Source organism: Symphodus melops (assembly GCF_947650265.1).
Source record: "Symphodus melops genome assembly, chromosome: 1".
Classification (NCBI taxonomy): Eukaryota; Metazoa; Chordata; class Actinopteri; order Labriformes; family Labridae; genus Symphodus; species Symphodus melops.
The window spans coordinates 7,287,220-7,410,823 of NC_136691.1; the positions used below are offsets into that span (position 1 = coordinate 7,287,220).

At 39.0% G+C, this 123,604-nt stretch overlaps 5 protein-coding genes across 6 annotated transcripts; 2 read left to right on the forward strand and 3 right to left on the reverse strand.

Moving 5' to 3' along the window:
- Window positions 1-6,635: 6,635 nt before the first annotated feature.
- Window positions 6,636-10,931, reverse strand: hlx1 (H2.0-like homeo box 1). Of its 2 annotated transcripts, XM_079360248.1 has the most exons (4): window positions 9,906-10,930; window positions 9,309-9,497; window positions 8,971-9,155; window positions 6,636-7,481 (listed from the first exon to the last, which is right to left on the reverse strand). In XM_079360248.1, exons 1-4 carry the CDS (start codon window positions 10,360-10,362, stop codon window positions 7,149-7,151), a joined length of 1,164 nt encoding a protein of 387 aa, XP_079216374.1. In that variant the 5' UTR covers window positions 10,363-10,930; the 3' UTR covers window positions 6,636-7,148. The 2 variants fall into 2 exon arrangements, with proteins under 2 accessions (XP_079216374.1, XP_079216375.1); XM_079360249.1 differs by lacking the exon at window positions 9,309-9,497 and having other exon boundaries at window positions 9,906-10,931.
- An 11,304-nt stretch (window positions 10,932-22,235) lies between these two features.
- slc35f6 (solute carrier family 35 member F6) lies at window positions 22,236-29,103 on the reverse strand. The gene is made up of 6 exons (XM_079341741.1): window positions 28,890-29,103; window positions 26,324-26,396; window positions 25,256-25,427; window positions 24,477-24,692; window positions 24,219-24,329; window positions 22,236-23,646 (listed from the first exon to the last, which is right to left on the reverse strand). Exons 1-6 carry the CDS (start codon window positions 28,964-28,966, stop codon window positions 23,159-23,161), a joined length of 1,137 nt encoding a protein of 378 aa, XP_079197867.1. The 5' UTR covers window positions 28,967-29,103; the 3' UTR covers window positions 22,236-23,158.
- Window positions 29,104-43,788: 14,685 nt separating this feature from the next.
- kcnk3a (potassium channel, subfamily K, member 3a) lies at window positions 43,789-75,672 on the reverse strand. The gene is made up of 2 exons (XM_079350542.1): window positions 75,313-75,672; window positions 43,789-48,163 (listed from the first exon to the last, which is right to left on the reverse strand). Exons 1-2 carry the CDS (start codon window positions 75,593-75,595, stop codon window positions 47,244-47,246), a joined length of 1,203 nt encoding a protein of 400 aa, XP_079206668.1. The 5' UTR covers window positions 75,596-75,672; the 3' UTR covers window positions 43,789-47,243.
- A 10,412-nt stretch (window positions 75,673-86,084) lies between these two features.
- enpp1 (ectonucleotide pyrophosphatase/phosphodiesterase 1) lies at window positions 86,085-112,128 on the forward strand. The gene is made up of 23 exons (XM_079366032.1): window positions 86,085-86,690; window positions 90,468-90,540; window positions 94,351-94,411; window positions 96,203-96,300; window positions 96,382-96,461; window positions 98,193-98,312; window positions 99,225-99,334; window positions 99,449-99,514; window positions 99,593-99,665; window positions 100,530-100,638; window positions 100,936-101,067; window positions 101,183-101,214; window positions 101,351-101,478; window positions 102,404-102,473; window positions 103,328-103,415; window positions 104,226-104,407; window positions 104,870-104,909; window positions 104,997-105,160; window positions 106,131-106,266; window positions 107,051-107,125; window positions 109,230-109,362; window positions 110,005-110,149; window positions 110,382-112,128. The coding sequence occupies exons 1-23, from the start codon at window positions 86,559-86,561 to the stop codon at window positions 110,532-110,534; spliced, it is 2,400 nt and encodes a 799-aa protein (XP_079222158.1). The 5' UTR covers window positions 86,085-86,558; the 3' UTR covers window positions 110,535-112,128.
- A 174-nt stretch (window positions 112,129-112,302) lies between these two features.
- Window positions 112,303-121,668, forward strand: sytl3 (synaptotagmin-like 3). The gene is made up of 14 exons (XM_079352325.1): window positions 112,303-112,375; window positions 114,740-115,005; window positions 115,970-116,185; window positions 116,490-116,557; window positions 116,771-116,822; window positions 116,923-116,989; window positions 117,081-117,153; window positions 118,460-118,575; window positions 118,855-118,977; window positions 119,145-119,314; window positions 119,395-119,491; window positions 119,586-119,756; window positions 120,285-120,360; window positions 121,202-121,668. Exons 2-14 carry the CDS (start codon window positions 114,908-114,910, stop codon window positions 121,207-121,209), a joined length of 1,335 nt encoding a protein of 444 aa, XP_079208451.1. The 5' UTR covers window positions 112,303-112,375; window positions 114,740-114,907; the 3' UTR covers window positions 121,210-121,668.
- The last annotated feature ends 1,936 nt before the right edge of the window (window positions 121,669-123,604 follow it).

Sequence of the window (123,604 nt, forward strand, 5' to 3'; positions counted from 1 at the left end):
CAGTTCAGCCCTGGTCTCAGAGAGCCCAGTGAAAATTTGCTGCTGATGACAGGTCATGTGAAAAAATATGAAGTTCTTTTTACATCCTTTCCTTTGTGTTTGCATCTCAGCGGGCAGCGTGAGCCCGGCCGTAATCCCCCTCCCAGAGTGGAGATCACTCAATGAATTCAGCCTCTATGAAAACAGGCAGGCGGTCGGACTGCTGCCATTTCATAGCCCTAATTAATACCAAACCTCTGAACCCTTCACAAATTATAGCGTATACCACACAGGACTGGCTCAGGACAACCGTCTGCTGCCTGCAATAAAGCGGTTCCTTCACTGCCACATTAAAAAACAGGGCGGTAGGTCAGAAAACGCTCAGATTATAAATGATTACTGATTACTCTGGGCTGTGTTTTATTTGAGAAAGGTGATGAAAGAGAAGTCAAAAAGGACCAAATCTACACTTTAAGAGTCGTCCAAGGACAACTGGGAGAGCCTTTTTTTGTCTTCTTTTTTGGTGGTGGTGGTGGTGGTGGTGGTGGGGGGGGGGCTTCTGTTCAGGCCACCCCGCAGTGCCTTGCTGGCTGTGGTCGGCAGTCGATGCAGAAGTAGGTAACTCTGGAGCCAAGGTGGAGTGAGAAAGGAAGGGAGGAAACTCGAAGAGAAACCATGAAAAATGTGGAGCATGAAAATGTCTCCCTTGGTTTATGGCAGCACTGCTTAGCTTCCAAGAGAAACACATCTTTAAATTTAACTTGAGATGTCTTTTTTTTCTTCTTCTTCTTCTTCCACTCCCAAACGTTGGCAGGGACCCGGGTTCTGAAAGTGAGTCCAAGAGTTTGGAAACTGCGACCATGTTAAAAAAGCACTCAATAATGTGGCTTTTTTTTGGATATGTGGCGACAGCTTCTGTATGAGGGGGCTCAGCTTTCAGCGATGGCGAACATGTTTGGTGCGTTTGCAGCTGCAGAGCCGTTATCGGTGCCAAATGTTCAGAATAACACATGATTTGCAAACTGAAAGGATATCAACTGATGAATTTCACTGAAATATTCTGCCGATTTTTTAGTTTCACATGCAATACATCAAAAAAGCTCTCATGTGCATCTAACTCCATTTTTCCTACTTCACACACACTCTTTTATAATCCTGTTAAGGGAGAGAAAATCCCAACAGTGTTTGGAATAAGAGGCCATAAATAAAAGACTTGATACCAGTTATTCCAGTGAATTGGCCTGAAATGACGGGGGCGGCTGGAAACGTTTGGCCTGCTATCAAATTAAAGGTTTTCTACCATGTAATAATATTTTGCTAGTCTCAGGAGGAAGTCGTCTCTCATGCTGATGATTCAGAGCTCATTTAGGGAAAGAGCATCCAGCCGATGTCATAAATCAGTGTCTGATGGAACAAACATACCTCAGAAGGAAACAGAGCCACCTCCAGAACATCCACACTGACTCATCGAGCTGCTGCAGTGACTGAATCAAACGCTCCACCGATCATCAACACATTTTCTGGCCTTGTAATCAGATGAACATGATCCAAAAGTTAACACCTCTGTTTGCACAAGTTGCCAAAAACATGAATTGCAATCTGCAGAGAGATTCAAACATAGTTGGCAAACAAACTGAACTATATTGCAAGGAATCTGAGTGCTCCTACTTAAGTACTGTATCTACTCACATATTTATAAGCAATACAGATACTTTACATGACCACTTTCCGTTCTCTGCTACTTTATTTTTTTACTACATTTTAAATAACAAAATCAAGAATAATACTTCCTCGCTTAAGAAAAGTAATTGATTAGTTTTAATCTCATAAATCAATCAAAGTGTTTTTAAAAAAGAAATATTTCACATTAAATGTGATTGTATTCTGGTCTCTTCACCGCTTTATGACAGGAAGCTAAATCATTTTGGTTTGACGACAGAACAATAATCTCAGGACGTCAAACATGCCAACATATTAAACACCATTTAAAGCTCCTGTGACTTTAGTTGCTTATGAAATAGAGTGAAATCAACACATACAGTATGTCTCTATATTTCCTACAAAACTATATAACGTCATCAGGAACAAGAATGATTATTAGTACAGTTTCATTTCTGACGCCTAAAAACCACAACCACGAGGTATGTGTCAGACAAGTCGCTATAAACAGCCTACCAGGTATTCTTTACAATGGTCACAGCACATATTAACCATGAGTTATACATTTGATGATTTTACAAAAGCAGGATGAGGTTGGGTTTTTTTGTTGTTGTTTTTTTTCAGAAAACCAACAGAGGTGTTGTGATAATTAAGTTACGTAGGACCATCATCATATTTTCCAAAACCGTGTTAATTTTTGATCCAGTGATTTTTACAGTACTAACAATTTTGGAAGAAGAAGAATTCATTATTTATTACAAAAGAAGTATCTTATTTTGTCATCCTAATGCCAACTTTTACTTCTTAAAGTTAATTTTTTCGTTACATTTTTATACCACTTCAGTTAACTTTTTACTGTTGTTCTGGAGTATTTTTTTACAGTGTGCTATAACCAGTCGTTAAAGGAAGGCCACCCATGTACTAGTTCTACTTAGAAATACTTATATTTTAATTATGGCTGAAGAATTAAATTTTTCTCATCAATTAGTGTACAGTTGCATAGAGCATTAACTTTTAATTTTTGACGCTGCATTTTTTTAAAAAGTAATTTTTGTGCTGGACTTTGACACATTTGGTGTTTGTCTTAACTCGGCTATTGCTTCAGTAAAGGATCTGTGTACTTCCTCCTCCACTCCCTACATAGTCTTCAAACTTTCACATCATTATTATCGTCATGACAAGCGGTCCCATTATCATCACCATAATCTCCTTCATGAGGAAGAAGCTGAACGACTGACCCAAACCTCCAACTTTTCTGTGTACATCGACTGCACTTTCTCAGGCACTCTTTGAATTATGTTGCTGCCTCTTTGCCTCCCTTTCCTTTCGGCAGCGCTGCAGACTCTCAGGCCTCTTCTGATGCATTACGACAGAAAAGGAGAAGTCTCCATCAGCCGATCAAACGGCCTCACAGATAATACCTCAAAGTGGCGAAGACGTCACAGCTTTTAGTCCCGTTAATCCCTCAAACGACTGCAGACAGAAACACCCTCCTCTGATGTGATTTGTTTTACACAGTTACTTTATCAAAGCGTTAAATATTGGGCCAAATCTGCACGGGCTGGTATGTTTTATAGGTTGCCCTGTCCCGGGTTGCCATGAGGGACGTATAGGACAGCTTTTAATGCAGGGGGGAGGCTGACATTAAATACAGGCCAGATGGACTTTCTCCTATCCTGCTCATAAAAGTCCTGAGGACAGTTCACAAATCAAGGCCTCTCAGTATTATGTTAAGCGTTTGGGTTGTTATTGTTATTGTACATTTGCAAATACTAATGTAATTTATGGCGTTTTCAGGCATAACTCGAGACTCAACCCACCCAGACATCTAATATGCAAGTGTTTAACAGTTAATATCGAGGTGATAAAGTGCCCAGGACATTTTACCACCTTCCATGGAAACAGTAGTTGTAACTCCGACACTTTTCATCCAGTGGGTTGAAGACAATGAATTCAGACCAGTGTATTCTACTTCAGAAACTGCGCTGGATTTTGGGGTCAGAATATCTCAGCAGCAGCAGGTTAACTGTACAGCCAGAAGAGGGGAGAAACAAAAGTGAAATTCAAGATGCTAAGCTCAAGCGGAAAAGCTGCGGCTCTCTGGGGGTCAGTCGTCTTTCCGGAGGAGAGGAAAGTGGACCCCGTAGCGGAGGGAGTCTGCGGTGGTCCTGCTTTTTGGGTCACTCACTATGATGTTTCTGCTAACATGACGAAAAACACCGCAGGGCTTTGAGTTTCCTCTCTGAGATATAATACGATAAAAAGTACAGTAAAAGGTGTTAACAGAAGAAATGACATCATTATTTAGCTAAAACATGATTTGTAGTGTTTGAAAGTAAATCTTCTGACGTTTTGATATGGCTTTACACTTTAATATCCATTTTACATTGAAGAGCTTTGTTATTTCACATAAAAAAAACAAATCATCTGTTTATAATTTGGTTAAATTGTCATTCATTATTTTAACATAATCCATAAAATAATCTGAACCCGTCATGTTTGAACACTGCAGCATGGCCTTATGCTGATTAAACAGATGATAAATTCAGGTCTTGAATTATAAACAGATTTTTTTTAAATGACTGTCAAAGTGTGTCAATCGTATTACTGAAAGATGCATGAGTGTTTGAATAAGTATAAATACTGCAGTGGTCAAATAAATAACTACAACTAAAGGTGCGTGCAAAGGTTTCATAACGCACTTAGCAGAAGCTAATGCACTGTTCATGCAGAAAGAAGGCCCATTTTACAATAAAACAATATGATTATACAAGTTGCAGCTAGCACAGATGGAGATCTACTGTCCTCACTGCTTTGTTTTTTATTTAACATACTGCATCTTGTAATGCTTTGATTTTTATTATATAATCAGAAAGCAGTGACTAATTTAAAAAAAAACTTGAAGATGGAAATACTCAAAGTATGCATAATCACCTCATAACTAAACTGAGGTACAGAACAGTAAATGTACCTCCACCACAGCTTAGCCCTGATGCTCAGACTCCTTCATGTCCTCAGAGTTTCCCTGCAGTTTACTATTCTCTGCACGTTGTTGGAACTTTATGTTAGACACGGGGAAAAACATGTTTTTTTGTGTGCATACACAATAGAAAATGAAAACAAACAGCAATGAACACCTCGCTGTTTTAATTGCATTTTAGCATTTAGACCCTCATGTGCAGATTCAACAAAATGAAGTTACTTAAATGATGAATCGTAAAAATCCTCTTCTGAAGAAAGAAATGAAAAGACACATATTTGTCTTTTTGACGATGATTCTTTAGGGGAAGTTTGAACTGTGTTTGCCTTCCTAAAATCTGATGTTTTAAAAATATTTTTATTGAAGTTAAATGTTTTTTGGGGGGAGTTTTCCCTTATCCAAATTATAACTCCAAAGATAGTTGGTGACAGATTTGGGATTTTTACTATAAAAAAAAGGTCTGTCTCCCTTTACTGTGTATACTTTGACTTTTCACACTGAAGATACATTGTTGTAACCAAACTTGAACAACAACGTACATTCAGAGATGTTTAACTTAAGTACGTTTTTACTGTGGGAATTCTAGCTTGACTGCTGTCAGTAGGATGTAGCTTGGGTTGTAAATTAAAGTTCATCAGGGTCATTATCCAATCAAAGAATGTCCTGATAGATGAGGCAGATTGACCCAGAATAGATACTATATTCAGTGTGAGTCGCTTGAGCTCATAGAAACAAAGGTAAATACACTGTGTGCACATTAACTAACAATCATCTTGTCTTACACAATCTTAATGTTGCAACTTGACTGCGGCTGCTTTAGAAAAAAACACTTTACACAATAGGACTTTTCATCATTTCTTGTGCAGAAGAAACCTGACATAAAGCAGCATTTTTTGCTGACTCCACAGGGATGAATACTGGCTTTTGTTAACACACAAGTTGAACCATTTCAGTCAAAACTTCTGGAATGATGGTGGAAGTTCTGAGGAGGAGCCTTATGTGGATTTATGTATCTGAACACTTGTAAATAATTACTCTGACAGACACTGGTCCTCTTAACAGTCATGTAAAGGGAGGCAGCGAGTCATTACGTCATTAAACTGCAGATTCAATTTGTGCTGCACATGTGGCAATAATGTCGTGTTCTTCCATTTAATCATTCTGAACCATCACTATTAAACATCATGATAAGGCTGATTTGAGCATTATATTTCAACACCTCTCAGGTCAGAACAGGACTTTCTCTTCAGTCACAATAATAAAACAGATCTGAGCTGCTCTGCACAGGGAGGTTATAAGCAGCTCTATAAACGGAGGACATGTTGATTGTATCTGTGTCTGGATACATAAAATATACTCATCCGAGCTATCTGGAGCCAGTAAATGTATACAAACTATAAATTACCCAGCTTCTCCTATCTTCTCCTTCTCTCTCACTTTCTGTGCCTCATCGCACTCAGGAGGAATTTAGTTCTCCTGAAGTACACATTCATCATGAAGCTACCATTTAGTCCACTCAACCTCCCCAGTGGGAAGAAGCTCCATTTTTACCTCGTTTAAATCTCATTGATGAAATACATTTTTTGGCTTTTATAGCTGTCATTAAAAAAGTCTAAATCACTTGGCTGCAGAGTTGTTTGCAAATCATGTAATCATGCAATTTATACTGAACTTAAAAAGAAAAATGCAAATACATTTTGAATGAAACCTCAAATTCTGTGCCATAGATTCTGCCAATTTCTGTCCTGCTAAATCTGGGAAAGTGTTTCTTTATTTTGCTGGATACTTCTGATTAGTGGATACTATATATAGGCCTAAATATGCATCATCTCCCTTCTAATTGGCCTCAGTTTTTTTCTTCTTCTGTAAATGCAAAAAGAGGTCAAATAAATAAATAAAATCAAACGTGAAAAAAGCACTGTTATTTTTAGAATCAAGTCCGTTTACACTAACCTAATTGAGACTTCTGATGGAGGACGATAAATGGCCACCTGGAAATGTAATCATGAAAATAACGTTGTCACGTGTTTTAAAGTAAGAAACATTTTATTTACAATATATTCAGTGCAAGTTTTTATTAACAAAATAACACAGTAATATATCCAGAAAAAAATAAGAGGAAAAACATATATTGACACGTAAAACGAGTGGTTTATAACCTTCAAAATAAAATTCACAACCACATTATTTCCTTCAGATGAAGAAAACTTTATGCACGCGAGAGCACGTGACAGGAAAACCTATTGAGGCTGGCGGTGTCCGTTTTATTTAATTAGCAGTTTGTTTGTTTTTTCATTATAAGGAGACTGTATAGAATAAAGATTAATGTATTAAAATAACAAATTAACGGGGAAGTATTTTTCCTTAAAATGATCAAATTCATCCATGTCTTCCGAAGATTTTATCCAGGCCTGAATTCAGGTTGCAAATATGTACTGAAATGTCACTGCCGCTCCAGATAAGTTTTAACATCACACTTGAGTCCCTCTTTCAATAAAATAAACCCCGTAGTTCTTCAATAAATCGTCCTTCATATAAGTATCTGAGAGGCCGGTGTGTCTGTGACTGTGGCCGCTCCTTCCGCGGTGCTCCCCGGCGTGCTCCCACTGATGATCACGCTGGTTTTGTTTGGCTCGGAAATGTCCAAGTGTTCATCTGAGTTTTCCTCCGGAGCTTCGTCCGACTCGCACTCGCTCCTGCCCTCGCTTTCACACTCGCACTCGGACTCGGCGGGCTCCGGAGGCTCCCCGCTGCCGGGTTCGGACGCGCTCTTGTCGGGCTGCTCCTTGTCCTTGTCCTTCTGGGACTGGGCCTCTTTGGAGTGTCTCCACTTCATGCGCCGGTTCTGAAACCAGACCTTTACCTGGAAACACACATAACGACGGCCATTTATTACTCACAATATAATTGAAAATAGTTCATGTTTATAGTCTACATTAGTGTATTTATTATTCTTTAAACATTTAGCTTATAAAGTTATAACACAATAGGAATAAATATAAGCCTACGTTTTTTTAATATGGTTGATAAATGCTTTTAAAACTCGTTTCCCACTTTCTGTCCCCTTATATTCAAAGAAAAGAAAAACATTAAAGACATAATACACCTCACTTACTGCTACCAAATGGGGATAAGGAGGGATCAGAATTATTTGTCATTGGGCTTTTAAATCCCTTTTTTAATGATACAAGGTGTTAAAAACATGTCAAGTTAGTGCAAATATTGATTAAACCCTATAAGGACAAAATAGCAAACATAGATGCTGTATTCGTTAAAAAAATGAATGCAATTAAATATCATTGTTGACGTCTTACTTGTTAATTAACTGATGATGCTCAAATGTAAACAAGAACTCCACTGTGTTGCACTATTGGCTGCACCATACAGCCAAGATGCCAACAGTAATTTAAGGTCAGGACTCTGAGTTCTGCTGGCAGACAACTATTTTGTTTTGTTCTTTTTATTTTTAAAATAATAATTGAAGTGAAATGAATGCAACCTGTTTTTTTTTTCTTGTGAAATGGCTGTAAAAATTGGTTGCTGCAGGGCGAATCTATTTGCGTTGTCGTAAACCTAATGAACTGATCTATTGCTCAAATTTGTAATCATGTAAGGTTCAAACTTAGAACATCATTCACTGCAGTTTTATTTATGATTTGGGGTGTGATTGTCTTAACATGCCTTTAATGCAGTAAAGAAAATATGGCAGGAGGAGTTTAGACAGCAGCATTTTAACCTATGAGGGGTTTGTGGGGATGTATGTATTTAAAAAAGAACTATATTTAGTAAAAAAAAAAAAAACATTTTTGAAATTTAAAAAAAAAATCCAACTAATGAAAATATTTCCTCTTTATTTTGGTGTCATCTCTACTAAGGAGGGTCACAACCTCATTCATGTGTCTTTTGTTTATGAATAAAGTTATAGTTGACATTATAGTTCCTCATGAATCCTATGAAACACATATTAATAAAATCAATAAACGGATCCATGCTAATGCAGATTGTACTACGACAATAAAAGAATAAAGCATATTACAGTGACACAGTCTGAAAATACAGCAGGACCACCAGAGCACATACGAATATAAACCCATAGATTTACTAAAGATCAAGAGCACACAATTGAAACAGTTAATAATAGTAGTGATAATAATCTGAGCTCATTTGAACCTGCACACAGAAAAGGAAAATCTTGTTTATTTTGAAGGCCTGGCTGTGAGAATAAAGTAGTTGTTTTTTTTTCCCTCAAGGATTTAATTACTGATAATTGTGCCCACAATAATATAGAAGACATCTTCAAAAACCCTGAACTATTGCTGCCTAATGTGAACTAAACATGATTCCTTCTTTACCTGAGCATCCGTCAGCCCGAGCATGGCAGCCAGCTGTTTTCTGTCCGGCTTGGTGACATATTTCTGAATCTCAAACCTCTTCTCCAGTCCTTTCCTCTGCAGGTTTGAAAACACAGCCCTGGACCACGATCTCTTCCTCTTGTACGTCTGCGGCATCGTGTCTTTGGTGAGGACAGCGTATGGACCTGAAAGACACGAGAATGAGAGGTTAAATCACACCAACAAGTAGCAAAAGAGAGAACAGAAAGCAGACATACATTGACTGCAGGTGTGTCAGAGAGCTGGACCCGCTGAGGGCCCAGGTTCCTGTCTGATCCAGGCCTACAGGTGGTGTCTACCTGGGAAGGAGTCCTGAAACTGATGCTGGCCTGTTTGCCTGCTGCTGCAGCTGCTGCCTAGTGAGCTCAGCATGGAGGACGCGTCGCTCATCCCGGCTGCCTCCATGGAGGAGAAGTACTGGCTGGATGGAGGCTGAACGGGGAGATGGAGGCCTGACTGACGGTTCGAGCTAATGATGGACGTGAGATCTGTTACAAAGCGAGAGATGGGGGGTGGGTTCAGTCATGGTTCTACAGAGACCATCAAAATAAATTCCTGCTCTGGGCTGAAGGGTGGATTGCAGTTGCATGGCTGCTAATTGTAGTTGATCCTAAACTTTGACCTCTCTGGGTAGGGGGCAATAGAGTAGAGAGTTCCCCACTAAAGTGGAGATTATGAGCCTTTTGGTTTCCTTCTGCTCTAAGTGATTCTGACTTAAGGTAGACTACACATGTGAGAAGTTATAAGATGCTTGTTGTTCTAAAGTTAGACATATTTTGTCTTCTACTATCATTCAAAAATAACTTTAAGGCATTAACACAAAGCCCTATCTACTTCAGCTTCACTACAAAGATCGTATATTTTCGGGACTTTCAGAATTAAATATTTCTTCTTACCTCTTAGTGACGACTTTTCTTTGCCTTTAGCATCAAAATCTGACGACAATATCCGATCAATTCCGAATTTGAGGTCTTTGCTGGAGGGCGGGGGTCCTTGCTGGGAGTTAAACGCAGTTCTGGACATTGATGTCAGCTGTAGTCCGTGTCTGTGGTAAGGGGAAGCCGCATTCCCTCTTGCTCCGTATACAGAAGCGTCCGGAGCCACAGGACTAGGGCGCAGCGGAGAGCTGCCGGAGTGACCCTGCTGCTGCTGCTGCCGGTGAGGGTGGTGGTGTCCCATATGCACCATGAGGGCCGAAGATCCCGGGATGTTCTCCCCATCGCCAGCTTGCAAAATGTCCGCGATGCAAAAGGAAGGTTTCTTCGCAGAGTCCAAAGCGAAGCCCCCCGCGCAGTACGCAGACCACAGGCTGAAGTTTGATGCGTAAAACGGGTTGAGCCCGGCCGTGTACATCCCGCAAGCTCTAATGCGAGTCAGTTAGTTTCTCGGAAGACGATTTAAAAACACATACGTGTATGAAACAAAAACGCAGGGATAGCTTCGAAGAAGGAGATATGAGGAGTCCTCTTCGTGCCAAAATCGCTCTCCCCAGCTCTGAAATCCAAACTGTGCAGCTCCTCTCTCAAGTTCGTCCACTGACACTGATTGGTTGTTTTCAGAGCCAATGGATGTTTTGCATTCGCTCGCATCACGCCCTGAGAATGGGATGATTAGCACACGCGCGCGCGCGCGCGCACACACACACACACACACGCACACACACACACACACACACACACACACACACTAACGACTGCGGAGCAATTTTGATCCTGAGATGACGGACTGATCACTTAATCAGAACCACACAAACAAATTGCAAACGCGAACTCTCGCGTTGATATCGATTTTATTTGTGTAAATATCCCACACAAGAAGTAAACAATAAATATTTCCGTAAAGCACTTTGATCTGGAAAAAAAACCAAATATATATATCGAAGTGCAAAAAAACAAACAAACAACAAAACCAAATCGAAAACAGGGCATGTGGTTAAATAATGTACTGTAATCCGCCCAGGAGAGCTTCTATTAGCTCGCGCTCATCCTGTTTTTGATGGGCTGTGATTCGTGTTAAATGAGCGGATATTCCAGCTAGATTTGCCCTCCCCAAAAATAGAAGCTGTTTTAGTATTTTAGGATGCAGCCAGAAATCCTTATTTCTTCCGGAGCAGAGGAGGGGGGCGCTTTATAATGACTGTTAGAACTTCCCTTTTTCAATATTTGTGCAACTTTATCTCGACCTGCAAGTTGCACGGTGACGCAAATCCGTCCCCATGCTCATAATAAACAGAGGAAAACCTTCCCCCCTCCTAAAGCAAAACACAATTAACTTCAGAGGCGATACTTCATCCGCGAGGCCCCTCAGGATTCACACGTTGGGTCTGGGCCAATCCGAGTTTAAAACGAAGGCAGCTTAAATTAACACGCATTGGTTTGTACATACACTTACACATGTAATATATTAGCAGCATAAATTAAGTTCACATACTCAGTATTTTCATATATCCTGGAATACTGGCTTCTGAAGCCGCGCTCACTGAAGTCTTGATTCATGCGAGCGGAAGGCCTGATGACCCTGGCTGCCTGCTATCATGCTGTTTTCGAGTGACACTTTTCCGGGTTAAAATTAGAATGAGTTTTTTAACGTTTGCCCTCCTTTATCACGCAGTCATAACAATCCAGGGAAGAGGATGCAGCGGGACGCAGCACGCCGCCAGTTATTTCAGGTGCTGATGAGATTTTTTTTTCTTTTTCTACACTGGCAAGTATTAAAGAAGAAGTAGCAGGCCTCAAATAAGCGTGAGGGAGTTTGGACAAATCCTCACTGCAAAAAGAAAAAAAAATATTCGTTTCAAATTGTTTTTAATTTAGAAAATGTAAGATTTAAAAGCAAATTAAGTAATGACATGTATTGTGTTTTATTATATATAAAAAAGCAAACATCTTTATTTACTTCTGTGTCTCCCTTTTTTAAAAAAAGAAAGAAAATAAATCATGACACATTTCCCTTTAATGAAACCTTGGGGATGGTCAAGCTGAAACTTGAACATAAAAATATAAATAAATGGGTTCAGGAAAGAAACATCAATCGGTGAATTCATCCTATAACATATTTTTAATATTCACCCAATCAGTGGTTATATCATACACGATGGAATCAGTGTTTTCACATCAAAATCAGATTTATTGCAAGTTAAAAATAATTTCACATTGCAAGGAATTTGCCTTGGTCTGATTATGAGCAAATACAAAAAAAATCAACGTCAAAATGAGAACAAATACAAGAGATTCAAAAGCACATTTGAAATCCAAACACATTTTTAAAGGACCCCGCATCAGCCCATACAACACAAACACACATGCACCTGCTCCTAATAGTAGAGTGCACAAACAGGACCATACACCAGCCATACATATGTACACACACACACACACACACACACACACACACACACACACACACACACACACACACATAACAGACCAAACTTGAAAGACCTTAAACATTCTACAAACCTCAGACAAATGAAGAGAAAGAATGAAGATGTAAGAAAACAAACTAGTGAATATATTGTGTATTTTTCATCAGCAGATAATCTGGAAAAATAGTAGAATCTTGTCATACTCAATCAAATAATTTACAAAACAGCTGTTCAGTTTTTTAGGTATGTGCAAAATATGAAAAAGACAGTTAAGGGTTAACAAATCCATGGTGTGGGGATTATTGGGCTTCTTTGTCGTTTCTCTGAAGGGAAAAAAATGATTGAACAAATATCATGTTGTTTCCTGCTGTTAAAAGTGAACTCTCTACCTCTATCACTTATTTATTATCCCTCTGGCAGGACAGAGTCACAGTTTGGAGGATGCAGAAAGCGAAAACATTAATGAGTGCAAGGACAGTTTCTTTTGAGGAGCCATGCAATAATCCTATGAGTCTTTATTCATGTAGTTTTAGTTTGTCATTACTTTAAACGTGTCTTTTTACGAATTTTGTGTTTGCACCTGGAGAAGAGAGACATTTTATTTCATCAAACCCCGCAGTACAAAGACTAGTTTGGAAAGGGAGAAAAAGGAAGTCTGATCCACAGATCAGCAGTAAAAACTAAATTATGACTTTTTCAGCTGCAGCCCTGCTGGATACGATTATTCACCTTCATTTCCCTTTTCCTCGCCGGTCCTCTGAGGAGCTGTAGAATTAATCGCAGGTGGGATATCTGCCAGTGCCAGCGCCTCCTCCTGTCTCAGTGAGTCCTCCAGACCTCAACCTGTCCTTATCAAAAGAAAATCATCCAATCAAAGTCGTACTTAAAAAAAAAGAAAAACAGACCCTCTGTTCTGCTCTCCTTCAGGAACAGAATATAGTGCTAAACATAAAAGTTCTTAACCTCTGAGGGATGTGATTTTAATCACTTACATCTTCAATGAAAAGAGGTCCATGGATAAGCAGTCATACACACAACTCAGAAGTACACATTTCTATAAGTGTGTGCACTAAAGTAACCTACACTCTGAAATAATTGTACTTGTGTATTTACATTTAAAGGAACGCTACACTATTTATTTTACAGATAATTTTACTTTCAGATTAAGAGTTTACTTTAAAAAAAAACAAAAAAAAAACAAAAAACTTGCATTTCACAAGACTAAAACATATATCCACTGAGCTGTCAAAAATATATTGTAGTTTGATTTAAATCAATATATTAGGAACAGGCCCAGTGGGAAAAATAAATCAAGAGTCCTTACTCACAGGGTGGGAACCACTGAACTCAACTTCCCACAGTACTTTCACCTTGTCCCACTACTGATCTGAAATGTTACAGTGTTGTTTTAATGTAATCATAATGTCCACTTCATTATTTTCAGTCATTAAAATATGTTCAAAATGGTTTTAACATAATTAATTTCTGATTAGTTATCTGATGACCTTTTAGAATCAGCAGTTCATAAACTCTGCAGCACTTCTATTACAGTCCAAACAAACAGCCTGAAAACAAAACGTCTGTTGACTACCCAGAATTTAAAGCATCTATTGTTGTCCTCTCATTGTTGCTGCTGTATGTTTTTACAGGAAGTGTTATCAGGCGGAGGAAAACAACGGAACGAGCAGCGATGGACTGCAGCTCTGCAGGATCAGAGGACACACTGAAACTGATTTCCATTATTACAGCGAGAATTATTGCTCCCCCTCTGTACCACTGCAGCTCCACGCCACGATTACTATTTCTGGCAATGTTTGCCTCAGGAAGGAACTTTCGCAGATTTAATGGGACCTGGGCCATTGTACACAGCCTTCTGTATGGCACCCAGCCATCCTTTACAGAGAGCAGAGAGGGACGTGTTCAAAACAAGAGCGTCCCGTTTATGTGATCCTCAATACATCCCACATATTACAAACACTGAACGCTGTCTGTTCTGCACATGAACTCTGCTATGTGTATTTATTTGTATGCAAAAGAGAGAAGTGCGTCTATGAGGTCTGGGGATCTGTCACGTTAGGTTTCCTCAATGAAACACGACTTACTGCAGGTTCTTAGCTGTACAATTTCAATCTCATTTTCTGCTCAACTCCTGCACTAAAAGCTGCACTTCAGAAAAATACATGTTTTATCATTCAAATATACAAGAAGATAGAGGGCAAAATTGGACCATCTTTATGTGAAAGATGTACAGACAACACATAAACATGCAAAGTACTATTTAAACTAATTAATCAAATTAGAGATGAAGGACCATGTACTGAATGTAAAGGTTTTACTATTTGAGTATCATGCAATTAAAACTAAACTGTAACACTTAAAATAAAAGATTTATTGTTGGGCTTCTTTTTTATTGAGACATAGGATGAAATCAGAGAGAGAGAGAGAGAGAGAGAGAGAGAGAGAGAGAGAGAGAGAGAGAGAGTGGGGAATGACATGCGGGAAGGGACCCACAGGTCAGATTTGAACCCAGGTTGCCCACTTTGAAGACTGCAGTCTCTGTGCATGGAGGCGTGCAACCTAACCACTTTCCGAAAATGTGACACTTCTTCTTCGGAGAAAGTGATAGTTGTACATTTTATTTGTAATTAGTACATGACTTTTTGTCCAATCAGTGTGTGAATGTTGTCACAGAGTTTTAATTAAGACAACCTTAATGAGCATCTTAAGTCACTAAATGTGCAGCAGCTCCCTCTAGGGGCCAGACTGTGTTCTCTTTGTCTAGTCTGCTAATGTTTACGTCAATGTTTAAATCTTGATCAAGAAAAAACAAATCCCATCCAAATGTGATTCAACAAATAAGACATAATTCATTATGTACAGGTATGTCTTGTATTCTAATATGTTAAGCAATTTCAGTAAGAAAGAGAGGCAGACTTTTTGTCCTTGGAGCGATTGAGGTAAAACAGTTATTTAAGTAATTTAAAATGTCAGGGAACAATTCATATACATTAACACTTTGAATAGTTAAATATGTGCAGATATTGAGTATTGACTTGACAAAGGCCTTTTCGGCCGAAACGTTGTCCAATAAATTGCTTTCTTTTGGAGTTGAGTGTGCAGCTTTCTCTCTTCCTCTAGATTTTGATTATTAACACAAATAAGACTTGATAATTGTAATGTTTGAAAAGTATCTAACAATAATAGCACGATGAAGAAACAATAAAAACTAGAGAGGAGTAATAAGAGGTAGTCAATCTCCTTTTTGAAATGTAACATAACGAAAGTATACACCATCTTTTTATTGCTCTTCCATACTTGAGAAACTGATCTCACTCAGCTTACAGTACTGCTTTTGTCTGCTTTATGACGTCCGTGTTGAAGAAATAAATAATACAGCACAGCATGATGGGTGTGATTTCAGTTTGAATAGAAGTGTTGATAGTTTCCCCTCTCGTTCAAAGCTGTAAATGTGTCCGACTCAGTGTGGACTTTAAAGGTGGTGACTTGTAAACTCTCCGAGGTAAATGATTACATATCTGGAGCAGCTGCTAATATTTTCACACTAATAACTTTTTGGTAACTCCTTGGGCAGAACTTGTCCTTAACTCCCTTTTCAAAACAGAACTGAAGAACTGCTTCTACACTGAATCTAAACCCTTCACAGCCCTGACTTTCCTTTTGTGGTCGTAGGGTTTTTTAAAAACTCTTCATCCTGCAAAGTCAGAGTTTGAAACCTGAAGTGGTCATTAGCTGGTCTCTGGAGTGCCAGACTAATCACACTCACCCCCGGGTGCCCTCAGTTCTAAACAAGCTGAAGGAGCTGCTTTAATGGAACCTTTTACATATTAAGACGACTCAAAGCCATGAGTTTACATTCAAACAGATTTAAGTCACCTCTTGTGCAGCAGGTCCACAGCTCCAGTGTGCAGATGTACACACGGTTAAATCACTGGTCGTGTAAGCTAAATAGTGCAGCAGCAGGGGCAAAGAGTGATGGAAACACAAGACGTCAGACTTATAAACCATTATACCTGATGCTGCATCAACATCAAAACATGAAGTTATTAACTTCACTTTTGTTTGAAGATCCACATTTCTAATTAACTGAGGCAAGAAGATAGTATGAGGATCGTTTTATTTGTCTTGAATTGAATTCCTGGCCTCATGTTGTGCTAAAAGGGTGCAAATAAAAGCCAGAACTTGTGAGCTTCAGGCTTAAACTGAGTGGTAATATTTGAATAAAAGAATGAAGTTTGTTTGAGGCCTCATGTTCATAGCAAGCTGATGCAGTGCAGAACATCTCAGCCTGCACAGTTGGTTGACACTGTCGCAGCGTTGGAAAGTTACAATCCATCAGCCGAGAAACTCCAAACAGAAGCAGGTCTGGAGGTTTCATCTCCTGTATACACGGTTCTGAAATAATTATTATATACAAGTCTCTAGATTGTGTGATGACGTAAATATTGTATTGTCTGTTTACAATGACTGGTTTGCATACAGGCTGCTAAATGTTTTCAAATGCTGAAATGGAATAGGGTTAGGGTTAGGGTTAGGGTTAGAAGAGATTCTTTTTTTAATAGGGTTATTGTTAGGGTTAGAGTTAGGTTAGAAAAGATGATTTTTTAAAATAATTTTCATTTGGAGATATCCCACAGTCGTGGGTTAACTCCCCAATAAATAGGTTTCTTTTGGTTAAAGTTTGTTAGGGGGGGTAAAGAAGAAGGGGAAAAAAGGGGGGGGGGATAGTCTATTCGGGTTAGGTGTGAGGGGGAGACAGACGGTTAAGGTTAGGGTTAGGTGTAAGGGAGAGACCGATGGTTAGGGTTAGGATTGGGGGGAGAGAGGGTTAGGGTTAGGGTTAGGGTTAGGGTAAGGGTTAGACCTATGGGTGGGTTTATGATAGAATGGGAGAGAAAAGAACAATTGAATGGATAGAAAAGCAACCTAATATAATGATAAACAAAAAAAGGGGGTTTCCAGATCTACCAAAGGAAGTCTGATTTTATAAAATGTCCAGTGCAGGATTCAAACTAGAAATCTCCCTTTCACCAGCACTTGATTTACCATGTGAGCTATGGCAACAGTCATATTTTGAGTGTTGAAAAGACAACCTGCAGATAATTTATTGTGTGCATTACTGTATGATTTTAAGTCTGGATGTAAGCCATGGAGACAAGAGTGGTTGGTGAAGTAATGAGTGTTATATAGATGTTTATTGAGTGAGTCCTTGATGTTCTATCTACATTATGTTGTGTACTTACAGCCTTCTGTTGTCTAAAAAGCAAATTTTAAAGCTTTAAGGCTCCACCTAGAGGTGTTGGTGCGTTACTGACCTAGCTGAACTGCAACAGAAAAAACAAGGTAGGTGACCAGAAAATTATAAGTGCTATAGACATAAAGGATCAAACAAACAAAAACCAATGAAAGAAGACGAGTGGAATAGTTGACCCACTCTGGAGACCCAAGGGTCTCTAAGTGTCTAAAACATGCAAATCAATACACAGAATGAGTTAATAAATAAATAAATGAACAAATGGATCAGTAATTCATAAATACATACATTATATCTGTTGCAGACAGTAGACAGGGTTAGGGTTAGGGTTAGGTCTGGGTAAAAGCAGCTAAAACCAGGAGCTAAAATGGAGGGTGGACAGGGGTGTCTGGGCCTAAAAACAGAAGCTAAAAGGTAGAGGAAACCCACACAGGGGGAAGAGAAGGGTTAGGGTTAGGGTGAGTTCGGGTTAGGGTAGGGTTAGGGGTTAGGGTTAAGGTTAGGGTAGGTCTGGGTAAAAGCGCAGCGTCCTCTGGGGGACGCTATGGGGGGCACGGGCTCCCGGTAGGACCAACGGTTTTAATAAATAATTAAGAATTTGCAATTAAAACCCTCCTTAAAAACCAAAAGGCTTTCATCAAAACCCTCTTAAGACACTCTAAAATTTGGTTTTAGAGTGTCGGAGGCACGGAAGAAGACACAGGTGTCCAAGAACTCTATTGCTGATGTGGAAATGTTGTCAAAACGGTAAGTGTCCTTGATGTAGCTGGGGTGCAGTTTGGAAAGTGGATTGATGAAGTGGTCAATGTATTCTGTGATGGTGTATGTTTCCGAGTTACAGTCACTGACAATGGGGCGGCCGACCGGAACCACCGAGGGGACCGTCCAGGTGTCAGGAGGCTTGTGGATTTTAGGGAGCAGGTAGAAGAGGCGGGGCCTGGGCTCACTGGGACCGTCCAGATATTGTTTCTGTTTGAAATTGATGAATTTTTGTCTGTAGAGTGTTTCTGTAATCTTTCTAACTAGTGTCTGTGTCTCTAATTGTAGTGGGTGTGTCAGTAGTTGGTAATATGTGTTATTATTTAACTGTCTATGTGCTTCTAAAATGTAATTGTCCCTATCCTGAATAACTACTTGGCCCCCCTTATCTGCTGGCTTAATGACTATGTGTTTGTGATTACCCAATGTTCTGATGATGCGTTTGTGTTCCTGACTAATGTTGTGCGTTCATTATGGCAGGGGGCGCCAATGTGTGAGTGCTTGGTTGTTTTTATGGATGAGTTGTGAAATAGCAGGTGAGAGTGTGTCCGTGTTTGGTGACCAGTGGGACGACCCAGTGAACAGCACGGGGTCCCGCCTCTGGCCCCCCGGAAGTGATCCAGGAGTTTAAGCCTCCTGTGAAAGGTGTGCAGGTCCCCCCTGAGCTCCGGCCGGGTGGGTGGGTTGGGTGTGGGAATGAAAGTGAGTCCTTTTTCTAACGGCACAGAGGTTTGTAATGTTGGACTGACGGGGAGGTGTTGAATGACAGTTATCCCCAGTTATAAGTTTAATTGTTCCTTCCAGTACCTGAACAACACCCCGGCCGTGTCAGAGGTCCAATGTATATTGTCTGTGCCAGTCCGGAAGAGTTGTGGGTTGATTTCTGGAATGAAGTTGTATTTGGCAGTGACAGTGTCGTTGAGTTTGGTGAGGAGTGTCCGTTTATGTGAGTCCAGTCTGGGTGAGAAGTTTATTACAGGGATGTAGATGGTAGCGTTGGGGAAGGTGGTCTGGCTGGTCCTCCACATTGTCTGTAGCTGTTTGGTGAATGTGGTGGGATCGTGTTCTGAGAGGCAGTTGTTGAGTCCGGCTGATAGGATGACCTGTGTGGTGTTGTGACATGGAGTGAGTTTTTTTAGGATTGTGGCTATGTGATGAAAGTTTGCTCCGGGGTAACTGTCTATTGAATGTGTGGGTCTGTGAATGAAGGAATCCGGGAGAGGTTGGAGGGTTAGGGTTAGGGTTACCCCTTTTATTCAAAACCAAATTTTAGAGTGTCTTAAGAGGGTTTTAATGAAAGCCTTTTGGTTTTTAAGGAGGGTTTTAATTGCAAATTTTTAATTACTTATTAAAACCGTTGGTCCCCCTGAGAGCCCGTGCCCCCCGTAGCGTCCCCCAGAGGACGCTGCACTTTTACCCAGACCTAACCCTAACCCTAGCTGGGTCCTGGTAACTCTAACCCTAACCCTAACCCTAACTGTAACCCTAGCTGGGTCCTGGTAACCCTAACCCTAACCCTAGCTGCATCCTGGTCTTTGTATTTAGCTGGGTCCTGGTATTAGCTGGGTCCTGGTCTTAACTGGGTCCTAGTCTTAGCTGGGTTGTGGTCTTAGCTGGGTCCTGGTCTTAACTGGGTCCTGGTCTTTGTATTTAGCTGGGTCCTGGTCTTAGCTGGGTCCTGGTCTTTGCATGTAGCTGGGTCCTGGTCTTTGCTGGATCCTGGTCTTTGTATTTAGCTGGGTCCTGGTCTTAGCTGGGTCGTGGTCTTTGTATTTAGCTGGGTCCTGGTCTTCGCTAGATCCTGGTCTTTCTAACCCTAACCCTAACCCTACCCTATCCATAACTCTCACACTAACCCTAACCCCTAACCCTAACCTTAACCCTTCCCCTATCCCTAACCCTGACCTAACCCTGAGTTAAGGTTAGGGTTAGGTTTATGTTTAGTGTTAGGGTTAGGGTTAGATGACACCTAAAACACTTAATAGACACCTAAAAATATGTTTTATTTTAAACCATTAGCTTGTATAAGATAGGACATTTTTTAATTTAAGCAACCTAATTTAACAGTAGTACACACTTGTAAATTATTTAGGGTTAGGGTTAGTGGGTTAGAGTTTTAATTACATTTCTATTGCATTTATCTATAGGCCTATAGCAATCTAATAAAAAAATATAATTGAAAATTTTAGTTATTTCAAGTTGTTTATGTTTTTTTCACGAGGTTTGTCATCAAACAACACGTGACGACATAGAAGCCATGAAAAGACTACAACATGTAATAAATATAAACATTTTCTCATAGACCAATTCACAGAACACAACTTAATATCTTTTTCCTCAGTACTTAGCCGAGGACCGGAACCAGCAGCTGCACGTGTCAAAAGTTTTGGTTCATTTTCTTTGTTAAATGCTGCCACCTAGCGGTCATGCGGTGTCCTTACGCACAACTTTAGTGTGTGGAAAAAAAACCCGGTCTTGCATGCTTGTTTTTTCTGCCTACCTCAAAAAAAAAAAAAAAAAAAGAAGAAACAGCAAAGTATCTCAATGATAAATTAAATTAAATATAAGAATAAACAGATCCAGGACTGACAGTGTTCTTTTCTATAGATCTATCACCCATGTTTGTTAAGTAAATGTAATATTTGACTTTGTGTCCAGTTTGCTCAAAAAGAACTCTGTTGATGCCCCCACTGGTTCTCTAATTTCTGACTTTTTAACATTACTTTATTGTGAAATTAATTCTTAGCTTGTATAAATGTATAGAGATAGATAGATCAGTCACTCTTGAGGAAATTGAATCTGCTGCGACTTTAACTAATAATATGTCAATGTGGATAATTGGTAAACATCAACACGTATTCTGTCATCTAACACACTCTCTTTCATCCTGTTACTGGGGTCGGCCTGGGTCCTGTGTTGGTGATTCTCAGGGGACTTTGAGGTTTAACCTTTGCCCTCTGGTGAAGCTCGAGGTCGCTCTTTGGGGAGGATGTTGGGTCAACTCAGGAAGTGCCGGCAGGTGTCAGCTGCTGCTGTGGGCGGGGCTGCAGACGCTGAGCCGACAACTGGTGTTTCACTTCACTTAGTTGGAGGTGTTTTCTTTTCTGTTCCTATTGAACGTCAAGGTCACCCTTTGTTACATTTTCATTGTGATCTTTGTCGGAGACAGTGTGGTTAGAATGAAAAGAGAAGTGTTTAAAATTGAAAGGTTCCATATTATCTTTGCATTTCAAATCCATCATTTTAATTGTTAGGTAAATATGCTTTATTTTCCCCCTGACAAAAAGTCTAGAAACTGTCAGAATAAAAGCTTCTAATTCACACCTGATGGAAAAGATCATGTCTGCAATGATGATTAAATGGGTATTTCTGTTGATCAATTTATCCCTCAAAGGCAGGGTTGATAATTTTCAGAAAACTAGCATGATTTTGAAAGTAGCATTCCCTCAGTGCTCCATCTTCAGCCACACCCTCCTCGATGTGCTCCCTCAAAAGCCACGTCCCTCACTTACATACAGCACCGTTGCTCCAGATGCGGACCTCAGCTCATAACTTGCATTGTGTAGAAACAACGTTGTAAACACTGAACTTTATCATAATATATTTAAAAAAAACTTGACTTTTACTAGTCTCTACGGCCAATGACAAATTCACAGTATAAACGCTGTCATAAGTTATGTGCTTTGAGTGTGGGCTAGTGCACGCAAGGGGTAGAGAACGAGCAGGGAGAAAGGAAACTGAATGAAAATATATAAATAAAATATATAAACATTTTGCTACTGAGGTTTGCATCATTAGAAATGTTGTGGAGCAAATACGGCAAATATGGTGTGTGGTTTCACAAGTGTATTTTAAAAAAAAAATGTCTCCAATCATTATGACATTTGCATCATCAAAACATTATTACAGCATTCAGAAAAAGAGTTTGAACTGCAGTTCCCTTTTGTTCTCTTAATTCTTACAGCCAACACCTGGAATCACTAAATCGTGATTTTCAGCAAGTGCTCCGACTTTTTTTTATACATCTGTACATACCAATCATAACCAATCAAAGTGTCAGAGAGCAAATATACTGATGGATTCTTTTTTTGAAAACAGCAACACAACATCAGCTTCTGTGCTGAACTTAACTGAGATGAGGGGAATGAGTCAGCCTCTTGATTAAAAAAAAGAAAATGTTGAACTCCTGTGACATGGATCTCTGTAGTGCATTCAGTGAGTAACGTTAAAAACACTTTGGCACGATCACGCTGCTCAGTCTGCAACACTTAAAACAATAAAAGCTATTCTTACATACAATGTGTTGACACAAACATTTGAACAGATATGAAAATTAAAGTTAGCATTCATTTCCATCCAGCATGAACGTCTTTTTCATACAAGTCCGCACTAAGGCAGTTCAAGTTCTTTTTTAACAAATGTAAAATATGAAAAAGGGTAAGTGAAGAGAGATGTCTTAAAAGATCGTAGATGTTCAGAAGTTTTCCTTTTCTAAATTGAATATTCTTTTAAGAAATTAACCCTGTAAATTGATTCCACAGACTTCCCTTTACTGTGCTATTCCTCTAATACAATACTGTACTGTATTACAGGAATAGTACAAAATGACTATTCAATTATGAATAGTATTAAAGAAAACATATGCAGTCCCACATATTATTAAAACATAGTGTGAGGTCAGTTAAAATCTAAGGTAAGAACATAAAAACATTTAAAAAGACAGCATATAATCATGATCAGTGTATCAATGAGTTTTAGCTCTCATCGGTGACCTGCACCCTGCCGTTTTCCAGCAGCCTATCCCTCTCTCCTGGGCTGACCTCCTCCTCTGTGCTCAACAAACTGGCGCAGCAAGGTATCCTCTCCAGCAGGGGGCGGTGCAGTCCATTGTAGAGCCCAGCCCCGACCAGCAGCACCAGGAAGCCGAGCACCTGCAGGCCGTGAAACACTTCCCAGCCCAGCGCCAGGCTCACCGCCCAGATGACAAGCGTACGCAGGCTGTCCAGCACCATGCGGGTGGTGGCGCTGATCTCTTTGGTGACGCTGATGCCGGCGAAGTTGAAGAAAGCGATGCTGACCGTATTTCCCAGCAGAGCCAGCAGGATGAGAGGCTGGTGTCCGATTTGACAGAAGGCGTCCAGTGCGTCCTCCAGGACCTGCCGAGGGTTGTTGCTGAACTCGCCCACATGGATGAAATACATCGGGATAAGAAGCAGAGACAGCACGACAAACCCGAAGAAACCTGGGGGCAAAAAAAAAAAAAATAAAGACTTTATATTTGTGCCTTGCTCAAGGGCAACACTGCAGTACTCATATTTTGGTTGCACCAGGACTTGAACCAGCGACCCTCCAGTTCCCAATCCAAGTGGATGACAATCATCTATGAAGACGGGCAGGCGACATATCCACGAGGCTATCTGTCTCTCCAGGGTTGTGCATTTACACAAGCCGTACATCACCCTTTACAAATCAGGGTCATTGGCTGAACTCTTTCTCTGACCCTGAATGGAACTAAATATAAGTTCACTGTTACAATCAAGAACATTCTCTAGAAAGAAATCCTTCCTGGATATTTCAAATGGTATCTATTGGACAACAATCTTTGTTTGTTGACCTTTGCTTTCCTCATCCACATCGTGACATTGATTGAGACCAGTGATAGTCCAGCTAAACAACTAAACACTTGAACTAGCAGATACAAGAAGTCCAGGCCTGATGAATCACCATCATCAGAGCTTTCATGTCCACACTCTTCCTTTTGGACATTAGTCCTTCAAGTTTGAGTAAAATCTGAATGCAGATGAGTTCCTGTACCTTCAGTCCCAACAGCCCGCAGAGGATGGACGTCGTGTTTGTAGACAAACTTCTCCTCCAGAACCATCTGCACTGAGACGATGACCTGAGCCATGATGATCAGAAGGTCTCCTGCAGGACACAAAAAACAGGCAGGGTTTACAAAAATACTGTGCAACGTTTTCAACTGAGTTTGAACTTATTAAAAGTTACAACATATACAACGTATAAATATACAACAAATAAAACAAAGCCAATAATAACTCAAATCTGCCAAACCTGTGATGACATCACTGAGTTTGTGCTCGGAGCTTTTGTTCCCGCTGAAGAAGTCGGCGAGGCCGACGATCAGCAGACCCACGATGGTGGTGAAGATGCCGAGCCACTGACTGGGAATCAAACGCCGCCCGAGGAACGCCACAGAGAGCAGACCGGTGAAGATGATGACAGCTCCTCGCAGCATCTGGAAGCTCGAGGCGCTCGTCATGTTAAGAGCTGAAGATTAAAAAAAAAAAAAGAAAAGAAAAGAAAAGTTCTGTCATAGCGAACAAAAATGTTCTGACATGGAACTTCAATTATTTAGACTTTCTGAGTAACAAGGAAGAGGAAAACAACTTTATCTCTGACTCTGTTATCTCTATTTGAACAAAGATCTATTCTGTGAAGCTGCATTGATGGATCTTGACCTCACGAGAACTGAGCTTTAGTTTGTTTAAACAGTTTGACTTCCTTCAAGTTTATTGGACAAAATGGGCCACGATAAGCTAAATAAGTATATCTTGTATTTAAACAAGAAGAATGTTTTGAATGAAAATATCTTTTTACACCTTGTACTTGTTTTTTTCCTCATCTGAGGGGAAAGAAAATCAGCAAATTCGTAATTTTTTTCTGCTCTTTCCAGAGAAATATTGACTGATACCGATATCACGGCTAATATCTGTCATATAAAAATTATCGCCACAATTCACACAACAACCTCTGAGCATTTTAAAAGAGGAAACAACATTTCAGCATACGAAGAGACACTGAGAGAAAGAGGTACGGTAACGGTCACTTACCAACATACATGATGCTGGTGGCCGTCATGTCACACATGGCAGGTGGGAAGAAGAGCAGAGGGTTGAAGCTCTGGCCTGGGTTCATCTTTGGCTCGGGTCTACGTCTGTCATGGCAAAGTAAAATATAGAAAACGGCAAGACAGCTCAACTCACCCAGAAACATCCCCACCGCCTGGAGAGAGAGAGAGAGAGAGAGAGAGAGAGAGACACAGAGGGGAAACAGATCAGGTTTTATTTCTGACTTTGAACACAGCATCAGATCTCACACTGACTTCATTTCATAGAGAAAAGATATTTCCTTCAAGCCACTTGAAAAGCCTCATCTCATGTTCAGAAAGATCCGAGAAAAAGTTTGAAAGCACACGATTGTGTGAAATGTGAAAAAACAGCAGAACTGCAAAGGAACTGTAAGTTACAGCAAATGTTCCCTCTTTAAATGTTATTATATGTCTTTATCACAAGGTTGGACTCTGACAGAACAAAGACGTTTTCATTTAGTGAAAGTCGAGTGTTATTGGTGACTTGGCTGTGGGCATCTAAAGCCTTATAAAAGTTAGGTTAGGGGTAGAGTGACCTCACTGATTCATCTCAAAAGCACATTGTAACATACAAACCTTTAAACGTAATGTTAGGATCAGCAAAAAGAAGAGAAATAAAGTGAACAGAGTTCATAATAATATAATAATAATACATTTAATTTGTAAGCGCTTTTACGAGGGCTCAAAGGCACTTTACATGTAAAAAAGAAATCACAGTAAACAGTTAAAAACAGTAGAAGAACATTAAAAGACAGAGAAACAGAAAGAGAAGAGGGGAAAGAAGAAGTTAAGTATTAAAAGCTAGTTTATAGAGGTGGGTTTTGAGCATGGTCTTGAAAGTTGGGAGGTGAGTGCAGGAACGGATGGGTTTGGGGAGTGAGTTCCAGAGGGAGGGGGCAGCGATGGAGAAGGCTCTGTCTCCCCAGGTTCGGTGCATCTCACACGTGGAGCCTTCACAGATGTTTGACGTGTTTGTGATGTGTGAGTGAAGATAAACTCTACGGTCACCTGCAGTTTATAATTAGTTTACCTGCACGAATGGATGAGAGAACCTATGTTCAGGGTTGTCTTTGCAGCCCTTTGCTGAGAACAAGTCTGCCCATCTGTAACACAAAAAGACATCAGCACAATTATTAGACATGATATTATAAAACATATTCTATTATTCCCACATCTACTTCACCCAGCCAAACATACAGAGAAAAAAAGGATTCGTTGTTCAATGAGAGCTGCAAAAAACAGTTGATTAAACAGCAATCATTTTTATTTTGATCAAATGTTTTAGACTTTTTAGTTGTTGTTTAGTGTGGTTAATAGAGAGAGTCATTCGAGGAGTCCCTGAAGGTCAATTTCTATGTCATCCATTCTTTTTGATTTCACTTATTCAACATGTTGAAAAATAAATCTGTGGGGGCCCAAACCTCTTCAGTACTTTCGTCTGCATGCGACCACATGGAGCCCTTCTGCTTCTCTAACTTTTGAAAAGTTGCTTTTTTGTCCGTTTGCCTTCATATGAAAGGACAGTGGATCAGAAGCCAGACAGACAGACAGAGAGAGAGAGATGGGAAGCACATGCCTTATTGCTCTGAGGACTACAGACTCTGTACATGAAGCCGAGGTCTATGACACCTGCGCCAGCTGCTTCTCTGTTTTAAGACACAGCTGAGGTCAGATCAAATAAACTGATGAAGCCGTCTGAATAAAAGGTTAATGAGTCCTTCAGTCTACGACACTTTTATAGTCGGGACAGTCGGAGGAAGCATGACAAACATGTGACCTTGTGTCTGCTTTAAAACGCACGGTAAGGGAATGTGGTCCGTAAAGGTGACGACACAGCACTTTCTTTACATGCGACCTCGTCTGAGCTCATCTACACGAGATGGAAACTGTTGAGCGATCCACTTCTGCTACAAGCATTCTGTTGATCTGCGTTCAGGCTGAGTCTGAACTCTTCTCAGCGTCTCCACTCGCCACTCAATCAGTCTGTAAGGCATTTCTACGTAAAAGGCTTTAGAATAAAAGCAGTGAGTTAGTGATACCAAACAGTTCAGTCATTGAATTTTAACCCCAATTAAATATGAACACGGCTGCATGTAGTTAGAGCTGCTGCCTCACAGCAAGGAGGTTCCTGGTTTGAATCCTTGTTGGACTGGAACTTATCTGTGTGAAGTTTACATGTTCTCCTCACGCTGTTTTGGATTCATTGGCGACTTTAAATTGCCTTTATATAGTGCATATATTTGTATTCAAAGAATGTGAAAGCTTAGACGCCAACTATCAGCCTACATGCTGTTTTAAACTCACTGAGGCGGTGCAGAGACGGGGCGGCTATCAGGTGACCGTTATGAAACCTTACCTGTAAGTAGCTCTCTGAGCAACATGACACAGCTTGTTTTGTCTCACACACTCCGTTTGTAGTTTTGTTCAGATCAGAAACCATATAAAGACATGGAAGTGTGCGTCAGCCAGCACAGAGCTGACTAGACAGATTAGTGCAGAAGTATAAAAAAGAAAAGAAAAAAAAAAAGAGCTGAATTTCTCGTTTCACTAAAATGGCAGACTTCTCCTAACGTGACAGCACTACGTCATGAAATCTTTCACATTACCTCCATGGATTAAAGATTATTAGAATTTTAATGCTTCCACTGCTCAGTATTACGTTTTTGCTGTTACATGACATCTAACTGCAAACTGAATATTTTTGTCTTTTGAACTGGATGGTCTTTCAAACAAAGCATTTTATATCAAAGGGAACGTTCCACTAATCTGATATGTTTTTAATGAGGGAAGATGGAAATTCATTGATTGTCAAAAGAAGAAGAAGAAACTTACTTGACTTGTAATGTATGTTTATGAACTGGGCTACTTGTTAAAAAAAACTGATTAAAAAGAGAAATGCTTCAACATCTGATACTTCTCATATTTGATATTTTGCTACATTTGACTGAGTTCTAATAAATGATTTTAAAGACAAGAGTTTTTTAAATATGTGTTTTTTTTGTTTTCATTGAGAATTTGGAAGCTTTTCTCATATTTTCTGATATATTAAATAACAAATACTCGTTTTTCGCTGTAGATAGTGTATAGAAGACTGGATAATAAAAAAGTCTATTTATTGTTCACCTGACCTCTCTGACACAGTATGCTGTAGCCTCAGCTGCAGAGTCAGTATATTTGTAACAACCGTATAGTGCTTTCACTGGAGATAAACCCATTTAAGACTATTTGCATCTCAACTACTGTTTCTTCCTGCATGTTTATCTTATCAATGTGTCAATAACACGATCTGCCTCAAACAGCCTCACGTTGCTTCCTGAATGCAAAACGTAGCTTCTCATTACACTTTCAGTTTGATAAGAATAGATACTAGACATAGACTGTAAATATTGAAACTAGATGATGATAAAAGCTAAAGCTTTAGCCAAAAGCTAAAGGCTGCTGGCTAAAGCAACCAGCCTGGACATTCAGTACGAGATATTAACAATAAATATGACACAAAAAGCTGCATTAATAAACAAGCTAAAGTAACTAGCTTCAGCGTTTTTAACGACATGCACATGACATCAGTTTAAAGTCATTGAATTAAATGTACTCACTTGGCCGATAATGTGTTCAGAGATCCAGTTGTAAGCATCAGTCCCGCGAGGAACAGCTGGTATTTGGTCCAAGCCATGATGGTGGACAAGTGGAACAGGGGGACAAACAAACACGACCACTGAGATGTGTTTTTTTTTGTTCAGCCAGGTTGTTGTTCACACACTCTCCTTGAGATCCGCCACATGACAGCTCACAGTCAGCTGACCTCAGCCCAACAACGTGCCGCGTTCACGTGCTGTCGGAAACGACAACACTTATCTAGTTGCTCGTTGGTTTGGAAAGTCTCACTCAAAAAAAGGATGATTTTGACTTTGCCCAGTGAGGATGGACTTGTAGTTTCAATTGAATTTATTTCCTTAAACTTAAGATGTGTCAGCAGGAAAGTTAGAAAGTTGTGGATCTTTAAATCCATGGCCCCCGGGCCGCACTTTGGACACCCCTGCTGTAGATAAACAAAAGAAAGTATTAGGGGATTTTTGAGCGCTGCATGTATCCTGGTTTGACAGCAGGGGGAGTCATGGACCAGATAGAGCATTTAGAATTTTACAGTTAGACCACAGTTTATTTCCCCCCTCTCTGGCCTCACGTTGCTTAAAATAAGAAAAACCACTAAACTTTCCAGGAGGATGCAGTCCCACATGAGGTCAAATTTAGACTTTCTCAAACCCTAAAATCAAAAAAGAAATCTCTACTTAAGAAATAGTCTTCTTGTTTCCTTCTCTAGGTGAGTTATCTTCTTGATGACTCTTGTCTTGTGTTTCATCTTTCCTCTCTCTGCAGACAGCAGTAAAACCTCCTGGCTCCCACACTTAACATTTAGTCATCATAACTCTGTTCCACCTAATGGAAAAACTTTTCTCTCTTATGATAACAACAGACTTCTTGTGTGCATGTCTCGTAAACTTGGGGCCTACTTGTTATGAAGATTGCTGGGAATCAGCGTGTTTAAAGTTCTGGATGACTTACAAGGTGAGGACACTGGAGAGACTAAAAATTGAGAGATTGTGTTGATGATAGGAAAATAGTTGTGGACTATGAGCTGTATTAACTCCTAGAGCTTATCTGAACCATTCCAGCAATGCCTACATCTACCAGGATGCATTGTGCCCAATTAGCTGCAGCATTGGTGAGCTTTATGTGTCCTGCTTCAAATGGCATGTATGTAAAATGTGACATATTTGAGCCAGTCAAATTATCCCTTGTATCTTTCTTAGCATTTATATTTGAACCTTCACATCCTGCAGTTTATTTTGTTTAGTTTGCATTTTAGTTTGGTCAGACTTCAAAGCTGCAGCCAGTTCCCCCCCTGAGAGGCAGATTACTAACAAAGAAAGATTTGGGAAGATGCCACTCAAAGTTTCATTTTACTTTGTATAATGACAATAACAGTTTGTTCTATTCTGAGAATGAGTTTTAAAATCATCTATCAATCTGTAATATATGACCTTTATGACTGCAAAGGTAACATTAAGACTGGAAGAGGGCAACACAAATCCAGATTAAATCCAGGTTAAATGTTTTATTTGTAAGAAAGGAAATGGTTCAATGTAAGCTTGATAACCATGAAATAGGAACAACTTTGTCTTTTGTGAAGGTCTTCTCTGTCTGCCGCTGTATAAAAGTCTTGCATATTGAAACCATCACCGAGTGCAAGAAAAAAAAAAAGGTTCAACAACAGTAAAATAGTGCCATAAACACTGACTATGAGTGAGCACTGCAACACCTCCAGTATTGATACTACCAATAAGTCTGATTTGACTTTTTGTTGTATTGGATTGATGTATTTTGTCTAAAGTCTTAATTGAGTATCGTGTCTGTGGTCGCTTGGATTAGTATTTAAAAAGCATTTGTCTCAAGCTCATGTATTGAACACAATCTTACTTTTTCGTGCCTTATTTGTTTCATTTGTATGTGCGTATACACATGGGCCTAACATTTATTCTAACCTTCCCTAGCAGACTAAACTAAAGTATGAATAAGCTACCCACGCTATAATATTTATTTAATGCTTGGTAATGTAGGGCTTGTGCTAATCCACAGATAATCTGTATTTCTTAAAATGTGCCCTTGAAGAGTCACATCTGTGGCGGCCATGAAAAAAATATGAGGGCCCAGGAGGAGCATTATCATTTCATGCTGAATGGCCCGGAAACATTTTATTGACAGCCAACGTCCAGTGGTGTGAGGAGTTGGACCTGCGGGAGGGAAAAGGTGACAAAGGAGTACTTTATGTACACGCAGCTCATCCTTGGCCACTGAAATGTCAGCTGAACACAGTGAGACAGGGTCACAGCGAAAAACCATTCACCTCTTCTGCATCTCCACCCAACAAGCAAAACTGATCCAACCCCACAGTTCTTCATGACCACTGCTCAGCAATGCTCACCTGTGCGTACACTTCACACAGCTATGGGTGTGACCTCGTGACTTTGTCCTGTTATATAACATGCATCTGCACGGTGCAGGCCGAAGACTGTTCAACGAAAAAGATCACCTGCTGACAAATGCAATCAGTAAAGTCATTCACTGAGGCTTTAAATCCCCACTATAATCTGATTACCTTTAAGCGCTCATGACTGATTTCATGTCTCCAACATTTTGCTCTTTTCTTATTATACTGAACATATTGTGGTGCATGACAGACGCAGTTATATACTTGATATCACAGAAGTATTCAAATTCTTGCTATTCAATAGATCTTTAGATTGTTCTCAAATGTGAGCAATGCAACTTCATGTTATTCAAAACATCTGTGTGTTGTAGTTAGATTATATGAATACTGATTTGATAGTTTATAAAACTACAACATTTAAAGGTCACATATTGTGAAAAATAGACATCACAATGTTTTCTAACACTTGTATTTTTCCCCTATAGCCTGTCTACTAACCCCTTAGTTATGAGTAAAGTCCATCTTCTCCATCTTTTTCCTGCTTCACTTTTCAGAAAACGTGTGCTCAAACAGGTCGTCACTCTGCATACCAAGCTCTAGACCAGTCGCAGCCATTTAGCTCAGCAAAATTAACTTGGATCACATAGCTGGGAGGAAAAACACATCACAGACACATAACCGCACTGACATTAATGGATCTCATTAATGTCAGTGCTGGCTCTAATCTTGTGAAGCAGAGGACGGACAGTTTGGGGTTTTTACTGCCCTTTGTGACATCACAAAGGGCAGACACTCACACAGCTAGGTGTTTGTTGTGCCTTTATGAGTCTGCATTCTCACAGTAAACATGACGGCATGGAGCGAAAAAGCCTGAGCCCACAAGTTGTAAAAAACAAGGTAGAGATACGATGGCATATAAAATCAATGCTGCACTTATCCTGGTATTTAAAAAGTTTTATTTTTTTTAATGACATGACACCTTTCAGCTCTGGCTAACAAACGTGACGGCTAGTGAGTCCTTATTTTCTTTTTAGCCTGCTTGAAGAAGTACTCTCTACAGGATGTTAAAGGTTGAGGCTCACTGCTGAGTAACAGTTACAGAATTTACATTTGTATTGTCATTTCTACAAAACAGCAATTAGTAATTGTCAGTTTTATGGTTTGTGTGATAGCTAGCAGCTGCAGCGTTCCTGTAACTGTGCTACCCTGTTGAATAAATGGGTCACCTTTTCTGGCACTGTTTATATACCGTTTTACTAGATTGAAATTTATTGCATGATCTTTTAATACCTGGATAGAGTAGCAACAGCTGCCATGAAGTCTGCAGACACAAATCAGAAACCTCAGGCAGATATACTTTTTCCATTGGGTAAATCATTGGTGAGTTAAGAGTAAGGGACGTTTACATTCAAACAATGTGACATACCTGTATTTGTCACCATTTCTTTATGACGCAGACGGTTGTAACAACCATATTTGGTAACAGTGACTGTGGAGCATTTGTTTTTCTCTGAAGGTGTGGTATTATTGTAATAAGCTAAACAGTAAATCTGTTTCAGCTTCCAGAAAATGGAATAGTTTGATTTCATTTATGTTGTGAGTGCCGCAGGGATAATGTCTTAGCATCATGCCAGTTCAATCGATGAAAAGGCTCTTTTTCCATGGTTCTGAAAAAAAGCTGTGCGCTGAAATAAAGTTTATAAAACGTGCATGTTCTGTTCATCAAGATAGTCTTCAGAAATGAGCACCACTTTTATAATTTGTGAAGCGTAAACACAATTGGTTGTTTGCCAGCCTTATAAAGTAACTACAGTCCATGGTCGACTGACTTTAACATCATCACCACAAAGTTTCCAACCACTTAATTGGTTTCCATGTTCAGAATAATCATATTTAATGTTAGCAAAAGCCTTTTGTAACAAGTCATACAAAAAACATTAACATTTCTGAAGCATGTGTTTATCACAGACCTATTTCGGGCATCTAACTGAAAACTATTTAAAATTCCCATAGATTTAGAGACCAATTGGAAGTACTAAAATGCTAAGTTTCCGCTCCAGGTTTTAGGACTCATCACTTTAGCACTTTATTAACAAGTAATGATCAATAAAGTCCTCTCTCATTCAACAACTTTGATTGCCTCTTTGCAGACTGTTGATAAAACTCTTTAATACGTTGTGTATTTTGAAATAAAAAAAACCCTCTGAAGCAGACACATCTGACCTCTGACCTCCTGTCTTCCCTATACACTCGTGTCCTCTCTAACTATTATTTACTGTATCAGCAGCACACCAGGACGGTTGTTGTGATTATGCATCAGCCGCTGAGGGCTGTCATTGGTTATGCAACCGCTCTCCAGTGGGGCTCAGTGTGCTCGTCACAGGAACCGTTGCTGCGAGTCCCTGCGTGGCCTCGAGTGGCCATTGTGAAGTGAAATTATACTATGAAGCGTCCTTCTTTACCTGCTGGCCTGTCTTTCTTGGTTATTTTTTATACAGCACTTTTGATATTCATATTAAGGACTCCGAAGTGTAGTTCACTAAATCAGCAAGCATAATACTTCACATGTCATACAACCCTGGAAAGCCATTTATCCATCATCCATCCTTCAACCTCTCTATTTGTCTTTCACCATTTATCCATTCATGAGTCCTTCCATCCATTGATTTTCATATTTCTTTTTCTTCATAAAACTGTCCATACAACCATTCATGTTTTCCTTTCTCTCTTTCTGAACCCACTGTGGTAAACATTAAGTATTCAGAATGAATCACAAAGAGCTCAATGGCGATAATAAACACATTTTTATAGGTTGTCACCTTTAACCAGCCACTTTGTTAAAGTTCAGCCCCATTACATCGGTCTTATTGCATAGTGAATGAGCCTAGCATCAACACCAGCTCAGTCATTAGACCACACAAACTCACAGAGTGGGGTCAACAAGTGCTGTAGTGCGTAAAATCGGCCATCATCTGTTGCGTCACCCACTACAGAGTTTCAAACTGCCTCTGGAAGCAGCATCAGCACTCAAACTGTGCGCAAAAAGATCATCCAATTGGTTTCCATGGCCAAACTGCTGCACGCAAGCCTCCCATGGCCATGTACAATCCAGAGTGTCTGCTTGAGAGGTGTAAAGTACGTTTCAACAGGACACTAGAGTTGTCGATGCTGAGACAGGATTTACAGAAGTGGTAGTTGAAGTTTGAAGTGATGAATCACAACCACTATCAAAATATATTCCCTGAAGTCTGCATGTTTTATAATCAATGAAAAAATATCATTTCTTGAGTCATTCAAGGTTTTTTCATTCTACTTGGCTAAATTCTCAAATGAGAAAAGCATTTTTCAAACACTGAGCTACAATCTCTGAACTATTAGTTTGTTACTGTAATCACAAAAGATAAGAATTAGAAGGACATTGCATTGTTTTGGTAGAGTAAGTACAACTCTTTACAAATCTGCAAATAAACCCCTTGTTTATGATCAAACCTGATGCGTCAATTCTCAGTGAAAAATCTCTCTTCAACTTCTAACCTTTCTTTCGTTGTTTGAGCCGTCACATGCAAAATGGTCCATTGACAAAATCATTAACAAGCCTTAACATTTTGACCAGTATGGCTCAATAATGACAAAATCACTTTTCATTTTGGTGGTAGTTTTGAATAAATTGAAAAACCAAAACAGATTTTGACACAAAGATGAAACGTTTTGGGTGACTTACTGTCTTTTGCAAACAGGCAATAGAGTTTTAAAGTACCAATACACTGTTTAGACCGTCACACTTACAGTACAGTCTAGAGAACATTAAGACTGTTTGGAAAAATGAGCCAAAACGTTTGAGAAAAATGTTGGATCGCTTCATGCTTGAAGTAAATCTTCTTTTTCTGTGAGGCAGACAGCTGTGCTGTCTTAAGACTCTGGCGTGATTTTCTCTCTTTCATGAGCTTCGAATCCAGCCTCTAACTACAGTGGAGAGTTTACTTTCAATCCATAATTATAAATCCGATACTCAGTGTCTACTTGTGAATAATTTTCATGTTGAAAACTGCTAGGCATCCACTCAACCACTTCGATGCGCCTTTTGTTAAATCTATTGACCAATCACAGGTTGTGCTCCTAACTTTCAACCAACTGGAGGCTGTCTGACAAATATGAGTCAGCTCACATCTCTGGTCTCAAAAGAGTTTTATACAGTGGGGTGGACATTCCCCTGTCTTTTTTATCAAAGTTTTAGCACTGGCAAAGCATCTGACAATAATTTGAAGTTTTAATGTAATAAAGATAACGAGTAGATTCTCTTTTAGATGTAATGGGCATGCGCAGGGATAAAATTACCCATTAAGAGCAATCTACTACCACGAGTTTCACTATATTATTACTCACTATTTTTGACATTTGTTACAGAATTCAGTCATAAGATAGATGGCTTACTCAAACGGTCTAAATACCTGTTTTCTTGTTGTTAGTTAACATTTGACTATGGATGTAAACGATATTGAGTTGAACTTTTCTTTACCAGTTTCACAATCTCATGTGCCAAATGTATTGGGAAGAAAAAGCTAAATAACAATAATTTAAAGAATGGTAAAGGCTCCAAAAATTAATATGCTTCTTCAGCACAGTCTTTATTACATTAACACTCTGTCCTTTTGAGTTGTTTTGGTTGTTGTTCCTTTAATAGTTGTTTTTATGTTGTCAGGCATGATTGTAATGATATGGAGATCAGTTTTAAGATAATTATTAGCAGTACATAAATCATTACTATCTGTCAATTTTATGATCCATCCCATGGTAATAACCCTACAAAAGGCTCCTTGTATGGATTCCCCAACAATCACCTCTGCTCATATCTTTGCTGATTATCTAACTGTCGAGGAGCTTTGCGATGTGGCCAGGGTGTGCAGGGTACAGAGGGTGTAGCAAATTTTCTTGCAGATCTTCTTGGAGGACACCTAATCACAAGTGACACCGGGGCAGCTCTACAGATTTGATGCTAATCCATGCTGAAGTCAGAAACATTTCCAGGACTCTCAGCGCTTCTTTCTAGATGAAAGGGCACCATTGAAATTGTTCCACGAAGTCTTGGATGTGATAGCAATTTCAATCATTTAAAACCACCTAAGGCCGTAAAGCTATGAAATCATCCACAACACACAACAGCTTTATGTGCATGTGGTCCTGGCATTTTTTGCTCCAATTGTCGGGCTGTTTGTTCCCTTACAGTATGTATCAATGTCACTACGTCCTCAACATGCACGTTTCACTCTCTTAACTGGAAGCTTTTCTTTTCTTCTATTGGTAGAGAAATGTCAATGATGTTTCAAAAAGGCAATTATCTTTTTTTTCTTGCTGTCGAAGCCAAATCGTGGCTCCGAGGTTGACATATGACAGTCTGCCTGAAGCTCTGTCTTTTGTAGTAGAGGGTGATGTTTTGTTGAGTTTTGAGCTCAATTCACCGTGACATGAAAAAGAATGAAAAGGTAGAGGAAGAGCATTATACATCTCGAATGTTTTATTCTGTCAAACGCAGCAGACATGTCCTTACCTGTCTGTTTCCTCAGTATGCTGAAAAAAATATACAAACAAGCATTGACTGTAAATAGGAAGAAAATAAAGTGGCTGAGTGCAAGCCATAATGAAATAATTTCAGCCAATAAGCAACAGGTTATCCTGAAGTGCTAACCCACATCTGTCTCTGCGAGCTACTCTCCCTCATCCACATCATCGCCAAAGAGGAATAGAGCTACACCGTAATAGTGACAGAATGTCTTTACTTTATTGAGGCCAACTTACCATCAGGCCGCATCATCAGCATGCTTTTGCTCCAGATTTGAACATATTGTTTGTTATGAGTATGTTGTGGGAGCCTTTTCTCTGTCAGGCACATCTTTGACGAATGTCCTCTGGGACCAAGCTTCTAAAGGAGCATTGTAAGAAAGGTTTTGCAACAAAAGACACATTTTCTTTAGAATAACAACAAAGTATCACAACATGACAAGCTGAAACTTATGCTCGAGTCGTATAACATGCCGATCTGCAATCCTCTTCTCACGTTACATCAAATATAGTTCACGTTATCGGTTCTTAATGTTTGTATTCATGCATATCACATAATGTTGCGTCTTAGCTGTAACACAGCTGCCTGTCACTAGCCAAGGCTGTAGCACCGCTTAAAGGCTCCTGCCATAATATCTATTCGAGTTCTGGGATGTAAACCTTTAAGGTGGACAGACGGCCTCTCGTAGCTCAGAGTGGTTTGGTAATTCTTTGATCTTGGAAATTCAGAGTGTTTTGTTACTAAACTAAATCCGTTTGAAAATAGATTTAAATCTGAACGCAAATACGTTTGACAATTTAAAACTCTGCCTATCCTGCCTCAGTCCTTTGGGATATGATATGAGCGGCTACAGGAGTTGGGTTGAAGGTTAAGTTTGTTTAAATCGACTCCAGCTTGTGTTAACACTATGTTATTTGATGTTGGATGATGGTAACTCTCTTCATTGTCCCTCTGCAGTGCTGCTCAATCAAATCAACCTTGAACACCTCCCCATTAGTCGTGTTTCATGTATAACTTCAAACAGATTGGATGATGATGCAGCACCAGACACTTGAATCAGCTAAAATGTCACATGGAAGTCCACGCGACTGATTTACATACATTTTTTTCTCATGAATTAATCAGCTTTTCTGCCCCGGGGAGTTTTTATGTTGAGACAAAGGATGTCATATTTGGCAGAGACATCAGAAGCAGTACATTTACAGATGAAAACAAACAGTACAGTTCAGTATAAACAATTGTTATCAAGGACAAAAGACAAAGAGGGAAAGCAGCAGCACACACACTTTCCTAACAGTTTAATGGCTTGTTCCCGGTTGAGTAGACCATTTGTAGTCTTTTAAGAAATGTGGATAATTTACAGCTGCTTTGATTTCCTTTTTTATCAAGGCTTTGAAGGATGGCCGCGTGACACAAACAGAAAGTAACCATAGAAATAAGGCTCGAGCTCCACTGACAAGGCTTTGGATATAACAGGAGCTGATTTAACTGCACTGTGTAAAAACACAGTTGATACAACTTCAAAAAGTTAGTGTCCAGGCTGCCTGAACGTTTTAAATAAACAGAATTTAAAAAGATCATTTGAGATATTTTTGTGATTATTCCAAAGTAATAAAATGTTCTAGTCAACTAAACTTGACATCAAGACAGTTGTACTAAAATCTTTAGGTTAACAAAACTTTTCAAAACAATTCAGTTCCTGTGAAAATGTCAAGTTGAGGCAAAATGAATTCATCAATATAAAATGACTATATATGTCCATGTTAGTAAACTCAAATCAGTTTAGTTTTAAGTGATTATATTTGGTTTTGTGGAAACTTTCAACTTCTATTAATCCTAATACTAATGAAAATATGACAACTCAACAGGATTTGTTGGCTTGAGAGTTTTAGGAACAATGTTTCTCGATGTGTTCTCAGAGGACATTTTAGTGGGACAATAAGTCTATCTTGATCTTGATCACAGTGTGGGCCATCTCAGAACCCATGGACACACTATAGTACAACCTTGGGGAGACAGCCAACTTTTCAGGGCTTTCAGTGTAGCCAACAGTTACTGATAAAGGGCTTCTGGGGAAGATGAGGAAGTATGCAGTATGCAGTTGTCTATTAAGAGACATACATTATACATTATGATAATATAAAAATGACTTCTGTGCTAATTATTGTGAATTGGAATTGTTGGTTTGTTGAGTAGCCGTGGTTTAGAGCTATTTTATAATACTAATAAAACAGTGAGAAAGATGTTTATCTTCCAATAACTGTAAATGGACTTGAGCTTATATGGTGCTTTTCTACAGGACACAAGACATTAATTACAATACACACCCGCTGTCCCCCTCCCCTCTGTATACAATAATCCCCCAAACAAGATTTAGCAGCCCCTATGTGACTAAGAGTAACCATCATTATCTACTAATACCACTTGTACACATTCATGTAACAGTTCCTTCAGAAATATATTTCCCTGCATTATAATCTCGAGGACTACATTTCTGTCTCAGACTAGAGACCATTCTTCAACCCTTATCTTAAAAGTCTGCTGCAGCACATCAGTGGTTGTTGAAGATCAGTGTAATAGCCCCTGGTCTGATTCTGCTCTCCATGTTCTACGTGGTGTTCCCGTTTGTTCTTTTCTCAGCTGACGGCAACAACTGATCAGAGGAACATCTTGGCAAGTGCCAACAGCTTGTTTGGCAACAAAGCTGAGCTTCATGTCTGAAGCCATGCAAGCAGAATGATTACAGAGGAGATGGGAGGGTTGGAGGTGGGGGCGTGTGGGGGGTACTATATGAGAGTCAGCGGCAGAACAGCTGGAGGTCACAGTTATGTAACACAAATTATGTCAAACCATCATATAAGATGAGAACCTCCTCAGCCTCACTGTTCAATGACATTATGATCATATTATAGTCGGCCTCAAATGTGGAGCCCAGGCTGTCTGTCTGATACATGTGTCAAATAAATACTGGCGGTCAATGTGTTATCACTTTTAGAGAATCTTTCTTAAGTGTGCAATACACCATTATTTCTTTGGTTAATGTTACTGACATTCAGTTTTACAGCATCTTAAGCGTCTTCTTTTATTTTATTTAGATTTTTATTGAAATGCACTAACTGTAAATAATTGTCCTTTAAAATCACAGTAAAGAGCTGGCAGCAGAGACGCCAGCTCTCTTTTTTTAAATTCAGTGATTAAAAACACAGAGGTAATAAATGCAGATATTTTACATTCTAACATTGAACTTTATGTCCTAGAAGTGCACTATGTGGTATGGGGAAAGGGATTTTAATCAGAAGAACATCTCCATACATTGATTGATTATGACTAAGCAAATTAAACAGACAAATTGTCTTTGAAAATATGCATCAAAACATTTAGGTAAGAAAATGTGTTGTCTGTTGTCACTGTCAATGATATTGTGGATGATTATTAGGATCATTGCTATCAAAAAACCTTTTTTATTTCATTTACTCTTTCATACCCCTCTCCAGAACCCGCCTCTCTTTCTCTGTTTCCCAATACTGGTTTAAAGGGAAAACATGCTTTTTAAAATGTTTTTCAAAATATTTATAGAAATGTAAATATTTAAAAACATTTTACCTGTTTTCCTTGGGGAAATTTGGCTTGGACATCAAGATAAGCACTTTGAGTCAGCCAAAATACTAACAGCCTAACATACCACATTATTGTTCTCCAAACAAACAACACCCATGTTTTAAAGAATACTGTAGTGTCCTGTAATTTAAAACATCATTATGATATTTAGGACCTCGGTAATGTTGCATTGAGGGTAATATACCCACAATGTATTGCTAAATACAGTTCTTAACTGTTTTAGACCAAAACAATATTTTAGTGTTGAAAATTGGTCGTTAATTAACAGCAATTGCTTAAAAATGGGGCGAGAAAATTGCAATTGGTAATTTTGAACATTTTAGCTGATAAAACACAACATTGTGTTTCTTTTTCTTAGGAGAGATGATTACCAGCACAGGAACAGACATTTCCTTTCTACAGTATGTGATTAACCACAGAGTGAAGCAGGCCATTAATGGCATTCTCTGCTCGTGAGATAAAGGCCCTGGTAGACAGGCGTATTTCAGTTTCCTGTGAAAAATGAGTTGGCTTAATGCCATTCAATGGGAGTTAGATGTGAGAAGAACTGAATACTGGACAGTCAGAAGTGGAGGCTGTGGGAAGATTAGAAAATCCCTCACACACTAAATAACCACATGCATCCTCTTCACTTTCATTTATCCCTGTGAATATGCTCCATTGGCTTTGAAAGAGACTCAGAGATTGTTCTGAGGAATAATGAATGTATTCTACAAATTTCCAAAGAGTGACAAGGAAAGGAAGAGGAGGTTTATTTGAAAATGTTTATTTCTGTCCACTAATGTAAAAACAAATGAAACAAATTGATGGACACTCAGACAAAATTACATTAAAAAAAGCCCTTAGGAGAACTGTAGCCATTTATGTATCATGATATACAAAAGATGTTATCATGTTTCCACAATATATAGTAGGTCCTGAAAGACACTGCATAACACTTGCTTTTATCGATTCTTGTTTTTTTGTTTTTACTTCCATTCAACTGTCAGTCAAATAATTTTTTACACATTTGCAAATATATTCAGATGCAGTTACAACTACAAATTGACATGAATATTGACATATTCTGAATTTTGAAAAGTCAAAAGTACAGAAAAACTATTGTGTTGAAGCATCACTTCAGATTGAATGTTTCCTCAGTACATTGTGTAAAGCTTTGCCATTCAAGCATGAAGAACTGCAGCCTGTCAGATGTCATTTGGATCTCCAATGCAATGCTCTGTCATGTCAACTGTTATGATAGATATGTGCATCAGTATTCTTTTTTACATGACTAAGAATGACACTTCTTATGTATTTCAATGGCATTAAAGAACTTTAAGACTTTAATAGTTTCAAAAGAACTGACATAAAAACACTGATGATCAGGCCCAAAGCTTTTACTGAGGACAAGAGTACAGGATGTTCTAACTTTGCTGTTTGAAATCTGGAAGGGGAGTTGCTCAAGTTAAATCCACAATACACATTGTGATTAATTGGTAATTGGTCATCTACATAATGAGGTTATTCTGAATTAGATTTATGATCTGACAGAGAAGAAGAAGGATGCACTGTATAAAGAAAAAAAAAGGGCCAAAAACACTTCCCTGAGGAACTTTTTTGACAACATTAAATATTATTGACATTAAATCAAAATCAAAGTTACAAGGGACTCTAAGTCCAAGAGGTTGTGCATCATTAGTTGACTAAAGGAAATAATGTGTCTTTATTAAATCTTTAGCGCTCGCTCGTGAACACTAGAAGTTTTAAATAGACTTCAGGCAAAATGGTGACAAACGTTCCCTTTAAAGCAGAGCAAAAGAGATGGCTTGCAGCTATAAAGGTGACTGTGACAGTTACATAACAAATATCCAAAAAGGGATGAGTAAAGAGTCACCTCATTATAACGTTGATTATGTAAAGCAACATATAGGCCTTACTTTAGAGTTAACCATGAGGACAGCAGTGACGAGACCATGTGTAAAACATTGATGTTGTCGCAGTGATGACCATTGGTGGTTGCCATATTGAAAATGCTGTTTCATACTAACCTTATGTTCACCATAGGCAAAGCGCTAGAGCCGAGGTGGGCCTTAAGCCTCCTGAAAAACAGCTACAACGCACCTGCTCATCAGTCAGATCGGCTATGCCCTTTACTATGAATAACTCTTAAAATGAATTTTATAAAAACAGATGAATTAATGAAATGAACTTTTCAGACCATTTCCTAATCCTGCTGTTTACTTTTCTTATGTAAAAATTGGCACCTTTACATGGTTGATAACTTTTGTAGCCAGCCTCAAGGGGACACTTAAGGAAATGCAGGTTTTTGTAATTCGGCCTTAAAGTTTAATTTTCAAGACTGGAGATTGCTGCTTTCGTGACACCTCCTCACAGAAGCAGAAAACTCAAATTAAACAAAATCAAAAATCTCAAAAGAAATCAAATGAAATCTCAGCTGAGTAGGTACAATAATGACTTTTAATGAATGTACACATATAGGACCACATTTTCTGAATAAAACGACTGTTCAAATGAGCAAATATCGATGCACATCGAAGTTTGTGGCAAGGTGTAATCATAACCTCGTTTTTCTTAAACATGTCTGCACTGGAGCACTTTTACATAGTAGTGTACAGACAAAGCAGATTCTTCCTTTGGTTTGTGATTCATTTTTTCTCCTGATAAATTCAGCAGAGACCGAGCTTTCATGATAAATGTTTGTTCTGAAATGCTTGTGATTGTTGAAGGTGTCTTTATTTACTGGTGGTTCAAAAGGCTGAGAGCGTTCCCTTTATCTGCAAATACACAGATAAAGGGAACACTCTCTGCTGAGTGTCTAAACAACACTGAACAGCGAATGTGTTTTTGAATGACATTCATTCCTCACAATCAGCAGTCTTTTCTATTATACTGTATATTGTACTCAACCGCTCGACCATGTGCACTACCTTCATCATGTTGTACCTTTGTCAACGAAACCCTCCTCTCAGTGAATGTTCTCATGCACGCTGGTTTGGAGTGTTATTCTCATTTTGATCTTACTCAGGGCTTCGTGTTTACAATGAACAAGAGAAATCTGGTGATTCATGTCGCTATATATGATGACAATAGGGTCTGTTAACTGTGCACAAATTTATCAACATTTATCACCATCTAATACATAAATAATAAATTGCTGAAACATTTAAAAGTTATAAATCATCGAGCCTTTGTGTTGAATAACTGGGAAAAGACCAAATGTTAATAATGTTTTGTGTCCCTGATCTTTTGTCTTTTTTGGCTGTACTTGAAACATGAAATATATGACTACACAAAAAGAAATACTCAAATGAGAAGTCAAACTAATACATTTCTGTTTAAAATGAGATATTTTATTATGATGAAAGAGAAAACATGGTACATGTAGAGCCACACACAGTCGACTGCAGTCTCTGCTTCAGTTCATGAGCGATGTTTATCAATGCTATCAGACAATTAAGAATCTTCCAGTGGAAAAAAAAAAATGCATATGTATTTTTAATTCATTTTGAATTACTTAAATGTTTAGACACTGTAAAGTAAACCTACAAAATTGACCAATAAATAAAATAAAGACTATGTAAGAAAAGTCCTTCAGAAGGTCTTAAACAATTGATAAAACAGCATGAAGACCTCAAGTGGCTAAATCAAGTGTTTTTGGGGCTGCAACAAAGCCCACTAAGTGCATGTGGTGCAAATTCTGAGGCCATTTATTTATTAGGTTGACTGCATTTATTGTCAATATATCACAATATAACATCTTTATATGTAGACACACATGTCAGATTGATAACACAAGAAATGATTATGCAGGACTTCTAATTTACAAAACAAAACAAAAGGTGAAACAATAAAATAAAACAAACGTTTACTGAATTCCAGTGTCCTAAAGCATAATACAACAGTTTTCTAAGGTGCAGCAGTGAACAAGATATGAATCTCTACCATGTTGAGCTCGCACACTCTTAGTTAAGCTATAATGGTATACTTGTGCTCCTTTTAGACTTACAACCAGCAGCAATAGACTGTATAAAAGAAATGGATGTAGATTGGTCCGTTAGAAAATGACCCTTATTTTCAAACAATTGAAGACCATTCTAACTTTATTCTTTATTCTAATGAGTGTGTGGTCAAAATCATTACTTTCAAGCCTAGTGTCATTCAGCATGATATTCAAATTATATGTTATCATCTACATATAAATACAACACATGTGAAAATACAGGATATGCTCTTATGGTTACCTTTTAATTGAAATATTACTAGCACAGCCCCATGTAACATGAAAATGGTTGTTAAGGACTTTAATTCACTATAACATAGGGCCAGATCCACTAAGAATGGATTGTGCATAATAGCACCATGAATTGCGCAATAATAGCACCCAGTGACTTGCCCCGTTTTAGCACCCTATTCCCAAAAGAACCTCCGCTAATGATACACTGTTTTCAGCAGGGCTCCACAGGTGTTCTGCTCCGTGCAGTTAACTCCTGTTTGAATGTGGGTGAAAATTGCTCTGCATCCTTTATTCTGAGCTGCTAGAACTGTCTTGTCCCATAAAGAGGATGAGCAAGGGGAGGAGAGGAAACTTTTTCAACTTTATTTGATGCTAGTCTTGAAATATCCCGCCACATCCTGAGTGTTAAACTAGTGCCGAAATCATTGCATTTCCTGATATGACCCTATCATAATGAAGCATTTCAACAGCTTAACAAGTGGACTTTTATTTTGAAAGATTTGGCTGAACTAGAATGTGTTGATGCTACTTGTATACTTATGGATGACCTTCTTATTGTTTCAATTCCTTAATTTTATTATTGCGATTTTCCAACGGGAATTTTAACATTATAACCGCCTGTGTTTCCTAAGAATTAATGATAGTATTTCTTCAGTCTGTCAGCATCTGTTTTTTATCTAGTTATATCTTACCTCAGTTCTTGTATTGTGGGGTGGGTGGGGAAGGGAGTCATGTTGTTGCTGTTACATTTATTTTTCATGTAAAGCCCTTTGTGATACAGAAAAATAGGCTACGAAAAATAGCCTCACTAGCACTATTTAGACTGCCTTTTCAAGCTGCAATATTTGTGGACAAAATGATCCCCCCTCAGCATGTGAAGTGCAGTTTTGTGTGTGTTCTATGTGATGCTCCTGCTGTGCATCCACACCAAAACACGATGTTAATTCATAGACTGGGGCACCAATATTATGCCATCATTATGAATGTAGAAAGACGTGACGATGGCTGAGCTTAGTTATGGCATTTTGGCAAAAAGCAGTCTAAAAAGGGCTAGTGTCCTGCTTGTGGATATTAGTGCTGGAAATTGTGGATGTGATGGTATTTGCATCAAGCCTTAATTGCATAGGAGGGGGCAATTTTGTAGCAACATTTTAATATGTCCTATTTCACATGCATGTAAAAGGGACGTACACGGTAATCTATTTAGGAGTATCATTTGTGAGCAGTTTACATGCATTTTACCCTTTGCAGATGCTCTGTTCATTCCAAGCTATTGTTTTCTCTCATTTGATCAGGTTTAGTGCCTGCAAAAGCAGCACAATCCTTTTTCTGGATCTGGCCCTTGGAGTTAAAGCTAAAACTATGTCAACATTTTTTTATCCAATTACCACCCATTTACTGTAATTTTGAGATGCAATCTAGATCTAACATTTGTTGATAATGTAGTGTATCAGATGACCTAGCATAAGTAAATAAACTAATAACTAATAATTGTTGATAACCAGAGATACTATGGATTAACTTACTGCCTTGCATTCGCTAACTCCTTGCCGCTCTTAAGAATGAAAATGCTGATGGCAAAAATGTCAAATTGGGCTTTAAAAATAATATCCCATCAACCAAAAGGTGAAGTCTGGTGGCTATATCTAGTTCTTATATAATGTTTATTATGTGAGATGTAGGTATAGTAAAGAAACCATGGGAAACAAATACATTGTACATACAACAGTGATGTCTGAAAGGGCTGAGAGAGAGTCGTAGCGGTTAGAAATATTGTCACAATTTCGATCCCACCAACTGTTAAAAAGTATTGCATCTTTCAAAAAGACATTTGGGCAAAACCTGCTCTGTCACCATCATTGAAAACAATCAGTCAATATGACTTTCATTTAAGGACAAAAGATGAAGCTGATCAGAAACATTGGCTTGAACCGGCACATCAGTTACAGAAACAAAGGGACAGAGAGTGAGAACTTTTATGAAAACTTTCACTGAAAAAATAGGCTTTTTTCTCCATATCACCACCATGTGAAGTGTCCAAATATATACACATTTATATTTCTCGGAAGTGGGTATAACAATTACAACTTACAACCAAAGATCCCTTTAGGAAAGAAAAGTGTACTTAATAAAATATTCCTTCAAAGGGCTTTATATACAGTTACCACAACCCCGATCTATCTAAAAACACATATCACAGTGTATGTTGTCCCTTTTTATTTGTCATTTGACCAAGTAAATTACTGAATTCAATACTATGGTGTTAGATGTTAAAATTCAGAGCTTCACTTGTGTTTTCTCCCATGTTCTTAATAGCAACAGTTTCATAGTTATTGAAACAAAAGCTTCCTCTAAACAACCATAAGCATTATTTCTCAGAGATGCAAGTAATGATGTTAGTCCTCAATGGTTTATGCTTAGCTAATGGCAGTTAAAAACATGGCTGTATCCTGCAGGTTCTTCATTGCCAGAATGATGTAAACATCAGAGATCCGGCCTCTCGTTCGGTCAGGAGATGTGTTCACCATGGAGCATAATGTCCACCAGGTTTAAATGGAACTCCTGCGTTTATTGAGTCTCCTGTAGGTATTGATGCTGTGTAGACCAGTGGAAACAGAGCTGATGCCCGAGTGGCGCTGAAGGCTGCACACACAGCCATTCGAGTGGAAGGGATTGGAATACGCCTCCCCCTGTTCCATGTAGGTATCGGAGTTTGAGAGGTCACGTGGGATGATCATGGGTATAGAGTATTGCAGCTTCTCTCTACTCTTGTACCAAAGACAGGAGCACATGGACTGAAAGTGTAGAACTTCCGCATAAACGTTACGCAGACCCCTGCTTGCCGCCCCTCCACCACTGCCTCCAACTCCGCTTCCTCCACCACACCCAGATGGCGTGGAGGAGGAGGAGGCTGGATCTATGGAGCAATGGATGTGTCTCCCTGCCTGACCATTATGAGCCAGAAGAGCCCTCTGCTCTGCATCCCTTTTCTCGTCCTCTGCATTCATGGTCATGAACCGCAGTACTGCTAAGTTGAGGAAGGCTCCAATCACAGCCAAGCCGGTAAGGATGTAGATGAAGCTGAAGGCCACATAATCTGGTTTGGTCTGCAGCGCCTGTCCCTTCTGCAAAGCTACATAATCCCCAAAGCCGATGGTGGTAAGTGTGATAAAGCAGTAATAGAAAGCATGAAAGAAGCTCCATCCCTCAAAGTGCGAGAAGGCCATGGCTCCTACACACAGTGTGCTCATGCAGGATATGGAGCCAATGATCACCATATTGACCAAGGAGACCTCAGTATGCCTCATACCAAGGCACTTCTTCAAGCGGTGGAGCAGATACCTTACAAAGGTGTTGATTCTCTCACCCACGCTCTGGAACATGACCAAAGTGAGAGGGATACCCAGGAGGGCGTAGACCATGCAGAACACCTTCCCTACATCTGTGCTGGGGGCTGCATGGCCATATCCTGAGGAGAAAAGAGAGAAAGTAGCAGGGTTACTCATGAGGAACTAATTAATTCTACAAAGCATCGGACAGGGACCTGAGGTTAGAAGGCTTGAGGCTGGGAACGATAGTCCAATCTTGGCAAGACGGCTAGAACTGATTTGTATTCGCTTAGCAGCTCTTCAGATACGTTCAAAGACTCAAAATTTCACAGTGACAATTGAAGATGAGAATGCAAAGCAGTGTGGAAATAGGAATGACCAAGTATTGATGTCAGGTACAGTATGGGAACCACAGCTTGAATAATTCATTGACAATTGCAGCCTGCAGAGTGGTTCCAGCTAATGAATGCTTTAGTATATACCTTATTAGTCCGCTACTTTTTTCATCAGATGTATTTTTTTTCTGGCTAATTAAATCAGTCTTTAGCCAGCAATCCTTTGAGTCTTCAGACTGAAAAACCCTTTAGCAACAGTGAGTTTTCTGAAGAATACTATAAAGTCCAACAACTGATCCTCAGAAAGGTAGAATGACTCAGTATGCCCTCACACTAAAGAACTCTATGATACATTTGTTCAACCTTTTATTTCCTGACATTATCTTTCCCCTCCTACTGTCCCAAAGGATAGAGTGCACTCGCATGTGGCATCATTACCATCTACAATTTATTCCCCTTCATGTGGACCTGTTGCACACAGGAGCAGGAAGATGACGTGCGTAATAACAAAGAGATCAGCAAATGGAAAAGGTTGACCAACAGTTGAAATTTAATTACTGAGAGTTGATTTAATTCTAAAGGCTCTGGTTTTATTGTCACTCTGATCCGTGCCGTAAAGCCATCTGTCTGTCTGATGCCAAATCTGTTTAAAGCTCTCCCAAATGTGTCGCCAACATGAGAGTCATTAAGGTTGATGTATCTCCTTGTGCAAGGAAAAACCTGACCTGGTGCCAAGCGGGGACACATAATGCTTCTAAGTATCATTGCCTGTTTTGTAGTCTCATATTTTTATCTGATGACAAAGAGATAACTGAAGAGGACTCTGTCCTGATCATAAGTTGATTCATTATGGCCCCTTTCACCGAAAGGACTCATTCACCAGCTGATGGACGACTTTAAAGATGGCCGTGTATCTGCAGATGTGACACCAAAACTTTTTATTTTTTATTTTATTTTTTATTTTTTGTCAGCCACTGTCCTGCAGTGTGAATCGATTTTAAAACAGATGGACGTTGCTTTTTTTCATCCATTTGCTGTTCAGGCCTCTCAGCTGAGGAACAAGCTGCCTGAGAAACTTCGTTGCTGCATCAGTTTTGTCTTTTAAATCACTTCTGAACTTACTTTTATTTAATCCATGGTATTTTATATTTTACTTTTTATTTTTTTGTATTCTATTGTTGCGAGTTTTTCATTTGTAATGTAAGTTTTGATAAGTGTTAACATTTAAACAGTTTGTCCATCAAATGAGATATTGTTCAGCTACGTATATTTCATTTATTATTTTGTCTTTCTGTCAGGACCTAAAGACAAGTTCAGACAAAATCTTAAAACGTGTTTCTGGAGAAAATGACCAACCCTCCCTTTAATATTTCAAAGTGTTATGGTTATATACATTTTGGCAACTTCATCTGTTTCAAATTCTGGCTCAGTATTCTGTATGTATATTCATTTCCTTTGGCTATTTCAAAAGTGTGTTTTGTTCTCATCGAGCATTGCATTAAAAAAAAAAATCCTAAATAGCATTCACTTGTTTAATCTTGTCAGATTATTTTTCTTTATATAATAGTATTGGCTAAATGCAACAAATACAGGGTTACTGCAGGTGCACTTATTTTACCTTTGAGTACAGTAAGAGCAGTACAGTTTTTCAGGTGAGCATGGACGCTGATCTGCTGGCCTGTCATGATCTATTAGCAGCAGAGAGCTGCTTATTGAGACATTGGGACAACTGGAGTGACAGCTACGCTCGTCACCAGCACACACAGGAGCCGGAGGTGACAGGGCCAGCAGTCCTGCCGCTGTCTGAGAGAGTGGAGAGGTTGCATGACAGACTCATCCTCCTCTCCTGTCCTCCCCGGCCTCACAAAAGTGACAAAGTTATCATGAGAAATGATGCCTCCATGAATGGCTTGTTCAGGCACCCAGGCAAAAGTCACCATATCCACCAGACATCTCTCTTACTTTCAATCAATCAATCTTTATTTGTATAGCGTCAATTCATAACAGGTGTTTTCTCGAGATACTTTACAAAAAGCAGATAAAGGACCTTACTGTTTGTCTGTTAACATTAATAAAAGAGCAGGTAACAAGGCCATGCTCATCGTTATGTTTACAAAAAGCAGGTAATGGACCTTACTTATTGATACAACTTTCTCTCAGCAGAGAGCAACATTTCTGCTCTGAAAGGTGAAAAAAATAATGAAACAAAATGGTTTCATTAACATCTGAAAATCCCCAGTTCTAGCACTGGCTGCCTGCAGCTGAAGCATAAATATTGAACACATGCAGTCACGTGTATTTGCACATATTTTATGGCGAGCCAGACTAAAAAATGAGGAGACATCTGGGAAATTTTAGCCTATCAGGTTATTCCTGAGCAAACAATAACTCCCTCTTAAATCAGCCCAATCCCTCTATTAATTGAATAAATGTTGCATCATATAGAAGGAATAGCATACTTTTCAACAACCTGGGGTCAATTATTTTATAATCTTATTTCTTTGATTATAATTTAAAATGTAACATTTATATAAGACTGTAGGGCAATTAAAGCCTTTGAAAGTCGAATGAGAGAAAACAAACGAGCAGGAGAGGCTTAGAAATATCAACAGAACACAGGTGCAATAAACTTGAAATCTCATTCCCTCCTCCATGCTGCCTTTCTTTAGGGAATCCTAATTCACAACCAGTCACCTAAGCTTAAACCTCTAGCAACAGACTAATGGTCCTGGTTTAAATGCATTAAAATAAATCACTTCAGAGAGGGTCGAAATGCTCCCAAAGGATATATTTAAATGCTATCACTCTTTTAAAAGCTGCCATTATTTTCTAATTTAAAGATACAATTTTACACATTTTAGAATCCTCTCATGTATTCATTTTTAGTGTGCCGCTTTAATCAGTGTGGAGACTTGTTAACACACTGACTTTCTAAATGAGTAGTTTTTCTATTAATAGTGCTGTTGTAATGCCAATGAAATCATTGATGCTTCAAGCAGCATCCAAGTTAAGTTCATTTCTTTTTTTGTATGTTCTATGTACAAAATGTTCTATGTTTTTTAATATGCAAGTGAAATTAGATTGGAATAGTTTCCCAAGGTTTTCTTCTTTATTGTACAACAGATCTAAATTGGCCTGCAGGGGACATTGCCTGCAATGTTCAGTTTAGCCCCATTTGAAGCTTACCACAGTCAAGATCCAGAAATGAAGTTAACAAAGTTAGCAAACTGTTGTTGTGTGCTTACGCCAACTGGTAAAGATGTGTTTTCTATCTATATAGTCCATGAATCTTTTAGATTCAAATACAACTGTCCTTCACATTTTTGTTTTATTTTATTTCATAAATTTTTGTTGTTTTAAAATGTTGAGGTAATATCTTGACAGTGACCTTTGAGCACTCCATGTTAACTAGTTTATTTAAGAGTCCAAGTCAATGCTTGAAGAATTGGTCCAGACATTCTTAAGGTATCATGTTCACATAAACAGGTTGAAAGCCACAGAAAACACTCATTGTTAACAATGGCATGAAGGCACAACACCAAACCAAGCAAATCCAAGCGTAAACTATATTTTTGGTGCCCTCACGCTCTTTTTTTGCACGAGAAGAAATAATGAACGTTGGTTACTCAGGTACCTACTCTGGAGTTACAGTACTAATTACTCATTAGATAGAGATAAAGACTGCTTTAAAAATACATGAAAGTCTGGCACAATGTGCCTAGAAGGGCTTTGGTTCTCTGTTACTCAATTAAATGTTCACTGATTACCAGGAACAGTTTGTTCTCACCAACAAGAAAAGGAGCACAGCCTATTCATCAGGCACATCAGCTAACCTCAGAGAGGAGAGGGCAGTTATCAGGAGATCATTTATCAGCACTTTGTAAATAGGAGAAGCTGTTGAAAACCAATTTGCATGATCCCAACAAAAAGTACTTAAGACATACATACAAAAAGGTCCATTTAGAGACCAGTGTCGTACCTCTGTTCCTTAACTGCAACTGGCATTACAAATCATGAGACATGTTGTAGTCACATACAGTTCTTCAAACAAAAAGGCTCCACAGACTCTTCGAGGTCTCGGGAGAGAAAACCTCTTGGTATGCATTATGGTTAGAGGAATGCTGGCTGCTGGGTCTCTCTGCAGGCTTCAGTAGTGACTGATATCCTGAGACGTCTCTGTACCCTGGAGACAAGCCAGAGTCACACTGTATAGTACACTAACCAGGGTGTGTGGTGCAGGGTTTCACTCTGCTCTGAGAGGTAAAGGAGTAAACAGTGGATTGTGTTGTCTTTAAATAATTAGAGAGCTTTAATAAAAGAAAATGTGGATAATCACTTAAGGAATAATTCACAAAGTGTTTGCTGTTCAGCTTTAAAGGGAACAGTAGACTTGTTTAAAGACTCACTGAACTGTAAGGGTGACGTTCGCTGCTGCAAAACTAGAATTCCTTATGTCAAGACTTTTGCCAGAACTTAATAGATAGCTGAGTGTTACTATGTTGTCTAAAGTAGCCTTAAAGTCCACTGCTTCAAATAACTTATAAACAATTGATTCATTCAAGATTTCTCCAACTTATGTTGCAAATGCATGCATTTCAATTATTTTGCAAGAATTGAATTCTTCACATATCAGCTAACTATATCAGGTAGTGTTTTGGAATAATTTGTAAAACTGATGAGCCACATATCACAATGTTTCCATTAAAATCAAATCAGGCACACAGCGTGTTGGGTTTGAATATGCTGTAGTACAGAGAAATCCATCGCACATCTGTTTCATGAGAAAGGTGTGAAGGAGAGTAATGAGTTCATTAAACACTCACAGCTAAACTCCAGCCAACTTTGTAATTTATAAAACATATTGGCATCATGTTTTGATACTAGACCTTAATCAAGAAAAAACTTTCAACCACACTGTACAAAAGATACAACTCCACTTTAAAATAAAGCTGAGCTGTACCTTTTAGATGGCATGCTCTTAAAACAGACACATTTAGTTTTGAAGCACAATTATTTTTCCTTCTGAAGACTAGTGAATGCAATAAATGAAGTATGTTCCTAGTAAGGAGTCATTACTGTAAGCTTGTATGACTGTAGCGGTCAGTAAACAGATTCCTCTAGTGACGTTTGAGTCTTCAGAGGTGTTGCACACATTCACAACATTCAGCCCTATATGGTCAGCCTAGTTTTTCCTTGTACAGGTGGCATGACGTCACTCTTATCTGCGTTTACGCCATCCTGAATATACTGTACAGAACAAGAACGCTCAGTATCCCTGTACAAATAAACACTGATCATGTGATGTGTTCTGTACAGAGCAGCAGTCCAATCCTTTTCCCAGAAGTCCTTCTTCTCACAGCTCACTTTCATCTCCAGCTGCATCTGACCGAGGACACCATTACACGACCTGGCAAACTGCAAATCTTGTCCACTTCAAGGCATCAGACATTTCCATTTGGCTAGCACCCAAAAATTTTCTGTAAAATAATGAACTCTGATCTTCTTTTTCCCACACATTTAGTCTCATCTCTGTTGAAAGCATGGCCCCACAGAGCCCCACAGAGCCCCACACCTAAAACTCCAGATGACCCCGTAATTGTTTATTCAAACACACAGCTCTGCTTTCCGCCTCCCTCAAATACTCTGCCTATAGCTTTGACCCATGACTCTTATGTGAATCAAAACTTTGTATGAAAGAATGTTCATCTTTCAGAATAGTTTTGTTTTGAATTAGCTATTTGCTATCACAAAAATCCAGCAGAAGTAACGAAGGAGAGAAAAAAACACGAGAAATACTAACAATACCTTCAAACAAAGTGTCTGCTTCAAACGAACACAAGCATCTGTTGTGCTGTGGACTGTACCTTTCAGATGACTCTATGACGTTTTATTGGGAAGTTTAATGTGTGCTGCAGTCATCACTTCTGCAGTTCGAGCCGTCGATCCCTTCGGTGCATGTCTTGGCTCAAAATGAAGTCACCAACTTGATATGTCAGCGTCCATCACAGAGAAACTTTAACTTCAATTCAGTACAATGGATGGAGACAGAGAAGCGCTGTCTGTTTTAATATGCAGTTAGTGGTTCTGACTTAGAGGTACCGCAGTGATTTGCAAATTATTATCGTACCCTCAGTTAATCGATTTCATTTTCTTTTTAGATAACTGAGAATAACGAATAACTTCTTTGCCTGGAAGTTTTCTTCATGTGATGCAAAATGACGCTTTTTGCAGTTTTGCATTTTTCTCGTCTCAGGGCAAAATGAGGGCTGGATTCACGACCATTCAACACTACTACCGTGTTTCTAATGATACAAAGCTTCATGTAAATGGGTGAAGTATCCGTTTAAGTGTGTTAGACTTTTATACGTAACGCAAATAATGAATCAGTTTGTTGTTAAAAGCCTTTTAAACGGCTCTTGCAACATACAAAGATATCTAAGACCATTTTTCAGAAAGGGTTCAAGAAAACAGGGTTCTTTTTTCTGTGTGGGTTAAGCTAATTTCAGAAGACACAAACAAACCACCCTGCATGTTAGGGTGTCAGATGAGGACCCAGTTAAAAATGTATGACTTGGTGACAGCAGCTGTGACGGGTCAACACATTTGAGCGAAAAGTTCAAGTTCATTGTAACCAAATAGAGTAGTTTCCCCACACAGCATAGTTTAGATTAATATTTGATAAATTGGATCATATGTTGTTCACAGAACTACACTCAGCACAATAGCCGAGGAAGATTTTCCACTTCTTGCAGGATTGACTGTTCATTCAGAAGCTCCTCATGTATATGACAAGCATACAAGTGTAGTACTGATGTTTGTTAATTGTTTTGTGCAATGATGTGATGTATTCGTCACAATCAATCTGATGTAACGTAAGATGAAACAGCACATTGGCAAAGTGTCTGTCTGGGTTCACTTTAACTCGGGTACCCCTGTGTGTGCTCCAAATCTGGCCTTGGAGCATGTGCCATCGTCCAGCTCACAGCTGATGCCCAAACACTGAAGCATCACAAGCCTGCAGACCAAAGGGACCAGCAGTTAGATCACAGAGCTTTGGCTGAAGCTGTATATACCTGTGTGGTAGTAAAAAGCCTTTCATTGTCATGTCGTTCACCATGTTTAAGGTTGGAGAACTCAAAATCTATGTGTTTATTCAACCAGCAAGTCTTATGCTTTGTTTTTATACTGTAAAAAAAAAACCCTATCAGGGTCTATTTCCAAAATTACTTCTTGGGTTCCTTTTTAGGGGATATGAGAGGAATACTTTGGCAGGCCGCAGTTTTCCATGAGGTCAGTAAGCAATAAGGCATACCAGGCAGTGTGAGATCTCTGGGTGAGTTTGTTAATTAAATAAATCATGTGATTTATGTACCTGATACACAGTTGATAAGGATTTGTTTTGAGATTTACTTTAAGACTGGAAACACAGTACACAACACTGTAGAGAAATGAGGAGCAGGGTAAAGAGAAAGACTGGACAGGGTAAAGAGGAGAAAAAAAGCAAGGAAGCAGGAAACACATGTTGAAGGTATTTTAACCTAAAACTCACATTTTTGTAGTATAGGTATTCTTAACTTTGTAGTGATTTCTAATATGGGATTTCTGTATTGGGATGTCTCTCCAGGATTTTATGAGGTCAACTTAAATACCAGGTTTCTGTTTCACATGCTCCATTTAGGCTATCTGCCTGTGAGGGCAAGGAAGAAAAAAACATTCTGTCTAATGATAATGATAATAACCTTGGGAAAAATGTTTGAAGGGAACACATGCTAATTCTCTGCTGTAAACTTTTGAGGGTACCATAAAACTGTTCTAACTGCCTGTAATTAAAATAAATTGAGACAAAATAGAGATGACACATTAATGACATGATTTCTTAGCCAATTTTCCAACCACTGTCTTCAGAATTGATCTTTTTGCTGAAGCTTGGATAATTTGTTAGGTGAACGCTAAGAAAATGTATAACGAAATGTTTTTTTTTTAATAATTAAAGATTATGAATAAACAGCTAAATGTTTGAGCTAACAGTAATGTAAACTTAATTGTTGGTTCAGAAAGTTTGAAGATCAGGTTGGTGGATAGATAGTTAAAATGTCAAGATTCTCTCCCTCCAAATGATACTAGAATAATGTGATGTTTAACAAACTGGACTGAATATGAGAGCTTGATTGTTTGAAGTAATTTCTAAACAGTTTCCACTTTCATATAATCGATAAAGATCAATAAAAATCAGTAAAACAATCAAAAGAACAAACTTGTTTTGGTGTTAATGGAGGATTTCTGACGTGGCTGTGAGAACATCGGACAAATATGACCGGGAAGTACTTTGCCTCGACGTCAGTAAGCATAATTAGTCACAGATGTCACTGCTTATGGATGGTGGGGAGGATGACGAGGATACATTTCTGGGGAGTCGAAAGGGAGCAGAGACACACTTGCATCTAGGCTAGGAACTGGGCCAAGTGTGAATTAGGAGACCCTTGCTAAAATTCACACACTATTAACTGCCTTTGATCCATTTGCTCTCTGAAAAACAGCTATTTTGTTTTTTGGGTACGTGTGACTGCTAACAGACTGTGCACGTCAACAGTATTTTGTATTTGTTAATCGTGACACATTTGAGGGGGGTCTCTTAGGTCCAATATTTGAGAAAATGTCCCAGATGGGTCATTAAAAACATAATATATGTGTTGTAACAAGTGTGCTATAATTTGACAACTATTTCACGCCTTGTGATTTCTGTCATTTGGACTGCAGCTGGGTAATGTTTTATTCAGTTAAATGCTCTTTTTAAAAATAGCTGCAGCTTGTCTTACTATCTTGAGCCTCTGCTCACTCACATTTATTTTCCATGCAGATCTGTCTAGCTGCCCTCCTCTTCTCTCTACTTCTCTGGCCTCTTAGTTTCTAATTCAAACAGATGTATTTGCTCTTTATTTGCAGCCCATGCAGCACAGGCACCTGCCTCTGACACCTGATTCCACTGATATATGCATACACGCTTTTTCCCCTGTTCAGCTGCTCTCAGGGAGCAGATGCTGTCCTAAACTGACATGTGCTGGCAAAGAGGAAGCATACTTAAACTGGAACATAACACATTGGGATCAGTTTACTCAGGGAAATAAAGAAGATATGAAAAAACATTTGGATTTAATGAGAGGACATGAACAATGATAGACATCGGTGTCAGCTTACAAAAACATTTTTAATTTGACAATGCGACCGTCTTGTAGGCTATAGATTAAAGGCAGCCATGTTACTTTGTCTTTTAATAGTGTGGGTTTTTTTTATGCAAACCTTCTCATTACATAGATAATTTTCACAAGAGGTTTTAAGACTCCAGAAACAACTTAAAGAGTTTATTCAAAATAACTCTCTTGTTTAAAAAAATATCTTTGTCACATAAATACAGAATAATTATGCCAAGCAAACATTTGCAAGGAAAAATGTTAATTGTTGTCTTATTGTTGTCTTGGCTTTCTGACAGTCACATCAGAAATGTTTCTAACAAACTTTGTCTGATGTTGGAGGGGAAAACTATTGTTAAAGACTGTGATTGGTCACCAGAAAAGGAAATATGAGTGATTTAATATTAAAACAAACCAAATGATGTAACGTTTTTAAGCTTATAGCTAAACCCAGGCAAGTCCAGGACTGACTTCATGATTAAGTTTAGTCTTTGTTTTTGATTTGACTCAGAGTGAAGAAAACATTATACACCGTCCAAAACCGTCATGAGAAGAAGTGTGGCTGCTTTATCGCTTACAATGATGCCATCAACGCTCTCTCAAAGAGAGTTATGCGCGTGTGGTCCTCTGACATGAGCTTTCTACAAGGTGACATAAGTGCCCATCAACGTTCGGCTGAGCTGTCTGACTCGGCTCGATGCCTCATTGTAAAGCTATATCGTATGACATGCCATGTGATGCATGAAGCTAATGCTGGCACCTGACTTAATGACTGATGCAATTAAATGGAGTAATGGATCTTATCAACTCGTTACATGAACCCCTAACTACCCTGTCTGCTGCTGCTCATCCTCCTCAGCACTGAAAATATGTTTCTATTCTTTTCATTTTTTCTCTCTGATGCAAACCAACGGAGCAATCAGAGCAAAAGAGGAAGAGAGCATTTTGTATTTTTTTTTCTTATAGTAAGAAGCCTTTAGAGACGTTCACAAGCACTGAATGTATCTATTCTGGAAAACACTGCAGACTCATGCAGACTTAAGAGCCTGCTAAAAAGTGCAACATGTTATACTTAAATGAAGTGAAATTGAAATAAAATCTTGCCTGTATCAACTTCAGACATATTTGATAATTAAGTGGTTGTTGCTATACAACAGCTAATAGCTGAGGCCCAAAAGCTGAAGTATCACAAGCCTGCAGACCAACGTGACCAGCAGTTAGATCAGAGACCTGTGTTGTAGGAAAAAGCATTTTATTGTCACATCACAACACCCAGGTTTTCCATGAAAAACTCAAAACCTGTGTGTGTTTGTCCAACCATTCAAGTCCAACCACATGGCTGACGTATCACTGATGGAATCTGACAAAAAAACTAGTATGTTTGTCATTAAGCATGTACGCTAACATACCATTAGCGAGTATTTTACAGTATGCTATTCCTATCAAGAAAACAGGGAGAATGTATTGATGTGATGTAAGCTGTACATTCTCCCTATCTGTGGTCTTTTGGTTACTGGTCCATCTGGAGGCAGGGAAATGATAAGGCTTTGTCATGCTCCTGTGTTTATACGTTATACAACATTGAACACAGTGATATAACAATCGTCTTTTTATAAGAGCATTAAGACTTCCCAACATGAATTTTTGGAAGTTCAAATGCACTCCAGAGGAAAATAGCCGCTAGTCTGAAGATGGTGAAATAGAAGCAGAGCGCACAATAAAAGTTTATAATAGCAACGCTTTTATCCTCTGCAGAGATCTTATTGCTGCAAAAACAATAAGTTCCTCCTCATTAGGCATGATGACACTGCACATTTATGGTAATTGGTCTGGATTGGTAAGTATCCAACAAGGTAAAGCTATAATCTTTATCATGCTTATTGTTGTTGCTGGATTCATTACTGCATGAGCAATGCCACTGGACATAATAAATTACATTTATTCTTATCTATTCTTTATAGCCAGTAGTAAGGTTTGTGGGTGTTAGCAACAATATTTCGTTAGCACGGATATGCTTCAAAGCAATGAATGTTCAGATTTGTAATCAGGCATTTAGGATTCTCTGACTTCTCTAACTGTGTCCGAGCGATTGCTGCATGACCATCCAGTATAACTATCCTCTTGTCACCTTGGTGAGGTAAAGACTGCCTCAGGCGGCCCATATGGTGGGAACAGACAGAGGAGAGCATCAGATCCACCCCCGCTCAATGTGAATGTTCACTTCCCCAGACAGGGTCACACAGGATCTGCAACTCCATCCATCCTTTAGCTCTTCTTTGAACCTATTTGGAGAACTGGATTGACGAGGTTTACTGCACCAGCACCGAGATGTTGATGGTTTTGGTAGCAGATGATTTGATAACAGTACAATTTAAAGGCTGAATGTGTAACATTTTACACAAGTCCTCTGAAAATATCTCTGACACATGACTGTCTATGATTGAGACACCCGAGTCGTACTGTCTGTGATGCTGTCTGAACTGTTTACACCAATTTTAAATGGATGGGATGGCTGGCCGGCTTATTTCCTTGTGTATAAAAGCTGTTTAATTGAGGGACTCGAGAAAAGAAGACTTTTTTGAACGTTTTTGGATTATGTTAAATTTCCAAGCAATGTGAAGCTACAACCAACTATGTCTCAAAGCAACCAACAGCCTGTTGTAAAAGAACACAGTAAGTTCAAATGAACACAAGACCTGCCTCTGACCGTGTAGATCGTTCATTATAGTTCAAGAGTTGCCAAAGCCTGTGATGAGCTGGTGAAGAGTATTTACAATGAAATGGAGTCTTTGCTTTATGAAGCTCGGAAATAAGTTTTGACTTTATTCCTGATGTATGATTCAGAGCTCAGTAACCAAAGGCCATAAATATCACTCAGATTTTTATTGTTGCAATGATTGCAGTGAGGTTTACTGGCAGGCTTGTGTAAGTGTCTTTTGGGTGATGTCTTTTTGTTACAGCACCAAAGAAGGAGTTCAAAGACTCACTCTGTGGTGTTAGGTGGTAAAAAAAACAAAAGTATAAGATTACTAAAGGGCTTTAACAATCACATTTGACCAAAATTGGACTGATGGGATGAGAGAAAAATGCTGAAACTCTGATTCAGTTTTACAGTAAATGGCTCTATTCTTAGTTTGTATCCATTAAGTAATCTGCAGTTTACAGAAATGGATGAACATAATGAAGGAGGGCTGTGTGGAGTTGAGTATTCTCAAGAAGACATTCTTCAAAATAATGATGGGAATGGAAATTTTCAATTTACCCATGATCACATATAAGAGTTGTTTATGTTTTATGATTTATGCCACTTGTGCAATCGCTGCAACAATTTCACCAGACAAGAAATTGGAACACTTTTTGTACATCATGGATAACTTACTGAAGATTTGTTAATGTCAATATTACATAATTATGATAAACTACCTGTACTAAACTGAACTTCAAACTTTGCTGACTTCCTAACCTCCTCACAGCTGGCCAATCGCAGCGAGAGGGATTTAAATGTTTCAAAGTCGTAGAAATGGTTGGACATCAAAAAGGTGTCATGGGATGGATATTTTTAAAGGCTGTTTGCCATCCAAAAATCACTTCTGATGAAGCATAGAGGTACTATCACCTCAATTTATTTCAAAGTTGACTGTTGACAGTGAGAGTGCCAGGGCAGCTGGCTTCACTTAAACACCTGAACCTAACAAAACTTTTTTCCAGAACGCTGTGCAAAATGTGCAGCTTTAATCACCATTCAAAGTACATTAAGAAACGTGACTTATTTTGCTTCTATAAATATTTTTTATCAGCTGTTTGCTGTCTCTCTCTGTGTATCTATTCATCTCTCTATGTCTGCCTCTCCACTATCCTAATTTAGACAGATCGCTGTACACCAATGTAGGTTCCTTACAACTATTGCCAATAGATTGTTCGTTGATGAATAATATTGAGGGCTCTTTAAACAGCAAAAACAGAGAAGTAAGAGGGTTGTGCTGTAATTGCTTGACTCAGTGTCACCTGAACCAAGTTAAGGGTTTGGGTATGAAAGTACATTAATAGACAGGATTTAACTGCTTAAAAAACTATATGCATCTCCATTACAAACAGTCTACCTGCTGAATGTGAGTTTTAATTGATGTTTTTCTTGTCTTTGGTCCAAAATGATTGAAAGACGTGATCAGCGGTTGTGACTCGAGGTCAAAGGAGTGGCTGTAAATACCGTAACTCTCTGCAGTGTTACTGAAAATCTCGTTAAGTGTAGCTCTGCTAGCGCTCAGTTTATTCAACGATAAACACCATCTATTGTTGACAAGTCCGCTTTCATCATGTTGTTGAAACACTTTGATTTTGAAAGAGCCATATCAGGAAATGTGATTTAAGCAACAGCAGCTAAACATGCCTCTGCAGGAGAGAAAGGAAACTTAGAGCCACACTAATTCAATTAGAAGCTACAAAGAAGTGAACACGCAGTGACTTATAAAAACATTTTTCTCTGGTCTTAATACAGAAATTAGTTTAGTATTATATTGCACTCTTGCTTGAGGGGAGGTAGGGTGTTTGTACTTTTGTCTGTCTGATAGGTTTTTTTTTACTGTGGTAAATATATACAAAAACAAAATAAAATTCACTACTGGTTGATTTAAAAGCAAAATTTAGCAGCCATGATATAATTATTATTACTGCAACAGTTCATCATATTGCTTCACTATTTCCCACCACCATGTGCTTTGAGAGCAGATACATAAACACTGACAGCTGTGATATTCAGATTACTCCAGAAAAAAATAGGATAGCAGCCTGTTGTTTTAGTCCATGGATTCCCAGTTGTTGTTTTCTGCATGGATATTGAACACGTAGTCATAAGCTTCGAATGCAGTGCTCGGGGGCAAGCAAACCTCACATACCACAGTTATTGTTATTATCATTACCCCACAGTGTGTGACAGTGCACTTCATCCAGGTTGGCATGTTGGGAGATTAAGCAGACGCTGAGAACAAATTGGAAAACAAATTCCCCTGAGAGTCAGAATACATAACGAGCGGGCTGCAGACACTTGGCACACATCTGACCGAATCATTCAAGTACTGTGTGCCAGTTAGCGTACCGCTAACGCACAAACTAAGCTACAAACGCATTCAGCACAGTCCTTCTCTCCGCACTCCAAGATTCCTTTGAGCCGTCAGAGGTCAGTGACTTGTGAGAAAACCACTTCAGGTTGTTATGATAAGCAAATATAAACACGCAGTGCACGTTCCACACTGCTGAGGAGCAGACAAAGCTTGAAGTGGAAAGTTTTTTTTTTTTTTTTTTTATGGCACATGTATGTACTGAGGCAGAAATTCTACTGAGGCCCCATCGTCTCAGGGAGACAGCTCAGCGCTTTGGGCAGAGATTCAACCCTCAGACGGCTGGTTTCAACCCCCTATGTGAGAGAAATGTGTGAGAGCTGCGTTCCATGACATTGTGTACTCCTTGGGGAGATGTTCACTGGTCTGATCGTGTGAAGAGCTGTTTCAGCTTTTTATAGCAGCAGAGGAAAGCTGTTATTTTGGTGTTTTGCCCTGTAATATTGAGTTTCTCCTGATATGTTGATTACATGTTTATATTTAAGAGGCCGACAATAATTTTTGTTTAAAAAAATATACATGTTTTTGCTTCAATATACCATAATACATGTTATCAGTCTGGTGATCGTATCACTTGAGCTGTGCTATGCTGTGGGATTGTATACACTACATCTCTGCAGTAAGTCTGTTTATCGAAGAGGGTAAAAGAGTTTCAAAGGACACACAGATAAACACACACACACACACACACACACAACCACTCACATAATGGGCTCCACTGTGCAAATTTCCCCTCAGCATTTCTCAGAGAAATAAACGCGGACAATTTGTGTTATAACCTTGAGTCGAGTAAGTGTCATTAAGGCGAATCACTCGATGCTTTTCTAAAAGCCTGCTGCCAGATTTGAGCATAACTTGTTAAATACATTGAATGTCTTTCTCTGTCACTTTGTGTGAAATGATTCACAATGATTTTAAAAATGTATGCTCTAAACCTGTGAACTGCTGCAGTGTGGACGACAAATACATTTTTCATGGAGTCGGCCTCTGTTAGGGCACACTAGTGTTGAATAAGACATGTTGTGGATCACATTTATGTTGCCAGATTTGACTCACTAAAAATCTCCCAATCAAGGCCCAAAGCAGCAAATCTGTTATAAAGTAACCTACAGTATGTTTTGTATAAGTGAGTTATATAGATATCTGATGTGTATTATTGCCAACATGCTGTGCTGCCTTAAAGCAATATGGCCTCTCATAGACTCCTTATTCTCATGTAGATAGAAAGGATAGAAAACAGGTAGGTTTGGATCTTGGATGCCTTATGTACTGACACATTTAAAGAGAAATAACATTTCAGGTTCAGTTAAGATTCAGTAAAATGGAATTCATTTTTGATGATCATCTCTTACCAGTCTTTGCTTGTTTAACTATTTCAGTGTAATCTGCATGTCCCTTATGCCCTATTTCCACATCTAATGAAAAAACATTGCAGACTTTGGGTTTCATAATTATTATATAATTACAAAGAAACTGAAGAAGCTTTTTACAGATGAATGTTTGAAAGGGGCTTCATTATAGGTGATTAAGGAACACAAAAGTGTCCAAAGTTACCACAAGACCGAAACCAAAACCTTCTAGTGGAAAACCTGCATGCCAAGATGATTTATATAAATCCTGCCTTACTATAGCATACACTAGAGAACAGCTTTATTACCAGCATTGTTCCTGGAATCACATTCTGACTGAACTGTCTGCACACTGAACATGTCTCCAATACCTTTCCTTTTCAGGTCAGGAGAGGAGACACTCAGTGACAGAGCCTTATTCAGGAGACAGCCCCATGACAACCTGAGTCCACTCTGCACAGAGCTGCATGTTAAACATCTAATTTCACTTTCTGTTACACTGAGACTTTGTTGTTACTGTGTATTGAGAAACATCAATACGGCACACACATATAGGTTTGAAAATACAACAAAACAATAAAAACTTTAGTTTTTGCTGCGCTGCTATGAAATCGCACTACGTCGAAGCTGATGTGGTTGTTGTCATCTGGCTAAAACTCCTCTCTCAGCGTAATGGTACCATTTCAAAATGTACCAAACTGTGTTCAAAACGGAGCGCTTGGTCGAATTGTGGATTAATTAAATCCACATCCAAGGTCGCCTCTTGGTAAAGACTGTAATTATAAGATCTGCAGTAAAAAGTAATTGTTTTTTTCTTTTAGTAAAAAGAAAAAATGTTTTTTTCTTTTAGTAAAAAGAAAAAAGTTTTTTTATTTTTACTTCTTATCTGGGATTTAATAACAGTTTATAATGGATTGACAAGTTTGATAAATTGACACTAAAAAACTAATCTCAAACTTCCACTGTAGAATTAGGACATTATTCGAGTGTCCAGCCTTTAAAAGCTCTGTGGTAGAGAGCCTCGCAATTTAATATTTCAGGACCTGGTATCTTCCATTCAGACAAAACAAACCTGGAGTTTAAATTTCTAATCAAATAAACCTCACAGGAGTCAGTTTATCACAGTGTATCTGAGACTTTGCACGTCCTGTTGTGTATATTTACACTTTGGACAAGAATCAGAAGGAAACTTTAAGCTAAACAGAATCAGATCCCACTACTGTGTACTATTTTATTTGGTTAAAATCCAACCAGGCCCCGCTGGATTATAAAGTCTAATAAATACAAAGTCAGAGTTCTGTTTTGTTTAGTGAGTCAGGCAGGCAGTCAACTTTCCATTAAGTATAAAGAAGGTGAAGGAGGAGTAAACATTCAGTGGTCATGTGAACAGAGCAACAACTCTGAGACTCACTTCTATCAACTTTCTCAGACATTACTCCTTCAGATACAGAACAGAAACAAGCTTTCTGAGCCAATAAAAGCTATGGATGATTCAGTGCTGCTCTCCGTGCTTTCAGTTTATAACAGAACTCAGTACAGATTTATCCAGTGATGCAAAAAAAAAAGTTTTCTACCTTGATTTTTTTTTTTTTGGTGAATAAACAGATTTCAGAGGATATATGACAAAATCCCTCAAATGTTAACGTTCTGCAAAAACAAAAAAAGAAGATGGAAGTGTACTAAACTAAACTAAAATGATTTCACTGACACATGTCCACTGACATAACAGATTATCTGGAGCTGCAATTCTACCACTAACACAAGAGACAGTTTCTTCCTTGCCTATTTCCAGGAGATTAGACCGGTGAAGCAGATGTGTCAAAACATTTCATTCTGGTAAAAAGCTTGATGCGTAAATACACGTTATTTGGTTTACCTTATTTAGTGTTGATGTAAGTACAGCAGAGTTTGAATTCCAGTTCAGAATGATTTTGATCAGGCTGAAGAAGTTTTGCATGTATGTTAAGATAATGTCTGGCTCAAATAACACATGATAGAAGCATTTTCTGATTGGACTACTGGAAAACACGCACATATTTATAAATGTGAGATCACTAGTCAGCTTTCATTAGGTTAAGGATAAAAAATGATTTGGTAATGTTTTGGAAAGCTACTGATCTGGCTTAAAATGACTGCTTGGTTAAATTTAGGAGAACTTTGTCATGGAGACAAATCTAGATGAGATTAAGGTTGTGGAGCGATTAGGGTCATTCTGTTTGAAAGATGAAACCAACATCTATCCTCTGTGTTTATGTGTATACTGTATGGTCTTTTCTAGACTTTGCGTCTTTTTAAAAGCATTTCTCTTGTCATGTAAAGAAGCCAGTCGACGGACAGTAGAACAGTGTTTTGGCTGGGCAGGACAAAACAAATTTACAGAATGTGAAACACTTTAACAAGTGCTGAGACAAATTCACAAGTGGCAGAACACTTATACCAGTCCCCAAACAAATTTCCAAACGAAAGAAGTCTTGGTGGAAAGGGAATGTACCTAATGCCGGAAGTGACCCAAAAGTGCATACCTGGTCCTTTCCTCCGAAAAGCAAAAAGGACTAATCTGGCTCAAATGAGTTTCACAAAACAGGCAAAACCTCTTTCTGTCACTACAAACATTTTCACTGTTCGCCAAGTCTTTCTGCCAACACAAACAAAATGATCCCTCACTCAATCACTTACGGCATTTGGGTCAGTATAATCCTTTTCCATCAAGATTATGTAGTTTGTACATTTTTTTTAGGGACTGATAAAAGTCTGGCATTGACTGAAAAATGTTTCACATCTTGAAAAATGCGTTTTTCCTTTGATGAAATTGTTTTGGTTTTGTGATTTGGTTTTATGAAATGTAAAAATGCTTTTAAACTGTAAATTTGTCTCGTATTTGTAAACATGTTTCACGCTTTGCAATTTAGTTTTGCACTTCCCAGCCACCATAGTTTATCGATTCTCTTCAAGAAAATAAATTGGGTCTTAAACTGCAGCCATCTACTATTAAACTGTAAACGATTTAGTGATTAAAAGTTGACTTTGCATCCATCCACAGAGACGCTGACCTCTTAAGCGTGTTCATCTACGCTGTGCACAGCTTGTAGTGATATTCACCAAGATCCCAGTAACAATGATACCTTCTGAGTGTTTCAGGTCTGCCAGCTTGTTAATTTGCTCAGAGCTGTTATTAATTCTTCTCAAGAGCAATAAAACATTCTAAAGTTGAAAAATGCAAAAAATAGATAAAAATAATGCATGCACCCCCTTTCTCTTTTTCTCTTATTAGCAGGTTGTGTTATTCAGCTGCTCTGTTCAGCTGTCTTTGTTTTGAACTTAGTGATCTTCTTGTTACTTCAGTGACACGAGGCAAACAATGAGAGCTTATGCTTTCAGTGATGGCCCTGAAGCAGCACTGACTCAATCGCTGTGACTCCAGTGCTGTCTTAATGAAGTTATTAGTAACATGCACATATATGTCATGCACATTTTGTCCTGTGACCTTCAGAAAATTGAAATGCCTTTGTTGTGTAATTACACAAATACACTGCATTACTATGAACTCAACTAGATTTTTTTGTTTTGTTAAAATCCTCTCCTTTGTTCCTTTTTTAAATATTTTTTTCTAATCTAATTTTTTTACAAATAGCTCTGTCACATAACATCTCAGTGTGTCTGCCTGATGAGTGAGGAGGGCAGTGTCTCCCATGCAGAGCATGGCACTGTGTTATGCAAGGTAATTTGCTCTGTGTTTCAAGGCTCTTTTATGCAAGCAGCAGGGAGAGTAACAGTCACATTATCTTCATAATCATTTAAAACACAGCAGCAGAGCCGGGATCAATTCACCACCCAATTCAATTAAACAGAAAACCGAAACTGCTCTGGTAGATTAGAAACCTTTCATTCTAAGAACAGACATTACAGACCCGATGCATGAAGCATTAAAGAGGCTTCAGTGTGTGTTAATATTAAAAAACAAGTTCAAACTTATTTCTAAATTAACGTAACATCAATTAATAACCAGGCTTAAAAAGGTCAGCTCAAATTTCCAAAACAATGTTCAGCAACAAATTACAAAGGGACGATGAACAATCAGGGGACAGATGGTCCCATAATTGCAAATCATCTCAAATGCCATTGAGTTGTTCTACTTTAGTGTTCCAGGCTGCGAGTCACATAAATATAGGGAAGACTGATAGGTGAAATTAAAATGTATAATTCAAAATCCTGAAAAGACTCATTTAAAAAAAGATGTTTGATAAACTGTTAGCTGGTTTAAGAAAACAGCTAACATTAGCTTAAATACATTTGGTGCTAACGTGAACGTTTGATAATTTCTACTTTATTAATCCCACGAGGGGAAATGTACATTGACATTTAATGGACATGAACATGGACATGAAAATACACACTCATGCACAAACAGGATCCTCGTGGCATTAATGGCGAGGTCTCAGAGGGAGGAGGCTGCCCACAGCGAGTGCTCCAGAGCAGTTTTAGGGTTCGGCGCTTTGCTCAAGGAAGTGGACTGGCACCTCTCCAGCTACCAAACCAATTTATGGAATTGGTCCGTGCTGGGACATGAACCAACCAACCCAAGTCCCTACAGACTGAGCTACTGTACTGTTGATAAAGTGTAAATGATTTCTGAATTATCATCACACATTTTGGATGCAGTTATTGACACCTTGAAATAAAACACATGCCTTTTTGATGGTGTCGTGTGACATCACAACAAATTGCCATGTTAACTAGGAAGTGGTTAAATGCTAACATTAGCTGTAGATAGGGCCTATGTTGCATTAGATAAAAACCTCAAATACGGCTCTCTGTTCCACCAGATTTTTAGGTTTGCAATCTTTATTTTTTTCTTTTTATAATTCAGAAACAAATTTCTGAATTATGAGACAAATTTCAGAAATTTCTTCTTGAGACTTTCCTGACTTCCTTTAGTTGTCCTTCATGCTTGGACAGATGAATGCTAACATGTTGATGTTATGGACTGTTGGACTGTTCTATAGTTTTGTTAATTTGCAAAGTGCTGTTGTCAAGATACTGGAAATGGCAAGAGTGCTGAATGCATGGTCTTTAAAAATGCATCAGTTTAAATGTCGAGGAATTTTTCAGATTACAGACTGAGACTCTATTCTGTATGATGTACTTGTATGACGGTAGCAACCAATGGTAAATAATTTAGCTGTAAAGTGTGTTGACATAGAGCTCTAGTTTGGACCGAACTCTCAAACAGTCCCTTTAATGATCCAAATCCACACAGGTCTTTGTACCACATGCCTTCATATAGGAATATATTATATCCATCATATCAGTGCAGATTCTAAAATATCACTTGGTGACTTAATTCAAATTGCACAGATACATGTTGTATTAAAGATGTATGATTACTTGTATTGTCGTGTTCTCTAGCCCACACTCTCGCCCTCTGTCCTGTGATAAAGCTCTCAAGTACCCATGGTCTGTCTGATCATCTGTGCCCATGTGGGATAGCTGGTAAGAGTTATATTCTCTGTGCACTCAACCACTTACAGCACTAACCTCTTAAGCTGACTGAATAATAATGATGATCCAAATGTAAGTAATTACCATTAATAATTCAGGACGTGCTCTCTAATTATGTTGCATCTGAAAATGGATTCACACCTAGTGCTGAATCAAAGTCCGAGTCAGCGATGAAAATAGAAAAAAAATTCAAATGTTTAATTCATGTCCAGTCCACGTACGTAGTCGTTGGATTCACTGACCCAGAGCGGATTTGCTGAGCTTGTCTTTTTTTTCCAGGGACAGCCTGTTTCACATTTGAGCAATAATGTGCTTCTACACTACATACAGGTCTTATATAGTTTCCTCATTCATCTACAACTGATATTCTGGTGGTGATGGATCAACTAAACAAGACCATGGAGCTCATCCGGGCCAGTATTGCCAACAAATCAACCAGTAGACTTTCCCAACAAATATGAGGCTCTTCCAATATTTTGATGCCAGCTTTTGAGGTTATAACCGTGTACATACCCTGAATGAATTTCTCAGAGCTGTCCAGGAGGTGGCTTTGGATGGCATGGCACCCTTCCTGAAATCTCAATTTCCATTGTTAGAAGGTGTCACCTAAACCTAACCTATGGTTGGCTATTGTGTCTGCAATGTAAAACCCACAGGGGTGTAATGGTGGGGCAAAGTCATTTCGCCTCTGTGGCCATAACAATGGCACAATGGGTGAGGCAAACCATTTTAGCAGCTGTTAATGTTCCATACGTTGGTTTTCACTATATAATTTGGCTTTTGGAGACATCGTCTTGTAGTCTTTAAGGGGTTAAGCATTTCAGGTTTATATGTACAATTTGGTTGTTTTTTTAAATAATAAGGGCTCTAGGCAGATTTTAAACAGCTGTTTTGTATCTAAGTGTTATACTTTATTCCCCCCCGGTCAGTGACGAGTCAGGCCGGCCTTTAAAAATCCATCCAACAAGAGGCAAACATCCAGATGATCTCTGAACACAAACTATTTAACAAGAGGTGATTCACATTAATAAAATGCATGCACAGCAGGTGATTCCAATGGAAAGTTTTTCTAACTTAAACCATATGTTGACTTCTAAAGCTCTTTTCTTGAAATGAATGTTTGTTTATGAGCAAAAAGGAAGGTTAATGATTTTAGAGAATAAATATTAGACAAAAGATCAGAAGTCAGAATCCTTTATTTATAATGTGAAATTATTGGAAGAACCAGATGTGTTGAAAAGGCAAGGCAAACCTTTTAATGAATCATTAAAGGGTCATTTCACCCCAACTTACAAAAATAAATATTTATGGTGATATTTAACTATCTTGGACTTATCTGTCCTATTCATATGTGATATCGATATTTCTCTTGGTGAACAATACTACATACATAATATGGTTAAAGATAGGATATGTCTTTTTGTTGGGATGCAATTCAAATCCAGTTATTTGAGATTATCACAACTATCTTAATTTTTTCATGACAAGGCATTGAAAGACAATTGCCTTGAGACAGATATCCTATAGATTAGACATAAAAGGATCTTCTCTGGACAGGTCAGTTGCCCAAAAGAAGAACAAAACGGCACCACATGTTCTCACTTCACATGTTCCCGCTGTTATCAGATGTCATACTCACACATCAGATAACACACAGAGGATATGAGCTGGCTCTTAGTCGTACAACAGGGTTTTCATGTTGTGTTTTTGTCCTCTACTCAATCTACATGACCTTGAACTGCAGCGCCTCGGTCACATAATCTGATGACAGGATGAGCAGCCCTGGAGGTGGGTGACTGTTTGAAAGCACCCTGAGGATCCAGACCTCTATCAGAGCCAGCTCCCGACTGTGCAAAGGAGCTCCCCTAAATATCCCTCCAACAGTAAAGTGCCTCTTTTAAACAACTAGATATATATGAGAGGGGGGATTTACATGGAAACAAAATGAACTGTCTCTTTAAATTTAAAAATGGACATCTCTACATCACACTGGGAAATGGGTTTTACATGTCAATTTACTGTCTCCAAAAGTTGCACAACAGAGCATTAAATAGAAGCGAAATAGAACGTTTTTAAAAGTTAAATGCCCAAAACAAGTGCTTAAGAAAGCAACTACAGGAGCTTGTAAGGTTACAAGCATAACTAAGCTTGAACTATTATAAGTCACACTGAATGAGTGAATCTCTTACAATGCATGAAACATGTCCTCACTCTGTACGAGTTAAATGGAGAGGCATTTTGTCCATAGTTTTCTTCAAACACTCCCACAAACAGATAATTAAAGTTGGATAAGAAGCATGATGAAGGTGTTGTTTTGATAGCTGGTTGAAGTTGTTGTTGGCTGCCAAAATGGCAGAAGCGTTAAGCCCTGATGATGTCTGTCGTCCTGTATGCTGAAACCTCCAAAACTCAGATAACCTAGTGTGTCCCTATGGGGGCTTTCAGACCCTTGCACATAATAATAAATAAAATGCAGCCATACATTAAAAAGTTATATGGAGCCATATTATGTTCGTTATCATGTTTTATATATAACTTTTCTGATGGGTGAAACACTGTACGATTATAACTCCTGTTCAGTTACATCTCCAAAAAATTAAAAAAGAAAAAAAAAAATTGCGTCATTGAATATAAGTCCAAGAATCTTTTACAAAAGATGCTCAATCTTTTCTGTTTGTGTTTCCTGTGTATTCTGTGATAAAAAACAATGAAATAATTAAAAAGAATGTTTTTCGTCTTGCTTAAAGCTCATGTGTTATCCCCTACTTTTTTTTTACACGTTACATTTGGTTTGTAAATGGACACCCCGTGCCTCCTCTTTCCTCTGTAGAAAGTGATGACTGATAAGAGTAACAGTGGCTTCTCTTCCCTACTTCACTTTAATTAGAGTGAGAGCATGCCGGGGTGAGATTTTATCATGGTTTTTTTACAGTGCATATGCATATGTTTGTAACTTGATTTGCCTATAATTTTCCCCTGCCTATTGTCAGTGGTTTTTCCTCATGTGAGAGCCCAGTTTCATCCAGAAAACCTTGCTTTCACATAAACTGCAGCACCCTGGTTCATGGACATTTCCTGTGGTGAATCTAAAAGCCAACACTTCTCATTTGTGAAATGACTTTAATTATAATTTTTAAGAATAAGAGGTTCTTTTTTTGTACGTCAGTAGGTGACAGAAATAGTTTCGCCCTTTCTTTTATCAGGAAAATTTTCTTAAATAAATCCCAGCTTTAGCTCTGATTGAGTTAATCATAAAAGCTTTGTGAGTTAGATGTCTTATCCTGGTATTGTGCCTCACTCTGTGGACTCTACTGTAAGTCATGGCTGCAGGATATTCTGTGTACAGTGCGGTATCTACAGTGTTAATGTTGTGTGCCAGGAGCTGGATGGAACAGTGAGGGTCTGGTGTTGTCATTAATACTTAACGACAGGCTGAAGCACCAATCACTGTATTTGTAGCAGCCGCTGGGCTCACAATTACAATGCAGTCACAGACACCCGGAGTTCGGTTGGTGTGCAATTAGCTGCTAACATCTGATAGGGTTTCAAGTCACAGGTCACCACTGACAACTGCAACTGGTTACAAAATACACAAGCAAAGGGAGAAGGTGATATGGCCGACTCCTAACAAATGAAAACAACATGAAAGACCTACTAGGGAGTACAAGCTGTGATTTAAATATTTAAATTTGGTGGAACACATATTAAAATATTGTATTAATCTCTAACACCTGATTCATCACCTAAATAAGGCGTATAACAACATGTCACAAAACAACATTTTCTCCTTTGGTTTTGATATCTTGTTCATGTTGGTGCTAAAAGTAGGACAGAAAAAAACATTTGTTGACAGCATTTCTCCAAAATCCTCATCATCATCATTTTGCAGCAGTGGGTAAAGACCTAATTTCAACATTTCTAATTGTGTATAAATAAGTCATGCATACATCTTTGGGCCGTCATTGACAAAGTCTCTGAACATGAAACACAAAGTGGACCATCTGAAAAAAAGATCCCTAAAACAATCAAGCATATGTAAATGTTCAAAGTCCGTACTTGGTTCAATCTTTGTGTGTTGAGGCAGTGTTAATGTTGCTAAAACCTTAAGGTGGCTATCATCCAAATTCTGCTGTAGCTCATGATAGACAAAGTCTTAGCAGGAAACATCAAACTGTCAAAGCAAAAGGTTGAGGAGAACGTAGAGGAATTTAATATTCAACAGGCCACATGTGTTTACTCTTTACGCTTCAGTTTACTCTTTAGGTATGCATATCTTTTATCTTTCTTGTTGTGATTTGAGCTTTGGCCTGTGTATTCTTCTCCGCCAGTTAATTTGACTGCCAGGTGGAAGATTTCAGTTAATAAGCTGCCTTGGATATCTTTGCTTTACCAAGCTACTGAGAAGCTACAGAGTTAATTCAGTCAGTAAAGCAAACAGGAAGGCTGTGTGCATGAGCCAGGAGCGTTTTGATGTTTTAGGCACTTTGATGCACGAACAATGAGCAAGATCACAAATGAATGTCTCATAACTGAAACCTGAAAAGCCTCTTCTTTAATGAGTTTCATTTTAGACAGAAGCTTGTCATCTATCCTCCATCACGTGGCTCCTGACTATTTGACTTTGAGGCTTTTACTATGCTGCCAAAAAAAATACAACTCACTTCTGTTGAAAACCTGTTCAACAGGCTTTTGTTTGTTCAGTTCTACTCAGTCTATGTGAAATATGATTTATTTCTCATTCTGTAACGTAAATTAATTAATTAATTAATTAACTTTTACTCTGACAACAAAAATCCAATTACACAGTCAAGCAAAATGTTACATCGATTTGGTGTTTAGAGCAAATTGTAATTTATGGTCCACATAAATTACTTTCATCTTAGTTTATTACAATATCCATGATCTTTTGGTATTTTCTCCTTTTGTGATAGTAAAGTTTGTCATAATGGAAATGTGCCAATAAGCACACTTTTATGAACACAGTACTATTTGACTAAATACGTAACTTGGTCTACATGTACTGTAACTAATAACTAATGTAATGTATCAACTATTTTCTTGGTAAAGAATCTCAGGTATAGAGTATTATAATGCCATTAATGAAATTATATGTATCTCTGACATAAACATATAGGCTAGATGACGCTTTGTATGAAAATAAAAGACCAAGGAGTGTTGTTGTCTAATGTAGATTAACACACAAAACTGATTTTTTTTTTTTTTTTGTCAAATTAAGATGCATTAAATTAAAAATTAAAAAAAGGTATTCATTTGACATGAAATCCAAGTGGGACACACAGATGCATTATTATAAAACTAAATGCAATAAATAAAACATAAAACATTCATTGGTGCAACTGCCTGCAGGCCTAATATTGGACAATTAACTTTTCTTTTCATACCAGTACCAGTAATCAAATACTCATCCCAGTTCTGCCACGTTTATGTAGCCTACTCTTCAAAATCTAAAATCCATAACAGATGCAGAGTTTATGCCTGTTGTACTTAATACTAGTTACAAAGAGGTCTTTCCGTAGTGTATGTTAGAGCGACATTTGTTCAATGTAAGTTCACATAGGCCTAACTGTGATGATTCTGCTGTGGTAGCCTGTCTGCTCAGTTCTTTTTAGTGGCATTTGGATTACTTTATGTCTGTCAAACATGGATAGGCTGTTTAAGAGTTTGCAGTCATGGATGTTGCCTTAAGTCAAACAGAAAATGAAGAATGATAATTATTCATGACAACTTTTCTCCTCTGCAGTGAAATAAAGTTTCCAGAGCTAACCTCAGTAAATCTCTCTTACCTATAGTGGTGATCACAGTGATGGCGAAGTAAAACGAGCCGGCGAATTTCCACTGTAACCCCGTTTTGTGCGGCTTCAGCTGCAGCACCACCTTCTCCAGCTCGTCAAAGTCCGTTGAGGACAGGTTAAAGGTGTTGAGCAGCTCCGCTTTGCGCAGGTTCAGCTCCCTCCGCTGGCTCGTTTCCTTCTGGGACTCAAGCGCGTCGAAGATCGCCGCTCCGACGAACAGGTAGGTCAAAGTGCAGATGATGAGGGCGAGGGTCCGCACGTTTTGCCTCTTCATGGTGCTTCGGTGAGAGTCAGGGGGACGGGCGAAGAGTCGGTACGGGTCTGGAGGACGGGGAGCTCGGCTGGTTCATGGCTGGCTCTGACAGAGGAGCAGATGAGCTCTCTGATTACTTTATGAGCCGAGGAGCTGTTCATTCAGCACCACCCTCCCTCCCTCACCTCCCTGTCCCCCTCCCACCAGTAGAATCCTCCCTCTACTACACCCACCCATCAATCCAACCCTCTCTCTCTCTCTCTCTCTCTCTCTCTCTCTCTCTCTCTCTCTCTCTCTCTCTCTCTCTCTCTCCTCCCTCCCATGTCAGAGGAAAAACTGTGTGTGACCCTCTGAAAAATACAGAGGGCTCTTTTCATCACGTATCATATTTCAGCTGCAGGTAGATAAATAATTCACATATTCCAATAAAGTAAATGTAGCAATAAAACTACATTAAATACACAGAAAAAAGCTGAAGCTCCATCAATGGGTTACAGTAAAATCTGGAAACATTGTCAAAAGAACACCTAGTGTCTAACATCTTTGGTGCAACAAGTGTCAATACTAAACAACATTTACATGTGCAAGTGAATTACTCCACAAGTCCATGAAGCAGAGCCTTAAAGAAAGTGTCTCAGTATTATCATGAGCGTGACATACAAGCCAAAATAATGTAGTTAATGTCACCTTATCACAAATGGAACCAGTTTATTTTTTCTGATATGCACAGATGCGTTTTATAGTGTGCGTTAAATGCAGAAAGCAATTGCTAGTTTTGATTTTGAAGTGATGTTATGATTGTTTTTAATGCAAAGCCAGCTCTAACTCCAGAATATAATGTGTTATTTTCTTTTTTGACTGAGTGTGTGGGTGACTACTATGCTTCTGCAGCCAGACTAAAGTGCACACACAATGAGCTGTAGGATTTTGCTCTCTGGTATTAGCTTAATTTTTCAACACTGTAGGTTGCTGCTTTCATGCTACACACACACACACACACATGTGTCAGGAATACACGCAGATGCACAAACAGGATCCCATGAATCCAAATTCTGCATCTTGATTGGCAATCCTCGGGTTCTCAACTCGAGTCCTAACAGACTACTGACCACCAAATTGATTTAACTTGCTGTTGCTTCCTTAAATTAACACAGAAAAATAGTCACCTAGCATGGAGACACGTTATATGAAAATAACAAAAATCAGGTTATTTTTCGAAAAAATCATATTCATTCCTATGAGACTTTGATTGAGCTACTTTCTCAGAGCAGCAGGAGGTAAAAAAGCCCCTGAATACAATCACCCTCACAGGTATGTATTCTAATTGTGATTCTCTGAACATGTTACAACACAAACTTCTCCAGTATCCACCCAAATGTTTGACCTCTTCTTTTCCCTGTGCAGCAAGGCAATACTTGAAGTATTTTTTTCAAACTTGTGTGCAAATAAACCTCAGATGAAACTTTCCACCCTTGTTTAAATATTTTATGTTTACTCTGACCGGCAATTACGCTGAAGAATTGTTGTGTGACGAGTGAATTTCGTGTATACATACGTAGAGAGAGAAGCATGTGATGACGATGATTTGACGCAGAAAGACTAAATGTCAAGAGAAAGTCTAAATGGGGCCAACTTTGATGACCTTCTGTGTCAGCGGTTTCCAGTTGGTGGTTCCCTGATGTTTTGCACGTCAGTGGGAAAGGGAGATACTGATTGGATATCTTGTTCTGATTCAATTCAATTCAATTCAATTTTACACACAAGTATGGCCAGTAGAGTCCTGATAATTTGACCAAATTTTGTTCTTGCTCATTTTAAAGTCTGTGTTCAGAAACAAAATGTCACACTTTATATATAATATATCATATTTGCATAATAATATAATATTTGCAAGATATACATCATATACCAACATGTGACAGTCGATGACATCTGCGCTGCCTCTCACCTGCTCTATCATTGACTGATAGGACCTGGCCAATCTTCAGTTGCACGCTGTGAGCCGGGCCCAAAAATAGCTCTGGCTTCAATAACCAGGTCAGTCAAGTGAACCATGACTGAGCCTGCATAAATCCTACCTCCACAGACTGAAGTGCTGCAAGCCCCAGCCCGATCAATACGTCAATTAATCCATGACACTTTGATCAAAAAGGTGGCTTTTCAAATAATGTCCTTTGTGAGATAAATACATCAGACATAATAAATCACATTTGAAACCACATGTGTATATAGGTGTTTTGATTTGTCAATCTGAGAAGGTTAAACTTAAGAGAGAGGGAGAGTTATGATGGTTTTTGACACTATCACAAAGCTTGATTGTACTTCTGCTGTTTAAAGTAAAATCTGAGTTGCAGCTATGTTGGTCCCGCTGAAGATTAAAATCTTTAAAAACTTATCGGAACACAAAAAGGAAATCTGAAGAGGTCTGAACAGGTTAAATGTCATGGGTATATTTCTCTGTAAATTGTACTTGTGGCATGACGGAATGAGGTAACAGCTTTGGATAATGTTTGAAAAATTACTGCACAGTTAGTTATTCAAAACACATGTATTAAAGGCAGATATTTTACATTCTAACATTGAACTGGACTCTGTTGTATGGGGAAGGGGATTTTTATCAGAAGAACATCTTCATAAAACGATTGATTATATGACTGAGTAAACTAAAGCAACAAATTGACTTTGAACATGTGCATCAAAACACAAGAAACACAAAGTGAAACATTTTTTAAATCAATTTTTCCCACTCTCATTTTTTCGCATGACTACCTCACACGAACCCAACTGACTCCCACACGCCCCTGGAGGTCATGGAGGGGAGAAGGCATGGCGACACCATGCGAACCCGACTGACTGGGTTGGATTTTCACTTCTTTTTTTTTGTTGCTTATCAATAAGGAAGTGTTGCTAACAGTGGTTGCATTCCTAACAGGCTTCATTTCATAAGAACCAAATGCATAAGAAACCACCCTACAAGTTTACAGAACAACACAAAGAGGATGTGTTAAAAGCACTCTTTGTTGTATATGTGTGTTATTTTTGCCTCGGCTGAAATGAAGCCTTGGTCTCAGCTGTAGAGTCCAGCAGACCTGCAGGGCTTCAGCTGCAGGCTTGCCAGCTCTCTGTGTACCCTCCACTGAATAATCACCAATACAGCCTCACGAGCCTTAGTACTTCCTGTAGCTACTGACCCATCAGTCCAAATTTTCCGGTGGCAGTCTGACCCCTGGTGATTTGTGCAGGGGATCAAGCCTGGACCCTCATTACAGCGATTTTGGAGAGGCTGCGGAGTCCCCACTGAGGTCACAGCTTTGATGTACTTTGAACCTTGTGTGTCCAAAAATGGAGCCTCCAAAAAGTACTCTGCTGCCTCATAAAAAGTTCCCACTAGGGAAAATTAAACATAAATGGGTCAAATGTTGCTTCTGTTTTACTGATGTATGGTTGCTTTAAAATTGTTTCTGAAATCAATCAATGGGGTGGAAATCTCCAGATTGCTTACTTTCCAGACAGAAAATGTAATTTTTTTAAAGTACTAAATTAAAGCCCCTCCCAATATTTATTTGATGTCTAAAGTGCTGTGACTTTTATCTGCGACTAAACAAGTCAAGTAAACAGAAAACCCAGCAGACGTAATAAGTGTCACTGTGAATTCGCTTTGCTTCTCATAACTGATTTAACTGTGATTCATCCCCTCCTGTGGCCTTCACTTTGATGACATACTCTTTGAAGTGTCCTCTGTGATATGCAAAGACACTCACATAATAAGGCAGTCAGCAGAAAGTTCAGGAGAAGAAACAATACATGCAGGCAGGTCACCAGGCACGGTGCGTGACAGCAGCAGAGCTGGACGTGAGCTCTCACCATCATGTTTACGAACCTCGTGATTATGTAGGATTTTTCAGATGGGACAAAAACATTTAAACTCATTTTAGTGCTTGGTGGCCCTATTTGATCTAACAGTAGTAACGGTTTTCTATAATCTTTACACATGCTACCATTTTCATTGCTGTGGTTTGTGCAAAACAATAGAATAGACATGAAGTGAGAAGAGATGGATGAACAACATGCAACAAGGAAGCAAACACGGGACATGGTTAGTACGTGATCGTCCATGCCGCCATGATGCTGTTAAAGTACAGTTGACTCAAAAGTACTTAGTCATCTCTATCTGTCCACACATCCAATTTCTTCCTCTTTTCCAGGCTGGATTACGGTGGCAGTTGTGAAAATGAGATATAACATTCCTTCGGCATACTTTGGGTCTACTCAAACCAGTTGGATGTGCATTAAAACTGTCAAACGAAGACATCCAGGAGGCACACCGTTGGCTGTGTTTCATGCAAAGGAAAAGCCTCTGTTTGCTAAGCTTTCTCTGGATGTCTGAACTTCTTACGCTATCTCTATGGTCATGAGCTTAAGTAAACTGGACTTTGTCTTTTATTCACAGTTAACATGCTTTTGCACAAACTGAAAAATCTCAGAGGTAAAGAAAATCCATACTTCCTGGAAATGATGCACATTGATCTTGAGACCATCCAGACAAAAACAATGATAACATATGTGTTCATGGACACATACTGTTTCTATACAGTCCCACATTTCTCCACGAACAGTTGGCATGTTGGCTCTAGCATTGTTGGCGGGGCTTGGGGTGAATAAGGCTGACTAAACATCACTGAAGAGCATATTACATAATGGCACTATAAGTGGACATCATTAAAGCAAACCCTGGGACGCTGGAACACCCTATTGCCCCCCCCCCCCCACCCTAAGTCTCACCCACGCCTCACCACCACCAGCAAAGCATCGTGGGGTGCCCTTCAGCTGCCTACATCTCATTACACAAGGTTCAATGTGGCCTGAAGCTTCCCACTGACATTCAATTAAAGCCTTTCATTTTCTCATTATTTGCTTTGCATCCGTGACTCTAACTGACATTTGATAATTATTCCAAACATCCATCCAATTAAAGGCAAATCTGTTTATTAGCTTGAATACCCCTGTGTCAAAGATACACCTGCACTAAGAGGCCAAGAGAGAATGAATACTATAGATTCTTTGAAATAAGGTTAAAGTGAAACTTCACCTCTTATCTACACACCTTTGGGTATTTTATTCTGGTTGAGTTGTTTTCCTGGATTTTGTCCCTCTGGGTCAAACCTTAAATCATTCTGCATGACAATTGCTTATTTCAGAATTGATGTCTCATTTCTGGTTGAAAAATATGTCCGAAAGGTGTGGAATTTATTGACTTGTCAAACACGGACGGTTGACAAGTCAATAAATTCACTCACAGAACTGATTGCATTTCAGGAAAGTAAGCCAAATACATATACATGCTGGTTTTCTACGTCTTCCCAAGCTTTTCTGATAAACAACCTCAAACCTTTATTGTAATTAATGCAGGCTATCTTGCCAAGTTTACATTTTTCACAATCAAAAACTGGTTCATCTGAAAGATTCATTTGAAGTGTCTCATAAAACATGGGCCATTAAGCATCTAATTCAAATGTTAAAAAAATGGCTTAGAAAAGCTCTTAACTTGAACGTGTAAAAATACAAATAAGGGTGACAATTAATGATGTTTTTTAGTATCAATTTATGAACTCATAATTTTGTTGAAACAGATATGTCATGTAAAAATGTAAACGTCATGAAAAAAACATTGTCTTTCAGTGACCTGACCCACAGTCTGAAACCTTTACTGTACATCTTGCATACACACATATGTGTACTTAAGGACTACAATGTAAGGTAATATTACTTTACTAACTAAAAAATATTTTTAGCTGAATTACTTTTAAAAAATCGTCCACCCCCATGCTGATTCGAGGACACACTTTTTGTACGATATAGGCGACTGAAGATCCTGTTATGTCTCTCTGATGAACAACATGTCTGTTGTGTTGTTACATAACACTGTTTATGGGTATTAATGCAGTGATTTCGCCCCTGTCAACAGATTTTCTTCACATAGATCTATAGTCAACATTGACAGCATGACCCTCATTAAGTCCAAAGTGTGAAAGGTCACATATTTGATTTAGCTCAAAATGGATCAATAGCAGAGAAAATACTATTACTATTTATTGTAAATATAAATGGGCAATCTCCTACAACAGGAGCATGGATTGGGCAAAAAAAACAAACTCATACGTACATTTATTAGTGATGGCTAGCATAGTTTAACTTAAGAGTCTGAAAAGCTATTTGTCAATACTATGGATAGATGTTGAAATTTAAAAAAAAATAAAAAATCAAATCAAATGTTTTTCCTGAGAAAAGATGAGTTTACTGCAATGCATTTTCTCCTCAAATCCCCCAAACAAACCAAAGACAATTAAATGTGGTTAAAAGCAAATGCAACTTAAAAGAAGAAATGCACATGAGTGAGTGACAACCTTTTCAGAGGTTCTCCGAGGTGACAGTTTGATTGGCCTGGCCTGCTGACATATTGATGGAAGTTAATGATTGAGAGAGCTAAATTGGGGTTCTTGCTGCAGTTCGGAGCCCCAACTGAGTGACATGTCTGACAAACGTAATAAGACACTTAACAGCACCTTAGATTTCCAGCTGAGCTTCGTACAGTCCGGACATCGAACTGTCCGTCTGTCAGGCTGTCTTCATGTCTATCTGACTAAAATGTTGATTTTAGTTTGGAAGTTCATCAGACATTGAAGTGAGGAGGTAATTAACACACTAAAAATCTAAATGCGACGACATAACATATTTAAAGTTTTGCTCAGCTGAAGCTTCAGATGAGCAAATCTCATTACAGTTATTTATTATCTGAAAGAGATGAGCACAAATTTAAAATGTGTTTAAATGTCTGTTTACTTCCGACATCAAAAAAAGAAATGAATACATTTCATTCTAAATGAATCTGTTATCACAAAGCCTTTTTTATTAGTAAAACAGTTACTCATTTTAATGAATAGTTTTTTACTTTTTAATACCCTGGGGGCCATAATTGTTACCATTTCACTAAAGGCTGGTCTGAATTACAACACAACAAACACATTAGCTGGTTTTAAGAAAAAACAAGCAGTATGGCTTGTTGTCTGACAGGAGAGGTTGTGGCAGACATGTACTGTATAGCCAGGCTGGCAAAACACTAGGTGCAAAAAAAGGGACACGTGTTACAACTATAACTACGACTGAGACTGATGAGCCATGTCTGCCACACAGACAAACACAGACAGGGGGGAGCAGGCAAAACATGTCATTAATCAAAAAGTTAGACACAAAACGTTTAATTACACAAAAAGTTATACTCGGGTGAAACTCTAGTACACCTATGATAATATCTTAAGTTTAAAAAAGGAAAACTTCCACAGTCTTTTTTTTAACGGCCGCTCTTCCTTCAAACATTCGCAACATAATGAGCGAGAAAAATATTTCAGAAGAGTCATTGACAAGCTTCCTCCATCCAAATGTTTTTCAGCAAGCTGATGTAGGCGTGAAGAAGCCGTTTGCAGGCAATATTCTCCAATTATCCAAAATTCAGGTTCTGCTCAACTGTACACATGCGTCAGATCTATAAAGTTTTTTTCAAGTAAAATAAGCTTATTTTCAAAAACATGTATGTCTTATTTTTTATACTTTCAAGTCTGTTAAGATATACTGATAGCTCAAAAATGGAGGTAAGAATCAACACATGTACTCAAAGTCAGTGGGTGGTCAGCACTGTTTTTGTGTTCCTGTTGTGGGTGAGTGTATTTCAAAAGCTTTGAAAGGTGCTTATTATTTCAGGACAACAACAAAAGCAGGCGACAGACCAAAGACACTCAACTCTACTGTTAATCCTGGTTGACAGGTAGTCAGTGAAGGATATGTCTGAGAAGACAGAAGCTTTCAACATAGTGTGCTAAAGATTGTCATGTTGAATTAATTATTCATCACAGATTTACAAGGGCCTATAGTAAATCTCATGGGGAAGATGTGCCTATAACTGTCAGCTGATTAATTCTTTAAGCACACCTACTGCTGCTCTTCCCCTATGTGTTATTCATAACTTGTGGCTGGGCTGAGGTTCAAGCCACTCCACTTCACTTCAAGTGTTGCTGCAGGCTTTGAATTGTTTCAGCAGTGATGCTTACAGTAATTGATTCTGGAGAAGCAGATTTATAAAGTAGAGGTAAAACTGGTTCAAAATAACAGATAGATTGATACTTTATTGATTCAGAAGGAAATTCAAGACTGCAGCAATTGTAGCATTCACTTGTTGCTGATGAAAGAAAGCACCTCAATAATTCTTTAGGTTGCATTTGGAGTATAAATTGTGTTACATGTATACATTTTCCTTCACTTTGGTTTTAGCTGTCTGTCTTGGAATTCATCTTCACTAAATTGTATATAAACAAAATAAATGCAGACATGCATGCACACAAAGGAGTGTGAATTCAAGAACATTAAAAGAACCGTGAGATAAATTAAACATGCAACACATTATGGAAGTGCATTAACAATGCAAACACATGATAAAGCATGCAAAGCTGGCCTATTGTTTTGTTTGTTTGTTTGTTTTTTCATATTCTGGGGCCTAAATGTTTAAAAATCCACTTAGCTTAAAATCCCAGCATGACATTTCTGCTGAGTTGTCTCTAATAAAGAAACAATGGCAAAGGCCATTGATTAGTGGGGGAATGGTGAAAGATCATTGAAGATGTCAGAAGCACTGATAGGGTAATGTATTTAAGTTTTTTCTCATTTTGTTTAACCATGTTTATCTATGTGTGTCTGTCATTTAACTGAAAACACAAAAAATGAAATAACAATAATTGATTCATTTAGTAGTCAGACTTTGTTCCTCAGTTTCATTGGGCCATTCCAGTGTTTCACTACAACACTTCAATAAAATGCACCATTAACCTGAATCAAACTTCACGTCTTTAAGTAAACTACTCAACAAAATATGTCACAGACCTTGTTACTGTATATCTTGACATTTTATTGAAGTACGTTTCATGTACATCTGGAATGTTTGTATGTACAGTGTGTACTAGTTTCCATGAATTTATGAAACAAGCACATATATAGTGCAAATACTTTACTCATACACTGTACAGTGTGGAAAATGTATTTTTCTTCTACCTTTGAGGCTCCTTGGGGAAAACTATGTAAAGTGGTTCAGAGTTCATGGTTTTACATGAGATACAGCAGCTCTAAAGTTTTATGAACATTTTGTACTTCATAGAAGATTTCTTGAAATGAAAGTTGAAAAATTCTTAATAAATTAAAAAATACTTTCTTGATTTTAGTAATGATGTTTCAAGGCCAATGTTTAGAGCAGTGGTTCTAAGCCTTTACCCTTGAAACCCCTCCTACTTGTATCTAAGACATGCTGAGAATCATATCAGAATATGCCTACACACTTGTTCCTACCAAAAGACCTTTGTATACATTTTCCAGAGCCTGGACCCCGATAAACAATGGATTAGAACAAGAGAGATGTCTGTCGAGCAAAAGGAGTCATAAAGAACATGTCATGGGGACAATAAGGGCTACATGAGTAGGTTAACATTAAAAGGTCATAAAGTAAGGTTGAGGAGAGCTGGAGGGAGACAGTCTGCTGAGAGACATACAGTTCACTGAGCAGGTCACATATACACTGCAGGCAATTCTGAGAACACACATTCATCAACAAAACACACTTGTAAGTTTAATTGACTACACAAAAACAGGTGTATCCATGCACTCAATATAACCACACACTACTGTAGGGCATGCAGAAAAACAAATGCACATTCACTGACTAGGATAAACAAACAGGCAGGGAGAACAGTCATCCCTCGACTCTTTGTGAGTGCAGGACAAGGCCAGAGGTCAGAGGTTACAGCCACATGTGATCTACATTATCACACCACTGGACAAAAACTGGATCTGAAGGAAACCAAGACCCCACAGAGCTGTGATGTGCCTGTATTAAAGCTACTGGGGATCAGGGGCAGTATGCTGTATTTATAGCACTTCTTTGGGCTCCATGAAAATATCTCTGCCAAAGGGAAGTTTAGTGTGCAACGTCTCCATCTTGTGGATGCTTTTATATTGTTGCAAACTGGATTACTGAAAGTGTATACCTATATTTGTCAGAGTGTTTGTATGGAATTAAAATGACACAGAAGTGTAAGTCACCCCTATACTGTACACAGCAGTTTGAAGAAAATGTCTATTTAGGGAGGAAGGCAAGACAAAGTCAAAACATGTCATTACAACAGGATATATGTGACTAATAAGGAAGTAGTTTGTGTGTGTGTGCAGGTTTAAGACAGGAAGAAAATGAATGACACTCAGCAAGCTGACTATTTTTACAAGTGAAGGTTGAACTGTGGATCTTGATAAGCTACAGTAGCCAACCCCAAAGGTTTGAAAGTTGATTATGTTATGTTAATATAGACTGTCAGCTATTTAAAACTGTGCTGTGTATGATGAGTGTGTGAAACTGATGATTTGCTAAATAATACATATGTTTACAGTCTATGGGTGTACTACTCAAGGGTGAGCACAAGATGGCGACAACACCTAGTCACGTTAAACTTAGATGTTTATAGAAACTCACCAACAACTGTTTGACGTGTATTTTTTTCATTTTCATAAACCTTTAGAAATAAGACCCAATGACAGTTTTGGCACCACGTATCAACATAAATATCTGCTTAAATATCAAACTTAAAGTTCCGACTCTTTTCTGAGGTGGTAAAGTTTTTACTGCTGGACAGACTTCGCTGGGAAATGACAAACAGACCGAAATAGCGGACTGTTGAGGTCTGCCTTGCCTTGCCTTTTTTTTTTTTTTTTTTTTTTAAATCAGACTTGCAGCTTGATCAGTAACTGCACCGAAAACTTGGATAGACTACGTCAACAATCAAGGCGGTGCTACAGTGGAGCAGAGGGTCATACCATACCCACTGCATATTATGTTCCTAACTGCTTCTCAGTCCCTCCAGGAAAACACTGGCTGGGGTTTTCAGCGCTCAGCAGCATGGACGTAACCAAAGGAGAGAACAGCTCTGCTGAGCAGGCTGCGTCTTTATTTGGGGCCTCAGAGGTCGAGAGTCAGAGAAGAAACAATGAACGGGGGAACAAGAGGAATAACTGGAAAATCATTTGTGGGGTACGTTCAATGTGTGTAGTTTACCTCTTTTTCTATACCTCCCTTCTCCACCACCACCACCACCTCACCTTCTCTTATCAAGACAAACAAGGGTTCATGGCCACATGGTGGGATTCACTTCCACATTCTTGCATTCAACACAGAAAACACAGCTGAGAAATGGTGCTGTTTTTATATGTAACCCAAAGGCGCTTTTCAATAATGGTCACTTTACATCAAAGAAGAATTTGGTCTTCCTGTGCCTTTTACTGTAATATCAAAATGAACTTCACATAACTTAACTTTTTAGTAAAACTAGTTGGTCCTAATTAGACTGTACGTCTTGAGACACAGTCCTCTTTTTTTATCTGTATTTTCATTAAGCTCTTACTTACCCAACTGTAAACCACAAAATTGTGTCTATGTATTTGAGTGTACTCTTAAACTCCAACTTAAGTGACTGTTAAACATAAACTCAGCCAGTCAAAACAAAGAAGAGACTATTTTTCATTTTTCAAGTAAGTATTGGGAAGTACCAAATGTTGTGGTTACAGCATCTAAAAAGAGAGGATTTGCTGCCTTTCTTTGTTACGAACTATAGGCTGTAACTTTTGGTTTTGGGCTTGTGGTCAAATATAACAGGACAGTAAAAATGTCACCCTGGTTTTCTGGGAGGTTTTTTATGGCACGTATTTTCAGCCTGACATCTCACAGACAATGTTATTAACCATGAAAATCAGCAGATTACTTTATGACAGTGTCTGGCTTCATCAAAAGGCAAAGTCATCACTCACTGTTTACAGTGTAGTTCATTTACATCTGTCAAACAGATGAGACGCTCTGTGCTGCCAGTGTGAAAGTGGAAACAAAATGTTTTCACTCCCATGTAAAAAGACCGGCCGGGAGTGTCTCTGCAGGTGGAAAAGATGATCTCCAGCTCCAGTGTAACGCTGATCCCGCAGTGCTGATTGTGATCCAACAGAGGAAAGATTCAGCTAAAGGTCTGGTGCAGCCACAAAATTAGGAGGAGATTTTTCATTTTCATGTTTTCCAACAGATCCTTTTTCAAGATATTTACTCCGGGTGTTTGATGACTTTAAAAATGGAGGGACGCAGATGAGCTTTTAACAGTTTCACTGTCACAGAGGAAAAGTCTTAAACTGAACAACAACTTTTAGTGGTCACTTGAACTTCAGACAAACAACACACTGACCAAAAAACGTCATCTTTACCGTGTGGGGCATGACATTACAGCCAAAACCATCATTGAAAGAGCTGCAATAATAAAAAATACATATTGTGTTAGATAGGGCTTTTAGGCTGCTTTAGTGGAGGCCAAATCAACCACTATAGTTCAAGAAGTTCAGGTGGAAGAGTGATGTAGCTGTACTTTATACCCTCAGACAGCAAACAAACTGTAATGTTAGGAAATTATCTGTGCTGGCAGGATACACACGCACACACCCTTCAGACTATTTACTCGCAAACTGAAGCTAAAACTGCAACAACCTGTGTTTAGTGCTGTTGTCTGCTTGGCACTGATTAGAAACATGTGGGACAAAGTCTAGACAACAACAAGAAGTCCTTCGTATCATGCATCGGCATATGTTTGTAATTGTGATACTGGTACTCCTTACACCGTACGGTGTAATTGACATGAAATGTTTTGGGACTAAAGAAAAACTGGGCTAGCCCTTTAGCTAGCTCATTAGTTTGTTTCATCTTAAAAGTTACTAAAAAAAGAGCTGAGTTGCTTTTGTTGTTATGTTGTGCTGTCCTTTTTTAGTCCAAACAGATATGTTCCTTGTTGAGACAAAACTTTCAGTTAGAAAGTGTGTGTCAGAGTCAGACAAGTAGGTTTTTCTTCCAGACAGATGGTTTACTTTTACAACCCACAAAGACCACGTCTTTCCCAGGAGCCTGTCTAACTCAGGTCTCTCTGTCTCTCTCTCTCTCTCTCTATTGTAAGAGAAAGCTAAGGAAGTGCACAAACCCAGACACTGCACATGCGTAACAGCATATTTTCATACCCGTCTAGGAATTCTTGTTCATGCGGATCACACTCAGTGGATTACAAGTGGGGGATGATTCCTATAATCCCTCCTTTGAGACTTTTAACTGCACACAAATACAGGTTTGAAAGTGAACTAATTAAAGACCACGAGTTATTATACATAAACCGTCTGATCAAGGGCTGCAATAGAGGGTTCTGTTTGTCTTAAACTGAGTAAAAATGTTAACAACATAATGTGCAGCCTGCGTATACCAACAAGGTTAATGTCGTAACTTTCTATGTACCGTAAGGCCATTACTTCATTTCAAACTAAAAGCAGGTTCAAATTAAAAGGGCGAGTAAAACACTCTCAGTTTAAGACAGTGCAAACGTTAAAATTTAATTGCGATTGATCAAGATTGAACATTACAATTTTGAAAGTAATCGCACTGATTCTACATTTCTAATTGAAAATGTCAAAATAAAGACACTCAGTATTTGATGTAGCTTAACTCTGTAAGGTGATGTGATGAGCAAGCAGGGGTTTCCAGCCCAATGGCCAGGCCCCAGCAAGTGGTCCAAAAGTTGAAAGGTTCAAGTCATAAAAGAAAAAAAGTTTCATAAGTCATTTATTAGGGAACATCGGGAATATGTTGTACATTTGTTAAACAATGACAAGGTGGCACAGGCTGAAATCAATTTATTTTTAAAATGTCACATGCCAAAACGTTTTGAAAAGCATTAACTTACATGTTTAAAAAGGCGGGGTGCTTTTAAAACTGTCTTCAAGCTTCCATACGTACTGTTTGATGCCATCTGCAGGACTGGGTTTGGGTTTTACAAAGTCTTTAAAATTAGCAGCATTGATAAGACTTTTAAATTGATACTTCTCTGAATCAGCCCTCTAATGACAGGCTCCTCATCCCTCAGTGTGCAGCTGTCTCTGGACACATAGGAGTTGATCAACTGATAAAGAAACAGCAAGGCCTCCTGTCTTTGACTTTTCAATTACAGAGGGCTAAAACCAATATTTGGACACATGGACATGGCGTATAAAGAAGGGTGCAAATAAATAGATGTCCCTGTGCAGGGGCTGAAGAAGTAAATAACAGCCTGCAGTGCAAGAGTAAGTGCATTCTTAATCTAGGCGTATATGCATATAGGAAAAGGGTCTTATCCAGGATACAGCTTTACATTTTCATCCTGTGGAAACCATGGACACCAGCATGTCAGTCTGTTAAATAGTAGTCAACACATTTCATTAAAACCAAAAATGTGAGCCTCATTAGGTCCTTTTGGAGGTTTACCAAAGTCAATAAGATTCATCCTCTGGGGAACTTCAACAATTTCATGCCATTTGTATCAACAGTGGCTGAAAATGTTTCACCTGGATCGCTGTGGTGAGATAAAGAAACAACAAGATCTTTAGAGGCAAAGATATTGGCCATGGATAAAAAAAACAATCTCTGTGTTGTGTAGTAACAAGAAACTCTCTGTTGTTCTAGACTGGAGGAGGCGTTTGTGATTCTGTGGGATGTCATGATTTATCACTTCAGTCTATGAGCCAGAAGTTTGTTACTGTTTTATGGTTACACGATGTTGCTGAGCTTGTCTATAGTTACAGTCGAACAACATTAAGATGTGATGTTTTAATTAAAATACTGTAGATGGGAAAGTGATGGCTGCTCTCGCCACTCTGTTTTTTTTGCCTCTAGTTTTTTCACCTTATCTGATCCAATGGTTTTATGGCGGATGTCTTCAGTCATGAGGTTATTAAGCCCTGAGCTTTGTTCTCTGGATTTCAGGTCCTGCTGCTGTGCTTACTGGTTGTCATCCTGGCCGTGGTGTTTTCTCGGAGGAAGAGCAGTGATGTGAAAGGTAAGTGCTAATGACAGTTTCCCTGACAGACAGCTATTGCATGTTTTGTCATCTTTCCACACCTCCTTCATGTCCAGCATCGCCACAGTCAAGCTAAAGTAAGGAGTTTTTTTTTATTACTACAATTTAAAGTTTACCTCAGATTTGTGGTTTTTTGATGTTCTTTGTAATCTGCCAAGAAAAGTTGCGTTTCCAAACAAAAGGTAGAACAAAGAAGCTGCATCAAACTATGATCTCATGTTGCTCGAACAATCAGGTGGCACCATCTTTTATTGTCTAAATAGCCTAAATATTTAAAGGTCAAAAAACTGGATTGAGTTTAAGACAGTTGTGACATGATTTTCTTCATTTGACAAATGACAACATTTAAACAAAAATGTCCAAATTCTGATAGTACTAGAAGTGCTGAAGGAAGGAGTCCAAACCACGAGTTATTCCAAATATTCCTCAAGGACTTTGTGTCACATGCTTAAAATAAGTTCTGTGGTAACACAAGCTCTTTTTCAATTGTACACTGCAACATTAAATCAAGCCAGACAGTGACTGTTTCCATTTTTGAAAATGTCATCCCAACTTTTGATCAATCTAAAAACTGACAAAGAGGCGTTATTGAGGCAGATCTTAAAGGGGACATACAGTATTATGAAAAAAATCCCTTATACAAGGGTAACCTGAGTGTCCACTGATCCGCAAATGTGAAATAAACCCATCCAGTCCTTTGTGCATGGTCTGCATATGTGTTAGAATACATAGAAAAATGCTTCCCGTCCTTGTGATGTCACAGTGGGATTCTGTTAAAAAAACAAACCCTCCCTTTCCCTGGTATCTACACCCATGGACTCCACACCTAGCCTAGAGCAAAACCTTTTCGCTGGTCTGTCATTTTTATTCTGTAGGGCGAAGGAGTGAGGTATACAGTGAACACTCATGGGGGGCTCATTGCATTTAAAGAGAAACACACACACACACACATGCCAAAACGGAGCATTCTGAGAGCTGGTTTATACAGGGTCACAAACCTCCTGTGGTGTTTGATTCATTTTACAGTTTGACCAAAGCTTACAGCATACAGTAGATGTTTCATTTAGACCACAGGAAAAAGGTGGAACATTTTGATAATATGTTCTCATTAAGCTTGTTACAAGGTGCCCACTTGGGGCATTTTAAGATTTCTAGGAAGAGCTGCAGTGTTTTAAACTTACACTGCGTTTTGAATTTCATTTTTCAACTTCTTCACACCAAACATGGACAAATACAAAAACATTAATCATTCACAATTTTCCATATAATTATTTGTTTATGCTTTCACACTCATGGTAATATAACCCATACCATATCGTTTCTTCTTTGTAAACAATTGTGTTCATGTTCAAATGAAAAGATTAGATTAACATTTAAATAGACAAATCCGATTTAAAGACATTTTAAGTGATGATATAAACTTCCAGTTATCAGAGGCAGAGGAATGATAAAGGCTGCAATCTGCTTTCTTTGTTCCACACTGGCCATTTGGGCTACTAAAAAGTCCAGCTAATGCAGATCCTGCATACACATTGGATCCTTCTGAAACTCTAAACTGGCAGTATTTAGAGCAACAGTGAGGGAGGGTCAAGTTACCGACCAGGCAGTGAGAGGGCAACAGAGGTGAATGTAAACTTCTGAGACTGCACAAGATTTCTCAACAGGATACATTTCTGTCAGGGTGGTGCGATCCAGCTTCTTTATTTAAGCCCACTGTCTCGAAACATGTCGTAAACACACATTTAAGCGAGACAGGAATGTTCACCGGGGGTTGGCATGTTTTCTGCTGCTATAGATTCTCCTCTGGTTAGCCGTGGGCAGCTGTGTCAGTGGGCTCTTTGTTGCAACCCAACGTGCCAAAACACCCTTCTTCCATTTCAAGGGGCAGTGGTGGTGACTGTGGGCGAATGTCCCCAGGCTGGGTGGGGTGCTCACTCTGCTGTGGTATTTCGCTTTAACTTGTACTTCCTCCTAACATGGAAGCCATATGGGAAGGATGCATTTTGACTTTTCAGATCTATGCAGTTTTGTTGGACTTCTACAGCTTTCATCTATAATACTGCTTTTTTGGTCAGGCCTCTGGAAACGGATGAAAAGAATCAAAATAACCCAGCACTTTATTTCTTCCTAGAAGTGCACAGTATGTAGCACAGGGTGCAGCTGAGAGCGGGCTTTCCCTCAGATTACAGACCACAGCAGCTTGTCTCCTGAGATGGAGCATCCCTGTTTTTCTTCCAAACCGCTGGCCTCGACAGGCAGTAAGGAGGGAGCTTTCTCACCAACACGCTAAGACTCCCTCTGTCATGTGTCCAGTCAGCAGAAGACCTGCCAGATGTGTCCAAAAAAGTCTGATTCTGTAGTTTGTTTGGGGGTTTTTTTCGCCTGCATTGGCTCCTTTTTAGTGATTCAAATCAGTCTTAAATACTGACGGGCCTTGTCTGTAGTGCATACATTACACAAATATGAGGTGGAAACTTCTTAAATGATCACTTGACCCTGGGAAAAGCATTTTTTTTTCTCCCTGTTTTTTTCTATTAGAACAAACGTACTCACTAACATGACCTGGCACCAGAATGTTATACTTATATTTGGCTTCGTCCTTGAGACTTTTAGCGCTGTTATCCATATGTGCTTCTGCACAACATATTCTTCCAGGAAGCACAGGAAGCCATCTGTCTGCATCTGCCGTTAATCATTTTGAAAATACTGTATGTGGAGCTCCGCATTTTAACTTCTGCATTCTCAGTAAAAATTAGTCACTCATTCCTGTTAATCTTGTTTTTGCAGTTGTAGGTATAATAGGTTTGTACTATTAGTAATTATGTGCAAAATGTTTAAACATCTTTATGTCAAAAGTTTTTTGTTTGTTTGGCCTTTTCCTTTCCTTCACAAAAAGAGAATGTGATTATTCAATCAAATATGACCGTTGTGGCGTTTTTGTGCATTAGTTGGCAACCCACCCAGACCCGACGAGGCAGATCCAACACAGGTTTCCAAACTTTAAGATGAGACCTATTTATTAAATAGCTTATAACTACAACCACCGTTAGATTGTCTTTTTTTTCATGCAGGCGATGATTAGGTGACACACTTAGTTTGCATGGTTTGTCTGGATGTCCAGGTTTTGTTTAGCTAAATTCTTTCTTCCCTTTCTTACTGTGACGAAATACGCAGGAGTCACAGTTCCATTACGTACAGTATGTTGACATGTCGGACTGCAGCAGCAGCTGGCGTGCCAACAAGTGTAAAAAAGCAGAACTCAGGCTAATGTAGACCCAGGCTGACCCTCTTACACAGCTACGGGTAACACCAGTTTACTTCATCCCTGCTTTGTTAGCTTTGTTCCAGAAGTTCAGCTTCCTGCTTTTATTCTTAACAAGTACAGTTGCATATATTTTCATTGGCAACAAGGCCAGCATGAAAGGAAATGAGATGAATCTGTGGCACTGAAGTGTGCATATTCTCTTGAACAGGAAGCCGCTGTGTGTGTGTGTTTCAGCCTACTTTCCCCCGTGCCCTGTTAGTTTAAAGTTTATCACATATACACCACATCCTAACAGAGATGCACTGATTGAGATGCTCGGACTCACTTTTTTTCACATCCTGTAGTCAACAAATTGACACCAGTATGTTGGCTCAGCTAACTTGTGCTTTATTGTCTAAATGCTGTATGTGTATCACCTGTGTATCCAGGGCTTCATCTGATAGGTGAACAAGGTTATTCTTATTGAGAAAATAGAAAAATCTGATACGATGCAGCCCCTATTGATTCCTTTTCTTTTCCTGCAGACGGTGACCTCTGGCTGCTGCAGGCTGATGAGGGAATTCAAAAGCTTCAGTGTCCGCCTGGGTAATAAAAAAACCTCTTTTCTGCTTAATGTGAGAAGTTATGTTGTTTAGTACCCAAGTCATCATGTTTCTGCCATAAGAATGACGCTCGTCAGCTGTGTCGCCCACAAAAACCATGAGTGGAGTCTATTGTTCCCAGTTCGCTGCATAAACATGAACCATTTCGCTCAGTTTCATGTGGAAGTGTGGAAAGAACTCAAACACATGACATATTTCATTTTGTTTGTATCCATGATTCTGTTGTTTGAGTGGAAAAAGGTAACTGTGTCTATGGAAACTAAGGCAGGACTCTGACTAATCAGGCATGTGGTAGTGAGTTGTTTCTGTGTGTGTGTGTGTGTGTGTGTGTGTGTGTGTGTGTGTGTGTGTGTGTGTGTGTGTGTGTGTGTGTGTGTGTGTGTGTGTGTGTGTGTGTGTGTGTGTGTGTGTGTGTGTGTGTGTGTGTGTGTGTGTGTGTGTGTGTGTGTGTGTGTGGTCATATGCGTGTGTGTTTCTGCTTTGGTAAGGGAGTAACCTCAGACGGATTCACGAGACGATGGAAAAGAAAACCTGTGGCTCCAGTTATTTTTGTTTTTTAAAGAGATATTTAACACAAGGAAAAGTTCTTTTAATCATACTCACAGTTTATTTACTTTGTTTTGGTTTGGTTAGAAAACCAGACTTCATTTCATTTGGGGTTTGGTCTTTAGAAACCATAGAAGAAGAAGTTTGTCTGTGAAATGCTCTTTTGTGAATGTTTCTATATGTTGATATTTTAGATTCACCATGTTATAAATAAGAGTCACTCCTTGAATTTCCTGATTTGGATTTGGACTTGGACCACTAATTTAATTCAATAAAGTTATTTAAAATATTTCTCAGACAGTAGATTTTTTAAATTTTTTAAATTTCATCTGTCTTCAATGGCTACTTTTTCAGAAGTCAAAACATTTACTGATGATGAAAAAAGGCCAACAACATCATCAGTTGTTAAACATAGATCATCAACATTTGATACTGGTTAATACTTTAAGTTGATACGATTCACAAGGTATATTGTTCTACTAATGTACGGGAGCCCAAAATGGACATTTAATTGTTTCCATTTTCCTATGATCAGTCATTTCCAGTTTTTTTTCTAGAGATCTCGTTGTGATTTCTCGATATCTCAGGGAAAATCTCGTGATGACATGATTATTTTCTGGCAATCTCGAAAACAAATCGATAAACTGGTCAATGAAATAGCCTCGGCCAGATCATGATAGGCCACGCTGCTGTAGCTAACACTAATTAGGTATGTTCAGCCTTTGTTTTGTGCAAGTCCACATCTTGAGAAAAGACTCAAAATCACAGGAAAATGAAGTCGATCAAATGTACGGATGAACGCCTGCTTAAGGCCTCCGTACTTATCACACAATCAGGCAATCATTTCCATGGATAATCCGATGTTGTAGTGCACAAAGTGAAATGGGAGGGAGCCATGTCTCACAGTGGGGAACAAAGAAATCTGCTGAGGCTAACAGAACTCTCATAGTCTTTGATTTACTGCCAGGAGACTCACATTTCTCTTCCTGTTCTCCTCCCATGTGTTTGTGTGGTCTGTATTTCGACTTTATTTCTCCTCTTGCCTGCTTAGTGAAAGAGTTGCTTTGTATTCTCTCTACACAGACCTACTATAAGACACGACAGCTACACTTCTGCTGCCAAAGATATCAATGTCTCCTGCTGTGTAATTGTTCCTTTTCCCTTTCATAAATCCACCTCAGTGTACGCTCAAAGCATCATTCTTCCTCTCTGTCCCACCACCACCCAGTTTTTCCAGACCTCCTCTCATCCTGGTGTCCCTGGACGGTTTCAGGGCGGAGTACCTCAAAGATCACAGCAGCCACCTTCCCATCATCAACAAGTTACGTAAGTCACTAACACACTGAAACAGCGCCCTGTCATGGTTTACTATGCATCTTGGTGTGACTGAAATGAACTTACTTACAGGACATACTGGAACAACAACGCCATACATGAGGCCTGTTTATCCCACAAAGACCTTTCCCAACCACTACAGCATCGTCACTGTAAGTCTCCTCTGGTCAGCGTGAGATTTATTGGACATAATTGGTCATGTGGTTTGTCTGACTTGTTTTGTTCGGTGGTAAAAGAAGAACTTGTATTCAACAATATAAAAGGATTTTCAGCTAAATGTACTTAAAGCAGTGCAGGAAAATGGTCTCTGTGACTAACACGTGTCACATTCTTTCTTTCTTTCTTTTTTTTATAAAATATTTTTGTTGGCTTTTTTATTTGATGGAACAGCTTTAGAGAGAGAGGAACTGTGGAGGGAGAGAGAACGAGGAATGACACCAAATATAGTCATCAAAGCCTCCTTGTGTCATTAATATGTTTTATTTTTTCATACAAGAATCAAATAGCAGGATAGAGCACCATGTTGCTTCAAAATGTGAAAGGCAGGCTTGCAAAGGAGGCATATTGTTTTGAGAAAACTAAAGACATGACTCCATTTATTATCTTCATATTTAAGTGCTTAAAGCTACTGCTAAGAGTTTAGGCTAGTAAAGAAACATCTTTAAATAAATACTGATGATGCATCGATATGACCTACAAAAGCAAGTGAGCCCATCAGGAATAAGACTGATTTGTTGACTGTTTGTTTTTTTAAACTGCTGCCTCTGGGTCAGTGTCAGACCAAACAATACACAGCATCCAGACATTTTTGTTGACACTTTCTTCTGAGCAGACTCTTAAAGATTCATAGTGAGTCGCACTTTGAGCCAGAAACAAAAAACTCATGTTGTCTTCTAAAAGTCATTTAAGTTTAGGATGTGATCAGAAAAGACATATCCCTACACTGATTTGTTTACAGGGGCCAACAAAAACACAAATTCTTCTCAATAGCTTTACGACACAATGCAATGTAAGATCTGCCAAGTGTGAAAAAAGACATCTATTCCAGGTGCTTGTGTCTCGTTTGCTTCCTCTCTTCTCTGTCTCTGATGTAAAATCATTGCATACCACTTTCTCAAAGTCTTTTCAAGTGGCCACCTGGCAACTGGTGCTGTTAATGTTATTTTTTAAAGATTTATTTTTGGCGTCTTTATGCCTTTATTGTAGAGGGAGGACAGTGGATAGAGTCGGAAAGGGGGAGAGAGAGTGGGGAGAGACATGCGGGAAATGGGCCGGACGCGAACCCGGGCCGCCCGCGCGCGAGGACTGAGCCTCAATACGTGGGGTCGCGCGCACTGCCGCTGCGCCACCGGCGACCCCGTTAATGTTATTTTTAAGAAGGATCTGAAGTTACTTTGAAGGATTTAACAATTCATTATATTGCATCAATATTGTTCGTATTATTAAATAACTTTTAAAACATCTGCCAAATAAATACTTTAAAGAGGGATATACAATCATTTCCTTTAATAAAATGTGAACAACTACAATTAGAAAGTTGCAGAAATGTGAGCTACTAAGATTTTATATACCTCAATATTCTAATTACATAAAGTACTCTCTTAGTTTCCATCACTTATGTTATTCTGTGACAGCACAACAGTGCACTCTGGGTTTTCCCCCTACAATTGTGGAGCTTCATCACAGTAGATTAGAGGTTACTTCTGAGGCCTTACATTGGCTCTTTAAAAGTGACAGCAGCAGAACTGAAGGGCTCTTTTTCACTTCTCGTGATTGAAACTGAATCCTTGAATTAACCAAATGACTTCAGGAACCAGCAGCTTTTAGGTTAGAAAATGGGAGGAGGTGACTAAATTGTTTTTTTTCATTTCTGGGTCCTGCAGGGTCTCTATCCTGAGTCTCATGGGATCGTGGACAACAAGATGTTCGATGTGACGCAAAACGCTTTCTTCTCTTTGAAAACTGACGAGAAAATGAATCCAAAATGGTACCAAGGAGAGCCAGTAAGTGAATCTGTGCAACCCAAAACTCTTTTTTTGTCCACTTATGGGCATTTATTGCCTTCACACTGAGAGTCTGAGGTGGAAACTATTGTTCTCAAACGTGTCAACGCTAACACACCCTTGCTTTGAGGGAAACTTGGCAAGGCTCAAGAGAAGGCACTTGTTTCTAGTGTAAGAAATATGAAGCATGGTGGAGCGTGCTGTAATTTGCTGTCTGTGAGCAGCACGAGACACTTGTTTTTCTGACAACCCGAAGTTTCATTGCTTGGAATCAAATCTCGCCATAATGAGCTTCTAAATATAATTATGGATTGTGATCGTGCCAAAGACAGCTTGTGACAGGCTGAGCTGTGCTTGTTAAGACGCTTTGTGGTTCCCTTTAAATGGAAATGCTCTTAAATCTCGTCCTCTCAGTGTGTGACAGGCTGCTCATCTTTAAAATGCATTCACAATCTATATATCTTTCCAGGAGGGAAGCAGGAGAAGATGAACTATAATTCCCTGAATGCATTCTTTCATAATGAACCAATTTCACGAAGTGTGTTTGCTAAAAAAAAGCTGCGTCCTGCATAAACAAATCTGCAGACCCGTCCAATATGTACTGTATTGATTCAGCATGCATGCAGTGACATTTTAATTTGTCTTTGCTGTGCTGTGAGAGATTACAGTGGAATTTTAATGCACTAAATGCACGAGCTGTAATGAGTTAAATCAACAGTCTAGTGCTTTAATTCATGTCACTACTTTCTTTCCATTAGTGTCTCATCTCATTCTCTTTCTGCTCCCATCATTCATCTCTTTTTCTCCCTTCCTTTTTTCTACTTTTCTCCTATTTTCTCCTTTACTTCATTTTAACCCACCTATTCAATCCTGTCTTTTTTTCCCCTGATTTCTCCTCTCCTCTCTTCTCAGGTTTGGCTAACTGCCATGCGTCATAAACTGAGAACAGGAACCTTCTTCTGGCCTGGATCAGATGTGGCCATTAATGGTACCTATCCAGACCTCTACATGATGTATAACAAGTAAGAGAGATGGAATTACGCAGTAAGATTACATTTCCAAATAGCAAATTGATGCGATAATGTGGTGGCAAGTACAGGTGTTGATAAAATGTATGATTCCTCTTTGTATCACAGGAGCGTTACATTTGAGAATAGAGTGGCAAAGGTGATAGAGTGGCTCGGTTTACCTCAGGGAGAAAGGTATGAAATGTTCTTTATTTTCCTCACAAATAAAAAAAACCTGAACCTCATAGTTCAAAGTTTCCTTTGTGATTTCAGACCTGACTTCTACACTTTGTACCTGGATGAGCCGGACTCATCCGGTCATCGTTATGGGCCAGGAAGCAGCCAGGTCAGTCATTCACTGAACGTTAACCTGACATATAGAAACTGTAACCTGGTTATTTATTTCCTAAAAGAACTACAGACCTGACAGGATATGTCCAACTCATGTGATACACAAAACTTTAATATCAAAAAGTTCCTCGCTAGCTTTTTCCAGCACTTTGTAGTCGCACCTCACAATCTTCATTAGCAGATGGAGTTTGTGTTGTAGCCAATGACGCTCAAAAGAGTGGTTTGAAATTCAAAGACAGAGACAGAGATCAACAAGCATCACATTCGTTGAATACTTTTCTATGAAGCCTACCATTAAATGATTTATAACTTGCTGAGATACACACTGTTTGAGATAAGATAGTGTTGCTATAGTGTTGATAGTTTGTCGAGCTAGCAGCTAGCATACATCCACTCAGATAGGCTACTAGCATTATAAAGCAGGCTAGTTAATCAGCCAGCAGCGTCTTAACTTCTGTGTATGGTTCTAGTTGTAGCTGGTTGTTTGCAAAATGAGTTGTTGAGTAATTTGCAAAATGCAAACTAGTGAATTAGTACTGTTTCATTCTGATCGTCACTGGGATTTTAGGTAAGCTAATGTTATCAACTTTAAACCAAGCTAATTAGAAATATGTCTACTTACAAAAAAAAAAGATACTCTGTCTGTATTAAATAATAATAAGAATAAGTAAACAGCTTAACTGTTTAAGTAAGGCTAGCCATTCACATATTTGAAAATAAGGCTTTAGGAAATAATTTTCTTGGTTTTATACTTATTTGCAAAAATATGTTTATTTAAGTGTCAATATGACAGACTCTTCATGAACCTTGCTCCTCAGCCACTGTAAAATCTCAACCCTCCGTACTGTTCTCTCTTCAGGTCATTCAGGCCTTGGGAAGCGTGGACATGATTTTGGGTCTGCTAATGGACGGCCTGACTAAGAAAAACCTTTCGCACTGTGTGAACGTCATTATCGTATCAGACCACGGTGAGCCTCTCCTCACTCCACACTGCAGTGATGAACTTGAAAACCTTGACCTCAGTGCTGTGTGAGGGAGTGTGTCCTTAGGACATATCTCATGGGAACATGATTGGAGAACTCATCTCCAATATTTTCATGTACTTTGATGGTTTTTACTCTACAGATCTTCATTTTAGAGAAACATCATAATCACACATGTGTCTTGGAAGTTGGCTACAGTGCACAAACAAACGTTTTAAATGTTCATGCTGACAAGTCTTCACAACCTTTTATTTTAAAGACAAATTTTTTTTTGTTCCCCAGGTATGGAGGAGGCTTCATGTGACAAGGCAACATTTGTGTCAGACTTCGAGGAGAACACCAACGACTTTTCTGTCATCCAAGGCCCGGCAGCTCGTATCAGACCCACCGCCCTCCCAGATAATTACTTTTCCTGTGAGTTCCTGTTGATAACATAGAATCTCCCATCCTTCCCAGTTCCCGACCATCACTCAGTGTCACTTTGTTTACAACAAACGTGGCTGACCTTGTCCTGTGTTTCTGTCCTCAGTCGACTATGAGAGCCTGATGAAGAAACTGTCGGTATGTGAAGTATTTCAAGAGTGACTTTTGTATTCATAAGAAGAATGAACAATTATCTGCTTCCTTGACCTCAAGTCAAACAATCCTTTTAACTTCTGCTGCGTGTTGATTCTCCTCCTCTCTGTTTGTTCTGAAGTGCAGGACCCCTGACCAGCCAATGAGGCCATACCTCAAAGAACACCTCCCTAAGAGGATGCACTTTGCCAACAACAAACGCATCGAGAGAGGACACCTCTACATGAAGGAAGGCTGGCAGGCTGCACTGTGAGTCACCGATCAGTCCACTGTTTAAAAGTTTACCTTGTAAGGTCATCCAAAAGTGTGTGTGTGTGTATGTGGGTAGGGGGGGGAAGAAAGAGAAAAAGGTGTTAGCATATCAGCTACAAAAACATTTGCACCTGCATGTTATGGGGTTTTCACTTAATAAATAAATTGATCACCACCCTCTCCCACTTGCTTGCGGTGAATTACCCTGATTATATTGTGCTGTGTTGTCACATCTCTGACATGATGCCGGAAATATACTACTGTATGAGGCTGGCAGGAGAAACTCCAGAAAAAGTCAGACTGAAAAATTCAGCTTCAGGAGTTTTTCAGGAGTGTTGTGCAAGTGTAAAAAAGGCTAACGGTACATTATAGGAGGTTAAGGTCAAAGGCACGCAAGGTAAATTAACTTAAAATCAAGGTGTTAAAAAGAATAGTAAGGTGGACGTGTAACGGGGTCGGACACCAGAGGGAATTGAAATACCTTCTCTTTAGTTTAGAAGTTACAGTACTGTTCAGTTGTTCATTGATGTGAATATCTGATAATCAAACGCTTCATGGACCACACAGAAGTTGAAACATTGACAGTAATTCGTGTTGGTAATCATTCATAATGACTGAAGCATGGTAAGTTGGAGAGGAGTTGTCCGGCTCCTTTGATGGATAGTAACCATGTAATCATGGAAAATTGCTTCAGGCTGCCGAACACGGTTCACTTGGATGTAGCTGCAGTTACACAACTTACTCTTAAATTTACATTTCACTTCCCTGAACCTGAGTTTAAACAGATTTTTGTGAAAGAATCTCAGAAATAAGATAAGGAAAAAAGTGGATAGTTAGTACTAGAATGGTCTTACTGGGCTTTCCTTCAGTACGGTTTTGTTGTTACCCCTTTTATTAAATGGTCTTTGTTTTATCTTGACAGCAACAAGAAGGAACTCAAGTACTGCACCGGTGGATTCCACGGCTCAGATAATCTCTTCACCAACATGCAGGTCAGAAGAATAAATATATAGATGTGATGGCTTCTGTGGACACGATGAATGTTTATCACGAGTTCCAGTTTGGCAGAATAACAGGAAATGTGATAACTCTCTGACACGTGAAAATATTTACTGTATGATATCAGAAAGCCAATCTGTAATTTGAGAATGGCTGTTGAGCAGTAAATTTTGCTCATCAACCTGTGCTTGTCTTGTCAAATCCACTTAAGAAAAAATAACTGGTGATAATGTCACACCATCGAGCTTAATCTTGTTTGTTTGATAATGTCACAGGACCATCACAGGACACTTGACCAGAATCCGTTCTTTATTTTTCAACCCCAAGAAGAAACCCTTTAACCTTTAGCAACTTTCCGAGCTGTAATGAGCTCTCCACCTACACATTCTCTGTTTTTGGATGGAGTTTGTTTATGTCTGTCCCCCTCGTGTTTGTCATCAAACCAAGTCTTTGCAAGGTTCTGGATAAACAGGAACTTAGCTTGGTATAATTAGCTCCTCCTCTGCTACTTTAAAAAGTCTGCCCTACAAATGAAGTCAGTCTGCAAACACACAGCAGAAGTAAAGTGTGCTTGAAATAGACTCACCTGAAAATATCTACACAACCTATTTCTGTCTCAGATGTCCAATCCTCACATTTTCAGGATTATCTGAGCTGATATATACGGTAACTGCCTTGGTTCACTTTGAATATTTACACGTGGCCTAAACATGGTGTTTAGAGTGTGACTTTTTATTTGCTGAAGGTGTTTGCAGTGTTTTCTAAGGGTAGTTCTCTGCACTCTTTTGTGTCTTCCCAGATACATTATTAACTGTCAGTACATTTTTGTGTCCATGTGCTTCTCCAGGCAATCTTCATCGGCTACGGTCCAGGATTTAAAGACAAGACTGTAGTTCCCCCTTTTGAGAACATAGAAGTGTACAACCTCATGTGTGGTAAGATGCTGTCTTATTATACACTGTATGTTATCCTCCTATTCCTACAGGTTCTATTTAACATGTTTAAAGAGGTTGGTTGGACATATTCATTCCCTGAGGCCTTACCAGGCAACTAGAGGAGACTTTAATGCCCACTTAAGAAGAGATGTATTGTAATGTCCTGTGGGGAGATTTGTCTTTAGTTAATCCTGCAGTTACAAGAGAATACCAATCATACATAGATTGTTGAGGAAATGATCAAGACTTGACTCACACACAATAAGATGATGAAAGTTTATACATCAGATGAATACTGCAGGAGTCATGATTCAACATCACACTTGTGGTTCAGTGTCATGCTCAAACAGAACTGCCAGACTCTTCCAAAGGCTCTGCATAAAAGATATTATCATTATCAGGGTTGTGCCACATTGACCCACCTACAATAATCTGTGACGTCAAGAATCCCGGAGTGAACAACAAGTCTTCCCAAACATCCTGCAGATATCAGGAAGAGCTGTCCTTGGTGTCTAGACAAAGCTGAAGTGTATCTGGTCTGACTGACATCAGCAACAGTGAATTTACATTAACTAAGTTATTGCAGAAATTCTATGACATAGAGGTGATACAAACAGGCTATACATCCTACATTTCCTGTCCTCAACTCACAGACAGCCATTTTTGTTTTATTATATTCACAAATAACCTAAAACAGGACACAACATAGACATAAGGTTAAACATATGTCCCCTTTAAGAACACAGAACTTTTATTTGAATTGTTTAGATGCACTTTTCATCTTCTTTTTTTTATCACTTCCTCATCTAGACCTCCTTGGTATTCGTCCCGCCCCTAACAACGGGACTCACGGAAGTCTCAACCACCTTTTGAGGCAACCGGCCCACCGGCCAGTTCACCCCGCTCAGCTCTCCCACGACACCCCGTGTGAAGCCAGTGACCCCAGTGCCAGTGATCCGCAGTGCAACTGTACATCCCTAACCAGGGAAATGGTATGTGCTTGCAGGAAACTGAAGTGATGTGTTTGATTTTTCTCATGGCTTATGAGGCCTTCCAAGCTTCATCAGTGTGGACAATAGCTGCATGACATGTCTGGCCCATGTGACACTGACCAGCCAATTGTTCTCTTTCTTGATGGCAAGAAAATCAAATGTCAAATCAAATCAAAATGTTCCCAAAGTCACTAGAAAACCAGCTTTGTTATCCAAACCTGACTAGATAAAAATGTTTTGATCAAGAGTCTTGACTCTAAGCGTTGTTTTTAATCTCGCAGATCTTCTTCCCTCTCACTGGATTCAAGCGAGTCTGAAGTCCCTGCCTTTGAGATTATTTTTGCACAATAATTTGCCAAAATCCCCCATTTCAAACTCTTTTAGGATTTACATGTTTGGCATGCTAATGTGCATGTTGACATATTAAATACATGGATACTAACCAGACAAATTTGGTTATAGGAGACGTATATGAACGTATATCTATTGAAAACCAATTCCAGTAAGTATTATTTATTTTATCTTACACGTTCATGATTTCTCTTCGTAGACATTTTAGTGTAATGTGTTTTAACATTTTCCTCCTCAGCGAGTGATAAAGCCAGCTTACGTCGCCTCCACCATCCGTTTGGCATTCCCAGAGTTGTCCAACCACATGCAGCGTTTTGTCTCCTCCACCACTTAGACTACCTCAACGGGTACAGCAAAGATCGCCTCATGCCCCTCTGGGTGTCATACACCGTCCAGCCTCTGGTGAGCCCGCTGTTTGGAACAGCCTTTTATCTCTAAACATAGCATGTTTCGGTTAAGTTACTCCAGCTATATTTCTCCTGAGGTTTTTGGTTTTGGCAGGAGACTGGAAGAAGGTTGTTCACTATCTGAATCTCTGAGCAGCTGTTACTCATCTCCTGTGTTCGTGTTGGCTCGAACACGTCTTGTCTTTCTTATTATGCGGTGGAGCTTTAGTGTAAATCATGACTTCAGGCTGAGTGAAACATTCCTGGGAGAGTTTACACCATTCTGTCTGAATGATGGAGCAAGTGAGGAAGTGGATTATTTTATTCATTCAAGCTTTTTTACAAATACTGTCAAAGCTAAATTTGGCTTCTATTGTAGCCCAGGTGTTTATTTTGGTTTGAAAGACAAGTTTTGGATTGAATTATTGAAACATTTCATGGAGTAGCATTCAGTATAAACCACGTAAACACACACAGAAAACTTTCTCAACCCCTCAAAGTCACTACACTTTATAAAGTCAACTTCAAGTTATCTGTTATATGTGCCGAGATGGCAAAGCAGATGGTTGCCATGGTACTGTGCTCTCTGAACTTCCTGTTCACTAACACAACAAATCTTTATGTATGCTAGAAATTCATTATGATTGAGTGTAACAATGAAAATGTTCCTTCAGGGAAAAAAAAGTGGGAAAGCAGAATCCCTTTAATTAAATCCATCCATTATCCATACAGCTCATTTGGCTTGGGGTCACTGTGGGCTCGTGTTTTAGAAAATTCAAAAGTTGCACAATTTAATTTAAAAATCTCTCTTTACAATGGCATAGTTTGTTTATAAAGAGCTCTTCAAATCAAACAGTGCAACGCCCTCACTGACCTGTACACACAGGCGAGTCAAAACCAAGCCAAACGATCTTACACAACCCCGGCCTGGCCTGGTCCAGAGTCCTGATCTGCTCTGCTCACCACTCACTGCTTCTTTCTCATAGACCGGAGTTCGACCCCTGAGCTCAGACTCTGAGGCGTGTGTTCGTGCTGACATTCGCATCCCGCCGGTCGCCAGCCAGCTGTGCCTGCGCTACAGAGAGAACCCTCATCTGTCCTACGGCCTGCTGCACCCCCCCAGTGAGTGTGTGTATTTGTGTATGTGGTGGAGGGGGTCATGGAAGTCCTACCCCAGCCGGGTGTTGAATTCAAGTTGACATTTTTCAGAGCTACATTCTCATGTAGGAATGCACCAGTACAACCGTAAAGAGTGACCCATCCCCCATAATAGAGACTCTGCAGATCTGCTGTATTCAGACTTCAGGTAGCTCCACAAAAGGTTGAGACAGAATGAAAGAAGAAAAACTCTCCAGCAGCTGTGAAAAAGTTGGACTCACAAAACCAAAAGTTTTTTTTTTACTACTGGCTCTTGTGTAAAGTGATCTGAGTGTGACTTCCTTAGTTGTATTTGTCAAATAACCACTTCAAACGATGGAACGACAAATAAACATGAAGCAGATGCTTAGAAATTAGTTGAATAATCTGAGAATAGAAACCTTTTATAAATGTAACATTAAGTCAGCGGTAATCAGCTGTCCATTCTCTCTTTTTTCCTGATTTCTGCATTGTTTGTCGTTTTAAAAAAAAAGATTAAAGAGTTTATTGTGAGAGTGATTTTTCAAGCTTAAATGCCGGACACTTGCCTGGACAAGCTGAGGTCCTTCAGAATATCTTTTTAAGTGAAGTGAGTTTGTTTTGGACTGTTGATCAGACAAAACGAGACATATATAATAAAAATCATATTAATAGGAGTTATTCCTCATTCCTTTGTTCTTATTTTTACAAGATGCCGTCAATGTTGACATCCACACCTAAACCACAAACTCCTTTTTAGTTTTTCTCACCTTTCATTTTCTTCCTCAAGATCTGGGTGCCGAGGAACACGACTCCGACTCTCTAATCACAAGCAACATGGCTCCGATGTTCCCTGCATTCAAAGGTGAGTCAGACTTCCAAATATTTCTAGGTTTCTTCTGTATTTCTTTTCGCTGCACCCAAAAGTCTTGAAAAGGGAATCAAGGCGATGCACGTGTTAAAAAACGTAATCACTGAGTTGTCAGAAGGGTTCATTAGCCGACTGAATGAGATCATTGAGGTGAATGAAAGCTGAACAATGAAATCCCTGAGTGAACTGAGGAGACTCTCTGGATCAAAACTCGACATTAAGTCACGCTCTGTCAGCTCTGTCCGATGTTTTCCAAGAGCAGCTTCTGATGAGACGTTTTATTCAACGTCATTCATGTCAATGCTTATTGTCTAGACGGTACTTTGTGATGTGTTTTAAAAGGTGTTGTTAAATACGCTTATTATTATACTTTTGGTTCTCAAGTGTACAAAAGTCCAAAGAGCTGACGCCGGTGATAATGTTTAACTACAGTAATAGTGAAGGTCATCCTGTAAAGCTTAAATGAAGGTTTAGTGAACTTCTCCAGGGTTAGTCTTCCGGTCATTCTGTTATAAACACTGAGGCCGCCCATAAGGAGGGGAAAGCTTTCTGGGGCCCAGTCACATGGAGGTTGGCAAAAAAAACATGATCCATCCTAATTTCAGGCACCAACTATTTTATTGACCACAAAAATACTCACCAGTACCTCTTAAAGCAACAAAAACACAACATATAAACCCTCTCTTAAAATGATGGGAGCCTTTTTTTGTATTGGTATCGACATAATCGAGCCCAGTGAACTTAGCTGTTACTTACTTTACTTTACTTACTTTATACCATTTATGTTGGACTAAGTATATCCATGTCTGGGACTGCAAAAGGTACAAGGAAGAAAGAAAGAAGAAAATGAGGGCGCTGTCTCAGGCATTTCATACCAAGAAGAACTTGTTAACAAACGTTCTAAAAAGGCTTCGATGATCCAGGCTGAGAGAAGTAAAGTCAGGCAGGAGGCTAGCACTAACAGGACTAATCAAATGTGCATGCGTTGATGAATCCTGGGAGGGCCCATTCACTGCCCAGCCCTTTCTGCAGACTGGCCTGATAAACAGCCCAGTGTGAGGCGTGTCAGTTCTGTCCTGTCGTTCTTGTAATTTGCTCACTCACACTTCATGTTAGTTCAGTTTAGGACTGAGTTTTTACCCACAGACAGTCTTACACAGGATTATGTCAGTAAATGTGTCTTGTTTGAACCAATGTGGGGTTTTATGGTGACTTTTTGCAGTGGTATGCTCGGTGGCACAGATGAGCTGTTTTTTTGTTCTAACTTGTTGAAGGTGTTTGGTGATTAGAGTGACGCTGACACGTAGCTGTGATTGAGCGTTTTCTGGAGCCACCCACACACACACACCGACATGGAAACTCTTAATCACTAGAATGAGTTCCCATCAGAAGAACAAAGATCCCCTTTACTAAAACATCTAGCTTGTGGATATTGTAAGCCTGTTTCATAATCAGTAAACAGAGGCTGCCCCCTGGTGGCACATCTCTGTGCTTACATGGTGTATAGTTAAAAAAAAAAAATCATGATTCACAGATGTGTCAAGAAGAATAATACACCATGAAATAAGATCAACACATTATGCATCGAAGAAGCCCAACAATAGTTGATGACTAGCGTAGCATCCTCTATTCAGCTCGCTGTGATGTGTTTAAGGGTCATGTTGCTTTCATGTCAGTTTGTGTGTTGTATCTAAATTTGTCCTGTAAAATACTGAAAAAGCAATGAAACTCCCTCATGTAGATAAGGAGACGTGTTTTAAACACTAGTCTTTACATCACGTTTACATTACACGACAAACTCGACATCACTATTCAGTCAACACAGAAAGATGAACTTTACATGCAGTGGACTTCAAATGTACAGAGTTCCTTCAGGTAAACAAACTGATGACAGATCTGACGAGAGTGACATCAGATCACATGACTCTCTTAATGTATTTCTAAATAACGCACATTCAAAGTGCGTCCTGTTTTCCCTCCCAGCTTGAACTCGTCGTGATGACTCGTCTTGGCTTCTTCTTCTTCTTCTTCTCATCTGTTTTGTGTGTTATTGGAGAACTCAAGTGTTTCGTGTGTTTCTCCACTTTGACCCTGGCAGATGTTTGGACCCATGTCCATGACGTCCTTATTCCAAAATATTCACAACAGCTGAACGGAGTGAACATCATGAGTGGGCCAATATTTGATGAAGACTTTGATGGAAACGTTGACGCACTCAAAGCAGTCTCGGGGTAAGTGAAACACATCCTCAGAGATCTTCAAGATGCTGTTCCCAGCAGTCTGTTACATGATCATTTATTCTTCCTCTTATTTTCCTAAACAACTATGACCTGCTAACATTCAGGCTGTATGCAATTACACAATCAAACATCAGTAGTTTTAGTCTTTCCCTCTCAAGGCTCTCTATGTTCTGTTCAATAGTTGTACAAGTTCTTCCCCTTTGTCCCCGTAACATAAACAGACGATACATTTTGTTGCATTGCTCTTTCTAAACTTTAGCCTACAACATTGATTTCTTGGTAAGTTGCCGAAACCCGTTTAAATCAAATGAAAACGTGTGCTGTATAGTTTATTTCACAGTGCATCGTATTTGAATGGAAAACATATTTTTAAATATAAAACATTTAAAAAAGATCAGAAAGGTTTTGTCCACTCGCGTTGACTTCCATACATGTTTTACTTGAGAGGAGAAACTCTGCCTCCTTATACGTCTTAACAGTTTAGATAAAGTGCACTAATCTTTGAATGTTCAATGCTGAGGTAATATCTTTGAAGACCAGGATTTTAACCTGTTTAAAGTTTGACAAATCAAGTTGTTCTGGCCACAAGTTGTGCAGAAGTTTCTTAAGCCCCGTGGTCTCGTGTTTCTCCAGGAATGAGGCTCCTGTGCCGACGCACTTCTTCGTGATTCTGACCAGCTGTGGGAACTCAAACTTCAGCCCGGTTAACTGTGAGGGTCCCCTGCAGGCCAAGGCCTTCATCCTGCCGCACAGGCCCGACCACACAGAGAGCTGTGCTGTGAGTAGCACCATGTCTAACCCCCCCCCCACACACACACACACACACACACACACACACACACACACACACACACACACACACACACACACACACACACACACACACACACACTCTTCAGGCCACCTCTGGGGAAACCTGCTGACAAATTCTGCTGTGGAATCAACCGATCAAACCTCAGAATTATTGTAACTTTTCATGGTTAATGTTCATTTTCTTTCTTCCCCCCCAGAATGGCTCAGACTTGACCTGGGTGGAGGATTGGCTGCACTTTCATGCTGCGCGGGTTCGAGACATCGAGTTTCTGAGCGGACTAAGCTTCTACCATGACAGGATATCAGTGGAAGAGACGCTACAGCTCAAGACTTTGTTACAGACAGCGTAACATGGGAGACATAATCTGATGGATTTGACTTTAATTTCCTAAGGAAGCCATATCGACGTGCACAGCCTCGGTCCACGAGGACACACTCTGACCCATCACTGGGTGGAGCTGTTGTACATTACTTCTCTGTTCAAACCAGAAGGGTCTGAACATTAAATTCCTTCCAGGTGTTTTTTTTTTTTAAATGTTTGTATTTCCTTAATGTTTAATAGTTCAGTGTGTGAAAGCTGTTTTTTTACACATTCTTGATCATGTCTCTAAAGGACTTTATTCAGGAAAGTTTTGTATCCGAGAGCTCTGAACCAAAGACGTCGTCACAGCTGCTGACCGGCTCCAAAGATTTTATCCCTGATAGAAAATGTTTGTAATAAAAGGGAACAAATGCGTAGATTGATTAAACAAAATTATATATATACATATATGTAGAGAGAGAGACTACAGTGTTTTTATTGGCAGGGGCACTTTAAGAAGCTCAAAAATCTGCAGACATTTTTGTCTGCTGTCGCACATCTGGACAGTGCTGGGACAGCCAGGAAAACACCAAACAGAAAAACATAGTTTCACCTGTCTAACATTGCTGTTTTATTGACTTATTTTTGTATTTTTTTTTTTTTTTTTTTACACAGCACCAATGTTGTTGATCATTTGAAACGTGTGCTTCTGTTGATGGCATTTCTGTGGGAATTGTATAATTTTTATTTGGCTGTATAAATGTTTGTGTTCTGTGTGCGTGGCTGGATTAATTGTTCCTCTTCACCAAGACATAAAACCTCTGCAGCCCTTCAAACACAGCCGCAGGACACCCATCCTAAGAGACTGAGTGTCTATTAAAGTCATTTTTATTTGTTTAACTTTTTAAGGTTTTTTAGTGCATATTTGAAACCATTTTACATCTGTGTTCTGCTCTCCTTTGTCTTTTTTCTGTTTTGAGTTTCTTTGTTATGTGTAACTGTTGTGATTTTCTGCATATTTGCCACCATTTGGGATGTCTTTTTAGTTTGGTGTCTTTTTATTGTCTTTTCTTCTGCAGCCGTATCGCGTCGTGGCCTTTTTTAATATCCATCAAGTTGTGTTACATAAATGATTGTTTGTCGTTTTCTTTTGTATTTCAAAACTAGTTGCATCTTTCCATCATTTCTCATCTCTTTCTCTCCCTGTCGTTGACACGTTCATGCTGCTTATGTTTTGTGTATTTAAAGTCATTGTATGTCTCTCTACGTTTGTTGTGGGTCTTTCCACAGTACATAATGGCCTGTTGAAGGACTCTTTGTATCATTTTGTCACTTCATATCCTTTTTGTTGTCTTTGTAGCCGTGTTGCATCAGTGATTGTTTTATTCTGCTGGTCTTTTGTGTCCGTTTTAGCATTTTTTAATCTCTGTTGTTACATTCTGCACGCAGCAAAAAAAAAAAAAAAAACAGTCCCTGTTCTTTTATCTTTGCTGTAGAAGTTGAGGTCGGCACATCATCTGTGAAGAATAACTTCAACAAATTATCTGTTGTGTATCACCTTTTCTTTCTTTTGTTACAGCTTTGTCAGAAGTGGCTGCTGCAGTCCAATACACAATTTCATAAAGAAAACTCTTCTACACTGACCTCGTGGCTTGTGTTCTTTATTCCTAGATTGGTGCTGCACAGAAACACTTCATCACACAGTGGGATGCCCAAAACAAAGGAAAGCTTTCAGAGAAAATGTACAAAGTAATCACCCTGCAGTTTCTCCCCAGATTGCAGCGTGCGTGTGAACAGAGAGAGGAAGGAAATGTTCCGTGTGCTCGTGTATGTGTATAAAATCTGCCACTTCCTCAGGTTGACCACTTCAGCGGTGCAGCGAGCCTGACGGTAAGATGTTGCAGCTTCTGTCAACGTGCCTTTTATCTCATCAACCTGGTTTGTTATGTAACAAAGGGGATCTTGCGTTCCCTTTCTTTGTCTTTGTAAAATGAGAAAGCTTTTATTCTCCTGAGTCACACGGATGTCTTAGGTTTTGGAACTTCAGGTTGTGTTGAGCTAAGCTTTTGTAATCACAGCTCTCATTTCGTCCTCAAAGGATCTCTCGCAAGTTTTGCTGCATGCATAGATGTTACACATTTTTTTAAATCTTCACATACTGTATTGGAGAGAGATGTCTTTCAACTTGTATTTCTATGCTAGTATAAATGTATGGAAGGGTGGGTGCCACTTCCTGTCACAGCCTTACATTGAAAAGAAAATCTAGAATTTTTTTGTCCTCTTATTTTCCTCTAAACACGAATGAATGGCTGCTAATATATTATATATATATACAGTATATATATATATATATATATATATATATATATATTTCTTAATCTTTGAAAAGTTACACGCAAGGATTTTAAAATGCATAGATGTCAACACCATGCAGATGCAGGATATTCCTGCAAAGTTGTGCAATTTCTGTCTAAAATAATCAACCCACAATTCTGTGTCAGTTTGGTTAACCTGACATATCTCTTTGGTTGTTCTTTGGATTTGTGCATGTGGTGTTCAGTCTTGCTATGCATGCAAACATGCTGACATGACGTACGCAGCTGCTCTCAGAGATATTCCAGGAAACTCTTCTCTCTGGTTGGTAAATGTGTGTGAGAGCTTTTGTCTTTCTCACTGCTTTCAGTCTCTGTATTTAGTTCCCAATGCAACCAGCAAGGTGCTCTTTTACGGTCACTGCTCTGGTGGGCTGATCAGGTCCACCTCGTCTTCTCGGATGCAGACTCAAAGCCACAACTAAACCACAGACAACCTGAATCATCGAGGTCCTTCGCAGAGTATGAGAGTGGGTGAAATGAGTGTATGTGACCATCATCCTCCCCTGCACAAGATAAAGCCTTCAACTGAGTGTGAAACTGAAGAATTTCCAAACATGCATGATGAAATGTCCACTGCATCACAATCTCCACAACATATTTCACATCTTGCCTCAGTGATATTTACAACTTCAGAGGTTCCCTTCAGGCATGGAGCACGTCAGCAGAGGACAGATAACAGCTGTGAGCCACATTAGGCCTCATTACATCTGACACTGATCGTTTAGTCCGGCCTCCTGGCTGTTTTGGATCCTAACAAGGACATGCTCTTATCTAAAAGCACAGACTGGCATCCAGCTATTCAACACACAGCTTCCTCTCCTCTCAAGATACTTCACCACTGAAGAGGAAAAGGCTTTCTTTACAAACTGAGATTTGCACTACTGTATGTATGTGAGTAGTCTCTCTAATGAGTTTAATGACAGCTTAAAAGATAGTTTAACATTTGGAGGATAAAAATGATCCATTTGTAGCCAGACAAGAAGTGAAACAAGTGGCAGCTATCTTTCATCTTTGTGGCCATTTAGCTTTAAGACTGGAGACATGGGGACTTTGTCTTTTTATTAAAAGACTGTCATGACCATAAAAGTGTGGGAACCTGGATCTTTACTCCAGGTACTGGTCTTTATGCTAAACTAGGTTAATCGACTTCTTGATTTATATGAACAATCCTGACGACAGTCATATCAGTGTTCTTCTCTAAATGTAGGTAATAAGCAAGAAATATGACACTTGAATTATGAAATTAAGCAAAACAACATCTGGAGCTGCATTGGATTAAGTCCACTGACCTGCAGAAAAAGAAAAAGAAAAGGACCTAGAACAACTAGAACACAGATGCACGTCATCCATCAATAATGCAAGAGTTGGCATTTGGTTTGTTGTGCAGTTGTGTCAGTGAAGCATCACTGCTCTTCCTGCAGCTGAGGAAGAGGAGGTTTTTTTTGCTGGTCAGACAAGAGGCTGAATACTGTGGAGAAAGCATGTAATACTGTCATAAAAGAGAGGGATGAGGGAATGTATGAAGTATCAATAGTTGGGGGTTCAATCACTAGCCAAATGTACCTACCTTTTGGTTTCACGTATCATCTGACTCTCTGTTTCTGAGCTATTTTTATGGCTGAGTGTCTACCTGTCCTGCGTCATCAGGATGCAGATTTGTAATTCTGCAGGAAAGAATATGAAATGAGGGTATTTCCCCTGCTGTCATGTAGACACGTTGACTTTTATTCATCCAAGTGGAAACACTACAACTATGTGCTCAGGAGGGTTATATCCCACTCTGACGTGGAGGGAGACTCCGTGGAGATAAAGATCAGAAAAAGAAAGAACCCAAACAGCAGCAGCATAACCCTGAGCCTCTCTCTTTTTCTTCTTACAGCTTTAAGAGAGCAGAGTGGAGGTTGGGGTCCAGTAAAAGTGGGAGGGTTAAAGAGAAGAGGAGGAGGAGACAGAAACAGAAAGAAAACAGAGAAACAGAGTGGAGGAGAGGCAGACAGAAGAGGACCAGTGAGAGGGACACACAGAAGATTGAGACCATTGTTTGGAGATGGACTTAAGTGTGCTTCAAGCTCTGGAGCGAGAAAGGGTCTTGGAGGTTCTACGGAGAGACAAACAGCTGCGCATCATTGAAGAGGACAGGATTAGGTGAGAGATTTTCCCAGACATATATAAGTTTTTACTATAGTTTTAACTGAATAAAGGAAGAAAAAAGTATTTTTTTTAAAAACAGCTATCATGCTTCGTCATTGTTGATCCTGGTCATCTTTCAAATGAAATGAAAAGGAAGTGTAAAAGTGTTAAATCTATTGTTAACCGCTGATCTAAACTTGCTTCTAAATTGGTTTGAACTTTTATTTTGAAGGCGAGGTTGACAACTTTTCTGGTTGTTTAAAGTGAATGTTAGAAAACTGCTGTTCTTACAAGATGTGCTGCCTTGACGAAAAATGCTACCATAGTGCAAAACAATAGAAGGGGTAGAGAGGCTATCCTTATATAAAATAAGCATATAACAAATAAATAACCTTATATTCATTCCATACTCACTCCATACAGTATGCATTGTCAGAGTAAGGGGAGCTACTTTACTATTAAAGATTTCAGGGGAAGCATATCCCTGTGGACAATTATCCTTATCTAATAATGCACATAGTATAGAATCACTTGAAACATCACTACTCGCTGCATTGGCACTGCGAGGAAACAGCAAGCCTGTTAAGAAACTCTTTGATTAAACCTATTTAGGATTTGAGATAAAGCATTTGTTGATAGATAAAAAAAATCCCCTATCAAAAATCCTGTAGGCTACTGAGTTACAAGGAGGCACATCTCAATGGGTAGCATTTTTCGACACCAGTCGGTAGGAATGGAAAAAAATATTTGTGCTCCTGTTTTGAACTATAGAACCATGCTGGAGAGAGTGCAGTGCCTTTAAGTGTGTATGTGAAACTCCTGAAATTGAAATTAGAACTACATCAACCAGACTATTTAACCTGTGCTCCAGCTGGAGATGCTCCTCATCCTACAGTAGCTGTAGCCTGTTCATCCCTCAACCCTCTAAAATGTGCATAGAGGTTGTCAGATTTCTCATCAATACTTTCCTTAACCTCAGGAGGATGAAGTATGAGCTCCAGGAGCTTCGGAGAAGAGGTGCAAAGAGTTTCACGCGGCAGTACGGTGAGCGGACGTGTGCTCGGTGCCAGAGGCCTCTGGGAAAGTTCTGGAACACTGGTGAAGTCTGCCACGGCTGCAGCCACCGGATCTGCAGCAGGTGTCAAGTGGGCGTGGGAGCAGCGGACTGGAAGTGCACGGTCTGCCACGCCTACAGGTGTGGCAAGCAGTTAAACCACCTGATTAATGCAGAGAGACGTTGATTGTGCGTGTGTGGATGTGTGTGTGTGTGTGTGTGTGTGTGTGTGGGAACTTCCTGCCTTGTTTTGACTCAGGAAAGATTTCATGTCAACTTCTCTTTTTGTCATTTAAACTTCTAAATGAATAAAAATTAGTCAACCAAACAGGAAACCATTGTGATCAGACTAAAGTGTATTACCACCATATTATTTTCCACACTCTCCTCGCCCATGTTGACCACTCTATTGTAACGTTGATCTCAAGTATCTTTTTTGTCACAGGGAGGTGAAGTTCAGGTCTGGAGAATGGTTCTTAGAGGAGCGTGCACACAAATTTCCAGTCACCACAGGTTGGTTTGCAATACCAAGACTTCATGCAAGCACCATTTGTTTCCTTGTATGTTCAACCTATCTATAAATGAAGTTGTTTGAATGCATTGCTTCATAAAACAGAGATGATCTGAGTTGTTTTTGTTTGACTATCTTTAATGTATATAAACTTGGGCAGTTAATCAATATTTTAAGATCAAGGTTCAATATTATATTTTTGTTTGTTTTTTCAGAGAAACATGAGACGGTTGGGGAGAAACTATTAAAGACCTACAATGTGCTGAGGTATGGAAATGTTCACATATTTATCTGTACCTTTTATTTTAATGCTATTAGAAATAGTTTAACACCACATAAAGTAACCTGATTTTACCTTTTTCTTCAGTCATATATCAGTTGTACCTCCCACTCCTCCACCCTACATGGAATTTCCATTTCTGAGCAGATCTGGGGTAAAATACTGACATTTTCTGTCATCATTTTTCTGTGAAATAAAAGTACGATTGATAAACAGATAACCGTGTTTGTTTGTTTAATCTACAGGATTGGAAAAGCTCGAAAACCTTCAACAAGTCTATGGAAGACCTGATGGTTTCTGTCACCTCTCACATAAAAAGTACGTTTTCTTATGATTTCAATGACCGAGGAAGGTGTTAGCATGATAATAATTGAACACATCACGTCATCAGAGTGCATTTAGATGTGAAAATGTCCCATCAGATTCAGAAGACTCACTTCCTCTGAATGTTATATAATCTGAAGAGCAGAGTGAAAACCGCAGAGATGTGTTTCAAATAGCGTGACATATAAAATGCCCCTCTTACCTCACCATCAGATCTGCGTCAGCAGCACTTTCAGAGGATGAAGAACTCAGATACTGTAGCACCTACATGTTGCAAGCTTTGCAAAAAGGACTTTGACAACATGAGACTTGAGATCCATATAAATATTTATATGAACTTTATCCAGGCAGTGAACAACTCCCTCGTTTTTTTTTGTTTTTTTTTTGCATTTCTCTTTAATAATGAATTCAGTTTTTTTCTTTCTACTGAATTTGAGGATTTCCAAAAATTGAAAATCAGAACAACTGCAATATTTTGTTGAATTATGTGTCATTTGGCTGACCAAAAGGTTAATGGCAACTTTTTTTCTATTTCACACTCTTTAAATAAACAGCAACCATAAAATTATCTTAACTCTCAGTAATAGAAATGTGTTATTATCCTAAGGCCTTTAAGTAAAATATCCAAAATGTGCTTAAATCTTTGGAAGAAAATAAGTAAAATATTTGGATAGAACTAGAAATGTAATAAAGTGTTAAATGTCCCATTAAAGGTCACATTTTGTGGACTAGTATGTGTCCCTAGCGTCTTATATTTTAATATTTTAGGAAATAGAAAATTCATCCATCCTCTCCATCTTATGCCTGCTCCTGTTTGAAAATGTGTGCTCAAAAAGACATTTTCCCTTCATGACATCACAAAGGGCAGTAACCTCTCCCCCAGGTGGTGGACACTCCCACAGCTAGGTGTTTGTTTCTGCCCTCTGAGTCTGCCTTCTCACTTCAAACAAAAGTCCATGGAGTGAGAAGAGCAACCCAAGCCCTTCCAGAGAGGGGCGTGGCCTGACACAGCTCATTTGCATTTAGAGCTACAGACACAGAAACAGCCTGTTCTGAGCAGGGCTGAAATAGAGGGATTTATAGGCATGGTCAAACACAGGATTAGAGTGAATTTATAACAACAAACTTCACAGGCATGTTTTGGGGAGCTATGAGAATCCTTTAAACTTGTTGAAAAGAAGCATAATATGTGACCTTCAACTTTAAAAAAAAAAGAAAAAGAACAAATTCTGGAGGTTAATTGAAATAAAGAAATGCAATCTGAATACTTCATTATACCACTTCTTTTTCCTGCACACAGAGATTTCCACGTCTCAGAATGACTTGCTGAGTGTCGACAACAGCCGGCGAGGGTCCTGCTTCAACTACAGCGACAAGAAAAGTCTGTCCGACACCGACATCAACAAATCCAAAAATGTGAGTCAACTAAAAAACGTCTTAAAATGCCAGAAGGAAAACTAAAAATCAAGTGTGAGTAGCAGCCTTGATCAATCTTTCAATATATCAGCTGCACGATTAGGCTGAGTTCACTTTCATGAGGGTAGCCCAACCAAAAAGGGTCTGAGAGCTCTGAATGAGGCCATTAAAGGAGCTGGAAGTAATCTGTAGCTCATTGCTGATCTCTACTTGTTATATGATGGAATAACTAACAGCCTTTAAACAGTTAATTAATGAGTTTTTGTTTTCTTTTGTCAGCTCTTTAAAGTGCCCAGTCTTCCAAATCTGTTTAAGAAAAGCAAAGACAGCGACCAGGAAGGCTCCTCCACCGGGGCAGAAGAAGAAACTTCCTGTGGTTCTGAGTTCTCAGGAGGAAAGAGAGTAAGTACAATCTGATAATAATTAAAAGAAAATTACCTAGTAACATCCTGATTTAGCAGAATTATAGATGCAATCATGTCAGTCTTCTATCTCTTTGACCTATCAATTAGCAGCTATTACTTTTAAAAATAGAAAATGACGCTAAAGTCTGTGTTTTCCTTCTTCAGGGCAGCTCCAGCAGCATTAGCACAGACTGCAGCCTCTTCGACAGCATCGCTGTTTCAGGAGAGCTGGAGCTCGCTCTGTCCTACAACAGCAGCTCCTCCTGTCTGGAGATCTGGGTCAGGGCCTGCAGAAATCTCACATGTGGAGACGCCAAGAGGAAGAAATGCAACCCGTAAGAATATGACAGAGTAACACTGTGAGAAACCTAATTTTTTTAAGTGTAATTCACACATTTCTTACTTCTTTGTGTAGATATGTGAAACTCTACGTGCTCCCAGAAAAGAGCGGCAAATTGAAGACAGCAGTGAAGAAAAACACGACTGATCCGGTTTATGATGAAGTTATAAAGGTAATTTTTTGCAGGGTCAACTGTGCTATGCTTCCATGTTGTGATGCTAGACTTTGTCAAGTTGAATTAAGTTCTTTGCCTGTTTCGTTGACAGTATTACATAGAGCGCCCCATGCTGTTTGGGAAGAGACTTCAGGCCTCTGTGTGGCATTCAGGAACCCTGAAAAGGAAGGTGTTTCTCGGGGAGGTACTGATCCCCCTGGATGGCTGGAGGTTTGAAGACAAGATGTCCCAGCGCTTCAACTGGTACCCGCTGTGTCCAAAGGTAAAAAGAGCAGAAGAGGTTTAGATACACAGCTGTGATGATACAGAGGAGACAATAATTTTAAGGAGGTTTGTTGTCTATTGTAAAAGTGTTTAATATTCAGGATTGTAATGCTGTTGCTCAAAATAAGATTTGACAATTTTTTTCTGGGCTCATCATGACCATAATGTGACTCGAAATAAAAAAATAAACAAACTAAGCCGAGGAAGATTCCCAAATCTTTTACATCCTGAACGAGCCCCCAATGTTATGTCCCCAAGCTTAACATGCATTAACAAAATGTACAACTCAAAACAAGCTTCTTCTATGACACACAAACCGAAAGAGAAGCCGATATTTATCTTTACAAAAATTCTCAACTTAAGAAGGCAAAGATTGCGAACAATAAGGGCCTCAAACAAAATAACACTGTTTCCACAGAAGGATGTTATAATATATAAGGACGTTTCATGTATTTTAAAATGTTAACCTTGAGAGTTTTTAATGTTGCTTATTTCTCTTTCCCTTTTGTGTTTTTGTGTCCATCAGGCTGAGAGTCCAGAGGGGGGCGCTGTGGAGCTGGACGGAGGAGATCTCAGAGTAAAGTTCCGCTCCAACAGTCAAGGTAAGCTCCTGCAGCTCAGCACACAAACGGCTGCAAGGAAAAGGCACATCTGTTTGTCTTCCTTAGATCTTCAAAACAGACCACACTTTAATTATCAATATCTTCAAAGACTGCACATAATGTCAGATTGAAACAGGATTGTTTATTTGAAGTTATGTGTGATAATGGACTTTATAAATAAATTACTTTATTTTACTTGAAATGAGTTGCACAAACAACAGCTCATTATGCAAATAGGGGAAATACTTCAAACAGCTTAGTTTCCTTCCAAACATTATAGTTGATTTGTAATTTAGGGTGTGGTTATCATCTGGATTAATGTGTTACAAATTTGCCATAACCACCAGTTCAACACAGAGGGAATGATGAATTAAGCTTGTAGACGAAGAAAGATATTTTTAAAAGCTCACAAGTTAAAGAGCAAATTTATGAGGCTGGAAGTAAAAATAATAATTAACAGTTAACAAACCACACCCTAGCAGCCATCAGGTCTTGATTCTATTATATCATCACTAGGGGTCAGAAGAACGCCTCTTTTGGAAACTTCCATGACACTTACCGGAGGTTGATACTGTGCCACATGACTGAAATAATAACTGTCCTAATCAAAGGAAACAAACACCTTCCCATAAGTGCAAACACTGGTGTCAGAATGTAAATACGCCTCTTTGTAGCCATGAGTGTGTCTTTGTGTGTGTGTTTCAGTGTCTGCAGGCCTGTTAGTGATGGTATGTGTGTACTGGTGTGTGTTTATGAATGCTTTTAAGAGCACAAGTGTTTAATAGGCATGACTGTGTGTTTATTTAGTTTTGTGTGTGTGTGTGTGTTTTGTTGTGTTTAGGTGTCTGACTCTGAGAGCCAGCTGAGAGCTCTTCCAGGAGACGCCCATTCCTGAGGCTAGCACTCCATCAAGTATGACCAGGTCTTCAATACTGCCCTTTGAACCTGGATCTGTAGGACCAAAACCCCTCCTGTCCCTTTGAAGGACACCTGAGAAGACCTGAAATAGACTCTGTTAACTGAACTGACTTCCTGTCGAATATTGAACATTTTAATTTCGACATAACGTGGTATAACAAATAGACAAAGAGATTTAAAGTTATGATTAATGCTTTATGAGAGACTACAACTTTCCCTGTGAATAACTTGTTACACTTAGTGTATCACTTGTAGCCTATAGTCCATGAACATACATTGAAAAGTGATGTGAAGAAGTTGTAATAAGGAAAATGGTGTTTACATGTATATGCTGTTTTAATTTATTGTACTGCAATACACATATTTAACAATAAAGTATTTTCAATAATATGTATATATTATTTTTATTTATTTTTTAACTACTGAGCTTCATAAGACAATGACAGACAAGATATTGGCCTGAAAACATTAACATTTCTAATAAGGGGAACAATAAGTAAGACAATGCTTGTTGTTAAATATGTAGTACCTGTTTTGGCCACTTGGGGGCAGCATACAACTTTACTTTAAATACCAGCATTAAGAATTCAATATTAAGTTGACACTGCAAACGTCTTAACTTGAGCACATGACGAATTTCAGTCCAAAACTCACTCTCATTTCAGCTCTCTGTTTTTGGTCTCCCCCAAAGCTTTATCTTTAGTGCTCCACTAACAAACTCTGTTGTTTGGTGCTGTTAGGAGCCATTCTTTTTAGACTGCTGACTTTATGGTGACAATAACAGTGAGTGTTAAAATCCTTGTACTGAAGTGTGCTAAAAATATATCATTTTATACCCAGCCATGAGTTTAAACAACAGAAGCTAATGTATGCTAACTGAAGACTCAGACCAGCTGTGACTTGGGTCGCTTTCTTACTTCAACATGAATCTATACATTTTTGCATATTAGGAAAGATGTCCTTCACCTAATGCTATGTTTGGATGGGAAAAAGATAAATAAGACAAAAAAGACAAGGCTGCCTCTCAATCATATTATCATATTATCAGTCATATTATGCAGCCTTTGCCACACTAGAGGACGCTTGCACTTTCCATCCACTGATAGAGCACAATGGAGGGCTCAATGTCATGCCATTGAAATCATTTAAGAAGGCATATTTCCTTTTTTTAACACATAGGAGAAATTTATTGTATTTTGTATGATATGAATCTAAAAAGACAGTAATGAAAATTGCAACATAAATTTAATAGAATAGCCTAAAAAGTAAAGTTTCTGCTGCCTACTTATTAAGAAAAAGAAGTAGCTTATATAATAGCCTAATCTTTTGCTTATTATTGTTTCAGCTTAAAAAAACAAAAGACAGTTTAAATGTAATGTCCTCTTCAATGTGCTCTTCAGTTAGAGGACTCAAGCATCTACAGATCATTGCAAATGAAATCACTGGAAAAGAAAGCGGGATGATATTTCTTAGAAATTAAATCTGGAGCCACACCCACCGGTAACAGGAAGTGGTTTGAGTGACTTCAGAATGATCTGTTCAAGCTGCAAGACCATTCAGCGTTTCCTCACTTCCTACAAAGAAGTCTTTTCAGTGTCAGTGTAAGCACCGTGTGAAAGACATGCTCAGTCTCTGGTTTCACTGAGACATGAAAATACGAAGTAAATAAAGCCCTGTTGCTTTTGAAGGAGTTGTGATGTCACTGGCCTGGAGTCTGTGTTAACCTCTTCTCCATTGTAACTATGGAAACTAGAGCTAGGTGAACAACAAGTGACATGTCAACTTGCCTGATCGTGCCAACAATGTGAATGTGACCAAATTTAACGGATCACCACATCAGCATGTAGTTTTTATTCCTGCAGCCTGAATTTGTGCTTCAGTTATGGCTCCTTCTTTAGGAGCATAGTGATACTGATTTGTTTATGCAATATACACTGTGGTTTTCCAACATTAATGTGTGTCCCTAGTGTGTCTTCTAACCCCCACAATTATAAGAGAAGCCCATCCTGTCCATCTTCTGCCACTTTTCAGAAAACATTGTTTGGAGATGTTCCCTTTGTGACATCACAAAGGGCAGCAACCCTTCCCACTGGTGGGTGACAGTCCCACAGCAAGGTGTTTGTTTTGCCCTCCAAGTCTGCCTCATCAACGTAAACAATTGGGCATGGAGCGAGAAAGCCCAAATCACGCAAGCCCTTCCAGAGAGGGGCGTTGTCTAAGTCTTATTTAAACTGGTTGAAAATGTGACCTTTAATGTATCAAACAGTCAAAATGAAAGTTCATTATCTGTTAGGGATTCATCAAATTCTTGCAATTACTATTTTCC

Coding starts and splice junctions, on each gene's coding strand:
- slc35f6 (XM_079341741.1), bottom strand. CDS start 28,966: ATGGCTTGGACCAAATACCAGCTGTTCCTCGCGGGACTGATGCTTACA. Junction 24,330..24,476: donor ACTCAGTGATGTCATCACAG/GTTTGGCAGATT, acceptor TGTGTCCTGCAG/GAGACCTTCTGATCATCATG. Junction 23,647..24,218: donor GCGGGCTGTTGGGACTGAAG/GTACAGGAACTC, acceptor TTTTGCCCCCAG/GTTTCTTCGGGTTTGTCGTG.
- sytl3 (XM_079352325.1), top strand. CDS start 114,908: ATGGACTTAAGTGTGCTTCAAGCTCTGGAGCGAGAAAGGGTCTTGGAG. Junction 118,576..118,854: donor ACATCAACAAATCCAAAAAT/GTGAGTCAACTA, acceptor TTCTTTTGTCAG/CTCTTTAAAGTGCCCAGTCT. Junction 119,492..119,585: donor TTTATGATGAAGTTATAAAG/GTAATTTTTTGC, acceptor TTTCGTTGACAG/TATTACATAGAGCGCCCCAT.
- hlx1 (XM_079360248.1), bottom strand. CDS start 10,362: ATGTACACGGCCGGGCTCAACCCGTTTTACGCATCAAACTTCAGCCTG. Junction 9,156..9,308: donor GTTTCAGGACTCCTTCCCAG/GTAGACACCACC, acceptor CGTGTCTTTCAG/GTCCATACGCTGTCCTCACC. Junction 7,482..8,970: donor TCGGGCTGACGGATGCTCAG/GTAAAGAAGGAA, acceptor GTGTGTTTCCAG/GTAAAGGTCTGGTTTCAGAA.
- enpp1 (XM_079366032.1), top strand. CDS start 86,559: ATGGACGTAACCAAAGGAGAGAACAGCTCTGCTGAGCAGGCTGCGTCT. Junction 102,474..103,327: donor ATCTCTTCACCAACATGCAG/GTCAGAAGAATA, acceptor GTGCTTCTCCAG/GCAATCTTCATCGGCTACGG. Junction 107,126..109,229: donor GATGTTCCCTGCATTCAAAG/GTGAGTCAGACT, acceptor TGACCCTGGCAG/ATGTTTGGACCCATGTCCAT.
- kcnk3a (XM_079350542.1), bottom strand. CDS start 75,595: ATGAAGAGGCAAAACGTGCGGACCCTCGCCCTCATCATCTGCACTTTG. Junction 48,164..75,312: donor CACTGTGATCACCACTATAG/GTAAGAGAGATT, acceptor TTTTCTCCTCAG/GATATGGCCATGCAGCCCCC.